Source organism: Drosophila erecta, unplaced genomic scaffold (assembly GCF_003286155.1).
Source record: "Drosophila erecta strain 14021-0224.00,06,07 unplaced genomic scaffold, DereRS2 tig00000000-arrow-pilon, whole genome shotgun sequence".
NCBI classification, from domain to species: Eukaryota; Metazoa; Arthropoda; class Insecta; order Diptera; family Drosophilidae; genus Drosophila; species Drosophila erecta.
In genome coordinates, this window is record NW_020825194.1 from 3,992,810 (window position 1) to 4,114,705 (window position 121,896).

The 121,896-nt window shown below is 42.8% G+C and overlaps 11 protein-coding genes across 14 annotated transcripts; 4 read left to right on the top strand and 7 right to left on the bottom strand.

Annotated features, from left to right (window-relative positions):
- Positions 1–8,779: 8,779 nt before the first annotated feature.
- On the bottom strand, positions 8,780–13,993 carry LOC6554197 (putative odorant receptor 98b). Its single transcript, XM_001981427.3, has 4 exons — positions 13,684–13,993; positions 9,682–9,868; positions 9,023–9,629; positions 8,780–8,830 (listed from the first exon to the last, which is right to left on the bottom strand). Exons 1-4 carry the CDS (start codon positions 13,991–13,993, stop codon positions 8,780–8,782), a joined length of 1,155 nt encoding a protein of 384 aa, XP_001981463.3.
- A 7,041-nt stretch (positions 13,994–21,034) lies between these two features.
- Positions 21,035–26,005, bottom strand: LOC6554198 (peptidyl-prolyl cis-trans isomerase G). The gene is made up of 8 exons (XM_001981428.3): positions 25,577–26,005; positions 24,856–24,943; positions 24,093–24,122; positions 23,891–24,030; positions 23,687–23,831; positions 23,486–23,612; positions 23,225–23,419; positions 21,035–23,165 (listed from the first exon to the last, which is right to left on the bottom strand). Exons 1-8 carry the CDS (start codon positions 25,878–25,880, stop codon positions 21,198–21,200), a joined length of 2,997 nt encoding a protein of 998 aa, XP_001981464.2. The 5' UTR covers positions 25,881–26,005; the 3' UTR covers positions 21,035–21,197.
- Positions 26,006–26,427: 422 nt separating this feature from the next.
- Positions 26,428–29,360, top strand: LOC6554199 (glutamine--fructose-6-phosphate aminotransferase [isomerizing] 2). The gene is made up of 2 exons (XM_001981429.3): positions 26,428–28,457; positions 28,688–29,360. The coding sequence occupies exons 1-2, from the start codon at positions 26,781–26,783 to the stop codon at positions 29,060–29,062; spliced, it is 2,052 nt and encodes a 683-aa protein (XP_001981465.1). The 5' UTR covers positions 26,428–26,780; the 3' UTR covers positions 29,063–29,360.
- A 977-nt stretch (positions 29,361–30,337) lies between these two features.
- LOC6554271 (la-related protein 1) lies at positions 30,338–48,441 on the top strand. Of its 4 annotated transcripts, none has more exons than XM_015153723.2 (7): positions 30,338–30,864; positions 32,198–33,181; positions 41,358–41,661; positions 42,327–42,394; positions 42,586–43,574; positions 43,789–45,905; positions 45,988–48,441. In XM_015153723.2, exons 2-7 carry the CDS (start codon positions 32,387–32,389, stop codon positions 46,698–46,700), a joined length of 4,986 nt encoding a protein of 1,661 aa, XP_015009209.1. In that variant the 5' UTR covers positions 30,338–30,864; positions 32,198–32,386; the 3' UTR covers positions 46,701–48,441. The 4 variants fall into 4 exon arrangements, 3 of the variants coding, with proteins under 3 accessions (XP_015009209.1, XP_015009210.1, XP_026831806.1); XM_015153724.2 differs by lacking the exon at positions 30,338–30,864 and adding an exon at positions 31,223–31,611; XM_026976005.1 differs by lacking the exons at positions 30,338–30,864; positions 32,198–33,181 and adding an exon at positions 35,715–36,232.
- Positions 48,442–63,471: 15,030 nt separating this feature from the next.
- Positions 63,472–64,460, top strand: LOC6554272. The gene has a single exon (XM_001981432.3). It carries the CDS (start codon positions 63,525–63,527, stop codon positions 64,425–64,427), a length of 903 nt encoding a protein of 300 aa, XP_001981468.2. The 5' UTR covers positions 63,472–63,524; the 3' UTR covers positions 64,428–64,460.
- An 8,826-nt stretch (positions 64,461–73,286) lies between these two features.
- Positions 73,287–73,798, bottom strand: LOC26526702 (cytochrome b-c1 complex subunit 7). The gene has a single exon (XM_015153916.2). It carries the CDS (start codon positions 73,735–73,737, stop codon positions 73,402–73,404), a length of 336 nt encoding a protein of 111 aa, XP_015009402.1. The 5' UTR covers positions 73,738–73,798; the 3' UTR covers positions 73,287–73,401.
- A 153-nt stretch (positions 73,799–73,951) lies between these two features.
- LOC6554273 (DBF4-type zinc finger-containing protein 2 homolog) lies at positions 73,952–75,020 on the bottom strand. The gene has a single exon (XM_001981433.3). It carries the CDS (start codon positions 74,896–74,898, stop codon positions 74,101–74,103), a length of 798 nt encoding a protein of 265 aa, XP_001981469.1. The 5' UTR covers positions 74,899–75,020; the 3' UTR covers positions 73,952–74,100.
- A 135-nt stretch (positions 75,021–75,155) lies between these two features.
- Positions 75,156–76,506, bottom strand: LOC6554274 (DBF4-type zinc finger-containing protein 2 homolog). The gene has a single exon (XM_001981434.3). It carries the CDS (start codon positions 76,353–76,355, stop codon positions 75,342–75,344), a length of 1,014 nt encoding a protein of 337 aa, XP_001981470.1. The 5' UTR covers positions 76,356–76,506; the 3' UTR covers positions 75,156–75,341.
- Positions 76,507–87,304: 10,798 nt separating this feature from the next.
- On the bottom strand, positions 87,305–88,232 carry LOC26526602 (vitamin K-dependent protein C). The gene is made up of 3 exons (XM_015153907.2): positions 88,047–88,232; positions 87,941–87,986; positions 87,305–87,880 (listed from the first exon to the last, which is right to left on the bottom strand). The coding sequence occupies exons 1-3, from the start codon at positions 88,225–88,227 to the stop codon at positions 87,316–87,318; spliced, it is 792 nt and encodes a 263-aa protein (XP_015009393.1). The 5' UTR covers positions 88,228–88,232; the 3' UTR covers positions 87,305–87,315.
- A 217-nt stretch (positions 88,233–88,449) lies between these two features.
- On the bottom strand, positions 88,450–89,121 carry LOC26526934 (serine protease grass; the record flags this gene model as incomplete). The annotated part of the gene is given in 3 exon segments (XM_026982461.1): positions 88,450–88,620; positions 88,623–89,017; positions 89,072–89,121. Coding segments are annotated over 3 exon segments (615 nt in total), but the record flags the coding sequence as incomplete, so codon positions are not given.
- An 18,511-nt stretch (positions 89,122–107,632) lies between these two features.
- LOC26526455 (serine protease grass) lies at positions 107,633–108,498 on the top strand. The gene is made up of 3 exons (XM_015153894.1): positions 107,633–107,810; positions 107,869–107,914; positions 107,967–108,498. The coding sequence occupies exons 1-3, from the start codon at positions 107,633–107,635 to the stop codon at positions 108,496–108,498; spliced, it is 756 nt and encodes a 251-aa protein (XP_015009380.1).
- Positions 108,499–121,896: the final 13,398 nt, after the last annotated feature.

Below are 121,896 nucleotides of genomic sequence, written 5' to 3' on the forward strand. Positions count from 1 at the left end.
TGCTGCTGCGTCCTTCGTCCTTCGTCCAGAGCTTCCAAAGGCTGATTGAACGCCTAAGCTCGTTTGGGTAGGGCAAACACGTTTAATTTAATTGTTGATATGGCGACGCTACAAATGAATCGGCCACAGACTCAATTTCAGTGACAGAGTCTCCGAGTCTCTGAGCCAAGTGTCCTGCGTCCTGCGTCCTGAGTCTTTCGGCCTCGTCCTTCCGTTTGTCAGCTAAGAAAATCCAAGTTGGCATTGGCCCGCTGTGAGCTGCTGGCAGTTGCCACATGCTGCGTCAAAATAAGTAAACATGACGGGACCAAGCGCCCAGACAACAAGCAAACTTGCTGACTTTACAGCCCCTGGGAAACCGAAACGGAAACTGAAACTGAAACTGAAACCGGATTCCAGCTTCATGGGTACAAAATAATCAAGAGCAAGTAATCTGCGATAATTAACTAAATAAGCGAGCGTGGCCAAATTTGTTGCTTACAAAACGACAAGGCGACTGCCTGCTGTGCAAAACCAGTTCTTTTCCTGATTTGCCGAATTTTCCCACACCGGCTTATCCCAGCGTCTCTGTGTGTGTGTGTGTGTGTGTGCGAATTATAAATAATGTATAATTGATTATCCTTTTAATCGCTTTCATTTCGGCCGTACATACGTCGGAGCAAATAAAACAGGCAAGTTTTCTAATGCCCGGTCATTACTCATACGCCGTGTGAGCCGCAAATGATTTCAATTAGCCAAACTAAATAAACCATTAAGCGTTTTATTAAGCTCTGCTAAATTTGGTTAAATATTTTAATGGCACATAAAATTAAAATTTAATTAACTACCACACTTTGCGTGAAGCGGGGGCCAAAGAATCGTTTTTCACAAAAGCGTGTAATTAAATTGAATGCTTCTGCTGTTGCTGCAACAAAAAAAGAAAACATATACTATGTCAGCAAGCGGGGAATTATTTAAATATTCATTGTGCCACCGAGGCATGTACGTTGTGCATGCAATAGCAACACAATCAACTGATGAATGAGCTAGCAATAATGAACTGCAAACAGGCGACACGTGCAGCCAATGGAAAAGCGTCCGTTTTCATGTCCATGTCCTCGTCATTGATTGAAAATATTTCGAGCGAACTCGGTCTAATAAGAAAGCAATTATTTCTTTCCTAATTTGTTTTCCCAGCATCCCGCCCCTCGTCCTTGGGGCTCTGCGAATCAGCTTAAAATGTGGCCCAAAGATTTTGTGAGAATAACCAGGACAACAACGCAAAAAATGCAAAGCAAAATAAACAAGGCAAAAGTTGATAAAGCAAAGTGGCCTAACCGAAACGGGCCATATAATCGGGTTTCGGCCAAGCGAAGAGGAAAATCGAGCACGCTGCAGCTGTAAGCTTAAAGCAGATACATGAGGTAAGATAATCTAAATCTTAATGAAAATCAATAAAATGTGCTTGGTAGGAGAAACTTAACAATAATACAGTAACAACTAAATTGATATATTCCTTTAGCCACTGATTATAACTTGAAAGTTACGCACGTCAACGAAAGTTGCATTTTCCTTTAAAATTATTTTTCCCGAAGGGGTACCATATTTTCCAGAGCTCCCATTATATCTGCCACATCCTTGAAGGGCTTACTTCTTATATTCGAATTTATGCTCCTGTGGTAGCGCACCGAAAGTTCGGGAAGCCAAGGCCACGCACTTGGCCAGTTGTTATTTTTCTGCCACTTTCCGCTTACATTTTTTCCTCTCAGTACCGTAGCGTACCCATACCATTTGCTGGGCCTCCAAGGACTTGGGGCGAAGTAAGGACCCTGGCCGGCAGGCAATTTTCTGCTTAATAAAAATTAAAAAAGGGTTATGCGCGCGAGGCAAAAAGTTTTTCATTAAGCTGCCAACGATGATGATGATGGCGAAGGCGGTCTGACCGTATCTGAAAAAACCTACAGACAACAGAAAAGAACGAGGACGAGGACGAAGAGGTGGCAACCGAAGCCTTGGCTTCAGTCGAAACGGGATGCCGCAAATTTGATAATGAAGATAAATGTTTATCGCATTCAGGGGCGTGGCCGTTTGCCAAAAAGTTTGTAACGCAAATTTTCACGCTGATTATGCCAATAAAATCAATGATAAGCTTGCTTGCTCCGCAGCAAACAAGCGAATTTGGACCGCCCACCGTTGGCCCAAAACCAACGGCCCCAAAAACTTTTGCACGACAAACAAATGAATGGCCAAACGCAATGAATTAAAATGATAGGATCATGGGGTCACCGACCACCTCGCCCCCATAAATGCCGCAAAACACAAATAAATGCTAGTAAATATGCACTATGTGGAGTGACAGTGGGGCGTCGAGGGACGGACGTGCTGAGCCGCAAGTAAATTGGTTTGCCGTGTCATTAGTGAACACGTATCCACATTTTGGCACTAATTAAATTTCATTTGAGTTTTTCCACTCAGTTGTGGCCAGTGGCCAATGGGCAGCGTGCACACGCAGCTCACTTTTCAGCCAACTCAGCGCGCATTTTGTCAAATTTAATTGCCTCGGCACTTCCAAATAAATTTGAAATTAAATTGCAGTGGAATGGGTCAAGTAGTTGACTAACTGATGAGTTATATGCAACACAAAATCAAGTTACCAAAAGTTACGACCCACTCACACAACATAAGATATTTTGTAGATAAGATAATGATGGGCTTGCTCTGTGTGAGTAATCTTATCGCTTACGTTTCTGTTATTAGCTAAAAGTTTCCATTGAATTTTAAGTTATGTTAACATTTTCTTACTGCTAAATGGAGTTTTTCGCCCACATTTGGTTTTCCGTCTGAATAGGAGATTAGATTGTGTCAGTGGGTCAATGCACCTGGAATTGTGGAAGAGAAGCCAAGAAAGTGGCAACAATCCGGAGAGGAAAGGAAATTACAAAACACATGGCGCCCTGAGCTAGTTACACACAGCAGACAAGCAGACAATGCAGCAGGTAGAAATGGAAGAGGAGCAGCAAATGAAGAGGATTGCAGGTGAGGAAGGACGAAACAGCTGCTTTCAGGACGTGAAGATGGCCATGCAGCCAGGGTATGGATAGCTGGTTAGATGGATGGGTTGACAGGTCGCACAAAGAGTGGAGAAGGAAGCGCCAGGACACGGAAGCACATGAGAGCATTTGCTGCTTATTCTAAGTTTGATTCAGTGTCGTTGCAACAGCTCAAGGCTGTTTGGTCCTGGCCACAAATGATGACTGCATTCCACTCAATGCGGAAGTTTTCGCCACATGCGAAACGATGTGGCAGATTTAAATGGCCGTACATCAACGGAATTACGAGTGAAACAACGCTGCAAATGACTCCCATAACTGTTGCGGATTTAATTTGTTGAATTCTGTTTAATTTGCTGCATTTATTGCTCGTCACATGTGCAAAACTTTTTATTTATACACCCGGCAAGCAACAGCCAAACCATTTTTTTTGTAGCTGCCTTTTATGCAAAACTCACAAACAGCATTTGCTGTGGGGCCCTGAAGCTCCTCACCCACCGATTCTCGTCCTTGCTCCGCAGGACCCGCTCCTCTTGTAAAGTTATGGCAAAAGCACTTAAGCGATTTCATGCAAATTTTCGTATACTCGTATATTTTTTGCCGTGCTTTCGCTCAGGTGAGCATTATGGCTATATGTCTACGCCTGCGACTCTGAAACAACAACTACCAAGCGTTGCGAATAACAAAAAATACTTATGAGGGTGCAGCACAGTGGCAACAACAATTGCGAGCCGAAAGTTGAAAACTTCTGCAAATTGTTGCTGCCGAGGTACCGTGTGCGTGGAGGGGCATGTTGGGCCCGAAGGGTGCTTTTCCGATTTTGAAGGGCAACTGGGAAAACTGCATTACTGCATTAAAGATACGATATATCTGGGTTGGGATAAAGCAGATAAATCCTTATAGGTTGTTATTAACTTTGAAAAGGAGGGAATATTTGTTACTGACGAATTTTGAAGGATATACGAAGTTCGCATCTATGAGAAGCTGCAGTTTTTGGTTAAACTTATTCTTTCCATCCATGTTGACATTTAATAAGGACAGTTTATTTGAAGCAAATAAACTTCTGTTTTCTAGCTGCATACTGTAATCCTGACAAATTGTAAACCACAATCCAAAACAAACTTCAAACTTGTGAAGGATCTGCCCGCAATTAAAGTACGTAGCATCTTTGGATATAATGACGCAGCTCGATGCAATAAACACTTGGCTGTAAGCCATACATGTTTCCATTTATTCCGTAAAATAGTTTCATTTCCGCCTGGGCATAAAATCGTTATGTTAACAATTTGCGAATGAAAACGCTTTTGTTTTTGATGGTCGCGTATAAAAATGTCATCGCTTAAGTGATGGAATGGCTGAATATCATAATAATAAAGTCGCCTGGGCGGCGTAATATTACTTGCAGCAACGACTTTTGGCCACGCCACATAAATTAGGAGTGCGTGAAATCTTTGGATATAAATTTAATGTGCCGCCAGCGGTGGCAACACAAATCAAAAACACTTTTAAATGGGCACGTCGCTGTCGTAAAAACATCAGCGAATCGTAATTTGCTTTCTTGCCTTCGCTTATTTATTGAATGTTTAGTCGACAAAAGGCCAAACAAAAGGCGAAGGAGCCCCCAGACTTTTGGCATAAATCAAGCACGTGGTGTGTGCTGGATAATCCTGGCGATATTTGGAAGCCCTTCTCCTTTTTCGCCAGCATCGGGGATCCATCTGGCTGACAGCACTTTGTTGGCCACGAAACGGCGCGTACTTCTGACCCGCCCAAAAGCCGACAGCAAGCCGGGCTTAAGGTGAGTGCACCACGGTTTCCAGATCCAGATGCAGATCCAAGTTGCATTTGCATGCCACTCACCTGTTCACCTGCTTAGCTGTTCACCTGCGCTTACCTGTTCACTGGCTCACCTGCCTTAGCATTTTCGACTTTTACCTTTTCATTTCGCTTTTGGTCGTTGCTGGTTTTCTCGGTTGCTGCTCGGTTTGGTTTGCCTTGGCTCTAATTGAAAATATTTTTGTTCGCACTTCATTAAACGTAAACGGAGCAGCAAGCTGAGAGATATGCAATGTCTGTCAGTTCCGTTTGGCTGCCGTTAAAAAGCAAAGTGAAAAGTTTTAATAAATATGCATGGGAATGGGTATATACAGTGCGGGTATGTATGTACGAGTAGGTATTGCACAAAGAGATGTCGACTGCTGTGGATGTTATTGTTGTGCCCAGTCGAAATGTTTGTTGGTTTAATCCAAAATGCAATCATTGAAATGCATTTTATTTAAGCTGCGCTCGCTTATTGCATTTTTGCATACACATTTTTTGGGGTTAGGGTAAGTGGGTTGCCCCAAAGGGACTTATTTTTATATGCTTACAACTCCTCCGGAACCAAATTCTGCCCATTCTGACCCTCTACATGTGTGTCTGTGTATATGCGCAAATTCAATGACAGTTTGTGCCTTTTGCAACTTTCAGTTGATTTTTTATTGTCAATCGAACAATAACGAAATCATCGGCCAAGTTACGCCAAACGCCACAGCAGCAGAGTTCGATTCTTCGATGGGCTGGGATCAGGATGAAAATGCGACTGTGTGAGTGTGAGTGTGACTGTGCCTGTGAGTGTGCGAATGAGTGTGACGGTGACAGTGACTCAGCACGGCGAAAACTTTAAGGTAGGCAGCCCGGAATTTCTGACACAAGTCGAGAGCGTGCCACACCCCATCGGTGGAGATTTATATGCCCAGGCGATGTGACTCAATCAATGGCATTTGTGTTGTGCCAGCAGCAAAAGCAGCAAGAAGCATCAGCAAAGGGGCTGGGGGCAGAAGGTGACCCCTGCCCCGCGGAGCATCAGTGGCAGGACATCAGACAGTCGGAGAGACATGCACAGCATTTTGTGTAAAGAAATCAAAAATTTATACAAACTTTGCACAATGAATGAGCAGCAACAAAGCAGGAGCAGGAGCAGAATCACTACCAGTACCAGTGCCAGTGCCAGTAGCAGTTGCAGCTCAAGGGGGCAAGTGTGTCCCAGTGTCCTGGCAGGACAGCAATTGCCGAAAATTGTTGCAACTCGCCTCGCTCGCTGCCTGACAATGGCTGCTACGGCAAATGGAACATACGTGCACTGAACAAAAAGCTGCTGCCCAAAATAAAGTTCTTATCCTATTTCAACTCCTGATTTTCCCATTGAGGTCAACTCAAGGGGAACCAACCAACCAAGCGAAACAGAAATATAATCCTTGCCTAAATTAAAGCCCCATCTAAGCGGTAGACGCTTTTTTTCCGAGTGTGGTCACTTGCAGAGCTGCCTGACTTGCAAGTTGCAGCTACGAAAGTGGACGCAAGGCAAGGACAGCTCGGCACCGGACAACAGCTTTAGTATATGTGTAGGTAGTTGGTCAGAACTGTGCATACATGTAGTGGTGGCCAGTGCAGACGAATTAATTAAAAATTCCGAAAATATCCGGTTAGCTCTTTATAACAATTTCGTGTACAATGCCGAGCTCTTGCTGCATTCGACAAAAAGTCGTTGGCCCACCTTTGTGTGTTGTGTGCATCCTGCACGGCAGAAATTTAAAACTCGCCATGCTGATGTGCTCTCGGGCGCCTCAAGATGGCTTCATCTATCTGGCCGACAGCCATTCAAACTATTTTCGTTTCGGCCGTTTACCAGGCAATCTACATAAATGAATTCATTTGCCTTTCATATACTCGTACATACGCACACATGCACAATGGCATGCACAGTGTACGGGTCGTATACGCAATAGTTGCTATTTATGCTCTAATTGAGGGTACAACCCGACCTGAACTCGGCTTAAAGTCATGTGTGTTCACCGAAATAATTGGAAGTTATTTGCGCAGTTATATAAGAGTAAAATCAACTTCGGCACCGCACAAGACGGAAAATGTAAGCCACCGCAAAAAGGAGCAAAATTAGAAAAGCGGCTGCTCAATCGGTCGAGTCGAACGGTCATTTGGCCATAAAAAATGGCCGGAATGCTCGTTAAAACTAAAAACAATTGACCACATAAATTAGCGGCATTAAAATACCAAAAGACAGGCGGCCCGAAAATGGGCTACAAAAAAAGGACGGAAGGAAGTGCGAACGATTGATTCAATTAATTGCCAAATTAAAAGGCAAGAATTTCATTCGCAAAAGGCAAGCAAAGGAAGTAAAGGGCATGAATGAGAATGTTATGACAATGTTAGAAACCAAAAAATAATAAATGATGAGGACAAAATAAAGGGAAAGCGGAGGCTGCAACCGATCTGGGCTGACACAAAGTGACAGGCGCCGGGGGCCTCACTGGCACAATTGAATTTATTATGGCATTTCAGCTGGGAGAGCGTCAATTGAATGAAAGTGGACGGAAGCCCACCCACCCACACACACACCCGCACCCACACACTCAATCTGATGGGCAGCGAGAGAAGGGCGGGAAAAGCTCTGTTGCAATAGCATCATTATTGGACTAAACCGAAACTATTTGCCTCAATGGGCCACAAAGCGCCACACGACACGCCAAAGGACACGCCGGAGAATCGAAGACAGAGGGAAAAAGAGGGAAAACACAGACAACTAACAGGCGGAGAGACTGCAGAAAGGACACGAGATAGTCCAATGCCCTCGGGGTATATTTTCGCCACTTTCGCTACGGCCAAAAGTGTTGACTGTCTTTGATTTTGTTTGTCTGTCCCCTTGCCTGGCCAACTCTGAGTCCCGGCCAGACATGGCGGCCCGGAGGGAAAGGGCTAACACCAGCAATTACACACAGTTTTGTCAATCGAGCAAAAGTTCAGTGGAGTGCGCACATAATCAGCAAATGAATCATAAACCAGATGGACCATTCACTCATTACGGCTTGTAAGTCCGAAGCTGTTGTAATTACACAGGGAAAAATATGAAAAAGTGCATTAGTAATGATAGATTTATTATTTACCATAAATACAATGAGTTTTCTTAATTAAAATTAAAATGGTGCCTCTCTGCACATCTTTCATATAAGTTTTAAGTCCTGCATGCCTTCAGTTACTCAATACCTAAATAAAATAATAACTTTATTAACAATTTGATGCGCCTTTTAGGCCTTTTTCGCTGCGTGTACAGCACAGCCTGTTAGCAAACGCATTGTGGCTACAAACAAATTACAAAATCGGCTAAACTTAAGCCGACGTGTTGCGTGCAGTTTATGACTAAAGCGCCGCCGGCGGATGCGCTGAAATCCCGGTAACTGCAATTGGCTTTTTCCCAACCGCACTCACGTGCAGCCTCCACACACACACACACGGATGGGTGGGCGGTGGACGGTGGGTTGAAGCCCCGCCTGTCTATCGGCCAAAACAAAGTTAAATCGGCCAAATCCTTTGACCATGTCACACTTTTATACATAATCGTTGGTGGAGCACGTGCAGACAACCGCAATGTTGTGCGAGGATGGCAAAAAAAAAAAAAACAAAAAACATAAAAATGGACAACAAAAAGCGCACACAAAAACAACAAGAGCAAATTACAGGACGACAGCAAATATTACGTATACGTGCGTTCAATGTCCTGATGGGGCTGCAAGCAAGGCCAATAATGCAAAAGGCATTAACAGGCCCAGGCACTGGTTTTCCATAGCAGTTATTGCCATTAACATGGCTTAATTAGCCAACTGGCTGTAACAACACCGGCTTAAAGCATAATTGTAAATATTTTCGGACTTAAACCCACCATCCCGACTGCCTGAATAATGAAAGTACCCGGTCAACTAGGCCAGGGATCTGAGTAGCGTTACATAGGATATGGCAGTGCGCACAATCTGTGGGTGAAAAAGGAAATGGAATTAATAATTAAACTAGTTGAAAGTAAGTAATTAATAGTAAAGATTTGTCATTCACTTAAGGTGTCTAAAAGTGCGCCGTGAGCAGAAGGTTTAAGCCATTGAACTCTTCGATTTCAAGCATTGGGTTGAATACTTAAACGGTTTTTAAATCTTGGAGGCTTTTCTTACCCTGATAAGCGTCTCCCGATTGGCCTCGAAAAAGTACCCATCGATGGGACAGCCCAAACTCGATCGCATCATGGCAATTTTTAAGGAGCTTACAAGCTGCAGGTTTTCCTCCAGCAGCTGAGGCCAGCTGGACTCGTAGATGGCCTGGCCAAAAAGCTGACACTCCGAATGGACGCTCGATCCGCAGAAACAGTATATGGACACCTGGCCAACAATCGCTGCCGTAAATGCGGCATAGAACAGTAGCGCCGGCTGCAGGATATTGGCAGATAGTTGGTAGCACAGGACACACAAGTGCAGTGAGGCTGCCACAAACTGGGCAAAGATGAGCGGTCTGAAGTATTCGTTTAAGGAATTACCCAGGTCCAAACACAACTCATATAATTGAAACACGTGCTTCAGGTTCTCACGAGTCTCCTTAGCATTTCTGCCCTCAAAGTGCAGCATTTGGTGCCTGGCAATCTGGAACAGGGCACAGAGATTATGGCTCAGGGAGCAGAAAAGGGTGTCCACACACACGGTGGGCAGTGCCACGCCCAGGGCAGCGCTCACATTCCACACATAGGAAATGAGGTAGTTGGTAGGCTTCATATTGTCCCAGGGATATCTGTAGAAACTGCTGCCTGTTATTCTGGATATTATGGAGTTCTTTTACTTACACACTGGGAAAGGGAAAGTCCGGCTGCAATTCACCCGTTCGTTGGTAGCTGATCAACATGGCCAGCGGAGACATCAGACAGGCCGAAAGACCAGTCGAAATGAAACAGTAGGCATATATGGCACTAACGAACTGATCCCGACGACTTTCCCTGGATACTATCATTTCACCAACAGGGCAGTGAGTTTCTGAAAAAACGAACCGCAAATAGAGTTCATGCAAGAGTGCAATCATGAATTATACCCGTTGCTCGTAGAGTAAAAGGGTATACTAGATTCGTTGAAAAGTATGTAACAGGCAGAAGGAAGCGTTTCCGACCGTATAAAGTATATATATTCTTGATCAGGATCAATAGCCGAGTCGATTTGGCCATGTCCGTCCGTATGAACGCAAAATGAGAACAGGCGAACGAAAAATTTGGAAATGTCCCCAGGCTGAAGTTGTAAAGTCCATAACTCAACTTATCTTAATCGGATTTTTAAGTGGCATGCCTCTAAATGTTTCTGGGGCAATTCTCTAAAAAACTGCATTCAAATTTAGAAATTTATTTTTTCAAAATTTGTTTGCAATTTTTCTGATGTTTTGATATTGTAGAAATTTAAAAATGTCCCAAGGCTGATGTTCTAAAGTCCATAACTCAACTTCTCTTAATCGGATTTTGAAGTGGCATACCTCTAATTGTTTCTGGAGCAATTCTCTAAAAATCTGCATTCAAATTTAAAAATTTATTTTTTCAAAATTTTTTTGCAATTTTTCTGATGTTTTGATGTTGTAGAAATTCAAAAATGTCCCAAGGCTGAAGTTCTAAAGTCCATAACTCAACTTATCTTAATCGGATTTTGAAGTGGCATACCTCTAAATGTTTCTGGAGCAATTCTCTAAAAATCTGCATTCAAATGTAAAATTTTATTTTTTTAAATTTTTTTTGTTATTTTTCTGATGATTTGACGTTGTGGAAATTAAAAAATGTCCCAAGGCTGAAGTTCTAAAGTCCATAACTCAACTTATCTCAATCCGATTTTGAAGTGGCATACCTCTAAATGTTTCTGAAGCAAATCTCTAAAAAACTGCGTTCAAATTTAGAAATTTATTTTTTCAAAATTTTTTTGCAATTTTTCTGATGTTTTGATGTTGTAGAAATTCAAAAATGTCCCCAGGCTGAAGTTCTAAAGTCCATAACTCAACTAATCTTAATCGGATTTTAAAGTGGCATGCCTCTAAATGTTTCTGGAGCAATTCTCTAAAAATCTACATTCAAATTTGGAAATTAATTTTTTCAAAATTTTTTTGTAATTTTTCCGATGCTATGATGTAGAAATTCAAAAAAATTAAAAAATGTCCCCGAGCGGAAGTTCTAAAGTCCATAACTCACCTTATCCTAATCGGATTTTAAAGTGGCATACCTCTAATTGTTTCTGGAGCAATTCTCTATAAAACTGCATTCAAATTTAAAAATTTATTTTTTCAAAAGTTTTTTGCAATTTTTCTGATGTTTTGATGTTGTAGAAATTCAAAAATGTCCCAAGGCTGAAGTTCTAAAGTCCATAACTCAACTTATCTTAATCGGATTTTGAAGTGGCATACCTCTAATTGTTTCTGGAGCAATTCTCTAAAAATCTGCATTCAAATTTAAAAATTTATTTTTTCAAAATTTTTTTGTAATTTTTCTGATATTTTGATGTTGTAGAAATTCAGAAATGTCCCAAGGCTGATGTTCTAAAGTCCATAACTCAACTTATCTTAATCGGATTTTGAAGTGGCATGCCTCTAATTGTTTCTGGAGCAATTCTCTAAAAATCTGCATTCAAATTTAAAAATTTATTTTTTCAAAATTTTTTTGTAATTTTTCTGATATTTTGATGTTGTAGAAATTCAGAAATGTCCCAAGGCTGATGTTCTAAAGTCCATAACTCAACTTATCTTAATCGGATTTTGAAGTGGCATGCCTCTAAATGTTTCTGAAGCAATTCTCTAAAAAACTGCATTCAAATTTAGAAATTTATGTTTTTAAACTTTTTTTGCAATTTTTCTGATGTTTTGATGTTGTAGAAATTCAAAAATGTCCCAAGGCTGAAGTTCTAAAGTCCATAACTCAACTTATCTTAATCGGATTTTGAAGTGGCATACCTCTAATTGTTTCTGGAGCAATTCTCTAAAAATCTGCATTCTAATTTAAAAATTTATTTTTTCAAAATTTTTTTGTAATTTTTCTGATATTTTGATGTTGTAGAAATTTAGAAATGTCCCAAGGCTGATGTTCTAAAGTCCATAACTCAACTTATCTTAATCGGATTTTGAAGTGGCATGCCTCTAAATGTTTCTGAAGCAATTCTCTAAAAAACTGCATTCAAATTTAGAAATTTATGTTTTTAAAATTTTTTTGCAATTTTTCTGATGTTTTGATGTTGTAGAAATTCAAAAATGTCCCAAGGCTGAAGTTCTGAAGTCCATAACTCAACTTATCTTAATCCGATTTTGAAGTGGCATACCTCTAAATGTTTCTGAAGGAAATCTCTAAAAAACTGCATTCAAATTTAGAAATTTATTTTTTCAAAAGTTTTTTGCAATTTTTCTGATGTTTTGATGTTGTAGAAATTCAAAAATGTCCCAAGGCTGAAGTTCTAAAGTCCATAACTCAACTTATCTTAATCGGATTTTGAAGTGGCATACCTCTAATTGTTTCTGGAGCAATTCTCTAAAAATCTGCATTCAAATTTAAAAATTTATTTTTTCAAAATTTTTTTGTAATTTTTCTGATATTTTGATGTTGTAGAAATTCAGAAATGTCCCAAGGCTGATGTTCTAAAGTCCATAACTCAACTTATCTTAATCGGATTTTGAAGTGGCATGCCTCTAATTGTTTCTGGAGCAATTCTCTAAAAATCTGCATTCAAATTTAAAAATTTATTTTTTCAAAATTTTTTTGTAATTTTTCTGATATTTTGATGTTGTAGAAATTCAGAAATGTCCCAAGGCTGATGTTCTAAAGTCCATAACTCAACTTATCTTAATCGGATTTTGAAGTGGCATGCCTCTAAATGTTTCTGAAGCAATTCTCTAAAAAACTGCATTCAAATTTAGAAATTTATGTTTTTAAACTTTTTTTGCAATTTTTCTGATGTTTTGATGTTGTAGAAATTCAAAAATGTCCCAAGGCTGAAGTTCTAAAGTCCATAACTCAACTTATCTTAATCGGATTTTGAAGTGGCATACCTCTAATTGTTTCTGGAGCAATTCTCTAAAAATCTGCATTCTAATTTAAAAATTTATTTTTTCAAAATTTTTTTGTAATTTTTCTGATATTTTGATGTTGTAGAAATTTAGAAATGTCCCAAGGCTGATGTTCTAAAGTCCATAACTCAACTTATCTTAATCGGATTTTGAAGTGGCATGCCTCTAAATGTTTCTGAAGCAATTCTCTAAAAAACTGCATTCAAATTTAGAAATTTATGTTTTTAAAATTTTTTTGCAATTTTTCTGATGTTTTGATGTTGTAGAAATTCAAAAATGTCCCAAGGCTGAAGTTCTGAAGTCCATAACTCAACTTATCTTAATCCGATTTTGAAGTGGCATACCTCTAAATGTTTCTGAAGGAAATCTCTAAAAAACTGCATTCAAATTTAGAAATTTATTTTTTCAAAATTTTTTTGCAATTTTTCTGATGTTTTGATGTTGTAGAACTTCAAAAATGTCCCCAGGCTGAAGCTCTAAAGTCCATAACTCAACTTATCTTAATCGGATTTTAAAGTGGCATACCTCTAAATGTTTCTGGAGCAATTCTAAATTCTCAATTTTTTTTTAATTATACCCGTAACTCGTAGAGTAAAAGGGTATACTAGATTCGATGAAAAGTATGGAACAGGCAGAAGGAAACGTTTCCGACCATATACCGTATATATAATATATATTCTTGATCAGGATCAATAGCCGAGTCGATCTGGCCATGTCCGTCTGTCTAGAATGTTGAGATTAAGTCTATGTGTATTAATAGCAGTTAGCTTACCCATTTGCAAAACACAATAGAACTTCCGTATTAGGAACCGAAAGTCCTTATAAAGCCAAAGGAACACCCCGATTTTGTAGAGGGCCAGCAAATCCACTAGAACCGAGCAGAGTGAGTCGGTTAATTGCTCCACATTTTGGATGTTCTGCAGGCCAAATCCGATGGTCAGGGGCAAGAAGCTGGCCACCGAAAGGATGCAGCAGATGCTCCGCCAAGGATATCGATGGCCAGCATCCTGCTCGTGCAACAATTCGAGTCCGAGAAGGCGAAAGAAGGCGGACTGCAGTCGGAGGAACTTGTCCGTCAGCATGTCAAGCCGAGTAAGTAGTGAAAAGTGAGTGAGTCCTGTTAATGGGTAGCGAAGCTCACTGGAGGTCACTGCTCATTAGCGGCTAAGTAAAATCAATAACCCATTAAAGCGAGCAGCCTGAAATGGCATTTAGTATTTTAATTCGAGTGGCAGGACCTGCTGGCTGTTCGAGGTCGCAAATGAAGTGGCGGTTGCAAAAGTGTCTGGTTTTCTGGGGAATTTTGAATGCATCAGCATAGAAATCTTGGCCCTCTGATGTTTGCACAATAAATTATACTTAATTAAAAACAATTAAAAGCAAATTCCAATTGCAGCACGGCCTGTGGTGTTGCAAGCAGCAAATCTCTGTGCCACTGCAAATATTTGGCAGCAATGCTAAGCAAAAACTAAAACAAATCCCAGCTGCATTTCAAATGTGAAAACTTTTGCCTCCTCGCATCCTGCAGCTCCCAATTGCATGCTGCTGTTTTGGGATTCGTCTAGCATTTCAGGGTTTTAATTACTGCTAAGTCCGAGACTTTTACCGGCTCTATCGTATCGGTATTGTTGTCGTGGTCAAAAATCACAGCAGCTGGCCAGCCGGCAAAGTTTGGCCATCGTTTCGTCGGAGAATCTGGATGGGCAAAATAAATTAATGCAATTACATGCTGGCAGCTTAAGACCTAGGTTAAGGCCTAAGTGGAGTCATAAAGCACACACAAATTGAGTTCTGGACAAATGCCACAGACTTTTGCAGCGACGGCATTATTAATTCGAATGTGTGAATGCCGTGGCGAATGCAGTGAGGCAGAATTCCGATTCTATTTACTCAATTATTAACCGTCAGACGAAGTAATTAATTACGAGCTCTTACCTCTTAGATTGAAAACCGAGCCACCACCGATGGCAATCCTCTGGTGAAGGCATAAGTTTCGGCCTAGGCACATAAAACAAACATTGACACACTGACCAGGCACCACGAAGCCCACGAAAATGGAAAATGGAGTTTATATATTTTCGGTAAAGCAAAACTTGCTGGTAAAGAAAACTCGCCTGGCTGGCTGGCTGGCAGCTGACAGAAGGGGGAAATGGAAAACCATCTGGGGGTGGCCGAAAACTGTTCAAGAACTTTTTCTTATTCCTGGCATTGTTATTACCACGTTGATGCTGCTCGACTCCTCGACTGCTCGACTGGTCGACTGGTCGAATGCTCCACTGTATCCATGGCAGCGGGCTCTCGACGAAACTCGGATTTCCTTTTTGGGGGCAGGCGTGAAATATTCGACTTGAGAACTCGCAGGAATTATAATACTTGAGCCACAGTCACTTGATAACTATTGTTTCGGGTGCCTCAACTCAACACTTATCAGTTCATTTGTTTTGAGGTGGAAACTGGAATGAGCTACGCTATAGTTACGTGGACAACAGGGTATCCCCAATGTGGGGCTGGGCCCGAGCTGAAATACTTTGCCATTTAGTTGTTGCACTGCCCGGACAGCAGTTGAATCCAAAATGAAATACTTGATTTCAGCCTCCGTGGGATTTTTGCCTGCAACTCCGGAGGGGCGAAAACTTTGCCGCTCTCGCAGGAAGTCAACTTGGCAGGGGACGAGTGCGACTAAAGCGAACCGAGGCGACCGAAGGCCTGGGGAAGCAGTTTGCTTAAAATGTTTAGTGGAAAGTGTTTTAAAATACATTAAAAAGTTCACGGCTGCCCTGGCACGCATTGAATTTATGCGAATTTGGTGAACTCCTTGAGTGGAAACTTTTTGCATTTGCTCGCTGGCGCCGCCCGCCCAATCAACTTAAATATTTGTTTAGCTCAAGTGCTTTCCGTGGGCCTCGTCCCTCGTATTTCCACCTTTGTTTTTGGGGGCATCCCAAGTCGTACTTAGACAGTTGTAATTAATGCCCCAACCAGGTCCATTTACCCCACGAATGAGCTGCGTATCCTGGTTGCCTTTCGTTACCAAGCACTCCTACACGGCGGATGATTTTCCGCCCCGAGCGTGTTTTCATATTTGCTTCTGTCATCATTTAATGAAAGATATTTTATTTCCCGTCTCATATTTATTGGGATATATTTCTGGTCAGGGGGGCGGAAGGGGGGAGCCCCATTTCTAAAGGACCCTCGACTTTCGATACCTGTAAGTGCTGTTTGTGGCTTGATTTGATACGCTCGAGGAAAACTGTCGAATTTGCAAATGACGAAGCCCTATTTTCATCTCGAGGCACTTTTGTCTAGGCCCGGAAATCCAATCGCAAGTGGGTGAGTATTTTTGCAAAACAAACAAGTCCCACATAATTTGTTTTCTCCCTCCACCGAGGAAAACCCATTTTCGTGGGAAAACAGGCCATGCCATGGTAAATGGTATATTTTTCTCATTTTTTTTCGCTTTTTGCTGAGCTAATTTGCAAAAGCTGGATGCAACTGTTGAAATCGGCAAATTACATTAACGCCAGTCATTTTTCCGATTGCCATGCTTCATTAATAGCAAACGCTTGTAAATAATTGCTGCAACTATGGCCACAACTATGCTATAAGTCAATTAAAACTGGGCGGAAAATATTCAATACGCCTCTTTTTAAGATACTCTATGAACCAGAGAAATATGGATTTTTACTTATGCATGCAAGCTCACAACATTTGGAATTCTAGAGATTCTAACTAACAAACAACTCGGTTTGCTGCAACACAGAAATAATAAATGTCTAGAATGCAGAAAGGATTAATTTTATGGTAAAATGCATACATTTTCCTAGTTTTTAATAATATTTTAATGTGCATCAAAGCGAAAGTATCCGTTTGCCAGCACGTTGAGTTAACAATCAGATAGTTGCGTATTTAAAAGTATGACGGCTTTCGCACACTTTTTGTATCTCTTGATAGGGCAAAGCTACGCATGAGGAGCTATAAAACGCATTTAAATTAATAATCATTTAAAATACAATCGCTTGCGGGCTGATTAAGGAGAATTGTGAATGCGGGGTGGTGACATCAAAACAAATGACACAAGGGATGTCATATTGAATTAATGCAACTAATGAATATAGCTCGTGCTGTTCGTGCTGATGATTTCATTGGACATCGTTCAACATCGATTGCAGCCAGATCGCAACGAGTCCGGCTCGATAAAAAAAAAGAGTTTAATTTAATTTGCGGCAGGACGAGGGAGCGCTGGAACGCAACGGGCGGGGGGAATTGTATTAATCAGGCAAATAAGTGTTCGCTTTTATTTTATGAATAATTAAAAATATTTATTGCTCTGCCGGTGGTCGGAATGCTGATGAACTACTGTGGCCAGCGGCAAATTGACTGTCCGCTTGCCCACTTGAGGCACAATTGCATAATCAAATCCACAACTATTCAATTACGTCTGTGTCACTCCAGTTCCACACCGCATCGTGTGAGAATAATTCGGCCTCTTGGCCCAATCAGAGTCGAATTTAATTGCATTTAATTTAATGAATATCAATATCGTATATTCTGCTCAAATTCGATTAAACTCACGCTCCAGCGGCTGCCCAGCTCCAAAAGCAATCCCCCATCGACCAGGTGGAGCCATCAACGGGCCGCAACTGAAACGAGGCGCCACAAACGATGGCTGGGCGAGTCCGCACGGCATGGAAATGGATGCAAGTCATGCGCCGGGAATGTCCTGTTCCAATGCCAACATTCCGCCACACGAGGATTCTCTCTTTGCGAAATGCTAAGAGCGCCAAGTCCTTAGAAAAGAGCGCGTTGGCTATGGGAAAACTTTGGCCAGCAATTAGACATCTGTCAGCGTGTTGACCCAGGCAACACTCAAAGAATTCCCGCCAGCAGCTGGGGCACTCCATCATCCCAGGACAGTGGTGGAGTGCCGCCAGGTCCTGCAGGAACTTCACACGCTCTCTGATGACCATAATGACAACAATTAAATATAAATCACCGGGGAAACAACATGCCAAGGATTTACCTTTCCCCACACTCCCACCCCCCCCCCCTACACCCTCCCCCCGCTCGAGCCACGCACGCATACAATTAGCTTTTATGGCCGCGGGCCCAAAGGAAAATGGCGACCATGGCCCTGGCCCGGCCAATGGTAATTTGAAAATATGGTAATTATGAAGCGGCTTTGTATAAGGCGGAAAAACAGAAAAACAAGGAATGGTGAGGAGGGAGCCTCTGACACCGCGGCTGTGTCTGTTCTAATTAGGCGCACATAAATTGCACCACAAACAAGATGGGCAGCAAGACCAACAACAACAACAAGAAGAACAACAACAGCCATCGGCAACAAATCCTAAATAACAATTAAACCAATTTTCAAGATTAAAAACACCTCACAGCCTCAATGCTTTAATATTTTAATTAAAAATTCCAACGCAAAATGCCGCCGCAGAGCGAGGTGTGGCCAACAGCCCCTCCAGAAGCCCCTTGAGCGAATGAGTGGCCGAGTGCTCCCTGAATGGCCTCTGGAGGCCTATGACTTTGAATTATTGCACGGCGAGTCATAAATTAAGTGCGTGGCCCTCCTCAAATGGCGGCGAGTGTGCTGCTCGTTGGGCGCCAGTTGTCGGTGGTGGCAGGTGGCCAATGGGGCACTTGCATTAAGCGGTTTTCGAGGATTTTCTTAGTTTTAAAACACGAAACAAAACATAAATTGATGCGTATGAAGCACTTACAGCCATTGTATTCATACTTCATCGAGCTGAGGCTCTGCCCAGAAATGTACATTACTTTAGTTTGGTAATACAAACGTGGTATATCTTTGAGAACTTTGAGAAACGAGTGGCAGCAGTTTGTTATTGCTGCAAACCAGTGTTATGGTCACCAATCCGCTATTTCGGTTAGGGAATTCAACCTGTTGGATGCTTTATCCACTGCACAAGAACATTTCCCTCCAGCATCGCCGCTCTTTCACTCAAATATTCCGGTAATAGAATTTGAAGACCGAAATCGGCGGGCGGAGCTGGATTTCGGTAGACCTTTAGACCTTCATAAATAAATGCGCCAAGTTCTTCGCGGGGAGTTGAATCCTTTATCCATCTGAAGGAGATGCTGATGGAGATGGGCAGTGGGAGTGGGAGTGGCACCTCTTGAGTCGCTGTTGTGGCCATGCAATCAAATTCAGACGTTTGGCGGCACTCAGGCCGCCCACTTGCGTTACTTAAGTGTCGTAAAGTCCTGCCAGGGATGCGAGGGTAGGGGGAGGGGCTGGGGCGGCGGGAGGGTGGCTGCAAGGACAACAACAAGTGCGGCTTTTATGATTTATGCAACTATCGCCTGCAGCCAGAAGTGGGTGGGGCAGGACTCCAGGAGAGCCATTGCCGAAATCCTTGAGAGAGCCGCTCGAGGCGCGTAAATTCTTTTCTTGGGCGCCTCGTCTTCCATTTTTCTCGTTTTTTTTTTGTTGTTTTTTTGGACGTATGTCTCAGACTAAGCGGCTCGTGGGGAAAGTGGGAAAAGCGCTTCAAATTGTGCAATTTTTATGGACGCAGTGGGTGGCTGGGGGCGGCATTCATGAATAAAAGATTTTCCGATTCACCCCGACACCAGAACCGAGCAAACCGCCTCCTCCTGTCGCCCAATTTATTATGCTGTTGGCCTTGCCGAGTGCAAATAATAAGCAGCAAGTGCACAGCCACGCCCACACAATTGTCGGGGAGGCGTGGGCGGGGCGGGGGCGGGCCAAGTAGGTGTGGCACTAGAGAAGAGGCTGCAAAGGCAGAATGCCTGCAAAATTAGCAAAGCAAACGCTCGGCTGCAGTTTACTTGCCATTTAAGCGCCGCACTCGACAGCTGTGTTTGTCAGTGGCACTTGCAACCAGCAACCACCTAGGCGCAACAACAACATCGGCAACTTGCAACGCACGAGCTACAAGAAGAAGAACTACCGGCACCCAAGGAAAAACCAACAAAATGCCAGGCCGAAAAGTGTGTGTCTCTATTGTGAACTGAAATTAATCAATAAAATTTAATAGGATTTATAAGTAAACATTGTAACGTTCAAATTTACATCCATCAAAACGTGCTACATAGATATTTTTGAAACATAAAAGAATGCAATGGAAAACACTTTTGTGCGGAAATCACTAATAAAAGTGTCGAAAAATATGTAGCACTATACATTTTTGTAGCAATCCATATCTAGATATTGCATTTTATGCCACATTTGTTTTCTGTGGAATGCTGCACCTGCAACTTGCAACGACAGCCACAACAACCCACAGCCCAAAAGTTGAACTTGCAGTTTTGTTATTTTTCTTCCTTCGCCATTGTTTGTCTCTCGAAACCAAAGGGTCGTCTTCGGTCCGAAAGAAATGCACATAAAATATAAGAATATTAGGCAAACACTGGGCAATTTGGTCAGAGGATATACGAGTGTTTATGCAATTCACTTGGCAATTAGAGCGTTTAAACAACTACGAAAATTGCAGTTCCGACAAATCCGCTCGGAAATTAAAAATATGTTGTACAGCGTAATTTGTTTAACAATAACACTTTGTACAACTGCTTGTATGTGTAAGGTTTGATTATTTTGAGAAGCCCTCTGATTGCAAGCGATTCAAAAAGATATTTCAAATATAAAAAGCTCGGAGCAAATATTTAAAAGGCATTAGAAATTAGGTAATAGATATTGTTCGTTAGCGTGGAAGGCCTGCAAAGAATTAACAAAATATGGAAACATAATGTCCTTTAAGTCCTTGTAGAAGTGGCGCCATCTAGTGCCCGGAACTTCCTGAAAGAGTGCTGCCAGTGTATACCAGTGGACCCTTCTTATGGGCAGCACTATGAGAGTATTCGAGCTCACATTGTCTAGGCTAGGTGCGGAACTCGGCTATTAAGGCTTAATTTTTCCAGGGCTTTGGAATATTGAAAATAAAATTTTTTGAATATTTGGCTTTCATAAATTATATTTACCAGTAGTAAAAATCAAAATAAAAATAATTTAACATTATTCAGATTTCTAAATTATTGGCTTACCACGTGACACGTGTTAGTTTGTTAGGTAAACTAAGAAAAATATAAACATGTTTGCAAATTCAGAAAAAAGCATAAAATAAATCGACAGTGGATCAGTACAGTGACGTTTACCTTTATTAAACGGACTTAGCTACAAAAACTTGAGGGTCGCGATTTTTACAATTGCAATTTCGAGTGGAGGCCTGAAATTGATGGAACATGACCAAGTCTGGCGCAGTTTTCGGGTGTCAACTACGACGTCTAGGATTAGTTTGATTATTCGGAAATGGATCGCGTCTTGGGCTTCTTATGCTTGCGCTTCTTGTCGCGATGCCGATCCTCCGTGCTGGACTCGCGTTTGCTCCGGGCGCTGGTGCTGGTGGCATCGGTTTTGGCCTCACTTCCGGCGGGTGCAGCCGCTTCGGGGCCCACGGAATCCACACGCTCCTCGTCCTGCAGCTTCCTCAGCGTCTCGGCCTTGAGGCGCTCCAGTTCGTTGAGCTCGCGGGTGGTGCGCTCCTTCTCCATGTCGTCCTGGCGCTGCTTCTCCAGGCGCCGTTCCTCCTCCTTGGCGATCTCATTGCGCATGTGCTCCTTCATCAGCAGCGCGGCCTCCGCACGCTTCTGCATCTTCTCGCGGGCCGCCTTCTCGCGTTCCTCGCTCATGGGCAGCGCGGAGGTGAGCTTGGGCAGCGGGCTGCGCGAGCGGCGCCGGCGGGAGCGACTGGTTGAGGGACTGCGACTGCGCGACGAGCTGTGCCGGCGTCCGCGGCTGCGACTGCGTCTATTGCCAGACGATTCGCGGCGTCTTCTGCCATCCGAGTCCTGGCGCCTTCTGCCGGAGGATTCCTGGCGTCGTCTGGCCGGTGAATCCTTGCGCCTTCTGTCGGGCGAGTCCCTGCGTTTTCTTTCCGGCGAGTCCTTACGCCTTCTGCCTGGTGAATCGTGTCTTTTGGCAAGCGGGTCTTGTTGCTTTTTGTCGGCAGACTCCGCGAGTTTTTTGCCAGGAGAATCCTTTTTCCTGCCTGGCGATTCTTGCCGCTTTTTGTCTTGCGACTCCTGACGCTTTCTGCCCGGCGATTCTTGTCTTTTCACAGGAGAGTCCTGACGCTTCTTATCAGAATCCTTTCGCTTTTTGCTCGGGCTATCCCCCCGTTTCTTTCCCGCAGTATCCTCCTGCTTGCTGCTGTCCTGTATCTTTTTGTCTTGGGAATCCTCCATTTTTCTGTTGGCGGAGTCCTTGCGCTTGGGAGAAGCCTCTCGCTTCCTGTCGTTTGAGTCCTCTCGCTTTCTTTCAGGCGAGTCTCGTCGCTTTCTATCCGTTGAGCTGGGACGCTTCCTACCCGGCGAATCCTGACGCTTTCTGCCCGGCGACATCTGACGCCTCTGGCTGGGTGAATCCTGCCTACGGTTTTGACTGCGGGAACGCTGCTGCCGCCGGCGGTCGCCACTGGGCGAGCCTCTTCCTCTGATTGGTGACAGGGGGAAACGATTGCGGTACTCATTATCCTGTGAGCGCGAGCGACGGCGGCGATCCCTGTCCGCGAACGGATTACGGCGATTGCCCCGATTCAACTGATTTTGATTTTGATTCTGGTTCTGGTTAAAGTTTTGACCAGGACGTCGGGCGGGCGAACGTTGCTGACGACGTGAAGGGGACTGGCGACGTGGGCTTCGGGAGCGACTGCGCTTTGGCTTGGCTTTATCATCGGGCTTGCGCTCATCGCGTTTAGCGTTGCGATCCTTGCTGACCGATGACTCCACTTTGATGTCCTGCTTGGTTGGTGGTTTCACCTTCAACTGTTCCTCGTCTTCGGACTCGGCTTCGGTTTCTGTCTGCTGCTCGTAGTCCAGGGCGTTCATGTCCATCGACTTGCGGCGCTTGACAGGAGTCACATCCTTCGCTTTATCCTTTTCGCCGCCTTTTTCTCTCTCCTTGGCTTTACCGCGCTCTGCGGCGTCCTTTGACTTGGGCTTGTGCTCTGGAGAGAACCTATCCGGAGTTATTTTGCCACCGTAAGTGCTGGCATGGGATAGCTCGAAAAACGACTGCTTGGGATTCTTTGTGGCCTCCTCGTGGCGACGCTTCCTCTCATGCTCGCGACGCTTCACCTCCTCCTCGCGCATCTTGGTCTCCTCCTCAATGCGCTCCAAGTCGGACAACTTGATGGTCCGCTTTTGGGCATGTTTCCAGTGAGGTGGCGTAGTGCTTCGCGAACGACTACGCGACGGGGTGCGAAAGCGCTGTGAAGAGTTTTTGTGTTAGATATTGTGTGGAGTTACAAATAGTTGTCTATACTAACAAACACTCCGCGACCTTTGACAATGCGACCGCTACGCGATGTGGGCGGTGCCTGTTTCTTTGACCAACCGAAGTGGTTACGATTGCGCTCTCTATCCTGATCCCTGCTTCGATCGCGATCCTGTCCGCGAACTCCACGGTCCTCACGATCTCGCGACTTGGATCGCTCCGCGCGCATTAGGAATTTGTTCGATACCTGAATACAGAAGGGTATGGGAATATGGATATTCAATCATAGGAAAAGATAATTCATTTCAGTTACCTCTGGTATCTCGTTAGGATCTATCTTTGTGATTGTGACCAACGGATGCAGCTCGCCTTCCTCGCGGTCCTCGTCATCATCCTGCGGATTCTGCTCATGCTTTCCATTGCCCCGTTTTGCTTCATTGCTATGCAAATGTGAAACAATTACAAAATAAGAACCATAAACCAAGTATATACAAGATATGGCACTATCACATACTCTTCGCTTTCGCTGGACTTTGAATCTTTGCGGCTGCGTTTTTTCTTCTTGTCCTTCTGCTCGGCCTTGGCCTCAGCCTCACTTTCCTCGCTCTTTGAGTCCTCAGTGGCCGTGGAGCGCCTCTTTCGCTTCTTCTCCTTTTTGGCTAAGTGGCGAAAGGCATGTCAAGTATAGGAGGTATGTGAAAATAGATGGCAGTCGTACCCTTTGTCTGTCTAACTAGTTCGCCACAGTTGGCAATGGCCGCATCCTGCAGCGGGCGAGAGTTCCGATCGACGGGCAAATCCTCCAATTGTCGCACCAACTCCTGACCGGATATAACTTGGCCGAATACAACATGGATACTGCAACGAGGAAGCATGTCGTTATTATTGTGATCTATTTAATGTGCTCAAAGCTAACTTACTTGTCCAAATGTGGCGCAGGCTGTGTTGTACTACAATGAGAAACAGAAGAAGAGAAAAATATTCTTTACACTTTGGCTAACTGGTTGTTGGGCTGCAGTAGGCAGTTGTAGTTGAAATCGGTGTTGTTGGTTCAGTTGTCGTTGTTGTTGTTGTCGGTTGAGGTGGAGACAATGTCATGTGCAACAAAGTTTAAAGGTTTCTACATATGTGTAGGCAGAGATGGCACACATGATTTTGGCAAGCCACCAACCACAAGAGTCGCTGCAGTTGGCCATGGCTAGCACATCGTCATCTGGCAGATCCATTGGGGAGGATCCAGACCAAGATTCCGGCAAAGATCCACAATGAGCCGAGACCGAGAGAGAGATAGACACACTGAGACCGAGGAACGAGGACCGAGGACCGAGCCCCAGAGACCAAAGACCAGTGAGCTGAAAGACATCTGCATCGTCTTTCACTTGGTTTATGGACCCACAGACCAGCTGCACTGGGGATGGTGGATGGCGGTGCATCGGCCGTTGGAGGACAGATTGCGATGCATCTGTCCGCTGGTCAGTGGGACGCAAGCTCACACTTTACTGCCCACGGGCTAAGGCTAAATGGCAATAGATTAATGAACAACAACAGAGGTTTAAGTATAGATCAAAAAGAAGGCGAAGAACGTTTAGCTGAATTATCGGTGCCTGAAACAGAACTGAAACTAAATTTACGGCCACGTTAGTCCGGACCAGCCGGTTACGGACCTCCATTGAGAGCACTTACATAAAGAACTGCGAGCCATTGGTGTTCTTGCCCCGGTTGGCCATCGACAGCAGGAAGGGACGATCGTGCTTCTTCTCGAAACTCTCATCTGCGAAGAGGAATACGATTGTTTAAACCAAATTCACTTTAAATACACATGGTACTCAAAAGCCCCAGATGAGCACCCCGAAAACCCAATCTTCTAAACAACTAATGTGCATGTAATTGGAGTTCCCTAAATCCGCTTCTATTTGCATATTTGACCCATTTTCCACTTATTTTCCACCTAGACGTATAATTAGCAATAATGAATGTGCACCATTATATTTCTAATGGAAATATATGCCAAAATGTACATTTAAATTGAGTCGCTTGAGTGACCATGCGAAATGCGCATTTATTTTTGACATTTAAATGGGGTATTTGTTCATTTTGGCTGGTGCATATGGAAATAAGGACACATCCAAAGATTTATAGCCTTTCCTAAACAGATTAAATCTTTGCAGCTTGTTAAACTTAAGTGGATTATTGTAGTGTAGTTTAGTGTAATTGGTTGGACTAAGTATCTTTGTTAATGTACATTTTTTAAATTTATCCCCCCAATTATTTGGCTTTCTCTGAATCTAGGCTTCTTAAATCCTGTTCCTCTTATCAGATACCCACTGTATTGATTTTTTCCCCCACAAACAGCGGCAGACGCATACATATATGTATGTATGTATGTATAACCGGAAGAACTCACCCTCGAATGTCCCGCCGTAGATGGACTCGCCGCCGGTGCCGTTCCCCGCGGAGAAGTCGCCCGCCTGGACCATGAAGTCCTTGACCACCCGGTGGAATATCACGCCCTTGTACTGCAGCTTCTTGCCGGTGACCAGGCCAAATCCCTTTTCGCCCGTGCAAAGTGCGCGGAAATTCTCGGCCGTCTTGGGCGCCACATCGCTGAAGAGCTCGAAAACAATGCGGCCCACGCCCAGTCCGCCCAGGGAAATGTCGAAGAAGCACCGCGATCGCGTGGCACCCGCGTCGCGCTTGTTTACCGTCATTATTTCCGCAGATTTTTGCTAATAAATGCTGTTTAATACGTATTCCTCGCCGTTTTCGCGTTGCACAATGTCGGCGTTGCCAACTCTTTTTAAAACTTGGGATGTCAAAAACATACAGTTACAAATATCGATGTCCATTATGTTTGGCAAATTATTAGGTATCGATATTTTATTATTTATTTTATTTTTTGTCAAATTTGTTAAAAAATTTGTATTTGCTCTCTATAATAGAGAAATATCGGAGTTATATAAAGTCAAAACATTTAATTGGAGACTTTCAGTAACCAATTATCAGATAATGCTTTTGAATATAATCCGCAATATTGGTGGAACACGGTTGGAAATATAGTTTCAATGCGCATTTTTTCGAGAAAAACATTATGTTGTTCAACCCAACAATGAATTGAAATTGGGTCTTTATGGTAATATTATTCTTACCTTGGCCCGATAAAATAGACAGATGATACATTTGTAAATAATTTTTAATGTTTATTAAATTTTCAAAAGGAACAATTCGAAAAAAAAATATAAATTCTCTACAGACGCCGTTCCATCCCTGGCTGGAATACGGTCACACAAAGCCAATGTTTACATGGCAACTAGCGTGTGGGTGTAACTGTGTGCGTGAACGAGAGCGCACGAGCGGCGCAAGGGCGGCGCGAGCGTGAGTGCGAGCGAGAGAGCAAGGCGAAGACGTGTTCTTTCCGCCGAAAAAGCAAATAATTGGTTTATCAGAGAAAAACAAAAAAATTCCAGCCAGTGTCGCGATAAAAACACGACAATCGCATTGCAGCCGCCTCAGAAGCGAACGATCAGCCTCAGCTGACCGGAAAGTTTACATTGCGACGTGGAAAACCACGAATCACCCGAAAATTTCAAGACGAGCAATCGCATTTCAGAATGTGTGGCATATTCGCGTACCTAAATTACTTGACGCCCAAGTCGCGACAGGAGGTCCTGGATCTCCTGCTGCAGGGACTGAAGCGGTTGGAGTACCGCGGCTACGACTCCACTGGCATAGCCATCGATGCGCTGAACTCTGGCGAGGCACAGTCCATAATGCTGGTGAAGCGAACGGGGAAGGTGAAGGTCCTGGAGGACGCGGTGGCGGAGGTTTGCCTGGGCCAGGACTACTCCCTGCCCATCGAGACCCACATTGGCATAGCACACACGCGCTGGGCCACCCACGGTGTGCCCTCCGAGGTCAACTCACATCCGCAGCGATCCGATGAGGAAAACAGTTTTGTGGTGGTGCACAACGGCATTATTACCAACTACAAGGACGTGAAGACCCTGCTGGAGAAGCGCGGTTATGTGTTCGAGTCCGACACGGACACGGAGGTGATTGCCAAGCTGGTCCACCACCTGTGGCAGCAGCATCCTGGCTACACCTTCGGCGAGCTTGTGGAGCAGGCCATTCAGCAGCTGGAGGGCGCCTTCGCTATCGCCTTCAAGTCAAGTCACTTCCCAGGGGAGTGCGTGGCCTCCAGGCGGGGATCGCCGCTCTTGGTGGGCATCAAGGCCAAGACCAAGCTGGCCACCGATCACATACCCATCCTGTACGCCAAGGCGCATCGCCCACATGGTCAGCCGCAGCAGCAGGCCTATCAAGTATTGCCGGCCGGCGATTGCAGTGCCGAGTTTCAGCCGCTGGAGCGCAAGGAAGTGGAGTATTTCTTCGCTTCAGACGCCTCGGCCGTTATAGAGCACACGAATAGGGTGATTTACCTGGAAGATGACGATGTGGCCGCCGTCAAGAACGATGGCACCCTCAGCATTCATCGCCTAAACAAATCCTCCGATGATCCGCACGCCCGCGAGATCATCACCTTGAAGATGGAGATCCAGCAGATCATGAAGGGCAATTACGATTACTTCATGCTCAAGGAGATCTTCGAGCAGCCGGAATCAGTGGTCAACACCATGCGCGGCAGGATGAGGTTCGATACGCAGACTGTCGTTCTGGGTGGCATCAAGGAGTACATACCGGAAATCAAGCGTTGCCGCCGCCTGATGCTGATTGCGTGCGGCACATCCTACCACAGTGCAGTGGCCACCAGGCAGCTGCTGGAGGAACTGACCGAACTGCCCGTAATGGTGGAACTGGCCTCTGATTTCCTGGACAGGAATACGCCCATTTTCAGGGACGACGTGTGCTTCTTTATCTCGCAATCGGGTGAGACAGCGGACACCCTGATGGCCCTCAGGTACTGCAAACAGCGAGGAGCCCTCATCGTGGGCGTTACCAACACGGTGGGCAGCAGCATCTGTCGCGAGTCGCACTGTGGCGTCCACATCAACGCTGGACCCGAGATCGGAGTGGCCTCCACGAAGGCCTACACCTCGCAGTTCATTTCGCTGGTTATGTTCGCTTTAGTCATGTCGGAGGATCGTCTCTCCCTGCAACAGCGCCGATTGGAGATCATCAATGGTCTATCCCAGCTGGACGAGCACATTAGGACTGTCCTGAAGCTGAACTCGCAGGTTCAGCAGCTTGCGAAGGAGCTGTACCAGCACAAGTCGCTGCTCATCATGGGCAGGGGCTTCAATTTCGCCACCTGCTTGGAGGGAGCTCTGGTAATCCATTTAATCAATTTTAAGCTTTAATTTAATCAGATCTCATTTATGCATCCTTATATATGCACTGGAACGTAATTGTATCGCTTGATGGAAAATAACCTATGTCAACAAATCAATTAACTTGTTTATTGCAGTATTATACCCTTTACCAAGTGCACTTCAACTAATCATTATGTTTGTTCCACGCTTTATGAGCTAAATTTAACCAATTTACTTTCCCATTGCAGAAAGTGAAGGAGCTGACGTACATGCACAGCGAGGGAATCCTGGCTGGAGAACTGAAACACGGACCACTGGCCCTGGTGGACGACGAGATGCCCGTGCTGATGATCGTGCTGCGGGATCCGGTGTACACCAAGTGCATGAATGCCCTGCAGCAGGTGACATCCCGCAAGGGCAGACCGATCCTGATCTGCGAGGAGGGCGACAACGAGACCATGGCCTTCTCCACGCGCTCGCTGCAGATCCCCAGGACCGTGGACTGTCTGCAGGGAGTGCTCACGGTGATTCCACTCCAGCTGCTGTCCTACCACATCGCCGTGCTACGCGGATGCGACGTGGACTGCCCCAGGAACCTGGCCAAGTCGGTGACCGTGGAGTAGGCAACCCAGCTACCCGGCTCACGCCGCCTCAAGAATTCCATTTTAGTATCTGCCTAAGAAAAACAAAAACAAACCCTAGGACTTAAGTTGAAATCTTCTGGTATTTTCTCGGATCGAAATTCGGCCCTTATCCCTTTAACCCACTGTGCCCCATCCGGCTGAAGCCGAGTCTGTTTAACCCCTGCATTTGTAGCATTTGTAGCCTATACTGACCCTTTGTGTTGTGGACCCACTACTTTTTGTGAATGTGCAATTGAAATATAAATATTTCCAGTTTTTCTTTAAAAGTATCTTGTTGGTTTGAATTAAAAGTACAATGGAAAGTGTCTTAACATTGAATATATTTTGATATCGAAATACATTGCTCTACAGCTAATTATAAAAACTAAAGCTCTTTTTCACATAAAATGCTTATCTGGCATTAAACATATTTTAAACATTTTAAGCTCGATATTTTAAAAGTCGAACGCCACGTCACGTTATTGCTGTATACGTAAAAATATTTTTCTTACGTTATGTTAACACGTGAATTTAAGATATAATTACAATTGTTTATATACATTTTGAGCAATATTTTAAATTTGAAGCATCCTAACGGAATAAAAATGTATTATTCCTTAAAATAAATGGTATACCGAAATCGATAGATCGCATAAATTTGAATATTTTATTTATACCCGTTACTCGTAGAGTAAAAGGGTATACAAAATTGAAAAGTATGTAACAGGCAGAAGGAAATGTTTCCGACCACATAAAGGACCACATTGATCAGGATACACTTTTGAAGAATGTGATATTTTTTCTTTTTTATATATATTTTGTAAATTTCTACAGATTTGCCAAAAAACTTTTTTTCACGCCCACTTCAACGCCCACGGGCCGCACAAAACTGTCACGGCCACACTTTTGAAAAACGTTGTGATATTTTTTAAAATTTTTATTGATATTGTAAATTTCTATAGATTTGCCAAAAACTATTTTCCACGTCCACAAGCTGCACAAAAATCTCAACAATTTTTAAGTTTTCCCAATTTCTACCGATATTCCAGAAAATTTTGAAAATTCTCGTTTGCACTTTTATTAGCTGAGTAACGGGTATCTGATAGTCGAGGAACTGGACTATAGCATTCTATCTTGTTTTGATTTCAAATCAAGGAGTAAACATGGGAAAATAAATAAGTTCTAGAAAAGTAATTTAAACTTGAAAAAATTCCAGAACCATATTTTAAAACAACAAAAAATATATAAAATCCATTGCTCCCCGATTTGGACATCTCTATTAACCGTAGCTATCGCAGCGGACGATAGCTATCGAAACGCAACGCAAACGAATTGAACAACAACCCTGCTCTTTTTCTTTTGGACCCGTAGAACCACATGTCTGGTAACCGATTTTGATTTTCGTTTCGGCGGTATAATGCTCCAATTAATTGATTAATTGTGGTTAATTGACAAGACCAGTGAACGGCGAAAGTACGGTGCAACCAACAACTCAGCGAGTGTGTGCGCAATTGCGAAAAAAACGCGATAAATAATATTCGTAACGTTCTGTCCACCAGCGCGTGAGTGAGTGCGAGCGAGAGGCAGCTATTCGAGGAGCGTAGCAGTGCGAAAGTGTGTGTGCGAGGAAACCCGCAAAAGCAAAAGCAAGCAACAATAACAACACACGCACGCACACACACACTCGTGTACGTATTCACACGCGGAGCGGAAAGTGCGTAGTGAACATACGAAACATACGAAACAAGAAGTGGGAGAGATAGCGGAATAAAATATAATTCTGGTTTCCATTTCATTTTCTGGTGCGTATTCAAATCAATCTGATCCTTTGCTTGTGTGTGTGACCGCGTGCATCTTTTGGAAATTCGAGGCGAGCTGCAGTCGAAATCAGCTGTTTTTAAAGCCCCGACCAGGGCGGCACTAACAACACTGCAGGCCGTTAGCCGAGTGCATTTGATATTGCATAATATTGGTTGTGGGGAAAACAGGGTTATTGTCGCATGCCACAACTAATGTTTAAACAAAATTGTAGCTATAAACGTAGTTTATTTTATCTGCCCCTACTTCCTTTTGATTTCCTGTCGTAGCCCAGTTACGTTCGACGCAAAGCCATTACGTTACACTCCAGCCTGGCAAGTGGACAGCGCGCTTTGCGGCAGCCCTGGTCGCTTAGCGTTGTGTTGCTGCTTCCTCTTCCTCTTGTGTGGGGCAAAAATCTAACCTCACTTCTTCTTCTTCTTTGGAACACTGCTGTGTGTGGCTGCTGCATAATAATATAATACCTCTCGATTCACGATTGGTCGTGCCTCGCAACGGATTTTCTCCGCTACCCCAAACTGCAGTATATAATCGTGTAAAATCCGTGGCAGTAAATTCAATTCGCCGAGCAGCGTGACAGCTGAGGAAAATCGAGAAAACGGCCGCTGGGAGAGGCTTTTCCTTTCCGATGGCCAGTTCCTAAAAAATCACCGCACTCCTCGGGAGGCTTTTCTGCAGTCCCACAAAAATATTAAGTCCCATTGCGAAATCCCCCAAGTTCAAAGTGCAGTGTATGTGCGTGTGTGTGTGTTGTAACAGTTGCATTAAGTAAATAAATAGTATTGCAGGAGGGGCGAACTTGAGATTAATCGCAGTAATTGGGCAACAAACACCTCGAGTTCGCCCATCTCGCAATCTAGTTGGAAAATCCTGGTAGGCACAGTAAAGCTCGGCTTAATGGACTTTCCGATGTTCCAGTGAAGGTGTTTTAGTTTTCATTCCTTTTTAATTGCGTTTTAATCTCTTCGTAGGTTTTAGTGTAATTTCAAAAGTATTTTTCTCTACAGATAGAGCTATAAAAACTATATATTGACTTGAGTCTCTCAACTACCTTAAAAGTTTAAGTTGCTGCAAAGTATTATATCAGTATTGACCGCAGAATTGCCCTGAATAGTTGAATATGTAAATGACCTAATACAGTCAAGCTTAGCTATAGCAACTTTGCTTTTCACAGTTTTAAAATGACGTAATTGCAGTATTTCTCATGGATTTTCCCTTTATGTCCAACAAACAGGCTGGAATATACATAATGCTTACGTTACACTTGAGTTGCACTGTAAAAAACTAACCGCATCCCTCTCTTGCCAACACTTTCAGTTCGCAAGCCGATCTCTCGAGCCACCGCATCCCGTTGAGCCGGCAAGGAAGCAGCCAAGAGTTTCCCCGACCCGACAACGAGGATCAGCCGCTGACGAAGCCGGAGCAGGAGCAGCGAGTGTGCTGCCCACTCTGGAGAGGAAACCGGAGTCGCAGAAACCGCAGGAGTAGCAGCCGCAAGCGAGGAGCATGTCCAGCAAGGAGGAGACGCCATCCACGGGAGGTGCCGCTCCTGTGGCCACCGTCGCTGCTTCGGGCAGCGCCACCACTTCCTACGCCAATGTGGTGCAGAACTTGGACACCAAGAAGTCCGCCACCAGCACCACCAGCGCCACCGTGGACAACAAAGAGAACCAGCCCAATCTGAAGAGCTTCAAGTCGTGGAGCGAGGAAGCCGCCGCCGCCGAGGCAGCCGGTGAAGCCCCACTCGTCGGCAGTGTTAGCTTAGCCCAGACGGGTGAGAAGCGTGCCGCCGCCTCCGGTGGTGATAACACTGCCGAGAATTCATCGGAATTGGACGACAACAACGACTTTGTGCCGGTACTATCGCATCACCGCCGCGATCGCAAAAAGGCGCGCAAGGAGAAGCCGCGCGATCAACAACCGGCCGGAGGACGTGGCGATGGTCAGAAATCCCAGCAGGCTGGTGGCCGTCGCATCCTCGGAACCACCGACACCGATCGCAAGCCAGTGCGCCCCCGTGCTCCGCGCGGCGGTAGTCCCCGCAAATCGGCAACCGGCGCTGCTGGCGCCGCCGGATCCAATGCCGGAGCCGTGACCTCCGCTGCTCCAGCTGGACAGAGAGTACACAAGGATCGCAAGGACACCTCGCCCAGCGCCAGCATCGAGGGAGCCGGGAGCAGCGGCAACGAGGCCAAGTCCGGCGACGGGGATCAGCAGGCGGGAGAGAAGGGGGCCGCTGGCGCAGCTCCGCCTCCCAAGCGATTCATTGCCGCCCCACCGCCCAAGGTCAACGCATGGAAGGTGAGTGATTGAAAGATTGATACGCTCATCTTTAAGTGATTTATTGTATCTATTGATGTATCTCGGATATTAGGGCTTAATTAGAGCTATTCAGACATCGATTAGTAAGCTGAGCAGAGTGTGTTCTTTGGAGTCTCATAATCGGAAGTCTTAATATATTCCGAAAGCCAGAAGTTAAGGTAGTGCACTGGAATAGAATCAGGCATATTTGCATTGGCAAAAACTAGTATCTTTGCAAATGCAAAGCTCCGTTAAAATATAATCTATTCAAAAGCCAATGCAAATATTGCTAAACTAATGTTAAAGACCATTTTTTATGGCTTCTCAGAAGTGCAAGTTATAAGTTATACTTAAGAAACCTACGAAAATCTAGCTATGTAAGCCGTGCACAAATATGAACAGTAATCAGTAAAATCACGGAAAATGCAATATATATCAGCTATAGTATGCGAGTATCCACTGTAAGTAGCGCGATAAGGCAGTTTCTTAGGGAACCCCAATTGAAGTTCACATTCTTTGTTGTTACTCTTTTTTCGGTTTCCCCTTCATTTTGTTTTGTCCAAATTGCGTCTTAAAAATGATGGAAAACATGACCATGCATGTGTGGTCACTGTGTATGTGTGTGTGTGTGGTTGTTGGTAAACAAATGTGCGTAGAATGGCGGAGGCGAAGAGAGGGAGCAAAGCGGGCGGCCGATAAAGCAGAGTGCGAGGCGAGGCAACAACAAGCACACGCGGTGCAATGGAAACACGTTTTCTGCTTTTTGTTGTGCTGTGCTTTTTCATGTCCTTATCACCGTTATCCGTTATGCGAATGCATCGATAAAAAAAAAAACGGATTACGATGGCGAAATTGTATCTCACGGATACACAGCGGCAGGTTGCATAATGTCTGGCAAGCAGTTGGTCATCAAAAGCAAAACAAAATCGAGAGAAACAAACTGGCAATTGTGTTTATTTCTATTTATTCTTGCCTGTTTCTTATTACGCAATGTCAGCGCGAATTGCCGCCGGTATTCCGTCGTTTGTTTGCTGCTTGCCTTTCTAAAAAAAAGGTGTTCTTTTTGGCAAAAACAAAAACATGCTCGCTTAGCTGGGACTACAGTGAAGCCTTTAGAGCGCACACGCAATTCTATTTTCTACATTTTATGAGCAATGCTTTTTCCACTTTTCAAGTTCAGACTGTAAACTTATTTTGCCATACACCCATTTAATTTGTTTTGTTTGTTGCTACGTTGAAGCCGAAATCCCATTTTTTTGTTTTCCATTTGTTTTGTTTTATTTTCCGTGTGTATCCATAATGGCACATCTGTTTTCAGTGTCGCAACGAACGAGAGAAAAAGTTAAATATTTCACAACTAAAAATAAATGTCAAGGTCAGCCGCTTGTCGTTTATCTATTCCGTCAGGCGGCCGCCTCCCACCGCCCACTTTATCCCCCGCAAACACGACGAAAGCAGGCGCAAAGGGAGAGCCGAATAAACAGAGGGCGAAAGCAGAAACAGTCACGCAAACACAAAAGACAAAAAGGCGTGGCTAATTTTCTTTCTGTGGAAAAGGCTGAAAGCCAAAAGTTTACACGTCCAAAGCTGATAACTCAACTAACTTGTCGTCAAGCGGCAGTTTGAAATTCGCTCTGCTTTCGAAAGCGTTTTGAGCCACTTGAAATGAATATGCAAACATCTCGCTCACTTTTGACATTCTCGCCTTATGCAAATCGTACTAATCCGGAAGTTAGAACCTGAAACTAACAAAATCAAAGAACCTAAACAAAATCAAAGGCTCTTAGGAAATACAAGATTTACTTTGATTTCTAAAGAATAGTAATTTGAGGTTGGGCCAGAACTATGTACATATATGCATTTGTAGATGAATCTAGTCTCCTGGTCGCTAATCACTGTCATTAGTGTGTTTATAATGATAATTGTTCAGCCAGAAATTGTTCAGCCATTTCCATCACTTGAATTCGTTTTAAACAACTACTGCATTTGGATTGTATGCATATCGTTGTGAAATTAAACTCGGAATGATTCACATTTGGCAAGCGTTGCTAATTCGATTTTCCGGATGCGATCTAATTGCATTTGTGGCTGAAAATATGCATCAAAATTGGTTTAAATGCTTAAATAAGCATGCGCCGTATTAAAAGTTATAAATTTATAGGGTTACTTGAAATCAATATTTGCAAAATAACCATGGCTATTTACTTAGCAACAATATATTTACCAAATCTAATAGTATTACTGTTTTAAATTTACAATATGTTAAGCTTGTTAGGACTTTATGGTTTTATTAAATGTCACTTTAAAGTTTTTACTTACTAGGTGAATTATTGATAAATATGAAAAAAAAAAGCTTTTATTACATTTTTGTTCACGCTTTAAGCGAGTTAGCGCAAGGCCAAAAAAAGAATGGTTTAAATTTGGTTATCATTGATTCTTGTTTTTTGAGCCCGAACTGCGACGCCGACGCTGGCAGAGCTGCAGCTGCGCAGCGGCAGCGTTGCAGAGCAGCAATTCAAATTTGTGTTTCCGTCTATTTTTCCACGCCAGTCAGTTGCCGTTGACGTGTTTTCTGGAATAGTTCGCGGCTGGGAAAACTTGGCGAACTCCCACTATTTTTTCTCTTTTTTTTCCGATATTAGAATGTGCGATCGGAACGGGAAATCGGAAATTCAAAAGTTGGAAACGTAAACAGCTGGAACGGCACGTGTTACCGAACTCACCACGTGGTGAAATGGCCGGTTCGTTGCTGTTGCGAGACGCTTAAGCAGAACAACTAACCAAAATTAGAATAATGTACACATATACAGCTGGAAGGCAGTAAATCGCGTGTGCCGCCGACGTGGAAGCTAAAACTCGATATACTTGTTGATATTTCAACGCCTCGCTTATCGCGCTCTCGCTTCCTCCCAGTAACGTTGCTGTGCGCTACGTAACGTAGGGCTACGTATTCGCAGAGAGTGATAAGGAACCGCACTCTCTCAAGCGCTCTCTCTATCTCTTTCATCGGCGGAACAAAACAAAACAAGAATAATGAACATGAAAACGAAAGTAAATATGCACTCATCTTAACAACTTAATTAAAAAACAGACCGTGGGCTCAAATTTAGAAACAAAATGTGTCACCCAGTACATCCGCTATAAAGGTTTTATTTACAAAAATAGAACTTAGCTGGAATTAAATAGCCAAGCTCGAGCTTAAATAACTTTCAATATACTAGTTCCACAACAACCACCCTTCACTGCTGTAATTATAAGCCCATTAAAAGTCAATGATCAGCGATATTTGCCTTGTATTTATGGTTGCCCCATGAGCTAAACAGCCATTGTAACACAATGTTCTATTTTTAGGCATTCAGTTGCAACCGGCGATTAATAACATTAATTTGTCTCAATTACGTTGACGTTTCATTGTGGGTAGTATCTTTTTTCCCCCCTTTCGTCGCATATCACATTGCAGTACTATTCAAACTGAAGCGAAATGTGAATTTCAGTCTTTGTAAGCCTCTTATCAGAGTATCGAATTAGTTGTAAGTTGTACTTTTCCATTCACGCTGTACTCAGGAAAATCCCAAGATGCAATCACACTCGTATTCATTTCCCATTATTACCCAGGTTGCTGTCATCTTTGTTGTTGATATCGATGGATACACACAGTATTTGCCTTTATTATCAGTTTTTATTCGTTCCTTTTTATTTTCTTGCGCTTCCTAGTTCTTTGTGCTTGCGATAAATATTTTCCCTTGTCGTCAAGAGAAAATGCAAAATATTGGCCTATAAATGCACTTTACAGTATATATGCACATTTGCGAGGATCATGCCCCTGTGTTAATTAAATTTAATTTTATAAGGCAATTTTAAGTTTCATTTAAATTTATAAGATAATTTTATGTACACATAACAGGCATTTTCCCAGACCAACTACTATGGTTTATTGCATAACCAATCAATGAAGTAATTTGATTTCTCAGCAGTTTTGTAATACCTCCAATACCTTCTTCTATTATTCAATCAATTGAAGTACTACAAATGTCTCGAAAGTTTTAAGATACGATGATGTGCTTCAGAATCTATTGGATAACCTTTGGTAGTATATTAAGTAATTTCCGCTCACTTTTGATTGCTGCCTTTAATCTCTTATTTATTTTGTTTGTAGAGAAGCGCAACCTCAGTTCTTTGCCATTTATATACCTGTTGATCCTTGAGCAATTATTTGCACCACTAATTATTTGCGCAACAATTTCGAACTTTCGCAGTTTCTAGAAGACACAATATGAAAAGTAGAGTTAAGGTCACAGCGCAAACTGTTTTCCAATCACTTTATGTAAGTTCTATTCAGTTACTCAAGCTACTGATAGAAGTAATCTGTGAAATTTACTCATTATAATATATTTAGGCTATACTGATACGTGACTGATTATAAAACCATGAGGTGACGGAGACTACCTCAAATATTTAATCGGAAATTATAGAAAACCCTAGGGACGACGTCTGTTTTACTTTCACAACTAAATGTGGAATATAGAATTTAAACAAGATTCTTGTGCATATTTGTTCTTGGCTTGTTTACCTCCCTGTGGGGACCTCGATAAGACTTATGTTCCTAAACCATCTACGCATTTGTAAAGTTTCTCCGCTCACTCGAACGTAAACAACTTTTCGCACACACCCCCTATAAACTTGGAGTGTTATCATCGGTATTTGTGCGATGAGTGTCGATGGAGTTCATCGGGATCCAAACTACCCGACTTTGGCGCTCTACTAGGCTCACTTCATATGGCAATCGGCTTCTAGTTTAATCGCTTAATTTAATCACGAATGAAGCTATAAATAGAAAAAGAAAAACGCATAGTAGTCATTAAACTGTTTGCGTTTAAAGCTGGGCGACCTTTTTCCTACCCATGAATTGTAGGGTATGCTGTAGTTTTAAGATAGCATGTCGTTTTGTATATTTGGCTAAACTTTTGTATCTTGTAGCTATGAAATATTTCAATAAATTGATTCTTATCCTATGGGTTATGAAGAGAATGTGTATTATAATACCTGCGTATCTTTTAGTCTATATAACATCTAGAGATTTCAGCACTATCAGGTTTCTTTGTGTGTTGGTAAATTTATTACTATTCGTGTAAACTGAGCTGATTGTCGGTACTTGTTCTCCATATGAATACTTTGTTTTTTGTTGCTCGCGTAACTTTTTTCCATCTTTTTGCTAGCCACTCGATTGGCTGAGCACGTTTTCTGGTTTTATTTTGGATTTTTTTTACAATATTTTTACATAATATCTTGCGGCCGGCATTATTGACTGGTTTTTGCATTCTGCTCGTATTTTTCAATTTGCTAAGACGCAGAAAGAACAGACCCGTCGACCGACTCGCAACCTCAAAAAGGGGTATATATACTATATCTCAACCCCGATCCCGCCTGCACTATAACCTCAAACTGATTGCGAGCCATTCGGTTCGGTTGTTGACTTAGAGAACGAGAACCGCTGAATGTGGGTCTTTTTGCACGTTTACCCGGCTCCTCTCGGTCATTGTTTGGCATTATTTGTACTTCTCTTTGTCGTACTTTTGTGCGATTTCAGTTGCTATCGTGCCAGACCGATTCTAATGCCATTTAAAATAGTAATTTCGCACTGCAGGCGCCTCAGTTGTCTTTCAGCGATCGCTCGATGTGGTGCACCTACGCAGATCCCAGAGATATAGTATACTTTTAAAGTGGTGTTTTCTTAATGGCAAAAAACTGAAAAACGCTGGATACTTGAAGCTCTTTTTAAAGGCAAGTTCAAGTTTATAGTGCTGTATGCAAAAGTGAATTAAAATGGCACAATTCTCTATGAATCACTTGTGCACAGGCATTCATTTCGATCGCTTTTTATACTATGATTGACCTTGAACCACCCATCCTAATGCATGTATAATCTTTGCTTGAAATAGCTTACCTATGGGTATTATAGTATTCGAAATTGAATGACAAACAGCCAAGTACGTCAGCAATTATGTGGGGGTTCAAAATGTCCAAAAGTGATAAGAGCCATGCTTGAGTAAATATAGTATTGGAAACATGTGCATGACAAGTGGCACACGATAATCTTAAGTTTGTGGCAAAGTGATTCCTATAGGTATGCATAATGGAAAATTACAAATTTTTATAGTTACCTCATGACTCATAGGAATGTCCTTATTGTGCGCAAAATGACAAGTCCTTGTGACTCATGTCCCTGCAATTGGGTGGAGTCATGGTTTTTATGCGTATTTTTCATAAAAATATTCGAAATGAAAGTTGTTTGCAATTGTGAATAGTTTATTGGCACACATGATGCATTTATCCTTGGAAATTGAGATGAATACGTGATCAACTGCATGGAAATTGTTTAAATATTTTTAGCATAAGCGTGACACAATCGCTTACACTAAAAGAAAGTGTTTAACTATGTATGTATATTAACACGTATGGTAAAAGATGGAAAACTAATTATTATATCGATAACGAACGATATAATTTATTATGAACATAACTTCAAGGAGAGTGAAATCATTTGTCATGTCTTATAGGAAGCCATAAAGGTTTTCTGATATTATATATTGGTTGATAATGTTTTAAGGTCAGAACTTTATCGTTGAAGCCTGAACAATTTTGTTTGTCACTTCAGCAGCAATTTTCAAATGTATCTTTTTTTATGCACTTTTATCTTTGTGTAATATTTTTTATTTAAGCATATAGGCTTATTAAAGCATAAACAAGATTTTCTCTCTCTTTTCTTAATCCGCTCTCTTTGTTTTGAAGTTTTTCCACCACGTTTCTCCATTTTCGGATCTCCTTCGGATGGCCTACGTGCCGAAACTCACATGTTGTTTTGTTTTGCCTCTTTTTTTATGCTCGGTTACTGTTACATCGTGTGCGAGAGAGATGGCCAATGTTTATGTTTTTAATTGTTAGGTTTTTGTTTGTTTGGAGATATGCGTATCACTTGTTTTCGATCAATGATCGATCCGTTGTGGGTGTGTGAACTTTAATGCGGATCAAAACAACATTTGTAGAAAAGGCGTACGAAAACAAAACGATAAAATAAACGCACGTACGCACACTGAACGAAAACCTGTATCCATCGCATACACAAAATTATTCAGATACTGACACAGGGTGCCCTGCGCTCACTCTCTCGCCGGCAAAACTCTCCCTCTCCGGCTCTCCGCTTCCTCCTCTCTCACGCATCCATGAACCGGCGCATCGGCTGTTTTCTGTTTTGTTTTTGGTTTGAATCTGAGGCCACAGTGGGGCTGCTTCAGATGGAACCTTTCTCATATCTTACATTTAAACTTCTGAACCAGGAGTCATTTGATTGTCTTCATCTATTTCATAAACTCTGCAAAAATTTATCGTATGCTACCGATTTAACTGAGATAGGTTCTTGGGGTACCATTTTCAGTACAAGCGGCAGTAGATGGTTCACTGTATCCTCTTTTATGTTGCGCTGTAAAACCAGTTGTTGTTGCTGTGCTTTATGCCCAGGCCTCCGCCTTTGTTGTTGTGCCATCTACTTCGTCGTTTTTGCTCACGTAGCCAACGCGTGGACAGCGAAAAGTGGAAAGAGAGCGGCAGCGAAGAGAGCGGCTGAGGGAGAGGGCGAGTGAGAAAGGGCAGCGACGGAGGCATATTCGAATCGAAAAACTGTCGCTATCGCACAGAACTCATCCAACGTTTCGAGAGAACGGACGTACCGCACCAGTCGCTCGGAACTAACAGGCAATTGTTTAAACAAAGCCAGAGGCCCAATAAAAATAATAGCGCCAGCAACAACAACTGTGCCACTTGCTAGTTTAGCAAAAGTGTTGTATGAAAAGTAAAACAAACAACGATAAGAGAAAAGCCCGCAGTGACAACTGATTAGAAGTGAACCAAGGTGAACAAAAGTTCTTGCCCAAAACGAGGTAATTTTCCAGTGGCCAGATCGAGAAATTAGCCGCTCTCCAAATGACATATGTACATACATATATACGCGCTATAGAGTCTATATAAAAGTCAGCCACCCTCGTCGCGAACTAAATCTGGGTTAGGGGCCCTGCGCATAGGGAGTGGAGCTGGAGTTGCATTGATTTTTACCCGTTTTCGGTGCTACCGACTCTGCGAAGTGTTACTCACATTCTTGAATTCCATTCTGGTACTTTCACAGATATCGGCCAAACAATCCGGCAGCCCAAAGGCTGGAACTTCTCCATTGGACAAACGTGTTTTGCAACCCAAGGCACAGCAGCAGCAACAAACTAAACAGACTGCCAGCCAAAGCAACAACGCACAGAACACCGCCAGCAACAAAAAGACACAGCAGCCACAACAACCTCAACAGGGAGCAACAACAACCACACAGACAACAACAGCAGCAGCAGTCGCAGCAAGCACATCAGCAGCAGCAACATCATCCGCAGCAGCAGAAGTAGCAGCAGCAACAACTGAAACCGCAACAACAACAACAACTGGTGAGTGCTCCTTGGAGGAAAACTTTGCGTACTTAACTCAATTGATCTCAAGTGAACTGGGGAAACGACACTATAGATATTACTACCAGTTGTGAGTCAAAAAATTAAGTGCTTGTAGTAATAGTTTATGAAAAGCAATCTATTTTTATTATGCTGAATTTTCATAAAATACTAACATGATGCGAATACCTTACTAGTTCAACAACCCCCAGGAATTCTCAACCATACTATCACATAATCATCGCGCAAGAATTTTTAAGATTTAGTACAATGTTCTCTATCTAGTTTTGTGTCAAGGCAATTTCCCCAGTAATGTTTAGAAATAAAGTTCATTTGTGTATTTCTTTAAATCCCTATATATTTATATATATTATATACCCCCTGCGGACTTGTTTTGACGCAAGAGAAGGATGAGAGAACCTGGACCAGACCACCATCACCATGTGACTGCTCTGGTTCTCGTTCTCTGCCGCACTTGCTCACGTGGCTCTCGCTCTTCGGCTCCCCGGCTCTCCGATTCTCCGGCTCTCTGTTGACCCGATGCTCCGAGAGAAGGTGTCGGTTTGTGGCGACGCATATGCCGCGACATGGCCTGATTTCTTATTTTTAAAACACCGTTCTTGTACTACGATATGCTCAGCCCAGAACTGCTTGTTTCATTACAGTTGATGCCAGTCAGGCGGATGCTCTTGCCAAAGTCGTGGTAAAGGACAAAAAGAAGGTCAATCAAAAGGTGGGTACCTAACTTTAGCCAACGATATGGTATCTTACACTGTCTCATATAAATGTATCATTGAAATAAGCGTCGAATTGAAACTAAATAATCATACATTTCAATGGCACCTTTTTGATATGGGCTTTGTTTTCTTAAGATGCCCATTCATTCACACACAACATTCTAAACAGCAAAACCATCTCTTTCAGGCCAGCGACTTTAGCAACGTTGGTGACTGGCCGACGCTTATTGGCGGAACTTCTGGCAGTGGCAAAGCCACCAGCAACGAACCCAAGCGCAACCCAACGAAAAAACAGCAGCCAGCCAAAACAGCAGCAGCAGTAGCAGCCAGCAGCAGCAATACCACTTCAAGTGAAGTTGCCACAGAGTCTAACGTCGCACCCACAACCAGCAGCAGCAACAGCAATCCCAGCAGCAGCAGCACTAGCAACAGCCAAGCCACAACTGCACCTGTTGCCAGCACGAGTCATGATGCCAAAGCCCAGCGAGACGCTGAGCCAGCGGCCAATTCTGCTGCAGGAGCTACTGGCACCGCTGCCGGGCCTGCCCTCACCAAGAAGATACCCAAGCACAAGTGGCGTCCGCTGCCCATCGATCTGGCTAAGTCCAGTCGCCCCAAGCCGATTGGCGGCCGGCCAAATCGGCGCTTCAGCGACGATGGTGCCGACCAGCGCCGTCCGCCGCGCGTCTACTACGACCGTCAGCCAGGTGCTGGAGGAGCGGGAGGCGAGTCGCGGCATCCACACGCTGGCCGGCATCCGTACGGGTCACGCCCAGCGACTTCTACGTCCGAGCGCGTGGATTCCTGGCGTAGCAGCAGCAGCACCACCACCGCAGCGCTCGATGAGCAGCGCTCTGGAGCAGCGGGTGGTGCCGGGTCAGCGGGAGCGGGAGCTGGTTCAGCCACGCGCGGGCCGCGTCGCTACCGGACGCCGTACCGTGGCGGGCGGCAAGGCCGGGGCGGATTCTCCCGACAGGGACCAGGTCGCCCGACTCATCGCATACCACGCCATTTGCTAGCTTCGGGCGAGTATGCCAACTATCTGCCGGCGGACGCCGCCGGCGCCGACTCGCAGTCCTCGTATGTGCTCATGGGCACCCACTACTTTGGCAACGTGCCCGCCGCCTACATCGAAATGGACGCCAACAGCGTCAAGGAGGCCATCAAGAAGCAAGTGTAAGTATATATGGATACATTTCGCCTAATGCCTTTTGCTGGAAAATATTAGAAAAGTCGATTTATGTATAACATGTTAAGAACTCGGCACATTTAATTTTTAATTATTAGATATATTTAAAAACTTAACTCTGCAGCTAAAGGCATTATATATGTTGTTTCTAAGACCTCTTTGTTGACTCCCAAATTCTCTCCATTTGCCCTCCCCCAATAGTGAATACTATTTCAGCGTCGATAATCTTACCGGCGACTTCTTTTTGCGCCGTAAAATGGACCCCGAGGGCTATATACCAGTTACCCTGATCGCCTCGTTCCATCGCGTTCTCGCACTGACCACCGATGTGGCTGTGATCGTGAACGCCATCAAGGAATCGGATAAACTGGAGCTCTTCGAGGGCTACAAGGTGCGCACCAAGACGACACCGACAACCTGGCCTATCACGGATGTCCCGGAGGTCACCGAAGGGGAACAGAAAGCTATCGGCACACTGGAGCAGGAGCAGTTGGAGCCGAATGATGGCCAGGAGAAACTGGAGGAGCAGACTGAGGTCGGTTCGCCGCCACCCATTCTCACATCGGCGATGGCCACAAAGCCGCTGAGCAGCATTCCGCCGCCGCCGGTGCCACGGAACTCCCAGAGTCTGGTGCCGAAAATGTTGCAGGATAAGCAACAGTCGAGATCCTCGACCATTGCGGCTCTAAACTCTGTGAATGCAATCAGTGCGCTGACCCATCAAGTGGAGGGTGGTGCCGCTGAGCTGGCTGGACATTTGAGTGGACTGGCTGAGAGTGTGAAGCCCAAGTCGACATCGACGCCGGACAAGAGAACTGCTGCTTCAGCGGGCAATGGAGCTGGGTCAGCAGCTGCTTTGGTGGCGGAGCCGGAGGGCATGTGGAAAGAGGTAAAGAGACGCTCCAAAACAAATGCTATCAAAGAAAACGCTACTACACCACCACAACAACAACAGCCACCGCTTTCACAAACGCTCAACAACAATAACGATAATGTCAAAACGAACAACACCTCGTCCAAGTCCAAGTCCTCGTCCAACAACGTCCCATCCAACGCCTCATCATCAGCCACTGTGTGTGTAACCACGAACAATGCTTCCTCAGCCACCAAAGCAATCACCAAAACCACAACCACCTCCACCGCTACCACTACCACCACGAACAACAACATTAAATCTGGCAATGCTGCTTACTCCAAAACCCACTCCAAATCCTCATCCAAAACAGCTGCTCCGCCATCCGCTCAGTGCCATGCCGAAAAGGAAGAACTAGACTTCCAGTTTGACGAGGAGCTAATGGACCCCCTACCCCCCGGAACCGGACGCATCAACAACTTCACTGAAAACTTCTCCGACGACGATGAGTCCGATTACGAGTTTGCCGATCGCGACATCAACAAGCTGCTGATTGTGGCCCAAGTGGGTCGCGCACCCAAACACGAGGGCTACGACCGCACCGCTGACTTTACGTCGCGCACGAAAATCACCCAGGATCTGGAGAACATCATCAACGATGGTCTGGTCAACTACGAAGAGGATCTATGGACCACCACCAATGTGGTGGCCGATTACAAGACTGTCAATGTAATTTCCCAGGCGGACTTTGAAAAACTGGCCGTTGGTCGAAGCAAATCAGTGTTGCCGCCACAGGTGGTGCCACCACCGCCACCATTTGAGATAGATCTTGATGAAACCCTGGTGGGTGACACCACTCTCAACTCTACGCTAAACAACACCCTCAAGTCCCGACGTGCCCGCTTCTATGCTGCTCCCAACTCGCACTCGATTGATCCCCGAACGCCAAGGAAGAGGAAACTCCGTCACACCGCCAATCCGCCAGTGGAGGCCCACGTCGGTTGGCTGCTCGACACCGTGGAGCACCGTCCCCGCACTACCTCGATGGGTTCGTCGGCGGGCACATCACCCACCGCCTCTTCGTACGGATCGTTTGGATCGTCGGTGCCACAGTCGCTGCCCGTATTCCAGCATCCATCACATGCTCTTCTTAAGGAGAACAACTTCACCCAACAGGCCTACCACAAGTACCATTCGCGCTGCCTCAAGGAACGCCGGCGCTTGGGTTATGGTCAGTCGCAGGAGATGAACACTCTGTATCGCTTCTGGTCGTTCTTCCTGCGCGAGAACTTCAACAGGAGCATGTACAACGAGTTCCGGTCGTTGGCGCTGGAGGATGCATGCAATGGTTTCCGCTACGGTCTTGAGTGCCTCTTCCGGTTCTTCTCGTACGGCTTGGAGAAGAAGTTCAGACCAAATGTCTATCAGGATTTCCAGGACGAGACGGTTGCCGATTATGAAACAGGTAAGAATTGATTGGTAAATTCAAAAAAGTAAAAAACATTAAACTTGACTTTAAACTTACTAATTTTACACATTTTCACCAGGTCAATTGTACGGCCTCGAGAAGTTCTGGGCTTTCCTGAAATACTACAAGAACGGTGAGAAGTTGGAGGTGCAGCCCAAGCTGGCCGAGTACCTGAAGAGCTTCAAGAACATCGAGGACTTCCGCGTGGTGGAGCCGGAGATCAACGAGATGCTGCAAGGAGTGGGCAGCCTGAATCCAGGCCGCCAACTCAACCGCCACCGCAGTGTGTCGGAGAGCGATGGCACAGCTGTAGTTGCAGCGGGCGGACGGCGCCTCAACACAACCATCACCAACCGCAGCGACTATGTGGGCAGGTTGCTGCAGCAACAGCACCAGCAACAGCAGCAGCAGCAGCAGCATCAACAGTATCAGCAGGGATACGGCGGCTACAATCAGCAGCAAAACCGCAGACGCACAGGCTCCTTCGGCAGCAGCACAGTGCGCATTCGCAGCGGCTCCCTGGGCAACAAGCCCCAGGTGGCCAATCGCAATCAGGGATCACAGCATGAGTTGCGACGCGGCGGCAGCAATTCTGGCCTGGCGCCACACAAGCGACAGCAGCAGCAACAGAAGCCAAAGCCCGGAGCAGGATCACAGACAAACTCGGCACGTGCCACCACATCAGCGGCAGCTGCATCAGCAGCCGCTTCAGCAGCTACATCAACATCAGCGGCAACGGCAGCAGCGACGCCAGCGGTAACGGTATCGGGGTCATCCTCGTCGCAGAAGTAGTTACACGATAATGCAGAGACACTTTTTGGATTAGGCTTAAGTTAATATCTACGACTTAGTTTTCAGGGGGCATTCGCATTTGATGGCTCCACACTCTTTTGTTTATTCATTCTTATTATTCTTTTGTAGTATTCGAGTCAAGCGTAAAGTGGGAACAGTCGTTAGCGTTTAGCATAATTAAGTGAAATTTTTGAAATTTGTTTATTGCAATTTGCCTAGAGCGCGTTGGTTTAGTAGTTACGATTCTAAATGTTTGTTTCTCGCATACCCTCGACAAAAAACTATAACAATGGTTGCTTACGAAATGCTCAATGCTTACACAAAACACACACACACACCATTTTACACACAGCGGGGTCAGTCTGCTTTGTACCAGTGCCAACCAGCCATGATCTTGAAAAATAACGAAACGATTGCCCTTATATTTTTTTGTTCTGTTGATTATTCTCCTTATTTTTAATGCGATGCAAAAATCCAGGCAAAGATTTTCCTAATTAGAGCAGCGTTAATAGTTGACGTAATGCCATGAACTGTTGTACTATACGATTAAAGTTAAAGCTAATAACCATAACGATAACGATATAACCTATGCATATATTACCTAACGAAAACTGAAAGCCAATCAATCGAAATTGATACACAACCAACAAAACAAAAACCAAATGATCTTAATGCAAATCAATTTTGTAAATTACAAAAGAACATATATATATACATTTATATATATAAAAATACATTATAACTTTATATGCAAAGGTACACTGAAGCCATGAAAACGCGTACATAAGAATATGATTACTAACTATAATTATGATTATTTTTTGTGTGTGTGACCTTAGCGCAAATGTAAAATGTATTTGTTTAAGAGGCAGCGAGATCTTGTAATCCTTAAACCCAATTGAGGCAAGCGGGGCTCAAGTGCCAGCGAATTTTAGTTATTTAAGCATTTACCACAAGCCAGTCCAGCGCAATCGCAATCGCCAGCGGAATAGGAATAGGAATCCGACTTGGACTCGTGTCCACTGCTTCCCTTGTCGCACTGCACTGCCCCCAGTCTATATCAATCCAATCTATCGAATTGGTTAACCCCAGAAAACCTCAACACCCCGCCAAGCATTTAGAAGCATGTCAAACCATTTATTTTTTTTACCTTTAGTTATTGCACTTGTTAACTTTTAATTCGAGAAAGCTACGACTACAGAAAAAGCTATAAAAACACAAAAAAAAAATTAAAATCAAACAAAATTTGTCAAGTCCAAAAAAAGTTTAAAACTTTAAAAAACGAAAAGGAAAAACATGCAAACGAAAAAAAAAACATTCAGAAATAATGAAGTTTGTTTCGCATAGTGAATAGACCTAATCTTAAACATATGTGAGAAATCAAACCTAAGCTTAATACGGATAATAACTATATACATATATCTGCATATATCCAAACACATATAGAGAGACTTTAAAGCGTGACTGCAGTTTGAAAATACCATAACTAAATAAGAGGCAAACGGTGAAGTTGCAGATGCACCCCACAGTCGAGCAGTTTGCAAAACTCTCCCAAGGTCCTTCAGCTCCTCGAATTTGCTTCGCTCATCTAGCCTAAGCAAGCATACACACAACACACAATACACAACACACACCACAAACTACAAAGCACACAAATACGAAAAGTGCAAAGAACGTTTCATTAAATATTATTTCGTAATCATTAGATATCTGTAAATATATTTCCCAGCTTCTTTTTAAAATGTCGCCTTATCAATTGAAACAATTTTATCCACACATGAACACAATCACATCCATATTGGCCAGACGCTTCTGTATCTGTATGAGCTTAACGATCCGATCTATCAATATTATAGATATAATAAAATGAGAGAGATGTCCGACGACAATTCAATCGGCTGTTGCGTAATTATACATAGTTCTGCCACAACCATTTTGTTTTTCACATGAAGTGTTGACTTTAGTTTATGATAACACACACACACAACCACACATTGATCACTGACTTTTATGTGCCCTTTAAGTTTGCAACTTTTATATGAATAATTTAAATTTAACTACGAATATGATGCGATACACACACACAGACCTACAAAATGAACATAATGGAAACTCTATTAAAAGTAATTTTGTAAGCTACTTAAATATGGAAAATGCGAGAGGAAAACTAAGCAAAACGAAAGGAATGATTATTGTGAAAAACGTGATAGTTTAAACCATAAAGAGTAATATTTACTACTATTATTATATTAATAATTAATTATACGATGCATATATATGGATATGTATGTGTAGAACGGAAACCACAAAAATTTCTAAACTAACGTGAACAAAAAAAGTAAAAAATTTTTTTAAAATTTCCAACACAAAAAAATGTTAAAAACAATGAGTAGAAAAACTAAAACAAAAAAATGAATAAAAAAAAAACTTGAAAAAAACCAATATATCTTCGTTTCACATTAATGCTGCTGCGTTGGAATAATTACATTCTGTATAACGATGGTTATTGAGTTGCTCTAGCATTTCCCTGCTTTTTAGTATGGCAAACTTTCCCACTTGAGGCAGAACTGCCTTTTCACTTCAATTGACACAACAAAAGGACTCGCAGCACGCCCAATCGATTGGCCCTTTGAGTAATTAACCCTTTCGAGTGTGCGTGCCATATTTCACCCGGCGACAAAATGCAGGCGGGGGCTCCACTACGAACATCATCCCGTGCAGCAGCTGTGATCTCCATCCCCGACACATGTTGTTGGCTTTGCCGAGCACTGGGTGTCACAGATTAACGCCTTACTTGAATTATGGCCTGGCTCCTGGCTGCCGACTCCAGAGCAAACTACTCCGCAAAATCCTGTCTAGCGCGGGTAAAAATCATGTATAAAACATAAGCGCCACACACAAAGGCATTCACACTGCGGTTTATTATAAACTTTGCTTTTCAACGGATATAGTTACACCCACTTGGATTCGATTTCTGACTAATTTAGCCTTATTTATCCTCTCATTTGTTCAGCTAAAAGTTAAAGCATACACTTTTTTTTATGAATGAAAAGTACTAAAATCTATTCCAATGCACTAGAGTATTTCTCCAAGTGCACCTTATGTCGACAAAAGGACAAGACGCCAAGGCACGCAAGGACCTGAACCGGAGGACGAAGGACCTAGGACCTGGCACCTAGCAGGCGATAGCCCGGCGAGGCGTTTAAAAATTGAAAACCAATTTTGTAGCGATTTAAAACAGACGATTGGAGGGGGCGGGCGGCAGAAGTTGAGCTCCTGGGGCGCCACGATATGAGTGGCGGTGCGAGCCGGCAGATGGCGTGTGTGTGTGCCGGCTGGCGACTCGCAGTGCGACTTTTCGCACCTCAAGCACAACTCCTGACCCCGACAGAGCTTAGATTGTGTTACCAATATTTATGGCTCAATGGGGATAAGGGCTTTCGGCTGGCGTGACCGCGACCAGGTCTAATCACACGTGACCCCTTTTGGGGCGACAGGGGCGGGGTCACATATCGCAGTCATATCGAAGCTAAATTTAATGGGCGTTTAACGTGTGAGTCGCCTTTGAACTTTGTCCGCACTTAGCTCACGCACATGCTTCCGGAGCAAAAGTGGGCTGGAAAAGTCGGGCGTGTCGGAGTTCGGCTGATTGGAGTACCCAGCAATGTTACAATTTATTGGCATTTCCTATAATAACCAGCGACTGCTGCTCCGTTCAACAGCTGAAACTTGCCACATATGCTGACAGGACAAGGAACTTGCTTGGAATTATTGAACATCTTAAAGGATTGCGCTTTAATAGTGCTTTAGAAAACCTTTGAATCCTTGTTCTGCTACCGGACAACCCACACGACCTGTCGTAAGTTGTCGCTAAACAGACCCCTTCCCATTCACATGCTGCATCAGGATATTGCATCAGGTTGCACATAGAGAACCCGCCCACTTTCCACAGGCTGAACAAACATTCGACATGTGATGGGGCAAAGAGTAGGGGGCGCGGGGAAACCACAGGCATAACAATTTGCACTTTGGCTTAGCGTAATTATTGCCGCGATCCATAAATATAATTTTGAGCTTTCAACAATTTTAATACCAAAATTTTCGCTTTGGTGCGCCGTCTAATTAGTTCGACCCGGTCGGGGAATTCCGGATTCCGTGTTCCGGATCAAAGGGGGCGTGGCAGTAGTCGACAAACCTGTGTCAAAATTTTATCACCGCAACAGAAATGGCCGGAACCCGGAATAAAACTGGCATGGCGTGGCCAAAAAATTATCCAAATAGTCGAAATAATTAAATAAAATATTTCATAAAATGGTTTCCGGTCGCCGCGTTCCATCGAAAAACTAATTATATTTTAGGGTTTTCCATGATTGGTGGAATCAACCGAAGCCATTGGCCATGGTACGCAAATACGATACAGTACATGAGCAATAAATATATCAAATTTATAGTCTGGCTATGAATTTCAACTGGTTTTCCATGGCGTCGCATCCTTTGAACGTATTCAAAATTAAGCACGTACGAAATGCTCATACCAAAATGTAGCTGCCCATTTTTATTCGCTATTCAAAATATCTACTTGTGCCAGATTAATAGGGGTAATTAATGTCTGCATATCTGGCATTTATAAACATCGGCTGCAATAATGATATATACTGTAAAATATTTTCTGCGATACATTTCCATGTCTCACTTGCCCAATTAGACCACTTGTTCGTTTAGCAGGAGGCCGCAAATTCGAGGATCTGTGCCGGAATGCAATTCCATTAATTCAGACTCAACTCTACGCTCTGTTTGGGTCTACTCAAACTATTTGCATTGCCATTATGTAGCCCACGCACTTGCCAGGACCTTAATGGGTAGGGCTTACGCAGCAATTACATTTCATTTGAAATGCACTACACAAGTGCACCCCGCACCCCGCTCCCACTCCCGACCTGACAAATTGTCACAAAGCTGGCCGAGGAGCCACCGACAGGGAGACGGAATCAAATTAATGATATGAATTTCTTATTTAAGGACATTAACGCATGGTCTGCCTCCTGCCAACCACGTTAGTCAGAGTTCGGAACAGATACTATATCTGTATACTGTCAGTATCGAAACGCATGTATAGAGTTTATTAAGGATTTTCCTTTTAAGGTATAACATAATAGACCATATATACAAGGAAGCCCCACAACGACCCTAAAAAACAAACAAATATCCCAAAACATCACCGTCCATACAGAGCCACATAATTTGGGTATCGAAATTGACGTCTGCTGAGTTGAGTGCCAATAAACAGGAAACGGAAGTGCGTCAGCGTTACTCGCCAGTGCTCGGATATTTATTAAACGTCAGGCTGGCCAGGATCAATTGCCCCCCCAAAGATACACACAGCCACACACACACACACGTAGAGTGCAATTAGATGTATACAAGCGTATTTTTATGAACGCACAAGCATTTATCTGGCGGAGGAATTGAGCAAGCTAAAAATGTCCTTAAAGGCATTGGCAGTGTGCGGCTAAAGGACAATTAGATAAATACCAAGACACGCACAGCCACTAGCTCCTGTCGTCTGCTGCCTTTTTTCGTTGTTGTTTCCCAAACACCAACCCCAACCCCAGCCCCCGCACCTATTTGCTTTGTTTTTTCTGCCCCGTTGGCATTTTTGTACACTCTGTGACCCCAGGACCTCCGCTTCTTGGCCAGTCAGTTAAGCTGCCATTGTGGCCATCCTTTGTGTGTGTGCTGTGTGCTGTGTGCTGTGTCCTGTCAGAGGAGCACGGGCACTGTTGTTGTCCGATAGTTGTAATTGGCCAACTAAAATCATGTGACAAATTAACAGCGCAGAATTTATTGCCTGCCCGCCGCCTTAAGCTGTTGATGAAGAAATATTGTGTGCGTTCGCTTGCTCCGGTCTTATCCTGCGACTTTGCTTCGCAGGCATGAGACAGCATTTTGCGATTGCAAACGGATGGAGCTGGAGATTGGGGTGGAGATTGAAGTGGTGGTGGAGGTGGAGCGGTAGCTTGGCATTAAGGACCAGCCACAAGGACCTGACTGAGTGTCGAAGACATTGGCAACTCCAATCGGTTGCCTTGCTTACCTGTGGCAATTAAATTGAAAGCCGTCCATTCTGCGTGTGCGTGTGTGGGGTGTGTGTATAATGTATCTAATGGAAATCGCCCCGGTGAATTGTGGCCACTTCCCTGTCCCAGCTAAGCTGGCAATTAGGATGCGATGTGTGATCGTTTGACTGCTGCTCAATGCGATTCAAAACCTTTTATTTGCAATGTGCAGATGCAGAGAATATATCAGGATTTTCTCTTAATTTGTAACTTGCTTAAAATTACTAAAAGTGCTGGAATACTTATGGACTACTGTTAAAATGAAACCTCTGCTTTTCTTGATGAAATTCTCAGAATTATGATTTATTTTCCCCAAATTCTGCAAACTTTTAAGTGTATCTGAGCCGTGGAATTGTTATCCGGGGTGGCGGTGTTGTTGTTTGCTGATGCCGTCGTTGTTGCGGCTCAAAACATTAATTAATGCGCCTGCAGCCAAACGACGCCATTTTGTACGAGTCGCTAGGCAAAGACACACACACACACACAAGCACACCGGAATGGTACGGCAAAAGTACAACAGACTCCGGCCGGATAGGCGATGGGCGGCGGAGGGGCGTGGCGGAAATACACCTGCAGGCGACACGGGAATGCGCTGGGCCATGCAAAATGCGTCCATGTCTTATGAACAATGAATTTTAGATGTGCCGCCTCTCTTCATCTACGTGAGTGCATCTGTGTGTGTTTGTCCAAAAAACATGCCGCCATCACACACACACACACACACTTGCACCTGTGCAAGCAAACATGTTTTCCTCGGATGCCAAATGCCGCTGGCCAGCGGAAAGGAGATGGGTAGTTCCAAAGTTGGGTAGCCGGATGACCAGCGGCCAAATCGAGAGCAAGCAGCAAGGACACGGCAGGACCAAAACTGAGAGCGGCATGTTTTTCCATGGCCGAATGCGAAATTTTGGACGAACAACAAAAGCAGCAGCAGGATAAGGAAAGGGCCAACGGGTTCTGGAATCCTTCAGGAAATGTTAGTGTGACTGGATCAAAAAAATATTGAATATGTTTTGGGAGCAATATACTCGTAAGTACTAAAATAGATATGTAAAAATAAATATTCACACTAACTTTAACTGTTAAGGCGTGATAAGTTTATGCTCTCTCTCGTTTATGCTCATATTTATAAGTCGTCATAAGTCTTAAGCTTGTAATCAAGTAACTTGCCATCCTCATTGAGGGAAATGCTCATCTCTGTTGGCCGGTTAAGTAAGAGCAACAGCCGCCGCAATTAAACACACAAAAGCTGCACCGCTGCGAGCATTTCCGGTTGGACCCTTTCAACAGCCCCGCTGCGTCCACTTCCGGTGTCGGATTGCAATTTAATTAAAATGGCTGGCGGCAAGGGCTTACGCGGCGACACCTAAACGCTCCAAAAAATATGATAAAACGCAGTTCGCCGAAGGATCTATGCACTGGACTGTGAACAGCCCGGCAAATTGAAGGCGCTAATGGCGCTGATTTGGCGCATTTTAATTAACCCTTGGCCTTGGCTGAGGGACATCGTCAGGACTGCGTGGCCGACTGATTTGCAAACAGGCCGGCAGCTCCTTGAATATCCTTCAGCGGCAATAGCAATAGCAATAGCAACAACGACAACGTTGCATTTGTAATGAGAGTGGTGCTTGAGCAAAATGGAAAATTTATTGCGCTGACAGTTATGGGCCCATAACAATAATAAAAACAGCAGCTGCATCGGCGGCGGCACCGCGTCGGTGGCACCAACAAGGATCCATTCCGGCTTGCCCTTTGCCACGGCGACAGCGGCTTCGTCCTGGCGTTGATGATGATGGCAATGATGGCGTTGATAGCCCAACGAGATGCTACTTCAAACTCGACTTCAATTGCTATGCCAGCAAGCCATCCGGCCAGCCAGCCATCCGGCCAGCCAGCCATCCTGCCGGCAAAGGACACTCATTGGTTTGCCTGCCATCCAGCCGTGCTGCCAACCAAGTTGTCCCTCTATTTTGCACCGCCAGAAAATCTGCCATTAAGTGAAGTGAACTATATTAAGCAACAGATCAATTAAGATGGATTACGAACATTGATGGAGATAGATGCATTGAGATTGAAATACCATTTTTAGAAATGAATTCTTTGTACTTCCGTAATATAAATATATTGTTGCGTACTTTGGGAAGCTGAATTAGATACAATTGTGATTTATGTGCATATAAGGAGCTTGAAAATGAACTGCAACTAATGCAGCACTGCCTTCTCGCAGTGTATTCCCACTAAGTGCGCTGCCTCCAAGTGCAGTGTTTCTGTGTTTTTTCCCCTTTTGTGCCCTGCTCATCAGCGTCGCATTTGGTTAATGGCAAAAAAAGTGCCGCCTGTCATAAATGTGTAGCTGTGTGGGCAGGCTTTCAATGCTGGCGCGTCTATATTGACGGCCATGCAAAATAGATGTCCTGATTTGGCCCCTGGTCGCGTATTGAGTATACGCAGCGTGGCCGCATTAAAGCCGCCTGACCTGACTCGGCTGCTTGAGGCGGGCTTTAAGCCGACGAGGCATGCCACAAGACACGTACCGGGCGTCTAAAAGTGCAAACAGTCTGGCTATTTATGCACAACAAAATGCCACGAATTGTTGCCGGCAACAAAAGGTGGAACCTGGGTCATCTTGGCCATATGAATACTCTAAAGTCAGCTGAAGAGCTCGAGGGTATGGAGTGAATGTTGCAAATCTTATATTATAAACAAAAATCTACGCAATACCATATGTATTTGATTTGCCTTGAAGCTTGTTCAAATAATTAATTAAGCTGTGCACCATAAATAATTTTATTTATTTACGAATAAGGCATTTTGTGCGACTTCAATTTTACTGCATTTCTGTGGCAATCAATAAAGTGGCAGAACATTTTTCATTCGTCTTCAACTTTGCTATACCTCAACATGGATTCGTTTCGCCGCACAAACGGAATTCTCCACCATATAGTATTTTAAACATTTTTATTGTGCAACCTAATGGCCGTTTTGTTGTTTGCTCCGGCTGCTTTGATACGAGCAGCTCACACACAGGCATGTGTTTGGGGTGGGAGTTTTCTTTATGCCACAGAATTGTTTCACTAATGCACGATTCTCGTCTCGAGAAGAGGTAAACTAGCCCCAGCTTAGCCATCCCCCCAATTGAATTGAATCCATGAGTGCTGCATTCATGGCGGGAATGCAACGCATCTAAAGTCGGATACTTTAAGATTTTCAAACATGCTCGGGCTTACAATAAGCATATTAGCACATTTTGCCTCTTGATATGCGCACTTATTTATGTATTGGACTGTGTTTATGGCTGCAGGATCTTAGGAATCCTTTCGTGAATCTTTGCCACGTCCCGGCAATTGCTCATAAATAGCCAACTGGAGAAACGGGAGCAGAAAGCCATGGCTGCGGGGCAGCAAATTATGAATTATAGTTTCCTTTAAATAAATTCCTTGTGCTTTGCTTTTTCCGTTAGCTGTTCTTTAATTTTATTTATTTTCCTGTGCGTTGCGACAGTCTCGCAAAATTTACGAGTTCGCCTAATTGCATGCGACAATAAATTGTCCAACTGCTAAAAATTATGAGCACAATTTTTCGCACTGTATTTCGGTGGCTCGCCGTCTTTTTTCTCACTTTTTGACTTTTTTCCCAGAGGTCAGTCCGTGTCGACATCCGACATTTTTGGCCTCTTGCTGTGATTTTATTTATGCACCATAATAGTGAATAAAGTGCAGCCTGGTCGCAATCGAAACGGATATTAAGCGAGAGATTCACGATTCACGATTCACGGCTAAAATGTATTGGATTTGCATTCGAGTCCGAATTCAATCATATTTCGCCATATCCTCTGGCCGTTGAGCGTTCAATTTTGTTATAATTTAATTGCAATTAACAAATTATAAGCATTTTTCTTCGCGTGCAAATATTCTCATCAGCGCTTTCCTGGTAACTTATTAATTTTGAATATAGTTTACAGAATTCAGGAAACCGAATTAACTTGCCAAATGGCGTGGAAAGTCAATAAACGTCTATCCGATATGTAAATTGAACAAATGAAAGGAGGCTCTTTGGATTTATTGCGAGTTTCATTAAGCTCCCCGGCTGAAATTGCAATTTAAATGCATTACCCAAACATTTGTAAGGCTTTTCAAAAAAGGCGAACAGTTAATAAGTGCCCATTTATAGAGAACTACTTTTTCACTAAATAATATTTGTACTATAGTTTGGTTGTTGGCTTAAAGAATGAAGTTAGAGCTAAGCTGCATTTCTAGTTGATTCCTAAAAACGCCAGACAACTAACTCGTGAGTTAGAAACTTGGTTAGCTCCTACACTGTTTGATCAACTCATTCCGAACACGTTCTTCATTTCCCGTGGATGTCTCCGCTAAATATTCCGGGAGGTCTCACGCTTCGCTTCCGTCCACCACATGCTCCAGTGCATCCCAAACTGTCACTGCGTATTTGCATTTACAAATACAAAAGCTTGCAACCTCTGCACTGTGGCCCGCCTGTATCCTTTATCCTTCGGCTCGATAAACTTGTCCCCCAGAAATGTTTGTCACACGTTTAAATGTCAAGTACGCGAAAGCTAAAGACAATTTCTAAGCAAATCGCACCAAACGCAATGCAAACCACATAAAAATGTCAAAGTTTTGCGAAGCGCCCCGCGAATCTCGAGTCTCGAATCGCGCCTTTTGTGAGAAATGCAAATTTTATCTTTCGCTGGAACTAACTTTTACAATTTCATTATGTTTCGTTTGCATCACGGCGTTGCATGCAAATGCGCCACGCCTTTCTGTGCGTGTAACCAAGCCGAAACTACATATCCGTAATGATGCAGGTTGAAGTTTCCGTCAAGATAGCAGTTCCAACTTGTGATTTACCGAAAATGCCCCGTGTTATCTTTGCAGTGGAAAAATTGAGGGAAACTTTCTATATTCGTATGCATTATAATATTCGAGCCACTTAGTTAAATAACTCATAATTGTAAGTCTTTCGCTTGGAAGTAGTTAAGTAGTGACCCTGATTCCTGAGAACCGAAGAAGTTTTTATAGTGGCTGTATTACTTATTAGTTTTGCATGTGTGTCAAAGAAAATGACAGAGGATTGCCCCTAAAATTTCCTTGAAATTTTTCTGCGGGTCAGGTGCTCGAGTGCTGGGAACCCTTTATTTGATTTGACTGGAACCTTCGGCCTTAAATGGGCTCGAAACTTTCAGGCAGTCCAAGGCTGCTTTGGCTGTGCGCGTGTGTTTTAAGGACTGGGCCAGAATATAATATAATTAACATTAACAGTTGTTGCGATTTGTTGGAGCGGCAATGCACATTTACCTAATGGCAAACTTTGTCTCAGTGCCGTGCCCGTTTTCTACGGAGATTACTGGCATGCCGGGATTAAAAATTCCCTTTCAAGTGTTGTGGCAAGGACATCCTAATGAGCCCCAGGACCTTATCGCCCCCCTACCCCCACCACCTCCATCAACACACTCCCCCCTCGCACTCTGGGTAGCAAATTAACATATGCTTTTTGCGTGGCGCTGGCAGAAAGAAGATTTCTTATTCTATTAGCCGACAGCACTGGCAATAATTTAATTGGACCATGCGCACTGCGTGTATCCACCAGATACGAAATGAAAAAGGGGCCAAAAGGGAGAGTCTACGGCAATTTTTCTTCGTTTCACCTAGCGCCTAATGAGAACGTAGTGCCAGGACAGTCGGTCCTGGCAAAAGGACACTAAAAACGCATAAGCTACGAAACTTTTTGAGTTGCGACTTGGTGCCGGAACATTGTTGCTCTATGGACGGTGTTAATTAAAAGGCAAAACTCATGACACAAACGGAATTTGAGGTCCTCGAGGTGCTGCTGCAAATGAATTGTATATAATGTATGTAGATGAACGAATTCTGGGCGAGTTCAGATAGCATTTGTCGCGTTATGTGCTTGAATAATAATTTCCATTAAGATTGCCCTCGAAAACTTGCGGTGTCTTTTACTTAAGCTGATTGCGATAGCAGCCTTTCCATTTCACTGTAAAATAATGGTTTTCTCTCCGGCTAAATGGAATGAGTAGTGGATTGCAAAGTTGTTCCGTAAAAAAAACAGCACCCTTTCTTTGAAACCACTGAAAAAGGCTTGATAAATTTAATATAGTCCATAAGTCGACCCCTTTTATTTGCTGTGTATGCTCCCAAAGAAATGCGACGACTTGAAGTTAATTTGTGTAGCTGCTGGAAACCTCTTAAGCTCTTCCGAGCACTATCTCCATTGTAAATTCCGTCTTTCACACCTGTTACACGCAATTATCTCAACCACGGGCCAAGAAGAAACTCCGGGCGGACTGCACTCTGGGCCAGGTCCTCGGTTCGTGTCCCTCCAACGGAGTTCCCATTCCCATCCGTTTCGTGGGGTGGAAAATGAGTTTCGGATTAGAGGACAGCCCCGTATTACCTAGTCATTCCCACTCCTCGCTCGCCAGTCGTCAGGCAGTCAAAGCGCAGTGTAAGTAGCCTGGGCTAAGTGCCACCAGCAGCACCACTATCGCCACCCGGGGCTGGCACCACCAACACCAGGAGTACACTCGGCGAAATGGGTGGATCACCCATGACAGTAAATGGTAGGTTTTAAAGTTTCCTCGTGTTTTATCTTTTACTGTTTGTATGCACTTCTTAGTTGGATTTGCTTGGGTCGCAAGAACCCAACTGAGGCACCAACAAGGCCGCATTTTCTCTGCGTGTAGCATTACCCGTTGAGTGGAGCACGCACTGATTGCCAGTGAAATGCATGTGAAATTAACCTCGTGCTCTGCTCGGTTTAATTTGCACTCGATGGCTGCCAGTGGGCGGCAGCGGAAAAGCGAAAAAAGTTGGGGCATTGGGGTTGCATGCCAATGGAGGCGACACGCCGGCGTCCCAAATGTAATTTTCCCTTTGCTCATTTGCTGCCTGACTGGCTGATGGCTGGCGACGAAGACATGGCCCTGGCCGGGCCAACTGCACCACTCAGGGCACCACTCACTCAGCCCGTCACCCACTCATTCACCCATTCACCCATCCACCCATCCATCCATTCACTCACCCACTCAGTTAGCCACGCGTCAAGTTGCGTAGTTGCGACGGAAAGTGTTGAGCAAGTTGTCAAATGGTCTGTGATGGCTGATGGAGCAGTGGAGCAGTGGAGGATCTGGCTGACTAATAATTGCGGAAGGGTGGAGCACTCTATTGCAGAAGGTCGCACTGAACACCAGAGGTAGGTACTACTCAACTACTTAATACAGAAATTACAGAGATGAATATCTTGAAAAAGGTTCGTTTTACTTGTATTGTGTCTAAATATTCGTTGCAAAGAGAGAAAAATTGGCAACTCATTGAATTCATTATAAGTCGATAAGGATTTGAAGCGGATTTAAGAGCACTCAATTACCATTGCCAACGCATCTGCAAACATTGATAAGCCGCTTAACTGGCCATACTTTTCTCACAATTTATGGCTCCGTTGCGTGTGCACACATAAAAGTGCGGTTCGCTTATAATGAATGCTTAATAAGCATTTGTCGAATACATAAGCAATGTCCATTAAAATTGATTTCATTTGCTATGCAATTTACAATTCATCTTCGCTATAAAACGCAGCCAGGCAGCGAATTTCGCGGCACTTATCCGCACCATCCAAACACAAACCATTCAAAACTCAACCCATTCGAAAGCAACCCATTCAAAACTCAACCCACAAGTGCGGATGCCGCATAAACTATTCATTTCAGTTCGATAACAAAGCCAGTGCCAAAGCTCCAAGCAGCCCATATGTGTTCATTCCATTGCGTTATTTGCCGCATTAACGAAATCAACATTTAAATTGCAAATTGTGTGCATTTTGATTGAAAAATGCCGCGTTGACGACCCGCCTCGGATCACAGATAAGCCCAAAGAGGTGGAGAAAGGCCGATTCGGTTCGGTTCGGTTCGGTTTGGTTTGGTTTTGTTTCACTGTACTCGCTGGCAGCTGCTGTCTTCACACATCCACAACCACCCGCATGCAATTTGCTGCTCTTTTGTGCAATAAAACAACGCACAACAACGAGAGTTTCATGCGCATTAATGTGCGACATTTGAGAAATGGGCCCTGGACCCTCAAACTCTTCCTTTCATCTGAATGGTGCATACATGTATTATTTTGTTTCATTGCAGGATACTTGTTAAGTACTTTGATGTATTCCCCTTGCTGGAAGATAAGTAGCAGGTACAGGTAGCAGATAACCCTTTCGATTCTACAAAGCAATTAGTTCAATACTTGTTGATGTACTTACAACTTGCTTTTAATTGTTTAACATCGAGTCTACCTATCAATACATATTTTTGTAAACATTTTAAATAGTTGGGGATTACTGTGAAGAGCATTTAAAGTAATTGAGCTTCTACCTGGATCTTTTTCTTAATCTGGCTAATATGCGAGGTATATTTTAGTCGTGTCGCAATCTGCCAACTTGCATACCGGGAAAGTGCAATAAAAAGGCAAAAGCGAATCCGAATGGATTGAACGGAATCGAACAGGACATATACTTACATCCAGTCACGCACAATGGTTAATGGAGACGAGGGAGGGGGAAGTCCCAAGCAAGGGGAAAACGAGAAAATTATTCATTAACACATGCGTAAAATGCGAAAGGAGCATTGCCATAAATAAATAATTGATAAATTGCAGATGAATTTTCATATTTAATGATGTTTAAGTGAGTCGGGGCTGCAAATGCCAGTTTTGTTCGCATCTGGGCGTGCAATAATATTATGTTAAAATATACGATTACAATTCGGAGTTCGGTTGCCTTTCCTTTACGTTTTTACGACTCCAGTTGCCTGCGATGTCGCACAAGTGTGCGTATGAAAATTGATTGTTGCTTTATTTATGGCCTCGCACTCGCCGAGTAGACATAAAAAATTAAGATAAACATAAAATGCAATCATGCAGCTCGGCCGGATAAAAATCTAGCTGCCTTTTCTACACCCCAAATAAGTCTGATTTGGTTTACGTGCGTCGAGAGACTTTGCACGTCCTGTTCAGGGTTGTCAAAAATCTAAAAAACTACAAAATATTGACTTTAAACGTGTAAAAATGTGGCTTATAGCTGCTCAAGAAGCATCCTCTGAAAACTATGTTTACTTTTGAATGAAAGAATCATATACATTTGGCAAAAAGGAAGCATTGGCAACTTGACAACTCTGAATCCGCCCTGAAATGGCGACATTGAGGTCGCCTCATGCCTCCTAAAAGGCATAAAACTTTGCCTCTAACGAGCATCGTTTTTACGATCCTACTGTTTGACATCGAACCGAAAAAAATGTGTACTGATATTATGGAGTTGGAGGGAACTCCCTGTGGAATCCTTGCAGTCTGACAAATGTTCAACAAAATGAACCCTTAATGATTTGTAATGCGTGCTGGTTTTAAAGCGCCTAAAGAGCAACACATATAGGGGTTTACTTGATGGGGGCTTCACTAAATTTAAGCCCGATAATTGATCATTGTAACCTCATTAAAGCCGTCAAACGTGATTACATAAATGTCGATAATAATTTATGGATATCAATGAATTCAGCGAACGGAAATACATTGAGAGCAAGTTGGTGGAATATTTAATGTTGTTAATAAGAAAATAAGGCTAATACCTATGCCAACATTTAAGTTCGCTTAAACTATTTAAAGACTATTTTTTTTTTTGCCACATATTTGTAATTCCCAACAAAGTGGTCATGAGGCACTGCCGAAGTGTAGACGGTTTATTAGGTTTTGAATTTAGTCACACACAAAGGAGCTGCATTGTTCCACTCAACTGAGATAATCTTCATCCAACTGCAGGCACTTCAGCCTCGAATGCCCAAGCCGGCCCTGCAAAATATGTAATTAAACTTAATGAGTGTAAAATGCTCATGTCCTGGCCCAGACTCGTACTCGTTCTCATGCTCAGTTTCAGGATTTCAGGAGCTGGCTGCGATTTGGGCAACAGCATCGAATCAAATGCTGTCAGGCAAATCAAGTCATTCATTTGTCAATTAGTTGACAATGGATCAACTTGAGCTTAACTGCTTCTGCAGCCCAAAACCAAAAAGCAGATCCGACAAATGCTCGAGCGTAATTGCATTTAAGATTTGCTGAAGTCCAGTCAAGAATTAACTTGGCCTTAGGTCTGCTCCGAGTGGAGTCACATTTTGTAATTTGGTATCGCTGATGAAATGCATTTCATTAATATTTATTTGCCTCAGGCATGTCAGACAAGACAGCTTGGCTTCGGATTTGTTCACTGCCAGAGGGCAGTTATTGTGGAAAAATGCCAAATTTATATTCCGCAAAATCTAAAGTCTCAGGCCAAATCCTGGGAAATATGCTGTTAATTTACGGCTGTGATGGAATAATTTCTTAAATGCAAGCACTTGAACAAGCAGCGCATTTCAATGGAACCTCATTGAAATGAATTTTTATGTTTATTGTGCTGGGGCGAATTAATAATTTTAATTTCCGTTTTTAAATTTATTTTCCCTCATAAATTCTTTTAATTTTCAAGTAGTATTCAACATAATTTGTGGCGGCCTTAAGCCACAATATATTATTTTAATGGTGCGTCAGTATCAGGAGGCGCTCTAGTGTTCTTTTGCTTATATTTCACAACCGAATTAAAATTTATACCTGCAGTCTTCGAAATTATCAATATAACTGATTAAATAATAGCTGACATAATGATTAACCCGGTAATAACTCGACAAATGGTGCACATACTGCCAAGTGTGACAGTCGATAGGATAACACTGCCCGATATTATTGACGATGCAATCAAAGCACCATCGGAAGGCATTAATTCCGATGCAAAATCGTCTGAGACTGAGGTGGAAGATAATGCCGAGAAATCGGACACTGAATCGGAATCCAAACTCGAAAAGGAGGAGGAACCTGAGGAGCCCAAAGAAGAAGACGTAAAGTACGCGTGGAACGCACCCTGCATGATGGTTATTTTCGAGGATGGCGATCTCGATTGTGCCCTGTATCATCTGGTCGAATCCCTACAGGATCCCTTCGCCTTGGATGCGGTGGGCGTGATTTTGGTGCAAGAAGCCCTAGTCGAAGAAATCGAAAAGCGAGTGCAAATCCTGATGAAACCCTTGGATGCCAGGGTGGCCAATCATCCGTGCTACAAACGCACTCTGTTGAGGATTGGCGAACTTAAGCCGAAAACTGTAATCGGTCCTCCAGATCGTGTGCTACCCGATGCCACGCCCATGCTGGTGCGGGACATACCCCACAAATATATTGGCGATGGACCCACGGGCATTATAACCATGCACATTTTTCGCACTCCCTTTGAAGCCACTCAGATATATAGAAAAGAATACCCCCTGCCAATCGCATCGGTTAGTATATGGAATGAGCGGGTTTCTAGTGTCTACGATGTGATTGCCAATATGAATTCACTCGATACCTTTAAGGTCAACTGTTTTACGGTCGATATGGAGCCCATTAAACGGGCATTCGAGCAGAGGAAATATAGTGCTTGTATGCATCGGGGCTATCACTATGAAACGCTGCCAATAAATGGCGAGAGAAAGATAATCATATACCCAGTTGGTACTATATTTGGTAATTGAAGTGAAGGCCAGACAAATAAAATAATATACATAGGCACCTAGCATTATTTCAATCTCATCCCAAAATGGATGGCATCCTTAACACTCCTCTATGGTGTTGTGCTAGTATCTAATGCATGCAATCTAATTCAATGGGCCGGGGCTTTCAACAACTATTTACACACAGAAAGCCTGTTGAGAACATTCAACTCGCACTTTTCGTTCGCTAATCTAAATTAATGCCTCTCACTGCGAATCGGAATAGGCTGTGCAGCGATGTTTTATCATTCAATTAAAAAAAGGGAGGAAAGCAGCAGAAAACGCGTGCATGGGAAATGCGCGAAATAGACCAGAGGATTTTCGCACATTTACCCCTACGTAAAAATAGTGGGCGGAGGAGTGGAAGTAATTTGCACCCCCGGACGGAATAATGAAGTGTTTAGTTGATTATCTAAACGCATGGCGCCGTATCCGGATCCGGGAGCACTAGGCCTAAAAGTGCTGGAATTGCTTGGGTTTTCGGGTAGCGGTTGAGTCAATAATGCGCCAAATAAACAGCTAACAAGTTGGTAATAAAAGAACTCGAAAATGGCCCGAGGTCCGACCGATTTCGCAGAATGCCAGGCTCCATCCATCGACCATTTATTCACACACACGCAACTGCATGTGGCGGCAGGTAACACCGGGCTGAAAAGTTTCAAGCAAAAGCACAGCCGTTGGCCATGGTGAATGGAGCCATACAGACAGGCGATGAGTACCGCGGGGGCGTGGCACGCATTGTCTGCAGGTAAGCCTTTTTGCGGTGGGGCCCACTTTTTGGCGCTGAGCAACAACGCCACGCATTTGCATTGATAACCGAAAATGTTTGGACTTGAAACGAGTTTAGTTTGGCCTGCTTTCGTGTACAACTACTATATTTCACCGACAAATCAAACAGACAATGGGCTTCAAGCCCCGTAGATTGTTGGAGAACAGTTGCGGCCAAAATGGTATAAATGGGAGCACACGAATTGTTTGCGTATAATTTTGAGCATTCCCAAACATTATGTATACGCCATGTTATCGAGGGTCACGAAAAACGTATTTTTCGTTGCATACTTTCAGGCAGATGAAATATTCCGTTTACCCCAGGCCATTTTGAGATTATTCACATTGCATACTTTTCGGCTTATTTTTACATTAAGTATACGCCCTGTTAACTAAAGCAATTAAATCTTGATACTTTGTTGCGTAGTTTTGTGCAGTTTTAAACATTATGTATTCGCCACGTTGTCATGCCTAATATTTAAGTTACAATCGGCCTCGGGAAAATCCAATTTAAGCTTTCCGTTCTGATTATTAATATTTCCAAGGCGATCCGTTTCAGGAGCAGCTACTAGTTACATCACCGCAATTGTTTTTTCAGGTAAAAGGAGGCGTATGCGTAAAGCCTTTGCTGCTCGGCTCGCCACGATGTTTACTGGATGTCTTAATTAAATTTGATTAGCTGTGTGCGCAAATTAGTTAGTTTTGCATGGGAATAGATGAGCGTGATGAGTTTGCCGACTAATTGGCTAATTGATTGATTGTTAGAGTGGTTGCAGTGCCTCTCCTCGAAACATACCGCCCAGAATGTTTGCCTAATTGCGCTTGAAATGCATTCGCTCGCTACGAAGTTGGTATTCTTTGTGTGCAGCCACTAATGAAAATCGAATAATGGCTCAGGAGCCAACGGTGCCGCCCGGCAGTCAATCAAAAATGCATTTGCCCAGTCCATGGATTGCCGCTGCTGCTGTTGCTATTTGCTTTTAAATATTTTCAGTAACGCAGATTCCTTAGCCCGGCCAGCGCCTGCATAATACATATCGGAATAACCTTGGTCCGAAATTCGCCAAAAGAATAACTGCGCATTGTTTGCAAAGAAACAACTTTGCTTTCTGCCTTGGCTGACTGGCATGGTTAGGAGTTGTTGCAGTCGTTATTGTTGTTGTTGTTGTTGTTGGCTGTCAGAGTTTCCCGGGGGATGGAGATGCAGTTTACCAGGCGGTGGGCGAAAGTGCTAAAGTTTCCACAGCGCGCATGAAATTTCCACTTTAGTCGTGTTGTGTAGTAAATTTTTGTTTTCGCTTTTTGTTTTTTTTCCTTTCTTTTCACTCCCCCCAATTCTCGAGATTTCCCCCTCGTGCTACTCGTGCTTATTTCAAGTAGTTGAAATTATTTTATAGTATAAAACTTTAGTTTTTTAACTTTGCCCGGTGCTCACTCCGTGTTGCGTTGTGCTGCTGTTGTTGTGTTGCCTTCGCTGGGCGAAAGCCCTTCGTCCATTTGGCGTCCGCACGCGCTTCTTGTTTTAGCATATTTATATTTTAATAAGCGTTCTGGCAGCTGCGCTCCAGCGCCTCCCATTTCCCTTTTCCCATTTCCCCGAGCCTCCGATGTCCTGCGTAATTTTACTGCAATTTCTGACAGTTTTAGAAATCTTCGCGAGCAGAACTTATGAACCCAAATGCGCCTGTCAGTGGCAAATGGCAAACTCAGCCAGGATGCTGGGATGCTGGGATGCCGTGCTGGCTGGCAGGCGGGCAGGCGGGCAACGTGGCGTATGATTGTTATTAATTTCATATTATGTGTAAGCACCACTGCGATATCCTTTGTTGCCTTCCGCCCGTTTGCAATAAGCAATAAGCGTCAGACGGAATGATATTTAATGTCAGGAGGCCGTAAGAGGAGAGGATGAGACGAGGCATCGAGAGGATGACTTCGAGGTGCAGTTCAAGTGGCTCCTTGGAGCACGAAAGTGTTGAGATTGCCAGAAGTGTTTGAGCATCCCATTTGCATAAAGTGCGGTTAATCTCGTGGATGTCGAAGGGTAAGTGAAAAATTAACAGTGCACAGTGTTTCAGCGGAACTGTAGAAAGAAGGTTAAGCATTAAACATAAAATCAAAAATATTGTAAACTACACCTAAATGTTAGTTGTGTAGATTGAGTTGAAAACTTTAAATACTTATATGCCGTTTAATCAAATGCGTTCGATTGTTTTGATTGACTCTAGCTCGCAGTGGAACCACCTCTTGATTAAATTAAAATTCAATTAAGGCTTTTGTTTAGCTGGGCGTAGTGAGTGTTTAATAGGAAAATCCATCACAAGCATGATTCAATGGGGCCTTGTTGTTGGCTCCCGCCGCAATTGTTAACCATTTTCACTTCAATACAATGTGACATGGCCCTCTTGATTGAGTATGTATGCGTGTGTGTGTCGATTGTTTATGATGTGTGTGTGTGTGGGGATGTGTATGTGCGCGATGGCATTGTGTTTGTAACAAAATATAATCATAAACGTAATTTAATCGCGCCAAACCGCGTCTGTCACGTACTTGCCAGCCACAGATACAGATACAAATACACAAAGGCACATTATTGACGCGACACACACACACCCATACACACGCAGACACAAACATCGAGATACACACGTTTTGGCAGCGCTGACAACAGAAACTGTTATAATAATTCAATTCAATACAGCCAGCCATTCCGTAATAATGTCGATTCAATGTTGTAAATACGTTGCGAATCGTTTGCGACTTGCCAAATCTAATGATCACCTGTTTGGCACCCGCATACTTCCCATTTACTTCTCTGCGTGTTTGCTGGGGAATTGATTTTGCTATCCAGGCACGTCATGTTCCATGGGTATCCGTAAGCTCACAAAACTATTTTCTATTGAATTAAATTGTTATCATTACAAATGGCAGGCTAAATGAGATTTGTATTTTGGCTATTACAATGTTTGGAGCCCAGGTAAAACGACTGTTCAAATAATGAGATAATGCTGGGAAATCCTTAAGGTTAGTTTCGATTAAAAGATTACCTCGACCGATGCTGCAGTAACAATCAAAATATGCTAAACTTTAACTAATGCTATACTTCGAGCTGATTCCTTCCTTGCTCTCCACCATCAATGACGCCAATCATGTCCAAATTAAAGTTTTCATTATTCGCATTCAAGCGCCGTCGACGGGCTTCATTTACTACATTCGCGCAACTTCAGCGCATCTTGGAGCTGCTGTCTTATGGCCTCATCCGCCTTTTATGGGGATTCCTTCACCGGCAGCCGGTGAATCAGTCACGTGTGTGCAAAATCAAAACGATTTGCGGAGCCTGTCACCCTTCCGCGTCTTTTGTTTGCCATTTGGGAGCGGAGTGAGCGTGAATGCGCGTAAATTACGGCTGACAGGAGACGGCTTCCTCTGATGCGGATGCCGTTGGCTGATTGATGCGCTTGCCCAGGTCACTCGGAAAAATGGGATAATTTCGTAAGTCAATCGAGTGTCACTTATTCATCTTGCTAGATCTACTTGGGGCGCATGAAAAACGCTATAAACATAAACCTGACATTTTAGGGCAGCCGCAGTTATGTTTCATTCAATGGGCACAGCATTTTTCCCTGTGCATGCAGCGCTGCAACTTTTGCCACTTAGCCGTAAGCCGCGGATCCAAGGCTCCAGAAATCGGAGCCATTCCATTGCACGCATGACAGCTGCCATGTGCTGGCATTTTAGTATCCTACCATCCAGCCATACAGCCATCCCAGCATCCTGGCATCCACGCATCCTAGCAGTTAACCACAGCAGCCCAGGGAGCGCTTTGTCCTTGTCACCTTTTTAGTTTTCGGTGTGTTGACAGCCGAGCACTCAGTTGACAACGCTGCGCAGCCAGCCCTTCTCGTAATAGCTGCACACTGAGCGAAATAGTGGAGCTTCATCTTGGCTTTACAGAGCCTACAGAGTACGAATGTAGCTAATGTCACGTAACTAGCTACGGGATCATATTTCTACTACATCTCTGTACATTCCTACTAGATTTCCCACTTAATTACAGTGCGCATTTATTTGCCATTATGACATTACTTACTGCTATGTAATCCTGCGGATCCCCTTTTTTTCTGTGCAACATCTTCGCAGCTTCGGGGAGCGGCAAGTGCATTTATCTCGATCCGGAATGCCTTTTGAATAACTTGCCATATTAGCGTGTTTCCGTTTCCTTTCAGCTCAGCAGGCAGCAGTCAGCAACTCGCAGCTTAGTTGTGTCTGGGCGTCCTTGTGTGCGTATTTGTCAAAAGGATTTGGCAGTGATTTAGCTGCTGGCCCAAATTTCATACCAAATTCCGTGTCTCTCGCTCCTCCACCGTCTGTTGCTTGCAGTCAAATCGCCTGACTGACTGACAGCGTCCCTGAAGCGTCCTGTCTCCTCTGTTCCTCTGTCTTACCCGACTCCTGGCCAGAATGGCAGGATTAGGTCGCGCCCAGCCCTTTTAGCCGCTGCAAATTAGCTGCCTAATTGTTTGCCAAAGCCGCAACTTTGGCCATTTCTTCTTCTCGACCAGGAGCATTGCGAGAATAGGCGGGTATGTGCTTGCCATTTGCCGAATGACAGCTGAATAATGTGAGCCCCATAATCAATTAACGCGCCTGCGGAGCTTACACACGTACGTCTCCGGAGTGTGCGAGTGTGAGTACAGTGGGGGTAGGATAAATAGCAATGGATGCCAGCGAAATCATATTGGCTTGGAAATATGCCACAATTCCTATTTGGTTTTTCTTTCATACTTGATTTTCTGGAAGCTGCATCCTTCTCAAGTAGTGTGTATCCGTGTATCTATTTGTGCGACCACAACTGTATGTGTGTGCGAGTATCTGTGTGTGTGAGTCCTTGTGCAAGCTTACAAATTGAGTCAATAATTTTGTTGGGCCCCCGAATGGGCGGGAAGTTATCCTCGTGCTCCATTCCTGATGGCACTTTGTGCATAATAAATAAACGCCATGAAATACGCGACTTAACACGCAATGCGCAGCAAAGTCGCATGTCTCCATCTCGCGACATTGTGTGTGTGCGGTGTGTGTGTGGTGTGAGTGTGCCTGTGTGGGGTAAGCACCATATGACACCACCTTGACTCATTAATTACGCACTGGCATTTTTATTTTCATTGCATACTTTTATGCAATTTATTATTACAGCATTGCGGGGCAGCGCTGAAAAAAGACGCACACGCTGAAATACAAATTGCCTTTTTTTACACACACCCATATATTTAAGTATATATGCATACACCAGTGACTTATTTACCGAGGGAGGTGCTCACGGATGCTCTGGCCAACTCACACATACACTCAAGCGGAGTTGTGGCGAAAAGGACAAGCCGCAAATGAAATGAGCGCTGGATTTTTGAGCTGCTTTCCATCTTCACTTGGCCAGGACTTTCCTGATTGCCCATGTCCTTTGGGCCGTCCCATAAATAAACAAGATCTGTTTCGGAACTGTAAGCATTTATCCTTTAAAGAGGATATTGAACAATGCAGCTAAATTTGATTCGGGCAATTAAATGCAAATGAGTATCTATCAATTATTATGTTTACTATTTGCAGTTACATACCATTTTCATTTCACGGTTCATTGGTATTTTTTAGAAATGTCTAAAGTGAAGTTGAATTATAATTCCCATGCATACAACTGTATATGTGCTTCTTTTATTTAAATCTACTGTAAAATCAGTATACTCGCAATCGAATAAAGAATCTTTCCGATTCCCCTTCTAGAGGGTAATTGCAGTGCAGTAAACTCTGTTCGCCCCGAAAGATGTTCCATAATCAGAGGGCAGCTAAACTTAATTTTCCCCAAAAGGAGAAGGCTTTAATCTCAGTGCCAGATCGCAGCGCATTGCCATTTCGCTTATGCTGGCTGGCGACCCCTCGGAAAACCGAATAAATATTCACTTTTTACTTCACTTGTTGTTGTGGTTGCATTATTACTGTCGTAGTTGTAGTTGCTTTTGTCATTTCCAGCGGTGATGGTGATGGTGATGCTGCTTCTGTGGTCGTGCTGGTCGAAAATTCCCCAAAGAATCTGACGCACTTATCGCAAATTACTTTGGCAGTTGCAGCGCAGCGTTGCTTTTGTGTATAAATTTAACAATTTCCCCATACACGTGCAGGCATGTGTACATTGCAGCGCAGGGGATTGTAAATTACCATACACATACTGAGACTAAATGTGTCCAAGGAACGTGCAGTGGCCATGGCCGGGAAGGGACAGAGCGGGATTTGTAAAACTTTTGGCCAACATGGCGTATGCATAATATTTCTCCCAGCCGCATGTCGGCCGACAAACTTCATTAACAACAGAAAGCCAGAAAAGCAGCAAGCCCACCAACTTGCCGCAATAACAATGCAAATGTAACAGCTCGAGATGTTGCACGTTGCAGCTGCATCGGCAAGTTCTGCTGCTCCGTTGCTGGTGATGTTGCCGTTGCAATTGCATTTCCCCAATTAGCCGCACAACTCATTAAGCTTTCGCAGCGACTTACCGCCTCTTTTTAAAGCACACTTTCTGGCACTCGTCAATTAGCATTTGTTTCGGGGCGTTTAATGGCCATCCAGATGTTGCTGCTTCTGCTGCTTTTGCTGCTTTTGCTGCTGCAATAAATTATTGTTGCCACTGCCAGCTTCATAAGATGTTAACGCGCACTTAATGCCACTTAAAAATACGCATAAATCGCAGAAAGAGTTTCGGCCAAATGGGGAGAAAGGCAGAGAATGCGATGTGGGGCCGGTTGGCCACTTGTCCACTTACATGGCTACTTACAACGCTGCTCAAGCATATGCATGCAGATGACCATGTTGCAGCCACCAGCCATCATTCCACCCACCACCACCCAACATGCCACATCAGTAGCAGCTGCATAAAAACAAGGTCGAACGGGGGACAGCAGAAAATGTGCACAAAAATGAGGCAACAAAAATAAATAAAAATGAAAGGCGAGCAACAACACAGCAACAGCAACTGCAGCACGCAATTAAGTGCATTTAATTAATTATTGTTGATAAAATAATATTTTTGCAATTTATTGTACAAGCGCCAGTTGGGCGTTCCTGTGTTGGTTGGGTGGTTCGATGGGTGGGTGGTGACGTCCAGCGCCCGTTATTTATGCATATGTGAGCGCAAATAAATAACGCCAACGATGGCGGCTGGAAAAAAACACGGAAAAGGGCTGCTCAGGCAAAATTAGACGGGGAAATACTCAGTACCTAAGTGGGAATACTAACAACCGATTTTGATTAAACATGGCTAGGATAGAGAATTGCTCTACATTGAATTATTATTATAAAATTATTTTACTTAAATACTTTAAAGGCAATATACCTTCAGTCCCCAGCATTACAGGGTACCCATTACGTTTGCTGCACTCTCCTGCGTTGACGTTATCAGAACTCTGGCAGTTACTGGCCGCAGACGCAGCGATATCGCTCCTGTGGCAGGAGCATTGCCTATCGCACCGGCCAACATCGAAATCGAAACTATGGCAGATCAATTCGAATAACAATAATTTCTTCCGGTCGAACGGCAGCGCCAGAACAATCAGACAGCGGTAGAGATGCAGATATATACGGCTGCGAAAGTATCTGCATCTGCAACGGCAATCGCGACTGCAACTGCGACTGCATTGTTGCTGTTTGCTGCATTTTAAACAGGATGCGCATAAGTATACGAGGATTGACAGGATGTGCGGGCCATGCACACGCATTTTGTTTGCCGCTGACGCTGCCACGCCCATCCCTGGCCCCGCCTCACTTTAAATCGGGGGGCGGCATACACATGTTCGATGGGTGGCTGAAGCTCCACCCAGTAGCACTAATTTGTATTGTCCTCGCTGTTAATGAATTTCATATATTGTATTTATGCGAATGCACTTAATGCGAAAATTATTTGCGTTGACATTGCTGTGGATCGCAGGGGATTTTCAATCGGCTGACGATTTTCAGAGACGCGCTTTAAATAAGCTGGCGATAAAGTGATATTAGATGTTATGATATTTAAGCAAATTTTAATGTCAAACCAGATAATTAAAGTTGGATTATTGTAATAGCGATTTATTTAAATTCCCTTTTATTTCTGGCTATGGAATTCATGCAATGGAATTCATGGAAATTCATGTAAATTGACGTTGAAACTCGCACATCAATGGCTTTTGTTCCACTGCTCACGCTCCTCGCGCTCCTTTTGCACCTCGCTGAGATAGGGCTCCAGGTACTTGATGTCCTCCTCGTACTTGGTCCACTGCTCCTTGGGCAGGATCGTCTTGGTCATGGAAAGGTGCAGTGCCCGCATAATGCGGTAGTTGCGCTCATCGTACAGCTTGCGGGGCAGACGACGCACTGCCTCTGCCACATCCTCATTCTCGTACAGACAGTCGTCGCGATACAGGCCGTATTGGTTGAATCCGGACAGGTTGTAGGCCCATTTGCCCAGCTTGGAGAAAACCGCTGGGCCCACCTTAGCCACATATTTCGACATGCTTTATAATGAAGAAAAATTTGGATATGACAACTAGTAAGTCCTCAATCTGACAGGTAACTCAGGGATATCCTGGTGAACTGAAGTGTATGAATTGAGGGACTACGTATGGTCAAATGAGAAGGCATGATTAAAATCTCAGCAGGCCTGCCAAAACAAAAATCTTCAGGGAAAATACATAGCACATTTTCCCAGGAAAAAATAGTTTAAATGCTGTATCAATGCACTTATTTAATTTACGAAACTTGCAAAGTCGATTTGGACTGGCATATAATTGGGTGCGGATGTGGACTTCCATAACATGGAGTTGTCACAAAATGTTTTTGGCGGACGTCAAGTAGATTTTTCCAGCTGCTTTCCAGATCAGCAAGGGCCACAAGGGCCGAAGCCGCAAGAGCCAGGTCCACAGGGTCCACACGGTCCGCATGGACCACAGCCTGGTCCAAAGGGTCCACAGGGTCCACAGGGTCCGCAAGGACCGCATCCTGGTCCCCAAGGTCCGCAGGGTCCGCAAGGTCCGCATCCGGGTCCACAGGGTCCACATGGTCCGCACCTGCCCTCAGCCACTGGGTATTGGTTTGTGGAAAAGCAGGGCAGCGGGCAGCAGGCTCCTCCAGGAGCACATGGTCCGATGGGGCAGGGTGGGCAGGCTGCACTGGGCTTGTAGTTGATGGGTCCATTCGGATAGCAGCAGTACTCCCTTGGCGGCGGAATGTCGATGGTCTGCGGCTTCGGCTGGCACAGGATTGACTGGCACACCTCGCGTGGTTCGCAGACGCGCTTGGGATAGCACACCACATAGGGATCGGGGATCATCGAGGGGTAGTATATTACTCTGGGTTCTCGCACCATCTGCGACACCCAAATCAGTTTGGGCACCTTGATCACCCGCGTGGCATCCACGACTTTCGGTATCGTGATCTGCCTGCATCGGTTCACCACCATGGGCTCCGGCACTATCTTCTCCGTGAAGACCACGCGTTTTTTGCAGATCATGCGAGGTGGTTGCTGCACGGTGATGCATTTGGGAAAGGGTGGCGGGATACGTGGAGCACATTGTGGCAAGGCCTCCAGTTGGGCGGCATTGTAGCACTTGGGCGAGCATTCGAAGGGACCGCAGCAGGGATCGCAGGGACTGCAGGGACCGCACGGAGAGCACATGGTGAACTTTGACTAGAACTAACCAAAAAGGGTCAAAAAATTTTGTTTTTTTTTCTTATAAAATTTGTTCAGGGAAATTTAGAAGTGTATCGAAGCGAAACCGGTTTCGAAATGGGAGCTAAACCTAACCAACGGCCACAAGTACACTGACAAGCAAAGGCAAAGCCTACTATTTAGCATATATAAAGCCAATAGGTAGAACCTTAAGTAATCGTTGCAATTGCTGTCAAAAGAATTTGAAAAACTTTATATTCGCATAAATCCAATTTTTATTTACAGCCAATGAGTCGTCCATGCGGTAACAAAGTATAGAGAACTATAGACTTTTGGTAGTGATTGGTAGCAGGACGGCGAAAACATTATGGTAATCTGTATCGGTGATAGACAAGTTGGACCACTGGGCACTGTTTTCCGACAACATTCCAGGCAGCACAACGATGATATTAACAGGGGCCGCAGGGACCACAGGGCACCTGAGGACCGCAAGGACCAACTGGACCGCAGTGGGTGTTCCAGGGAGTTGGGGCGCACGGGTAGCACGGGCCGCACTCGGGTGACTCGTACGGACACGGGGGAGAACAGGGTCCGCAGGGTCCGCAAGGACCACAAGGACTGTTGCCGAGCGGTCCGCATGGCCCGCAGGGAGCACAGGGTCCACATGGAGCCGGGACAAACGGACCCGACGGCATTGTGAGGCCGCAGGGCCCGCAATTGGGCACAGCGCACGGTCCACCCGGACCGCATCTCGGCCCACAGGGTCCGCACGGGCCGGGTCCGCAGGGACCACATCGCGGTCCGCAGGGTCCGCAGGGTCCGCATCCTGGACCGCATGGCCCACAGGGTCCGCACCTGCCCTCGGCAACGGGATACTGGTTTGTGGAAAAGCAGGGCAGCGGGCAGCAGGCTCCTCCAGGAGCACATGGTCCGATGGGGCAGGGTGGGCAGGCTGCACTGGGCTTGTAGTTGATGGGTCCATTCGGATAGCAGCAGTACTCCCTTGGCGGCGGAATGTCGATGGTCTGCGGCTTCGGCTGGCACAGGATCGACTGGCACACCTCGCGTGGTTCGCAGACGCGCTTGGGATAGCACACCACATAGGGATCGGGGATCATCGAGGGGTAGTATATTACTCTGGGCTCTCGCACCATCTGCGACACCCAAATCAGTTTGGGCACCTTGATTACCCGCGTGGCGTCAACAACCTTTGGTATGGTGATCTGCCTGCATCGGTTCACTACCATAGGCTCCGGCACTATCTTCTCCGTGAAGACCACGCGTTTTTTGCAGATCATGCGAGGTGGTTGCTGCACGGTGATGCATTTGGGAAAGGGTGGCGGGATACGTGGAGCACATTGTGGCAAGGCCTCCAGTTGGGCGGCATTGTAGCACTTGGGCGAGCATTCGAAGGGACCACAGCAGGGATCGCAGGGACTGCAGGGACCGCACGGAGAACACATGTTTTCGACTCAAGTTTTCCAAAATAAATTTATAGAAAAATAGTATACTTTTTTTTTTTTTACGAATTTTTACTGTTCAATTTGGAAGTTATTCGGAGCGAAAGTAGAAACTGAATGAGATCCAACAGCACGACGACAGCATTGCGAAAGAATCCTAGCCCACTTTGATCGATATTTCGAAAACCGAGCTCTTTGATCATACTGTAGTGTAGTGTTTTTCTTGTGCAGATAAAGTGAAAATCCCTTTGAGCTTTGAATTGAAATATATGCGTACCATAGTGAAATCTGCTGGATTCGAATGCTTAACCGTTCGCAATGAAAAATCGCAGGACGGTTGTCGAATGGAATGCATTTTGCAAACCGGATTCCATCTCCACATGACGTATGCGCGACGCATCTGCATATATTTCAACAATATGGCATCTGCCGTTGAGTGGGTTTAAGCCTTTAATATGCTAGCGCCTTTATGTAGGCGGGCAGCTTTTTTCGGCGGGCCGAAAGCCAACTTGGAAAAAACCTACAACGAATTACAGAAAAACGTCGGAAAACACTCTGGCAGCGGCCGGCCTATTGAATATACATATATGGGTTTGTTTTTGCCCAGTGCCTGGACGTGTCAGCGCCGAAAAAGCGTTTGGTCGGTATGGTGGTTGGTAGTTGGTAGTTGGATGGGATATTCTGAAAGCTTTAGTGGGTGGGCGGTGCAATCGGCGCTTTGTGCATGCCACAGCCATGACGACACTGAACAATTGCGCATCCAGAAAAAACTACAACAAAGACCGTGGTCACAGCGGAGCATTGATGTTGACAAAGGCTTTTGCATGCGATTCAGGTGAATTCTAAAATATTTGCTCCATTTGAAAGCAAAAAAAATGCGGGGCCAAACGATACAATATGTGCTCCGAATAAGAAACGTTCTGCTAGCCAAACAATCAATAATAGACTTTTAATATTTTCTTAATAAGAGAAAACTTGCTTTAATTCTGTTTAAGTCATATTTTTTGAATTCATTTTAAAACCCATATCTAATAAATCGGCAATATTTAGATTGTTCAGCATTAATTGCTGTCTAATTGGTCCGGTTATATACATCAAGAAATTAAATCAAATTGCTTCCAAGAAGTTCGGATACAATAAATGTCTAAATTTAACCAATTTTAAGAGCAACATTGATTCAATCGATTTGGACTCGGGCGTTTCCTTGGAATCCGGCAACTTCTTTGGCCTGTAATAACAAGCCCTTGGCTTATGGCCGTAATTATGCAAGAAAAACATCAACTTCTTGGACTCGAGTGGCCCTGGAGCGCTTATCGAGCGACATGCTGATGGTCCTCGACCAAGATTCTAGCCGCAGACAAAGCGCCTGCTAATCCCACAATTTCCAGAGCCCAAAGAGCCGGCCTAATCACAGACCCGCCACTTGGCATCACAGTGCCACCGAAATTGTCAGCTAATAATGCAAACAATAACAGGCAACAGTCCGAAGAAATGGCGCACATTTCGCATAATTATGGACGGCTGCTTCCCCCTCCCCACGGATCCCTGTCGAGTTGGCCCGGCTAAGGCGGCGCAATTAGCGGACTTAGTTCAAGACTAGGCCGAAACAATGTTGGGCTGGGAAATGGGAAAATAAGCACAGATTGCCCATAAATTGGCGCCCACAATGCCTGCTGGAGCCGAGATAGAGCCGCAGGTTTCAGTTGTCGAAGATTTTAGGCAAGCCTGCACTGTGAACAAATGCTTAAAACGGCCATAGCTAAAATATGGTCATAGCATAAAGTGTTTTCTTTTTAAGTAACATTATGGGCCACATTTTCTTTCAACGTGTGTAGAAAAAATTGTAAATTGTGTGTAAAAAATTAAAAATGTCCTAGGGCTGAAGTTCTAAACTCCACACTACTGCACTTATCTTAATCGGACTGATGTTGCACAAATTCGAAAAAATTGAAATAATGTGCTCAGGCTGAAGTTCTTAACTCCATAACTCAACTTATCTTATTCGGATTTTGAAGTGGCATACCTCAAAATGTTTCTGGCGGAATTCTCTAAAAATCTGCATCAAAATTTAGAAATTTATTTTTTTTTTAATTTTTGTCATTTTTCTGATGTTATGATGTTGTAGAAATTCAAGAAAACTAAGAAATGTCCCCAGGCTGAAGTTCTAAACTCCATAACTCAACTAATCTTAATCGGATTTTGAAGTGGCATACCTCTAAATGTTTCTGGCGGAATTCTCTAAAAATCTGCATCAAAATTTATAAATTTATTTTTTTTTAAATTTTTTGTCATTTTTCTGATGTTATGATGTTGTAGAAATTCAAGAAAACTAAGAAATGTCCCCAGGCTGAAGTTCTAAACTCCATAACTCAACTAATCTTAATCGGATTTTGAAGTGGCATACCTCTAAATGTTTCTGCCGCAATTCTCTAAAAATCTGCATAAAAATTTAAAAAATGATTTTTTAAAATTTTTTTGTCATTTTTCTGATGCTTTGATGTTGTAGAAATTCAAGAAAACTAAGAAATGTCCCCAGGCTGAAGTTCTAAACTCCATAACTGAACTAATCTTAATCGGATTTTGAAGTGGCATACCTCTAAATGTTTCTGGCGGAATTCTCTAAAAATCTGCATCAAAATTTAGAAATATATTTTTTTTAAATTTTTGTAATATTTCTGATGTTATGATGTTATGATGTTGTAGCAATTCAAGAAAACTAAGAAATGTCCCCAGGCTGAAGTTCTAAACTCCATAACTCAACTTTTATTAATCGGGTTTTGAAGTGGCATATCTCTAAATGTTTCTGGCGCAATTCTCTAAAAATCTGCATCCAAATTTAGAAATTTATTTTTTTTGAAATTTTTGTCATTTTTCTGATGTTATGATGTTGTACAAATTCAAGAAAACTAAGAAATGTCCCCAGGCTGAAGTTCTAAACTCCATAACTCAACTAATCTTCATCGGATTTTGAAGTGGCATACCTCTAAATGTTTCTGGCGGAATTCTCTAAAAATCTGCATCAAAATTTAGAAATTTATTTTTTTTTAAATTTTTGTAATTTTTCTGATGTTGTAGAAATTCGAGAAAACTAAGAAATGTCCCCAGGCTGAAGTTCTAAACTCCATAACTCAACTAATCTTAATCGGATTTTGAAGTGGCATACCTCTAAATGTTTCTGGCGGAATTCTCTAAGAATCTGCATCAAAATTTAGAAATTTATTTTTTTTTTAATTTTTGTCATTTTTCTGATGTTATGATGTTGTAGAAATTCAAGAAAACTAAGAAATGTCCCCAGGCTGAAGTTCTAAACTCCATAACTCAACTAATCTTAATCGGATTTTGAAGTGGCATACCTCTAAATGTTTCTGGCGGAATTCTCTAAAAATCTGCATCAAAATTTATAAATTTATTTTTTTTTAAATTTTTTGTCATTTTTCTGATATGATGTTGTACAAGTTCAAGAAAACTAAGAAATGTTCCCAGGCTAAAGTTCTAAACTCCATAACTCAACTAATCTTAATCGGATTTTGAAGTGGCATACCTCTAAATGTTTCTGCCGCAATTCTCTAAAAATCTGCATAAAAATTTAAAAAATGATTTTTTAAATTTTTTTGTCATTTTTCTGATGCTTTGATGTTGTAGAAATTCAAGAAAACTAAGAAATGTCCCCAGGCTGAAGTTCTAAACTCCATAACTGAACTAATCTTAATCGGATTTTGAAGTGGCATACCTCTAAATGTTTCTGGCGGAATTCTCTAAAAATCTGCATCAAAATTTAGAAATTTATTTTTTTTTGAAATTTTTGTCATTTTTCTGATGTTATGATGTTGTAGAAATTCGAGAAAACTAAGAAATGTCCCCAGGCTAAAGTTCTAAACTCCATAACTCAACTAATCTTAATCGGATTTTGAAGTGGCATACCTCTAAATGTTTCTGGCGGAATTCTCTAAAAATCTGCATAAAAATTTAGAAATATATTTTTTTTTAAATTTTTGTAATTTTTCTGATGTTATGATGTTGTAGAAATTCGAGAAAACTAAGAAATGTCCCCAGGCTGAAGTTCTAAACTCCATAACTCAACTAATCTTAATCGGATTTTGAAGTGGCATACCTCTAAATGTTTCTGGCGCAATTCTCTAAAAATCTGCATCAAAATTTAAAAAATTATTTTTTTTTAATTTTTTGTCATATTTCTGATGTTATGATGTTGTACAAATTCAAGAAAACTAAGAAATGTCCCCAGGCTGAAGTTCTCAACTCCATAACTCAACTAATCTTAATCGGATTTTGAAGTGGCATATCTCTAAATGTTTCTGGCGCAATTCTCTAAAAATCTGCATCAAAATTTAGAAATTTATTTTTTTATTAAATTTTTGTCATTTTTCTGATGTAGAAATTCGAGAAAACTAAGAAATGTCCCCAGGCTGAAGTTCTAAACTCCATAACTCAACTAATCTTAATCGGATTTTGAAGTGGCATATCTCTAAATGTTTCTGGCGCAATTCTCTAAAAATCTGCATTAAAATTTAAAAAATTATTTTTTTTTAATTTTTTGTCATATTTCTGATGTTATGATGTTGTAGAAATTCAAGAAAACTAAGGAATGTCCCCAGGCTGAAGTTCTAAACTCCATAACTCAACTAATCTTAATCGGATTTTGAAGTGGCATACCTCTAAATGTTTCTGCCGCAATTCTCTAAAAATCTGCATAAAAATTTAAAAAATGATTTTTTAAAATTTTTTTGTCATTTTTCTGATGCTTTGATGTTGTAGAAATTCAAGAAAACTAAGAAATGTCCCCAGGCTGAAGTTCTAAACTCCATAACTGAACTAATCTTAATCGGATTTTGAAGTGGCATACCTCTAAATGTTTCTGGCGGAATTCTCTAAAAATCTGCATCAAAATTTAGAAATATATTTTTTTTAAATTTTTGTAATATTTCTGATGTTATGATGTTATGATGTTGTAGCAATTCAAGAAAACTAAGAAATGTCCCCAGGCTGAAGTTCTAAACTCCATAACTCAACTTTTATTAATCGGGTTTTGAAGTGGCATATCTCTAAATGTTTCTGGCGCAATTCTCTAAAAATCTGCATCCAAATTTAGAAATTTATTTTTTTTGAAATTTTTGTCATTTTTCTGATGTTATGATGTTGTACAAATTCAAGAAAACTAAGAAATGTCCCCAGGCTGAAGTTCTAAACTCCATAACTCAACTAATCTTCATCGGATTTTGAAGTGGCATACCTCTAAATGTTTCTGGCGGAATTCTCTAAAAATCTGCATCAAAATTTAGAAATTTATTTTTTTTTAAATTTTTGTAATTTTTCTGATGTTGTAGAAATTCGAGAAAACTAAGAAATGTCCCCAGGCTGAAGTTCTAAACTCCATAACTCAACTAATCTTAATCGGATTTTGAAGTGGCATACCTCTAAATGTTTCTGGCGGAATTCTCTAAGAATCTGCATCAAAATTTAGAAATTTATTTTTTTTTAAATTTTTGTCATTTTTCTGATGTTATGATGTTGTACAAATTCAAGAAAACTAAGAAATGTCCCCAGGCTGAAGTTCTAAACTCCATAACTCAACTAATCTTAATCGGATTTTGAAGTGGCATACCTCTAAATGTTTCTGGCGGAATTCTCTAAAAATCTGCATCAAAATTTAGAAATATATTTTTTTTTAAATTTTTGTAATTTTTCTGATGTTATGATGTTGTAGAAATTCGAGAAAACTAAGAAATGTCCCCAGGCTGAAGTTCTAAACTCCATAACTCAACTAATCTTAATCGGATTTTGAAGTGGCATACCTCTAAATGTTTCTGGCGCAATTCTCTAAAAATCTGCATCAAAATTTAAAAATTTATTTTTTTATTAAATTTTTGTCATTTTTCTGATGTTGTAGAAATTCGAGAAAACTAAGAAATGTCCCCAGGCTGAAGTTCTAAACTCCATAACTCAACTAATCTTAATCGGATTTTGAAGTGGCATACCTCTAAATGTTTCTGGCGCAATTCTCTAAAAATCTGAATTCAAATTAAGAAATATATTTAAAATTTTTTTTTTTTTTTAGGTTTTCCCACATTTAGTATTTCTTGTTTGCTCCCATTCTTTAAGACCTTTTGACGTTGATAAGTATTCTGATTCATTGACATACAAACTGTGAGTGTGTGGGTATTGCGGCGGCATTTACTTAAATTTATATATTTATTTATGGGCTGCGCACAGAATACATATATACTCATATATTATATGGACAGATAGATCGCTGTTCAATTGGAGTCGGGACTTAACCTACTGTAGCGCATACGTGAATAATTCTTGTGGTATTTTAAATATTAGTCTTTCAATATCCTAACATAATACTACATATTACTAAAGTTTTGAATTAAAATATAAATGCAACGATACGACACTTTTAATTACATTACATAATACTACATATTACTAAAGTTTTGAATTAAAATATAAATGCAACGATACGACACTTTTAATAAGTTTCAAATACTTGCCATAATTCGAAATGGGTTAAACATATTTTTCGGCTGCCGCTTTTTTACGCATTTGCTTCGATGCATTTCCGTTTGATTTCAATAATTTCAACTTCCGGCACAAACCGGAAATGACAAATAAAATGCCATGCCATTCAAACACACTGAAAAAAGGTGTGGCCCATTTTGGTGTTATACAATTAATAATATTTGAAATAATGGCACTTTGATATAATGATTCATTTTATACCATCGAAATTATTGTGAAATGTATGGCTTTTAAATGTGTAGTAGTAATTTATGTATTGGGTAATTTAAAAAATATTCTCATAATACTGAACAGTGTATTAAAATGCATAGCTGTGGGTTAAATATTTTTCCACGGTTATTTTTACTTTGATGTTTGCTTAATTTTCATCGTCTCAGTGCCCACTGCCTGAAAAATCGCATAAATTACGTAATTTTCGAGAAGGCTTGTCTCTGCCCAAATCCGTGCATATAAGTTGTCGAGTTTTTTATTTTTTTTGGCGAGGCAGTAAATTTGCCGGCACATGCATATGGGGAATGACCATGAATTACATAAAAAGCCGCAAATACCGAAGTCAAAATGCGTGGCCTCAACGATTCTGTGTATTGTAAAGCATGCCGATGTGCATGCGAAGGGGGAAAGGCATTTGCAGCCCCGTTCCCTTGCAACATGCAAACGATTCAGTCAGTGGCAAAAAAGAAAATAAAAATAAAATTCAAATATATATTGCAATCCTTTAGGCACGCGGAACATAATGAAACGAAAATGCTACTGTGGCAGCAGCAGCAGCAGCTGCAAGGACAATCAGGACCAAGGACCGAGCTCCCAAATCCATGGACTGGCCGAAGCCGTCCGCTTGCCATTTGCCGAATAAGTAAAAATAAATAAAATTGTGAAAATATTTCTTTGCCCAACATTTTTACAGCCGCCTTGCCCCAATCCCCCCATCAATTCCTTCGATGACCCCGCTTGCCAACCAGTTCGCAGCCATTTTTGCACAAAAAATGTTTTTATTTATTCCATTGGGGCGGCCTCATACTTTTGCAGCGGCATCGACTGAAAAGTTTCGCTATCGTTCAAAATAAAGCCCTAAAATTTTATAAAAAATGGATATTATATTTAAAAATTATTGCTGAAAATCGATTGTAACTAAAACTATTTCTTTGAATATGACTTTTCAGAACACTTTTATCTCGAAGCAGCATGACCATACCCTGGAAATTCTTGCAAGTGGGCCTGCTCTGTGGCCGCCGGTTGATTTATATTGATGAATGTCCGTTTGTTCGTTAGTTCCGTCTTCGCAGTCTGCCAAAGAGATTTACTTGCAGGGGGCTGGAGGGCGTGGCAGTTATTTTACTCTTTGCCTTTTATGTTGCTGCACTCGCACGCATACATATGCATACACACACTGTACACTGTACACTGCACTGGGTGCACTTGCTTATGCTCAGTGCCAGAAATTATTGCATACTTTACGGAAATTAACCGCATTTCCATTTCTTGCACGCACACAGAACGGCTGCCCCTTTCCGCTTCTCTTTGGCTTCCACTTGTATACATATTTACAATTTTAATGACTTTATTTTTGTGCCGGCATAAAATATTTCCATACCCTTACAATAGGGAAGGTATGCAAGGATTTCGGTTGGAACTTGGCTGTATAAGGTTATGTGGATGCAACTTGAAAGGTAAAATTATACAAAATATATTGATAGAAAATAGAAGCATAATTTTGAGCCATCTTTATTCTAAGGAGGTGTCATTTATGTGCTGTTTAAAACGCTAGGTATTTCTTACTTTCTAATATAATATTTAATAAACATTTTTTAAAATTTTAGTTACACAATATTTTTGCTAAAAACTAGTGTGTTAGAGCTTCTGCCTTGCCTTTTTTAGGAACCTGGTTACATTTGCCTTGATGCTGATTGGTTCAGGTCCTTTCTGAGTGAGCTGCTGAACGAGTAGAGGGAATTCACTGAGGCAGCCGTAGTACAATCATATTTCTTTGTGACATTTTCCTTGTGCATTATTAATCAACCGGGAGTATTTTAATTTATGTTGACATGTACTTATTTGTAAAACGCAACAGTAATGCAAAAAAAAAAAGCATTTTAACCGGAAACCATATGCGAAACCAGACAGTCGCTGATTTCTCAGCTATTTTTAGGGGCGGTTATACTGACGTCAGCAAAGGTATTAGGTGTGCATGCTGAATTTACTACGCCCAGTAACCTTTAAGCTGTTAGTGCCGCCTTTTTAGTAGTTCCTATACAAGGAAGTTATTTTCTCCTATGCAGTTTTATTTAAAAATTTGTAAACTTTTCACGTGAAAAGGGAAATGGCAGCCATTGCACTAAGAGAGCTAAAGGATTGGCGTAAGTTGAGTCGTGCCAAATGACTTCAATGCGAATCGTGAAGCTTGGAGATGAATAGAAATCAGTGTCCAGCGGAAGGGGTGGAAATGGCTTGGATGAAATTAAGATAGGCATGTATCAAGGAAACGGATTCTGCAGGGGACTTACCTAATTGAATTCCAGCCAATCTGGCACTCTCGCTCGCAATGAATTTTATTAAAATCGTTGCAAGGGGCAACAGACCTACCAGGCTACGGAAATTGAGAAATATTAATAAAGCTTTGATTTGCATTCAATCAATGAAAGGCGGCACGTACCCTTTGAGCAGTGACCTGCTGCTCAAAGTTCAAGGGGCAATTGGAGCGCCGGATGCGTAATCTATTTCAAACAGCGACCATGCAAATCGAATAAGCTATTGCCGGAGCTATAGCCATCGCCTCTCAGCTGTCGACTGTCGGATGCATGCGAGTACAATACAACACAATTTGCTGGTGCCGCTGCCAGCTCTCCTGGTCGTCCTTTTTCGTCCTTTTGTCCTGTCAGGCCGTCTGTCGAACGGCGAGATGCATAGAGAAATTGCATATAAAATGCAGACAAATAACTTGCTCCCCATGTTTAGCGTATGCCCTAACGCCTGACATTAACAATGCAGCAGCAACAGCAGCAGCAGCAGCAGCAACAGCAGCAGCAGCAACATCAGCTACATCAGCAGCAACCAGCTGGCAATAAAATGTAACAAACACATTGACTGCTGACAAATAGCATTGCCTGTCAATTCATCAAAAAGAAAAGGCAGCGAGGAGCATCAGCGAACGCGCAAAACTATTGACATGCACACGCATCGCACACTTGAAGAAAATCCCTCATATTTAGAAACACAAAAGGGCTACTCTAACATAATTTCGAAGACTTTAAAGTATGAATGAAGATAATGTGAATGAAGTGAATGAAGACAAAAGCGTATCGTGCTGCAAGCTCTGGATTTTTCCTGCAGTGCATCGTAAGCGGATCTGATCGAATGGGATGCAGGATGCAGAATTCAGGAGGCGCATCCTTGCACTGCTGACTCGGCAGTGGCAATGGCAGACTTGCAGCAAATTTGCTTAGCTGCCAAACCAAACTTCGATTGCCGCGAGCCTGCGTGCGAGTGTGTCTATATAAAAGATATGCGAGAGACTGTTACAAATTGTTTTGAAATGAAATTCAAACTGCATTGGGAAGCGGTGCATATTGCTCTGTGCGCGCACTTTTCGACCTCGAAACTTCAAGCCTCGCCTGCGTTGCCGGTTCAAGGAGTTCCCCGTGAAAAGTTGACATCTTTGTGGGCAGGATCAGAGCGATTATTTGGTTATTTCAAGGCTTACATCTCGTAAAAGGATGGAGTTGGGCAAAACGAGCCTGCATCGCCTAGACCGGCGCCCTTACCTTTATTTCCTTCGTAACAAATTGCCTCAATTATTTCCATTTTACCCAGCCCCCGGTTTACTGGCCGCCTTTATGCTCGTAGCTAGGGTGTAAAAACTTTATTAAAAACTTTTGTGCCCAAGCCTTTTTATGAGACCTTGTCTGCCCTAAGACGGGCAGAGCCAGAGCCCAGCTTTATATACCTTGTGTATATGTAGGGATATATATTTATAAAATACACGCACATTTAGACGCCTGGCCGCAATACTGCACTCCAGGGGCGTAGAAGAAATCAAATTAAGAGCGTTTTCTTCGGCGAAACTTTTGCGCCTGTTTAGAGTTTTGTAATACTTCAGCGCCGACCGGCATCCCCGGCATCCCCGGCATTCCCACCTCTTTGTGGCTATTAAGGTTCGTGTCCTATCCGCTGTCGGTCTTAGCCCCATGTGGTTACTTGAAAAATGCTAAATGGTCCCAGAGCAATTGCAGCCACAACAACATAAATAGCAACAAGGCAGCAGCAGTTTTGGCCTTAAAGCCAAAAGATTGCCTGCTGGCCCGAAAGTGTTTGCCCGCTTGTCTCATAAAATGTGCCAAGGTGATGCTTAAAAATAGGCAATACAGATACAGATATTATGTCATTCTATAATAATTCTATAATATATGCATTAACAATTGTAAACTGTTTACAGGGTTCCAATCTCGCTAGAATTGGAGAGTATAACATCTACACTCAGCACAATTCCCACAATCCAGTCAATATAGTTTGAGATGTTATTATATATGCATGTGTGCAAAACGCCATCGCTCTGTATTCCGATAAGTATGTTCCACTTTCTTTTCGAAAAAGATATCTCCTTTACCAAGGGACTTCCTGGCTCTGTACAGTTCTTACTGCCTTTAAAGCCAGCGCATATCTGCGATTTCTGTATAGTTACTCCGAATGAATCGCGGCACTTTTCTACATTCAGGATTTCGACGCTGTTTCTTCTTTGGAAAATAAGTTGTTTGGATAAGCCCCAGCGATGGGCTTTCAAATTGTTCAAGTTGGCTATCTCACCCAGCCAAATGCATATCGGCAGTATGCTCTTTTGATAAGTCACAGGCCCATCTAATATGAGTAGAGCTATATCATGCTCAAGCGTGTGTTTGTTGTACAGTTTGTGAGTATAGACGCCTTGGACGAAGTGCTTTACATCTCTCCTCCTTTGATTGTCCGTTAAATTGAGAAACTTTCCCAACCAAACGACGCTGCAGATGGTATTTGTCCTAAGTTTAATATGGCTACATTTAAGGTCTTAACTTGCTTACCTATCGCGTTGATCGAAAACACAAGAGGCAGATGTCATGACATATTCTGAAACAAAGAACACCCTTACTATTATGTATTTCTTCAAATTGCCAGCATTGTACAAACGATTTTTAATAAGCACTCCGCTGCAGTTCCTTGTGGGCGATGCAATAAGTGCCATCCAAGGTTTCTCCGTTGAAACAAAGCTCTTCGGATTGCGACTCGAACAGTGTGAGTCTAGGAAAAACGCCGATCCTCGATGTGCCAGCCCCAAAATTAACAAGAAACACCACGATCCCGCAGTCATCGTTGTAAACGAACTGATTCGCACGCACTGAACCAACTGCAAAATGTGATTTATATTCAAACTCACAGAGAGAAGTTCAAAGCTTATCAGCAAAGTTGCATTGTTCTCAAAAAGTGGCTTGCTTCGCTATTCATTTAAATTGAAAAACACTCTACCATAAATGCGGGCACACAAATATTTATAATGTAATTTCATTTTGGAAAGAACGTCTATAAGGTTTGTTTCAATAATCTGAAGCGTGGGAATTATCCCAAGTCGGCACTATCATCAATATCCAGTCAATGTAGCTGGTTACATCGTTGTATAAACACGTTTTAAATTCGCCATTACTCCGAGTTCCCAAAGGAGTGTAAAGTAGTTTTTTGTCATAGCGCATAATTTTAAACAAGGGATTATTATTTTAGGGTTTTTTTTTTAGCCAACACAGATATGCGAACTCTGTCGATACATTTTTAAGGCATTTTGGCAGTTGGTTCGGGTAAGGACTTATATTTTGCTTGGCAGGACCCAAGGCAATATACCCTTCTTGTCTATAAGCCAGCGGGATGTTGTAAATCTTTTATACACTTGTGTGTCGGCAACAGTTTTGTTTAACCAAAGGCAAATAGAACGTATGTGGGCCTTATAGAGCACTATGTTCTGAAGTTCCAGCAAAGCTATGTCATGCTCGAAATTGCATCGATCGTAGAACCCGTGAATGTAGGAACTTTGCACCTGGTATTCTTCATTGCGATACTTGTCACTAAAAGTATGCTCATTTTGGCTATTTAACTGCCCCAAGCGGACGATGCTGTTGAAATGAAATAGATTTGAATGATAAATTATAGCATTTAAACGAACTTACACATTGCCTTGATTAAATATACAGCTGGCTGATGTTATCACAAATTCTAAAACGGAATTCCACGTTATTTTAAAATATTAGATTTCATCACATTTGTATACAAGCGATTGCGAATTATTTGGTAAGACGACTAGTGCGTTCCACGGAGTATTAAACCTCAAGCCACCAGAGTAAGAATAAACTGGGGCACAGTTCGCGTCAAGAAGTTGCCCCTGATAAGCCAGCATCCATGATAAAAATGAAAAATACACTGCGGAGGAATGCATCATTTTCCGAAAAAGGTTTCCAATCAACTGAACAGCTTGCAAGATTTGTTCAGTACCACAACACATGCGAGTTATCACTACTGAAAGCAAGCATATTATATTTATTTATATTTTCAAGTGATATGCAATCGCGAAATTATTGTTGATTTATAAATTCTGATTACACGAAGATCGACAATGCTATGTTGACCAGTGCTGATTGGTTGCTCCTTTAGAAGTTCCCGTGACTAGAGCCATTCATATTCAAAATAAATAATCCGCATACACTTTTTTATTATTATTACCAAAGCTAGTGTGGTGTTCTCAACGGTAAGTTGTAGTCTGCCCCCAAACAGCACACATGCACACCATTTTTCAGTTAACCGGAGTTTACAAGGTCAATTCAGTGGCTTTTGTGTGTCTTGGCCCCTGATCCTGCACCTAGTCTTCCGCTTTCCGCTTTCCGCTTATTGTTTTGCTGCCCAGCCGCATCCCTTTCAAGTTCAATAATGTCATAGAGCGTGTCGCAGGGCAGGCGTCTAAATTTATGGCCCAAACGGTTGACCCGAAGGCCGTGGGGCCGTGGGGCCGTGGGGCCCGTGGAGCAGCACGTGCTTTGGAGGCAGGGAAATAATTTAGCCAAAAACATGTGAAGCTCGCCATATAAATTATGCACACTCGCTCGACGGACGACAACACATGGGTTGCTTTAAGGTATTGTATTGTCTATCCGACCTGCCCACTGCTCAATGCAGGCCAACAACAAGTTCGGACATAACTCACCGCCTTGGCCCTTTATTTTATTGTATTTTATCTTTTGGATTACTTTCTGCCATGACCACAACAAATAAACTTGAGCATCTTTGGGAAAAACCCACAGTGGCGCAGTGGTGGTGCGGGAAAACTGTGGCCGGAAAAGAAAAGATTTCCGTGGCATTGTTGCTGCTTCTGCTTCTGCTGCTCCTCCTCCTCCATCTCCTCCTTGGCTCGAGTTTGCCCGGAGGTCTGGAGCTGGACAACGGCAACAATTGCGCATGTTAACATACTTGTAAGTAGTTTTTCCACTTTGCCATGGTATTTTGCTTTTTTCCACACCCTGTACTCTGGTCTGTCTGGCTATAAGCTCAAGTCACTCAGCTCTAATATCTCTGCATCTTGGGATCCTTGGCACATGCAGATTGCAAAGATGTTGCTAACGAAGCACACAAAAATAGAGCTTTAAATATACAAACCCTTACTCCTTAGAAGGAATGGTAAAGTACCTAATAAAATACATTATCTTAAACTCTGAGCTGCCTTCAACTGAATGCTTATACTTAAAATTAGGGGATACATCGCAGTCGAGTTCTTTTGTGCGGTATTTCCTGTACATTTTCTCTATTTTTTCCATCCCCCACAACGGACACATTTGTTTTCCTGGGGGCAGTTGCCTTTGTTTTTGTAATTATCTGCACGTTATTTGTGGGTCAATAAAGTTTCGTTTCATAGTTTGAGCGGTTGTCTGGCTCTCAGCCGGGTTCAGGATTTATGGCATATGCGTTTTGGGCTAATTTTCAGTGCCGCTGACCATGCCATTGGCCAGTAAAACATTAATAGCAGACCGTGCTGTTCAGGAAAGAAGTTCGAAATGCTTCTTAAAATAGCATCGGGCGATTTAATGGCAGCTGGTAGCTGGTAGCTGGAGCAAACACTCCTGGATGTTGATTAATTTATCGATACTCAGGCGATTGTCGGATGTAATTGTAGCTGCCTGTCAGGCTATCGTATTTCCAGAGATTTATATGCTGGGATGATGGGTTGGTTGCAGGGCAGAGTGGCCTTCTTTTTTTTGGCCAGTTTGGTGTACAACTCATTTGTGATAAATTGCCGGCAATCGGTGCTTAATTATTTAATAAGCTCGACTGCCAACTATTGAGCTATCAAATTTCATTCGCCCTAATTGCTGTTTAGCGTACTCGAATATCGCGTTGCCATGGCTGCGTGCCGTTAATGTTTGCGCAGCGCTAATTTTGCATCAATCATCGATGCATTGTTAATACTAATAATTGCGAATAAACAAATTGCAACTGTCATGTTTTCGTTAAATTCGGCTAGCATACGCATTTTGGCAACGCCTGTGGCTTAATTGATTATTACAGATGATCGGATGTGCTTATAACGCGGCGCCCAACTCCATTTGACACGTATCGTGTTGTGTTTTTAATGCAAACACAATTTGTCCACCGCCGATAATTAAAATACAACTTTTAGCTCTCGATTTGCAGAGCAGCCAGCGCGGTTTTTTACGCCCCTCCAAAACAGAAAGCGATTCCTGAAATCCCCGCCTCGCCAGTTTAGCCAAATAGTTGGTAAATTTATTTGCCAAATAAACTGCACACAAAAGCCAATGGCAGCGATGAGAGGCACTTGGCAGAGCTGAATTAAGCTGACCATGGCAAAAACAAAGAGTAAACAACAAATTGAAAGGCATGAAATGAGAAAAGTAAAATAAACGAACGCAAAAAAAGAGAAATAAAAAACGATGCCAGTGGCACACATGCAGGTGTATCCGTATGTGGTAACGTCAATTGTTTAAAAGTGAAAATTCGATTTTGTGGCAAGGCACAAGGCATCGGGACACAAACAAATGGCGTGCCAAACCAGAAAGCAAAAACTTTTCTTTTTCAAATTTTCATTCCCTATTCCCCAGTGTTTTTATATTCCTGTTTTTTTTCCTTTATGCCTGTGCAGCAAACAAATTTTTGGTGCCTCCCTTGTCGGTTTGTTTGAATTGTCCCTGGTTATTGTTGGCTGTTCCTCCTGACGCTTTGTGTCCTGTGTCCGAGAGTCCTGTGCGCTGATGTGGCCAACAAGACGAGACGAAAAGCAGTATAAAATGGCAAAAAAAAAAAAGAAATTGTTATCCCGAAACGTATAAAACAAACGTGGTCGACGAGCATAAAAAATGTCCGGCAGTTAAGAGTAGCAGAGTGTCCAAGAACGTGTGTCGTGAGCTGCATGAGAAACCGGAAAAGCGGAAAGGAAAAGAGCGGAGACACCGGTCGGAGGCTTTCCACCACTAACAAGAAACGTAACGATAACGAAAAACAAACTTTAAAAATTGGATTCTTCATTTGCATCGGCAAATCCAATCAAGCCAACGTAAAGACCTCGGCCAGACATATACACAACATAAAGCCGATGCACCACCAACTGAACCACTCTGCCAGCAGCACCACCACGGCCACCTGCAATTGGGAACCACGCACTGAGAAAAATATTTTATTACACAACTTTCTCGATTTTTATTTCATGGTTGCTGTTTGCTTAATCCGAAATATATATACATTTATATTTGTTGTACAATGCAATTTATAATTTACTTAGCTGATCATATGCTAATATATTCTTGCACGAATTTCTCGCCGTGTACGCGCTTCCATATGAACATGCCCCACGTTACGTATACGCCACCAGCTCAGAAAGGAACAGAGCGAGAGGAGCAGAGAAGAGCGGACACGAACAATAAATGAAAGGTGTGCGCCTCCTGTTTGTCCATATAGTTGACCATTGCTTATGGCCTGCCACCGACCACGCCCCCGCTCGCTGCGCCCGCCCCCAATCCGGCTGAAAATTGGTAACGATTTGTATTGGACTACGGCCAAGCATAAAAGAGGCTGAGTCCGAGTCTGTTTGGCCATTGTGAGAGAGTGAGTGCATGTCTGTGTGTCTGTATCGAGTGCCGAATCTTGTTTAAAAGTTTTGTCCTTTTGCAGTCCTGCTGCCAGTAGTTGCCCCCAATCTCTCGCAGAAAGGCGAAAGGAGAATGGAGGAAAAATTGTCTTATTTGTATGCCCGGCTCACCTGCCGTTATCCATCTGTCTTGTATCTTCATCAAGTTGGCCAGTATTAAGTCGCTTGTTGGTCGGTCGCCCGGCCTTCACTGCCGCTCCCTTTGCAGCATGTCCTTGCAACGTTGTGGTTTTTTGCGTTGAGCTCTTAAAAAACCCACAGCATGCTTTTTGGGGGGCGACTGAGGGGTTTATTGATTGCCCCGGCATACGTTTGCCATTTTATTACAAGCCGGAAAATAGAGCTGCAAAAAAAATTTCAAAAAAAAGGAAATAAAAATGAAAGAAAATGCATCGAACCGCCTCACTTTTGTTTCCCTGCTGTGCTTTTTTCCCTTCTTCACCCCTCGTTTTCTGGCCTCGTTAATTGCCTCAAAGCCAAACATTTGCGTCAGTGGCAACCGCATTCGACGTCGTGACAATGACAACGGCAACCGCCGCTTAAATTGCCCAAAACCGCGACAAGTGGCCGTGTCCAGCGATTTCCCCAACCCACCTCCCCAGGCGAACCATCGCCCCACTTCATCGGGCTTTTAACCGCCACCCTTCCCGGATTTTCCTCACCACGGCCACGGAGCCACGGAGCCGCGGAGTCACGGCATCGGCTTCAACTACGGCTCCGGCCCAATGGAGCGTATAAGAAAACCATTCATTAGCGCTTATCAAACGGCACAGACAGATCTGTCCCGCCACTCAATGGCTGTTTGATTTTGGCCCTAAACTACGGCGACTTTTTATGCCCTGCCAAGGGGTAGCATGAAGTTCTGGAACCTTACAATTAAATACTAATATTGCAGCTGAAAATATATTTAAGAGCATAACAGCTCCTCCACTTCCCTAGAGAAATACTTCGTTATGAAAACGACTAGCCAGGCATATAATTATTGCTAAGATAGGGTATTCTAAGCATCGGCGGGGTGACAGACTCTCGATTTTTTGCGTCTAGCTAGGCCTCTGCTGACGTTTATTGTAAATGGCTGTCCAATGAAAATTGTTGTGGCCTATCAACGTCAACGCGGTCACGGCCAGGCCGTGTGTCATTAGTTCGGGAAAAAGTGGCGGCAAAAAACTTGTTCGCCCGCAAGTCGTGAAAAAAGTATCTGGCATTTTTATCGGCCCCCCAAACGCTGGATGTCCTGCGTCCTCCTGTTGCTGTCTTGCTTTAGTTTAATTGGCACTTGACAGAGTGGCCAACATCAGCAACAAAACACCAGCAGCCACTAGGTAAATCTGCTGCTCGTCTTGGTCCCTGGTGCTATCAATCAAATTGGCTTTTTCCATATCCATCAGCACTTGCGGCAGATGACTCGTGCGTTGATTTCCTGCGGACGCATTATTATTTGTAATGCCCCTTAATTGCTGTTTGATGTGCGCTTTATGTGTAATTATGTAGGTTGTTAACGCTTTCAATTTAAAGAGTGGCTAATAAGAGTGGCTTTTCCTCAGAGAATCCAATTTCTTCTAAAATTAGTGACCACCGCAGCCCGACATATAAAACAAAGCTATCCGGTGATACTATTATAATCATTTCATACAAGTATTTTAATAATATCATTTGTTTGAAGGGTGAATTGTTATTAGTTTCGACATCGCCCCGAAACCTGATGTATTTGCAGTCCTGGCCAGAATGTTGTCTTACTTGAATAATTAAAGGGCGCACACACTCACAGATCAAGAACTGTTGGCAGTCGCAACGTTATCGGCGCCAAGCCTTCTGGTTAAGGGAATAATGCAAATGTATCTGTAAATCTAATGTCCTGCAGCACACCGCATCCGAGTGCGAGGACCAGCACTGGAAAGCAGTGCTCGGGACCAGAGCCAGGCCAACGAATTTATAACTGATTTCTGGTGATTTAGTTGGCTCGCCAAATGGAATGAGCTGAGTAGCGAATGTCTACGGCGGCTGTTCCCTGCACACAGAAAATAAATTATGTTAAGTTCCTAATGGTGCACTTAAATTAAAAGAGACACTAATGAAGGAAAGCATTTTTGTCTGCTTGTCGTCACTATTTTGAATATTTTGTAGAATTTTGTAAGCCCATTCGCTTTGCATTGATTTCAGGTGATGTTTTCTCCATGTGCGACCACTTATTATGCAAAATGCCGCACTGGAGCGACGGATGATGACCAGGGGCCAAAAGGGTTGGGGCTCCAAATGGTTTGGACATGTCATGACGGAGCGCGTCTCATTTATATTGCATGGCTGAAATGGCTGAGAGGCAGTCGTAGACCCACGAATAGATACGGGCCAGGCTCACTTGAAATGCATTGAAATTCATGCAGAAAAAAAGGGAAAATGAAATGGGTGAATGAGAAATAGGGGAAAATGTGGCACAAGGCCGTGTGCCGGCACAAAAGTTAATTGAAATGCTATCAAAGCATATTCAATTAATTTAAATTAGCTCAGCGCGGCACAACACAAAACGCAATGCGCCTGCGGCGATTTTGGGGGCCTCGAAGTTTTCCAGTTTTCCCGCCTCGCAGTTTCCACTTGGCTGCCATGTTAATTATATACGCGAAGGCTGCTGCCAACCAAACTAAATGGCAAAAGTTTTCCCCCTGTCAGTGGCAAGAGTCGACTGCCAATGATAAGGAAGATCGGACAGCAGTTTGGGGGTAACCACGCCTTCATTAATCAATTATTGCAAACAATTTACGGCTCTTGATATTCGGGGCGCAAGCAACAATGCCAATGACAACAGCCGACAATCAGCTATCAGCTATCAGCTATCAGCTCTTGGCAAAATATTTTTATTTAAAAAGGGCTTGGCAAATGATAATGGTGAACCAAATCGCCCGGAGCGTCCATCATTTGTCGGTTTCTGGCATCTCAAGGAGATGGCGAATGTAATTTTGTTTATTTCACATGTCGAGCGGAGCTGTCAGTCCATTGACAGTGTCAGAATTTCAATCAAAATGCAAATTAATAATAAACAAAAATGGCATGGCATTTACTCACGCCGATGAGATCAAATTAAATTTCAATTAGCTGTCACAGGCTCTGTCTCCACCCAAAATGGAGAAGGAGCAGCAAATTAGTCAATCGAAGAGCCTTTGATACTTTCTCAAGCAAGAGATTGAGGTTGCTGCTGAAAGGACACTTCCAGGCCTTAAACATACAAGTATGTAACTAGATACCAAGGGAACTTGCCCTAGGCGATTCGATTGAATTGCAATTACTATTTACAATGAGCCGTTCCTAATGAGCCCAGCCCACTGAATAGGAGTGCCATTGATAGCTAGGTAATCACATAACATTTTCAAAATATTCCGTACCATTCAAACAATAAAAACTTTAAAAAAGATCAACTATTTTTTAAATGAAACTTAAGGCATGTTATGCCCTGCAGGCCTAAGTTTTAATTCAAGTATTTTCAACAGCAATTTCACCGGCTGCATTCCATTATTTGTCGAACAAAAGCGAAATCCGCGTTTTTTGTTTGTTCACTGGTTTCATTTACTGAGAATTCAGCTCGGTTGAGTTCAGCCCTCTGTGTGCTTATTAACGTTTTGTTTTTAACATTTGCATGAGACTGCTGCCTGCGCCGAATGGCCGACGGGTGGGCGGTCAGTCGGTCGAATGGTCAGCCGCAGCTGGTCAGCAGCATCTGGTTTTTGGCCCCAATCCCTGCCTTTGTGCAACTAAATTATTTAGTTGTGTGGCCGGAAAGCAGAAGCAAGTAGTCCGAAGCGCGACCACTGCCAGTCTGGCCAAAAACTCACTGACATGGCCGGGCATCAAATGATTGCCCCAGACACTTTATAATGCATGAGTCTGCAGCAGTTGCAGCAGCAGCAGCAGCAGCAGCGGCAGCAACAACAATAATGACAGCAGCAACAGGAAGAGGCCGCACAATGAGCATGAACACGAGTAACCGAATTATTTATATTTAAATTGTTTTGGTTGCTGCACTCGTTGTTGCCTTTGAGTTTCGCATGTCTATTTGGCGAGTGCACACAGAGAACCCGTAGCCATGGAGCCCCGTAACCTGTGATCCCCGGAACTACCGGGCTGCCGTCTCCCACAGTGAAGCCTGGGCTTTCACGGCCATGATTATGTGGCAGCGCCAGCCTTTGACGCTGCCGAAAAAGTGGTGAGAGCTCGTCGTGCACTAAGAAAATTTCGAATGAGTTGCATGAACCAAGAGACGCATTTGAGATGGAACGATAATAGCAACTTGCAGTTCAATGGTTATCACATTAAAAGGTTATCACTTTAGTGGTCACTTCTAGCTACTCCTGAACTTTGAATTGTGCGCATTTTCGCTAAAATTCGACTTTAGGCACTCTTTTTCGCGAGTGTAGCGCCGAGACACTATCCGTGTCCTGACCAGACTCCGCATGAGCTTTATTTATGCATTTCATTTTGGTGTGCTTGCTGGGGGCCAACTTTTGGTGCGGCCATGCCACGGTAAGTGGCGCAGAAGGATGGGGCTGTCTGTCGGGTTGCGTTGCGTTGCGACCCGCCTTTGAGTTGATGTATTAAAAATTTTCACACATGGCAGTTGGTTGGCCGGTCGTCGCCTGCGAGGCAACCTCTTTGCTTGCACTGAACACTGAGCACTGAAATTTGATTTTCCACCCCACCGGGAAAAGCGCCCGCAATAACCCCGCCGCCATTCGCTTTTCATCTGGAACTTTGGCTGTGCACTTTTCAGCGCTTGATTTGCGTTGAAAATGCGCTGCTGGTTTTCCCAACCCCCTTTGGATATACTCCTATACTCGTATACTCGTATACTCCTTTACTCGAAACGCAACCCCGTCGGGGGATCACACGGCCAAAAGCTTTTGACGGTGCGTTCATTATGATTAGCAATTTTCCACGGATGAGTTCGGAACGAGTAGGTGTGTGTGTATGCGGGTGTTTTTGTCTGCTCGGGGGAAAGCCTGGGGTTTTTAATAAGACTTTTTGTTGGCTTTACGCTGCATTTGGGTGGCAGATGGAGCCGGAGTCGGCGAGTTATCAAGTGGCTTTTGTGGATTTTGTCAGTTGCACCTTGGTAACTTATTAATTTTGGCTGGATGAGCGCAGCAGCACGAAGCTCGTGTTACAAAGCTCACAAAATCAACTTGGATACTTTATTTATATTTATCTAGCCAGATATTTCCCAGACTACATATTAGAACGCTTGCCTTTAAGCATTGCTTAAAATAAATTTCAATAGATTGACGTACATTCTTATAAACAGCAGCATTCCTATCCTTGTAATATTTCATATTTATGTAAACCACCAGGAGATGGTTTTTTGGCGTGCCGCTCGGCTTGTGTATTTTTTACCATTAACCATAATGCTTTGTGTCTGTTTCGCCTGACATCTTGTGGCAGATTCGCACATGGAATTGCATTTTCGCGTCATTGTTTGATGGCTTCCGTTGCCGCTGCTGCTGCTGCTGCTGCTGCTTCGCATCCTTGCTGGTTAAGCTTCCTTTTTGGCTGAAGCGCTTCCTGTTGCCATATTCCTTGCCATTGTGGCAGCTCCCGTTTGTTGTCAAAAGCGCATACGCATCCTTATTTCCACTACCCAGAAATGCATTTAGCATTCCTCAATTTTTTTTGTGTAATTTTATTGCTCCTGTTGGAGCAGCAGAGCTTCTTCTAACTAAAGAACGCATTGTTGTCAGAGGCAGAGCGTGCCACATCCTTTTGGACTCGGTAGTTTTTCTCCCGGCGAATGCAAACATGAAAATTGCATAATCCACGCATCGCGATTTATGACTTTTGTGCCAGCGTGACTGATGGCAGTACAAACAAATGTCAGGGAAATGCGAACCGCCTGTCACTTCTTGCGCCAGTCTAACGTTTCCATAAAAACACGCCATCATATCCTGCAGATCAGCGAAGGACCTCCCCTGAGAGTGTGCCATCAACCGCAAGGCATTATCATCGGGACTCTGAGGTTAATCAGCAATTTAGGGCCCAAATTGATAGGCATCTTAGCTGCGCCACCGCGGCGCCCAATTGCTCAATTAGCCGCCAATGCAGTTGGCCTAAAACAATGCCCATGCCACAAGCGGCTTTCCTTCGAGATCCAATCGAATGCTGCATAATTAATTTGCCAATTTGAGGCAGGTGCACTTCAGATGAGACGAGCTCGGGCCAAGAGTGCACAGGGGAAAAGTTTTCATTTATTCTGCTCATGCCAGAAAGTCTAAGAAATTCCTAATACAAGCCCCGATCTGATCTAAAACATATTCATAAGAAAAGATATTATAGCTACTGTTACTCAACTAAATTGACGATTTGTTTCAAAGTGTATGGGTGCACCTCATTATCTATCTCTTTCTCTTTATATAGGCCTCCTTTGCTCCTGTCGCCTGAGGCACATTTGTTGAACGTTTTGCGGCCATTTATGAATGGGCGCGCATAAATTTGTGACACTTTTTGTGGCACTTTACGAGGCAGGTCCATTAAAATGGAGCCACATGTGCCCGCCACACACACACACACATAGACACCCTAACACATAGCACCCGCACTAACACAGCGGCAGACAGCAGTGGCAGGCCTCGGTAAGTCCGATGTGGGAAAATAAAATGAAATACATAAATTTTGCAACGATTTGAGAGACCGCATTTTATAATTGAATCACGTACGACATTTTCAGAGGCGCGCGCGCTGAAATAGGAAATAAGTTTTCCGCTGATATAAATTAGAATCTTAGGGGATTGCCATTGCTGCGACTTAATCAATACTGCTGCCCTTTCAGCCTTCGTTTTCGCAGGGAATTTGCTATTCTAAGAGGGTTCACTGAGCAGAAATGGTTATTCACTGCCTACTTTGCACTGAAAACTAGCTAAGTAAATATCATAGAAATTAGGTAACATTTAAGATCACTCATGCACTTTAAATTCATTCAAAACATTCGATTGTTATTAGGAATTATATTATATTATACTTGATATTTTTGCCATGTGTACTTGCAATAGCAAGAGTTTTAAATGCCCAGCCTGCGAATGCTCGCAATTTATGTGACTTGTTTGGCGGTGCAGAAAAGTTGCAGCGAGTTTTTCTTTCGCGCTTTTGGCAGACAGCAAAAGTTGCATGCGCGCATTTCCGTTTCCGTTTATTAGATCGTGAGAGTGTGTATGTGTGTGTGTAAGACTTTGTGTGTGCCTTGTTGTGGGGAGAAAAACCTTTTGATTTACTTAGAGGCCGCGGCACGTTTCCTCCAAGAATCGAACAATTGGCAATTCGCAAACAAAATACAAATCGAAGACGATGCGAATTGAGCTTTTGCAAACTTTTTGTTTTATGGCCCTACTCACACACACACACACTCGTACACAAGCACACACATGGAGAGGACGACACGCCGACATTTTGTATCAGTGTGTGCACACTCCATTGGCCCCCAATGATGCGTACAAAATGCAACAGCAACAATTTTTCGGCATTTTTTTTAAATGGTAATTTTTTCGTCGTCGCTGCGCGCCGTCCACCCACAATTTGCCCCCCTTTTCCACGAAATTTCCAGCCCCGCTGATCTGCTTTTCTCTTGTTGCTACCGCGCGGAGCACATTACATGGAAAGCGCTTTTCCATTATTCGTTATTGTAGCTGATGTTTTTTTGTTGTTTTGCCATTGTCCGCATAAAAATGCATTGATTTTATCAAGTGAAAAAATCAAAAATGTTGACATGAACGCCGCATGGGGCAATAAAATATGGTAAGTGCATCGGTGGGCGGATTTTTCCATTTGAGGCCTCGTGGATGTGGGCTTTTGATATCTCCGGCGATTTACATTAGTTTTGTGTGCAATTTATGCGCGGGCATAAAATCATTGTGCTGCATCATGTTAAACAAAGTTAGTTATGCGGACATTTTTTTGCTGTAAAATGCGGGCTTGCTGTGTGTTTTTATGGGATTTTTTAATAATGGGGCAGGTATCGTAAACCATTGAATTTTTAATTTTGGATATTTGCCAGCTTATTACAGTTCTTATGAAATTTTCGCCCTTGCATCAAATATACGAGTATTTAAATTTATGCACTAAATATAGCGGCCATGTGAACTACCTAAATTTTCCCAAGTAAATATTATTCCTTATTGTAAGCGTTTGCGTTGTTTTAATAATCTATAATTAATTATATTGTTCCCCATTAATTTACTACATTTTATGCGGTATCAAATTTATATTGTATACCTTGTTAAGTGAGTATAACAAATTAAAATGTATTTACATTCGCTGTTGTTTATTTTTTTGTTGCATTAATATGTAAAATACCTTGTTCTTTATTGAGTTTGGTCCATGTAAACATCAAACAAGTTTCGATTAAATTTTGTTTTGGGAAGACAAGGCCATTGGCGCCATTCGTCTAATTGGCAGAAAGTAATATGTGGCCATGTATGCAGGCAGCAAAACCAGCTGCCAGAACAGCTAAGTATGTGGCGCCACCAAGTGTGAGAGTCCAATCCCAATCCCATAGCCAAGTCTGAGGTTTTGGGGCTGCTTTGCGGCATTTTGTCGAGATTTGTTGAGAATTTATGCGCTACCTTAGAGAATTTATGAGTTGCAGTCGAGTGAATTATTTTATCATACGCATGCAGCAGCAACAAACATAGGGGGCATGTAAAGTCCTTGCCACAACAAGCTGCAGCGGAAACAGCAGCAGCACAAGCAACTAAGGCCTGCTGCACAGTTTAAGCTACTAATTTCACATGCAAAAGTCTTCACTAAGCTGGCATTTTAATCTTGCCCGAGTGGTGGTCGTGCGTGTGTGTGTGTGTGTGTTTGAGAGTGTGTGTCCTGCTCCAATGTGTACGTAGATGTGAAATGGGCGTGGCTATGGGCTTGTAGGTAATTAAGCACTGGCCCTGCTGAAATGCCTACACACTAAATAATAGCATTGGCCGAGGAACATATTCCCTGCTTTTTAAAGGTTTTTTTTTTTTGATTGCGTTTAATTGTGCACTGGAATCGTAATGGTAAAACGTTAAACAACCGTAATTGTTGAGATGATTTATGTTGTACAATTTAAGTTAATTTTTTTGCATACTCCTATATTCAAAAATGTAACAGGATTTGTAGCAACTTATGTAGAAATTGTGAAAGTCTTTATTTTTTTTCGTGTAACCTGTTCGCAGAGGTTTAACTTGTAGTCGGCCATTGATATGCGTTCCCCGGGAGGAAAGCATCGAACTGGGCTTAAGTTGCTCCAAGTCCTGTCAAATAGGCTCGTCCTTCGGGCGCTGTCGCTCCTTTCGATCCTTCTGCCGTTGCCGTTGTACTTAGGCCTAATGCCTTGCACTTGTTTGCAAATTGCATTGGGATAACAACGGGCAGTAGCAGCTCTTGCATCATCCTGCATCCTGCCGAATCCTCTGCTGCCGATTCTTGGCCCATTGTTTGTGTTGTGCCGTTGCCAGGTGTCCAGATTGCAGTTCGTGCTCGAGCCTGGGCTAATCAATTTGCATGCTGGCGCAAGCTGATTTACCTGCTGCTACCACCTGCTCGCTTTTCCGGCAGCAACAGCCGCCACTGGCTTTTCATTTAATTTCCAGCCGACGTCGCCGAGGAAACTCGTACTGCTCCTTCGCCTGCTGCACATTTGCATTCTGGCGCCGAGTCACGTCACTCGGAATTGCCTTTCGAAATGAAAAAAGTTTTTTAATTCTACACATGCTGCGATTAAGATGTCAAATGTCAATTGTTGGCACAAAAATTGCTGGCAAAAACTATGGCAATTCTGTGGGAATGCACATGGAATAAGTTTTCTTAATACTTGTATCATGCGTGTATTTTTCAACCATATAACCATATAAAAGAGTTTGTTACAAGGCAGTGTACGCGAAACTGAAATCAAAGGGCCCCCTTCAGAAATATGAGTTATTAAAGAGCCGTGCTATCAATTAGTACTTTAGTACGGTCCAGTACTTTGATCTGTAAAAAGAGTTAAGCTGGTATACCCGTGCCGTCAATTAGGTACCTGCCATGTGCCGGCAATTTAAGCACGAATTAATTAAAATTCCCGCACATAAAATGCTAAATTTGCACCCTTCTCTTATTTGCTTGTAATTCAATGTACGTGTGTGTGTATCGGTTATGGCTACTTTGACGTATTTGCCGGGCATAATTAGCTTCATTACTCATTCATCTTTGCATTCATTCATTAGAAACCAATTGACAGTTTAATTAAGTTTCCGCCTTCCGTCCCTCGTTTGTCTTTGCCGTGGCGGACGCCAAACTTTTGCTCAAAATAAAAAGTTTTAACAAAACGGCATGGGTGTAATGGAAACGAAGGGTATGCCGGGATCTACACAAAGTGGTGGCCGGCAGTGCCTAATTGGCACCCAATTAGGCATAAATATTTGGCTGTGTCGGCAACAAAACAATTATTCGTGCCATACTTCATCGCCGAGCTGCGCTTTTCACTCCTCACTTCTGGGGTCCGTTCGAGACCGGACTGAAAGCTGCCTTTGACCTTCTCGACGGGGCCTCTGGAGTCCTGATTAGGTTCCCTAATTGAGCATAGTTAAATGCATAAGCTGATTGTGGTGGGAAAATTAAAAGTTCTGCGCAAAAGGGCTTCCAAATAGGTAAAGTGTCGGCTTCAATCTAAACTTTGTTTTGGGTTGATGGGCTCCGTAGGAGGAAAATTTACAAAAATGATAAGACCCACTTTATTCTCTATTTGGTATTTATGAAATTGAAGAAGCTATCTTATCATCCGCTCATATTTCCATAAATTACATTTTTGAATGCCCATCAAACATCTAATACTTGCAGCATATGAAACCTTTTAGTGGTATTCATCCCTAACCGCATTTACCTGCATTTTGTGCCGGAAACTTTATAACATTCATTCGAATATTATAATAAACGCCACTCATCTGCACTTTAAGCTTGGATTCTGGGCACTTAGGGCTCGTTTCATGCCTCCCCGCCGCCGACTACATTCAAAGTTGGCCGCATCAAGCCACATTGTTAGCGCTAACTACCAGGAAAGGCCTGCGGCGTTTTCTGTTCCAGGCTGTGTCCCGTTAATGAAATGTCGAATCCTAGCAAGGACCTCGTCTCTCAACTCCCCCACCCTCCGCCCCAGCCACATGTGTGTGTGTGTGTGTGTGTGTGGGCGCGGCTTGTTCGCGAAAGTTGATAAAAGCGCCGCGAGACAAATTGTGATGTGGGTGTACTTGTGCAGGTTGTTACCTGTGAGCAGGATGCCGTACATCAATCTGGCGCTGTTGCCGTTTCGGTTGCATGTTTATCGTGTTTGCGGCTCATTAAATGCGCCTCATTAGGTCCGGTCAGAGTTCACAGGCCAACCGGCTGCAGCGCCAAGAGGCTGAGCTCCCTGCTCATCCTTGGCATGGGCCAACCGCATTAGGTTCATACAGAATGTATGTGGAGCCAGCAAATTAATATGATTCTCGATGTCTTTATGTTTGCACAGCACATATCAAAACCCGAAAGTAGCAATCACGTCAAATATTATGCTCGAAATTAAACAAAAACAGAAGCGTAATCAGAATCTTGGCACACATCAGGCCAGAGGAAGAGTTTATTAGAGTGGTCCATTGCTGTATAATTAAGTGCATTTTAATTCATTTGAAAATATATAATAATATAGAGGAGTGTGTAGTCCAAATAAATAAATCAATTTATTCGCTGTGTTGCAAGAGTTCATTTCCGATTTGATAGCGCCTAAAAGCATGCTATGAAAAATAGTGCTTTTCGATTGAAGCTTTCACAGATTTTGATGGTGCATGATGAATGGAAGGCACATTTTAATATTCCCAGTGTAATTTCTAAGTCCACCCTGAATATCAGACAGAAATGATTCGATAACCGGGCAGAATCAGAATTCAGCTCCTAATTGAAATCGACTATGTTGATCATGGGCCTCTTCCCGTCTGCCGATGACAGATGTCGGATTGAGTCTGCTCCCTTTCCCTCTTCCCCTTTAATGAATGGATGCAATGTTTAGGCCTTTTTATGAACCAAATCCCTGTGTCCGTGTGTTTGTCTGGCCGTCTCTGTGTTTGTGGCTGACAAACAGCTTAAAACCTTGATGGACATTAGGCTAGCAGAGGGAGGGCAACGTGGTGGGATGTTTTACATTTCAACGTCTGTTGGTCGAATAGCAAACCAAAACCCGAACCAAACGGACGGTGGGGCGTACAAACAAATGCGCTTTGAGGCCTTTCACTCACTTTGGCTAGGTAGCAATTACTGTTTGTTTATGCATTTGTTATTGTTGCCGTTGCCGTTGCCGTTGCAGCCAAAGAAGTAGAATTGAAATTTGAAATTCATAATTCAATTGAAGTTGTGCTTGGCTGGCAGCATCAACAAAACCCGAGACCAACAAATGGAATTACACAAATACACAGAACCTAAAGTTGATATATTCCGCGTGTAATTGTAGCGTTCTATTCAAATTTAACTGCAGTAGGGTAATATAATTTAAGTACATAAAATCTTTATTAAAAATGAGCTTAAAGCTTTAAAGGCAGCCGAATCATTAAGCTTAAGACTTGATAAATAAATAAGAACTCAAACTAAAGGTCTGAAATGGGTTATTGAAAGATATTAGTAATCCTTCGGTAGTTTCTCTCTGTGCACTCATGCAGCAGCAGAAGGGGGCGTGGTCGCCAAAGGCGGACTGCGTGTATGTGTGTTAATTGAATGCAGTTGCAATTGCAGCAGTATAGCATCCAAATGCATTGCCAATTGGAATTTTCTTTGATCGTTTTTGCCGGAGAAGGAACGAAAAATGTACGAATGGAAAAAAAAATGCCAGCTCCTTTATATACGTCCATTTGCTGACATTTTGTTTAAAATGCATAAATCATCAAATGCTGCAGTGTCATAAACGAAGCAATGCACAAATACACCGAGACAATAAATAGATATGCGATTGCATACGAAAATCAAACACGGCGTATTATTATTTTGTGAGCTCGGCAAAAAGCAACAGTAGCAATGAGCAACAGGAAAAAAAACCAAAATGGAAAATAGAGAAAAGAATTCAGCTAGAACGAGGCGAAATTCGTACCCTCTTTGCCAGTTGCAATAAATCTGCTGGGGCAGTCATAAATATTGATTTCGAAATTGTCCCTTTGCATGATGCTTGCATGTGTGTGTTTGTGTGCTTGTGTGTGTGACTGCGAGTGTGATGTAGCCACGCCCCTTGCGACCCACTTCACTTAGATTTGTCGCTCATATTAGCTGCAGAAATGAAAATCGTTTTCCAATCGTATTCTTGTCGTTTACCTTTTCCTCTTGCCATCGCCGCCCCCACATTTCCCATTTTCCCATTTTCCCATTGCCCTGTGTTCCATTCAAGTGTAATTTGCAGTTGCTTTGCCTGTCGTTGTTATTCTTTTGCTGACAAACGCTCTTTTCCATACCCTATTCAGCTGAAGGTCCTGTGTCCTAGAGCCAGCTTTTAAATAAGGAAAAGCTTGGATGCATCAAACGTTTTGCTTCCATAACACCACGTAGTTCTCATAGAGTGATTATAAAGATAGTCTTATAATATATATACGATATCCTTGGACTTCGATTCTATTAACTCATGAAATAGCTTTTTGAAATATAACAGAGCATTTGGAAGTCGAGTCGAATGCAGCCTGAGTTGCCGAGCTTCTCGAGTGTTGAACTCAATATTTTCAATATGATGGCAATCGGTTTTTGAGTTTGATGCTTTCGTCATTGACCGTCGATGGTTCCCATGGATTCAGCTTAGGTCGCCCATCTTGAACCATTGTTGTTGCCTTTGGTTGTTTCTGCCACTGCCGTTTCGCAGAAAAGTTTTAAATTTATGATCCGTCACTGACTTTAGAATTATGGCCAATGCTTACTGGCAGGTGGTTTGCCAGAGAAACTGGGAAAGGGAAACGGTAGGGGAGAAAGGGCAGGATATCGAAGGGACGACACATATGCTGGACTCAGACTGAAATTGAAATTAAAGTCATAATTCTTTGCGGATCCGCTACCTTTGACGTTCAGCCCTTGATTCTTGTATGAAACACATGAAGAAACAATTCAGGGACTATATACGATAAGAAGTGATAGTACTTGCGAGAAGTGTGAGCTGATAAGCCATGTAATGTAATTAACAACAAACATACTTAATGACTAATATCCAGCTATTCTGAGCTATCGTGATACAGGAACACATGATGACGTTTATACCAATGTTATGGCCTATATCAACTTGATAGCTCCACTCGCGTTAGACAAATACTCAAAATACAAAAATGGTAAATAAAATATTTAATGAACAATTTGTTTAATGAATGAAATATGACGTAAATCGTTTCATAACCAATCTTTGCTGGCTATGAAACGGGCATATGGTAAGCTAAAATTAATTTTTTTTATTTTTTGCAAAAAACAATACGTAAAATTCTCTTTAAATAATGACTCAGCTTTAATTATTAATGGTTGGTTGGAGGTTTAATCTCTGAGTTAATAATATTTTATGTTCGCTGATAAGAATATATAAGAGCTTCAGTTCATTTGAAAACTTCAGTTTGAAACAATGAGTGCTGCACTCTGGTACGCGATTTTTGCTCTGCTGCTGTTTCACCAAGGATCAACTTTATATTTAGAGCAGAATTGCGGGATAGGTTCTGTATTTAGTCCCAATCCATGGCTGGTCAAAATTCTTCCTGATCCGAGTTCAAATATCACATGCACTGGCTCGCTTATCAACGAACGTATGTATTTGAATAAAAATCTATTAAAATTTGTTTAACAATGTTGCTGACTTTTAAGGCTTTGTCTTGACCGCAGCGAGTTGCATAGATAACAAAACTAAACTGTATGTAATAATAGGACATGAAGTATATTTTATTCACTATGTTTTTCAACAGCTTGCTTCGCTTGGGAGAGGGTTTTGTACGTGGGTACAGTAAATATCAATATGAAGAAATCAGTGCTACGAAGGCGATCGTACATAGGCTATATACCTCAACAACATATGAGCATAATATAGCTTTGGTTCGATTGGCAACAAGTGTTGTATACAAAAAAAATATAAAACCGATATGCATTATTGTAAACGTGGAAAAAGTACCGAAAGCTCCTACCTTTGAGATAGAAATTAAAAAAAGTGAAGTGCCTAAAAAGGACAAAGTTAACATCTTCAAACAATTTTCCAAGTGGATTTCCAAGTTCTTTACAGGGACATTTCCAGATCAAAAATCCAAAGTCAATAAACCCCCCGAGGCCTTAGCAATTGGGTCGCCACTCACCAAAAAAATCGACAATTCGGAAGTAGTTCATCAATATGGCATTCTGAGCCATCATAATACCGAAACAATGAAGGACGTCTATACCAATGTGATGGCCTACGCCGATTGGATAATACCAATCGCACTTGATGTGCATATAATCATGGCCTAAATTGAGAATGAATTCTAAATTTTAATAAAATATAGTTTACTACTTCTTCTGTGTAATGTTCATACTGTTATTATTGGCCATTCATTTATATGATTTGCCGTGGAAAATGAATTTGGTTTAACTTTAAGTAAGATTAGCGTTGAATGGAACTAGTAGTACTATTTATATTAATCTGGACTATTGACTACTATTTTAAACTTGTATTATTTTATCTAACATAATGAAAGCTTAATTTATTTAATACGCCAAAAGCTATTTATCTAAAAGCCGCTTTGAGCGCAAGCCATTAAGAAATTTGATTGAAAATCGATAGATTTTAATGAACGTTTATTAAATTTCCACTTTATTGTTGACCGCAGATGATTCTAAAAGTGTTAAAATGTTGCCGCTGAAAACTCAATTTATTTTATCACACATCTATACACTATAGTATTTTTCCAAATTCAAAATTTGTTGCTCCGCATTCGCGCATCGACATTTTATCCAATTACACATAGCCCTTTGACTTGAAAATAAAAAATATCGTTATGGAATTGGGGCAAATAGGCTGAACATGAGTCACACAAATTGCCAGGAGGTACTAAATCTGCATCGCCCATTTGGGGACCTTTGCGCCCTCGTGTGTGTCACAGTGTTTTTTTTTAATATTGGCACAAAATCAAATTATCTGCTATTTGTCAATAAATAACTACGGACAAAGGCGAAACTTTATTAAAATTCACCACAAAACGTTGCAGTTTCCGGTTTCAATTACGTCGTAAATTTTCGGCTCTACACACCCGTACTTGGGGGCGTTAGGTGGGTGTGGGCGTGGGCGTGGGCGTGGTCGTGTCGGTCATTCGATGACATAGAGCCCATATTGAAATTTAAAGCCCCGCTGGCAGCCTGTCGCAATTTACAACCCGTGTCCTTCCCGAATCGACTCAGTCATCCTTTCTCCGGTAGCCTAGCTCCACAAAACACGAAATATGAGCCAATATAAAAGCAATAAAGCACGATATGCAAATAGAGCAATATGAAATCTGCCTAAAACGAAAGTAAGCCCTTGCAATCCAAATAGCAGTGAAACACTACCCTGCAACAAATGTTTTAAAAAACTCCTATGCTGGAGCATTCTAAAGTAATTAGGAATGTGCATGTTTACATCAGTTCTCCTTGAATGCGACATTTAATACTATCTTTAAGAAATAGGAGCTGATCTGATATGATTGTAAGACTTAACACTCCAGGCCAGCTTGTCTGGCTTTATGAATTATTGTAATGGCCAGCAAATGAAATTATAAATTTCATTGGCCAAGTAACTGGCACAGATCAAACGACGACAGCGAGCGGCCATAAACATTAATAACCAATATGCCAGCAGGCAGAAGGCAGGATTCGCAGGACTCGCAGGACTCGGAGTACCAGGTAAGGACAGGCGTGTGAAGCGCATAAACAAGCCGCACAGGATTGCAGCGAAGAAAGGCCAGATCCTAGCAGTTTTCCCTGGGCGAGGCAAAGCCACTTTCGCAATTTATGGCAGCGGGGGAAAAGGAGAAAAAATCGCGAGCAAATGCGCGGCAGAGCTGAGAAAAGCAAAGTTTGTTACTTTGGCACGGCTTTCACCGATGATGCATTGATGCGGATTTAAAGTTTAAAAGGTTTCGCGGCCGTGCAAGAGAGAGAGATTCCTGACAGCCATTTGGCGTTTTGGCGCATAATAAATTCGAGCGGTAGACACACGGTTTAATTTATCATCAAAGGCTGCGAACGGCTGACTGGCAATCAGGGCCCAGCGAAAGGCGACTGGTGAATGGTGAATGGAATTTATTAGACTAACTTACGGACAAACCAGGCCAATCGGGCAAGCCAGGCAAAAACCAATGCCGAGTTGATGGCTTCGTGGCTTCCAAGGTGTCTGTGCATAGTTTATTTCAAATTGGTTGCTTCTGCCAGCGATCCGCCAGCAGATTGATTGGACTGATGAATGAATGCTCATAAGAAGCGGTCTGCGCCACTCCATTGTGCCCGCAATTCAGTTTAAAAATTCCATTATATGGTTTGCTGTTTTTGCAGCACTATTTGCTTTCAATTGGTTATTTATTGGCATTCATATTGAAATGTTTAAACAATGGCTGGATCATCAAATGGGGGCTCAGAGTTGATTCTCAATATTTTTATACCTGTTACTCGTAGAGTAAAAGTGTATACTAGTTTCGTTGAACAGTATGTAACAGGCAGAAGGAAGCGTTTCCGACTACATAAAGTATTCCGACCATAGAGTCAAACTGGCCATGTCCGTCTGAACGCCTCGATCTCAGGAACTACAAAAGCTAGAATGTTGGGACTAAGCATGCAGCTTCCAGAGACATAGACGCAGCGCAAGTTTACGCCACGCATTTTTTTGTAATTTTTCTGATGTTATGATGTTGATGTATGAAATTCAAAAATGTCCCAAGACTGAAGTTCTAAAGTCCATAACTCAACTAATCTTAATCGGATTTTGAAGTGGCATACCTCTAAATGTTTCTAAAACAAATCTCTAAAAATATGCATTCAAATTAAAAAATTTTTTTTTTCAAAATTTTTTGGTAATTTTTCTGATGTTATGATGTTGAGAAAATTAAGAAATGTCACATAGCTGAAGTTCCCAAGTCCATAACTCAACTTATCTTAATCGGATTTTGAAGTGGCATACCTCTAAATGTTTCTGGAGCAATTCTCTAAAAATCTGCATTCAAATTTGGAAATTTTTTTTTTCAAAATTTTTTAGTAATTTTTCTGATGTTGTGATGTTGTAGAATTTCAAAAATATCGCTAGGCTGAAGTTCTAAAGTCCATAACTCAACTTATCTTAGTCGGATTTTGAAGTGGCATACCTCTAAATGTTTCTGGAGAAATTCTCTAAAAATCTGCATTCAAATTTAGAAATTTTTTTTTTCAAAATTTTTTAGTAATTTTTCTGATGTTGTGATGTAGAATTTCAAAAATGTCCCAAGGCTGAAGTTCTAAAGTCCATAACTCAACTTATCTTAATCGGATTTTGAAGTGGCATACCTCTAAATGTTTCTGGAGCAATTCTCTAAAAATCTGCATTCAAATTTGGAAATTTTTTTTTTCAAAATTTTTTAGTCATTTTTCTGATGTGATGTAGAATTTCAAAAATGTCCCAAGGCTGAAGTTCTAATGTCCATAACTCTACTTATCTTAATCGGATTTTGAAGTGGCATACCTCTAAATGTTTCTGGAGAAATTCTCTAAAAATCTGCATTCAAATTTGGAAATGTATTTTTTTTTTAAATTTTTGTCATTTTTCTGATGTCGTGATGTAGAATTTCAAAAATGTCCCAAGGCTGAAGTTCTAAAGTCCATAACTCAACTTATCTTAAGCGGATTTTGAAGTGGCATACCTCTAAATGTTTCTGGCGCAATTTTCTAAAAATCTACATTCAAATTTAGAAATTTATTTTTTTTTTAAGTTTTTGTCATTTTTTTGATGCTATGATGTTGTAGAAATTCAAGAAAACTAAGAAATGTCCCCAGGCTGAAGTTCTAAACTCCATAACTCAACTAATCTTAATCGGATTTTGAAGTGGCATACCTCTAAATGTTTCTGAAGCAAATCTCTAAAAATCTGCATTCAAATTTAGAAATTTATTTTTTTTCCATTTTTTTGTAATTTTTTTGGAGTGATGATGTAGAAATTCAAGGAAACTAAGAAATGTCCCCAGGCTAAAGTTTTAAATTCCATAACTCAACTTATATTAATCGGATTATGAAGTGGCATACCTCTAAATGTTACTGAAGCAATTCTCTTAAAATCTGCATCCAAATTTAGAAATTTATTTTTTTTTTAAATTTTTGTCATTTTTCTGATGTTATGATGTTGTAGAAATTCGATAAAACTAAGAAATGTCCCCAGGCTGAAGTTCTAAACTCCATAACTCAACTTATATTAATCGGATTTTGAAGTGGCATACCTCTAAATTTTTCTGAAGCAAATCTCTAAAAATATGCATTCAAAATTGGAAATTTTTTTTTTCAAAATTTTCTTGTAATTTTTCTGATGTTATTATGTTGTAGAAATTCAAAAATGTCCCATGAATGAAGTTCTAAAGTCCATAACTCAACTTATCTTAATCTGATTTTGAAGTGGCATACCTCTAAATGTTTCTGGCTCAATTCTCTAAAAATCTGCTTTTAAATTTAGAAATCTTTTTTTTTTTAAATTTCTCGTTTGCACTTCCTCTAGTTGAGTAACGGGTATCTGATAGTCGGGAAACTCGACTTTAGCATTCTATCTTGTTTTGGGTTTCAATGGTTGTAAACCATCTACATAAAACAGGAATAATAACTTTTACATTTTAATTCAAAAACTATTGAAAAATCATAAACGTCTTTGATGTTCCGCGTGAATCGTAGCTAAGACAATGCTAATAATCTCCGATGACGGTGAATGACAAGCCGATTTCTTGGCAATAAAATGTCTGAAGTGAGGGGGATTCATAATTTCCTGCTTGAGACAAACACATGGGGATACTTGGCGAAGGGACATGACTCGGCGTATCCGCAGATATGGGATAGTAATAAAAGGGCACGCCTGGATGGCCAGAGACGACGGCATTCTCAAATCAGGCAGAAAAATGGTGCCGTGTCTGACTAGCTGCTGATACTAGATAGGATAGGATAGGTTGGGATGGCATGGGCTACGATGGGATGAGATAGTCAGTGTGTCTATCTGTGTTCCACATTTCATTACGCCGAACATGACGATGCTGGAAGCACGTAACAAGTTTAAATTGCGCTCGTTGACTGTTGACTGCCGTGCGGAAGATGCCGATATCGAGCCCCATATCCCCATAGCGCCATGGCCATATCCACAGCTATTCCTGATTTTGATTTCGATTCCAACGTTGCTGCCGGCCAAGTCATGGCCAACAGCCGCAATTGAACCAGAAAAGTGTATTTATATGTAACGGAAATGATGCTGCACTTATGTCCTGCCGCACGGAGCAGAGTGGAGCGAATCGAGTCGGCCATCCACTGATTTGCCTTGCTAATAGATGATTATGATACTGTATATGGATATATAGAACATACAGAACAGAGCCCACTCCAAACTGGCATCTTCCACGGGCAATTGGCTGGGCGATAAGCGCGGTATTATGCATAATTGTGAGTGGAAAATCTGAAAATGGCTGGAGCGGCAATGATATGAAGTAAGTAAAGTTGGAAGTGTGTGGGCACTGAGAAAAAAAATGGTTGGAAAGTATGAGAACTTAATTAGGTGTTAATTAAGCAATACTTACACTTCGGATGTTTAATATCTATTTTGTCTCCAAGAATTTACTTCCTTGGATAATCCTTATAAGCCAACATTTTTCTTTGCTTCTCCAGTTGATTTCTTTCCCTGGAATCACCGCCATTGCTATGACATTACTTTTTATGTAGTTAAAGCTGAATTGATGTGAGTGTGTGCCTGTTGTGATTTTGTTTCTACTTGGTGTACCTAATTTAATGGCCACCTTCTCTCAACCTGCTACCCGAGATTGGGAAGCCTGTTCACCTGGCAATGGAATAATGGCAGACTTATCGCTCTTGCCAACTCTGTTGATTTTTATGGCATCTTGGTTTTGGTTTGGGCTTTGGGTTCGGGTTCGTGGGAATGCGTAAATGAAATTATTATCTGAGGGATTTTTGGCAAGCTGAATAAATAAATTTTATGCCTGCGGCTGTGTGTATTTTTATGGCTTGCCAGTCGGTTTGGGGCGAACTCTTGCAGTAAGTGTTGCCTGTTTGCTCAGCATTTGCATTTATTGTAATGGCCCAAAAGTTTGTCTATTTCAAAGTCATGCACGCTGTCAAGCATTAAGCGTTTCACACACCTACAACAAACAGAGTGCAGGGCAAAGGGGAAAGGGCAAAGGACGAAAGACGAAGGGCGCAGGACGTAGGACAGGCATGCATGCTAATGTTGCGTATACGTTATATTTTCAGCTGCTGCAAAACGCGACTCGCTGCTCTCTCAAATATTTGTGCAGAGCCAAAAACGGGCACACAAATGTGTAACCAACACGCTATTTGCTTGAGGCAAACTCACAGATACAAATGTTCATACGTATGTACATATGTTTGTACATAGCTATATGCGGATCCCAGATGCGACGCAGTGCAAATAAAAATCTTGGGCAAAAAGGTGAAACGTGTATTAAATAATTCCTTTGTCGAGCACATTTTAATCGTGCAGCAGTAGCGGCAAACAAAGGCTCCACTGGACGCCAGCCCAAATGTCCAGCGGGCACAACAAACATGCCACCACCACCTCCCCACCCACCACTTAAGCACCCTTAACCCTTTCTGCACCCCAACAAAAAAGTGCAAACTTTGTAAAAATTCAGAACCAGAAATTTGTTGTGTCCACGTACACGAGCTTTTCGGTCTGTGGTCGCGCATGCCAACTAAGTGGACTTCAGATCGCTGCACTGAAAAAAACGACGGCAGCACTTCAAAATATAAATACGTTGGTTATGACTTGATCTTGGGCCATTCCAATTAGCTGAAACACTTTGTTGTCTGGTGAAAAATGTAAGTTATCATAGCTAAATTGATATACTTTTCTTAGTGTAATTTTCAGATCTTTTATTGATTACAAAATGGTTTTTTTCTCAGTGCCAGATTTGGAGCAGGCTAAGCCTAGCGAATGGATGACAGCGGTGCAACGGTTTGACAGGCGTGTGAAGACAAATTTCTGGGAATTTTCGCTGGGGCGACGAATTCAAAGCAACGAAAAATGAAAATATAACACTCGTTCTCTCACTCTGGCACACGTGTGTACAAATGTTGTGAAAACAAATAAAGGCGAAAAATGTACCCCCTTTTGTATCTGTGGTATCTGTGTGTTTTATAACTTCAACGTGTGCCATGTGTGTGTGTGTTTTTGAGAGGAACCATTGCGGTTTTGCAAGCATCAGCATCCGAAATAGGAGCAGAAAAAGCCGAAACTGAAACTGTGGCAACGGCAATGACAAAGCCATGCCATCTTTTTATTTATTTATTGTTTTTGTCTGTGCTGCTGCATTGGTGTTATTAGTGGTGTTTTCCTGCTACATAGTGTAATAAAGTACAAGCGCCACACACGAAATACCAAAACTGTAGCGTCAGCTGGCATCATTCGGCATTATATTTCTATATTTTACGAGTGCGAGTTGCGCTTCTAAGCCAAAAATGCGATTCAATTTTTGATTGGTGCTATGGCCTTTTTTGTTTTGTCACTTATAGGTTTATTTGGGATAGTGTTTCGAAAGGCTTAAGTGAGTTTTCACAAAATTAAAGTCATAAACAGCAGACAAGATGAAATGACTCAGAAAACTGTTTAAATGCTCATAAGTGAACATCATTGTGTTCAATTACCCACTTCCTCATACGTTTAATGGTCTATTTTACAATTTGGAAATAATTCAAATTAAATGAAGTTTATTTTTGGCGCATTTAGTGTATGCAAATGAAAAATTTGTAAATGCCAAATGAAAATTGCAAAATGAAAATTGAAAACGAACAAAGCCGGGATGCCTTGGCTTGCATTATATTTGATCAAATTTATTGATATAATTATCCGAGCAATTTGTGGCATGAATTTCTGATGTCCCATAGGTAAATAGCTTTATTTTCTTGTTGTTCGAAGCAAAAACTCTCCTTTAATCGACTGTTCGTTATCGTACTTTGCAATTGGTTTAAATAAAACTGAAAATTAAATAAAAACTATGTAAATTACAGCAATAAATTTCATTCGTTCGATAGCTGGCCCATAAAGCGAAATCAGATAATGCCAATTATCCATCTGGCAGTTAGTTGGGCCGGCAAAGGCTATGCAAAAACTTTTAGGCCAGGCCAACTCGTAATCAGTTTTATGCAAATGGGAAGATAATAATTACATCCCACATGACACTTTTGTCTTTTCTGTGTGTGCGGCTTCGGTTTCCAAGCAATTAATTTACAATTTTCGGTTAACTGGCTGCCAAGAATAACAAAACAATTAATACAATCAAACAAACTTTCCCAAAGAAATTAAAGGCAAGTGCCGCAAAACCAAATAAAGTCCTTCGCAGTAATATCCCATTCCCACTTGTCTCAGTACTTCTTGGGTTCGTGTGGCAGTTACTAAATGGAAAACAACAAAGGTACGGCCACAAAAGCGACATCAGACGCACACTGTGAAAAATAAGCTGTTTTATTTGCACTATACTGCCAGTCAACTTTGTATCATGACTTAACACCCTGTTACAGATTATTAAATTTCAATATATGGGGAAATATATTTTCTGAATATACACGATTTTTCGCAGTGTACAATGTGTGCACCGAGCATTGACCAGTTTAGTTGGCTTCTCATTAAGGATTCAGTCTGGTTTCTGGGGAGGCGTAAATCAAGCTGGTCCCATTCCCTTCGCCAAACCGAAACAACATAATTTTATGTGAACTTAAATGCTTTTAGCTCGAGTGGCGACTAACTTAAGAATCGAACTGAAGAAATTTCTCGGCTTTTGAAGCTGCTTTCGCAAAGGCTGTTGCATATTTTATGCAACTCAACCGGTGAGTTGTCGGTCTTGTTTGACTTGAATAATTTGGCAATGCGAATGAATTTTCCTTTCTGGTTTTTTGGCATGCCTCTTTTTGTTTATGTTTGACCGAGGTCAATTGCTGGCAAAGTTTAGCATGCATGCCGAAGAGACCGTAAATATTTTAAAGCCAGATGCCAAACTGTTGCATACTTATGGGAGTCGCTGGCCGACGGACAGAGACGGCTGAAAGGCATTTCCATTATTAATGTCATTGAGGCTGTGCGAAAGGAACTCATCTCTCAACTGCTGCGTTGTGGAATTTTAATAAATCATTTCTCGTGAAATGCGTATCCAAAATGAAACGGAACGAAATCAAATGAAACGAATGAATGAATGCCTTCTACAGTGGGAATGTCAGCCAGGAGTTTGGGAAAAAGCCTCCAGTCCGGAATACAAAGCAAATTAGGATCGCTTAGCAGGGCCCACGAAGGAGGGGATTTATTTCAGTGGAAATATTTAAAAATGTCCGGGGGTATTTGCTTGGTGCGTTGTAAATCAAAATGCCAGAGCATTGGCAAAATATTAAAGTACAGCGAGGCATCAAATATGTAAATTGCTCTTGCTGTTTTGTGCGGCGTTTATGCGAAGCCTTTTTCAGAAAACGAACCATTCACTTAAATATAATAGATATCACAGTGGCTTTTTGTTCTTAAAGAATGATAGCTTACCAGGGTGCGTAGTTCTCTGTTTATCGTGTACATTATAATTTGATCGATATAGGCATAAACGCACATTTATTTTGGGGACTAGGAAGCTGTTTCATGCATTTTATTGGGCCAATGAAGCCGCTTTTCCTCAGACCATCAAAGAGTATAAATCAGCCAAATCACGATGCAACAAATGTTCCACAGACTCATGGAGTCTGAAAAAAGTCTTCCCACTTTAGGTACGTTTTTCCGAATGTAAATGTTGATATGTGATGTGCTCGTCATGTGTGTATATTTTTTTAAGGGGCTGCATTGGGGACACTCTTGTCAGGCTCTCGACTTCAGCATTCATTTGTCAGATGAGCTACCATTTATTGAAAATATATATTTTTTCGCTTAGTCAGCAGAATTTCCTTTGAAATTCGAAATCCGTTGAGCTTGACGCAGATAGGGTTGTTAGTAGAGCAGATATTCCATCGTAGTGAGATGACTTAATGGTTGAAAAGGACAACCCTCAAAGCCAAAAACTTTTTCGCGCATTGTTTAATTTACAATTTGCGCATTAACTTTGTCACATAATTCTAATTAACGCTTTTAATTACTTTATGAGGCACTTTGCGCCGCACCCTAAAAAAATATGGCTGGCTCAAATTGCCCGGGCAACAACGGCTTAAATGTCATCGCTGCTGCTCCTCCACCTCCTGCTCCTCCTCCTCCAGCTTCAGCTCCTGCTCCTGCTCCTGCTCCAGCTCCTGCCCACCTGGCCAAATAGCCAGGCATCCGCCGAGTGCCTCGTTAGGGGCCAGCATTCGAGGTGCCCTCTATTTTCACGCTGATGCTGGCAACTGAGGCCGTGGCCAAAGCTGAAGCCGGGGCCTGGACAAAGTCATTAAATGCGACGCAAATTAGATTTATTGTACGCCACTGCACTTGCCAGGTGACTGCCGAGGTACACCTGGAGAAACTGGGCACAGAAATGAGCGACGTGTCATTAATTCATTTAGTTCTTGGCCACCTACTTAGGTAAATCCAATATCTTTTAAGGTATTTCTACTAACATTTAAGAAGACGTATGGTAAGATTTAATCTAACCTATTTATCCTCTACCGAGTTTATTTATTGTCGAGTTTATTTATAATTATGGTTGATAAATAATTCAAGTGTAACTGTGGGTGGCTCAGGTGGTGGTATTCTGAGGTCCAATGCCGCGGTGCCGCTGCGGTTACCGCGTTGACCTGCCCAGCGAACGTGGTCCGCGGCCAGCCCCTCCGCCGCCCACTTTTTGCTTAACAATAAATTTACATTAGCAGAATGTTACATATTTGCAGTGCTCGGAGCGCATTTTAAAAGCCGCCTCGGACAGCCTGCCAACATCCAACTGCCAACACCGCAGAAACATGCACGCACCACTAACTGAGCCGTGTCCTTTCGCCGTGGATGTGTGTGTGTGTGTGCGCATGTGTGTTTGTGGCGAGTGCACTCACCGTTAACTTGCGAAATGATATGCAAATAGGGATAAATTCGTCACCCATTGTACGTCCTTCGCCCCGCCTGCCAACAAATCAACTAAGCTTAATGTCAGTGGACTGCAATTTTACTTTATTGCCACTCTAAGAAGGAAAATATTTCTGGCATGCAAGTTTGTGCATTCTTGCAGTTCTCGAAAGCTGTAAATTTGAGTTCGATCGCCAGTCAATGCGGGCACCTATTATTGAGTTTGATAAACGTTGCATGAATCTCGCCATCTCAAAATGAAAGAAGCTATCAAATTTCACTATTTGGCCCATATTATCTATTTAAATACTAATATTTTCAGACGAATTTAACTTAATTTTCTAGTGAAACCATACAGAGAATTAAACTCATTTCATATATGCTTTGCATTCGTTGCATGTGTCCCAGTTTTAAATATCTCTTTATATATTCAATAGGTTTCAACTTAATTTTCTGGTGAAAACATTTAGCAAATTAAATTCTGTTCATATCTGCTTTTGTGTACTGCCTGCAACATGTCTGCGCATTGGGACTGCGAGCCCGGTCAGGAAATCGTATCTCATAACTCACGTCATTTAATTTAGCAAATATCACGACCCCAACAAAAGCCATTGAATGCAACTGCTGCTGCTTCTTTGGCTTTGGCTTTGGCTTTGGCTTTCGGGAATCCCAGAGTCGGCGTAATGAAACAAGAAGCAGCAAGAAACTGGCCGAGATAAAGGCCAAAAGCAGGATGGGCGACGAGCGACGTGCAAAGCGAGACAAATGGTTGGATTTCGCCTAGATCTCCGGGTGCCTTGCAGTCGCAGTCGCCGTCGCAGTCGTCCTCTTTGGTCCTTTTTTGTTTCGGTGGGCAGGTGGCAGGTGTCAGGCGCATGAGTCTAGGCAATGCTGAAGTTTTCGCATAAACAAAGGCAAATATTGCGCACTTGTGCAATTTATATTGCAAAACAATTGTCATTAGAAAATGCCGCACGAACAAAAACGCCGCAGACAAAAGCGCCGTCGACGGTCGTCGGTCGTCGGTCGACCCACCAAGGACCAAGCATTGAGCACTGAGCACTGAGCACTGAGCAGGATCCAAGGACCAAAGGCATGGAATCGCCGAGGTAGCAACTGCAACTGTCACATGTGAAAGCGGGCTGTGCTGCAAAGCAAGCGGCAGCAGCATTTTATGGCGCAGCTTAAGTGCTTCAAAAATTCCACGTAATGCACTCAAAGCAACGTCTGCCGACCCTCAGAGGGAACCAGCCCCCCGGATCTGTCCCCATTCCGAGTCCCTCGCGTCCTGGCCCCAATACTACAGATGGCAAATAAGAAAACGTGCGAGGAGCAGCGCAAATTAAAGCCATTGCCGGTTGGATTCCCCCTGCACTGAGCCAAATAGGGCGGTACTTTGGGGTGTGTGCTGGAAACCATTTAATGTGCTCAGTTATGTGTGGTTTCTAATCGGTAATGTCAATGTCATTGCAATAAATTGTCAACTTTTTCATTTAAATAATAATTATCAATTTAATACATATGTCAAATAATTATACAAATGTATGTGCTATCTAATATTATCACAATTTTTTAGTTCTCACATAATGGTCTTCGTGTGATGTGCTTTTATCCATAAATAAATGCTTTAAATTCATATAACTCTTGCCTAATTACACATAATTTATGCTGAGGCCCAGCGATTTAAAAGCCCAATTTCTCGCTGTGAAGTGATTCCTTACCTGCTGACAGAGCAACGTGTTCCAGGTCTTCCCTTTCCTGGTCCCTTGCCTTTGCCTCCACTCCACTGAACTCCACTCCACTCCACTTTGGTCCACCGCCCGTGTGTCATCCGTCCGCTGCTCCTTTTTCATCGCTCAGCGAGTGCTGTGCGGCATTTTCTTCATTTAGGTTTTTGTCTGTGCGATTTTCACACACTTTTTGTTCATTAGTGGATAATGAACAATTGCAGCATTATGACAGCGCCAGCAGAGGCAGAATCAGAGGCAGAAGCACTAGTAGAAGCTAAAGCAAAAGCAGAAGCGGCTTCCGTGGCAGTGGCATGCAATGCAGTTGAGTTGAATTCTCTTCATCTCGGTGGCCGGAGCATTAGCAGGCTGCATCTGGCCAGTTTTTCACCTCTCGCTATCCGGATGCAAGCATTTTTATTAAAATTCCATGTCAGAACCATTAATTTTCCCGCACTGTGCACTCGCTCCATTCGCCTCGTCCTGGTTTTATGCACCGACTGGTTTTTGTTCTCTTTTTCGGTTTTAGATGTTTTGCCGCTTGTTGGGTTAAGTTTTTGGTCGGTTTTATTGCAGTTTTAAGCAGGCTGTGCGCTCGTTCTTTAATAAAGTCTCTGGAAAGGAATTAATAGCTTTTCGAGTCGAATCCTTCATGTTTTTATGGCGAAACGAGATGGCTCTGTGTTGGGCTGGGTGACTGGCCATCTCCCGTCGCCGCGGGAGTGCGTTCAATATGCAAATGATCCGGCTCGGATGGCCCGTATCTGGGGGCACAATCAAAGTTTTGTTTGGCACATTAAACCACAGCTGGCAATTAATTTGGCTTAGTTTAGTTTAGTGCACTTCCGTTGCGCACAGCGGCCATTTTGTCGCACCGCCGGATGGACATCAGCCATTCGCCATTCGCAATTCGCCAGCAGCTGCAGCTGCAGC

What these genes read in the sequence shown, in the direction of transcription:
- LOC6554271 (XM_015153723.2), top strand. Translation starts at nt 32,387, where the DNA reads ATGTCCAGCAAGGAGGAGACGCCATCCACGGGAGGTGCCGCTCCTGTG. An exon ending in GAGGCCATCAAGAAGCAAGT is followed by an intron (nt 43,575 to 43,788) that starts GTAAGTATATAT and finishes CTCCCCCAATAG; the next exon opens with TGAATACTATTTCAGCGTCG. An exon ending in GGTTGCCGATTATGAAACAG is followed by an intron (nt 45,906 to 45,987) that starts GTAAGAATTGAT and finishes CATTTTCACCAG; the next exon opens with GTCAATTGTACGGCCTCGAG.
- LOC6554198 (XM_001981428.3), bottom strand. Translation starts at nt 25,880, where the DNA reads ATGACGGTAAACAAGCGCGACGCGGGTGCCACGCGATCGCGGTGCTTC. An exon ending in CTACGGCGGGACATTCGAGG is followed by an intron (nt 24,944 to 25,576) that starts GTGAGTTCTTCC and finishes TCCTCTTCGCAG; the next exon opens with ATGAGAGTTTCGAGAAGAAG. An exon ending in TCAAAGGTCGCGGAGTGTTT is followed by an intron (nt 23,166 to 23,224) that starts GTTAGTATAGAC and finishes AACTCTTCACAG; the next exon opens with CGCTTTCGCACCCCGTCGCG.
- LOC6554199 (XM_001981429.3), top strand. Translation starts at nt 26,781, where the DNA reads ATGTGTGGCATATTCGCGTACCTAAATTACTTGACGCCCAAGTCGCGA. An exon ending in CCTGCTTGGAGGGAGCTCTG is followed by an intron (nt 28,458 to 28,687) that starts GTAATCCATTTA and finishes TTCCCATTGCAG; the next exon opens with AAAGTGAAGGAGCTGACGTA.
- LOC26526602 (XM_015153907.2), bottom strand. Translation starts at nt 88,227, where the DNA reads ATGACTGCGGGATCGTGGTGTTTCTTGTTAATTTTGGGGCTGGCACAT. An exon ending in CGGAGTGCTTATTAAAAATC is followed by an intron (nt 87,987 to 88,046) that starts GTTTGTACAATG and finishes TCTTTGTTTCAG; the next exon opens with AATATGTCATGACATCTGCC. An exon ending in GTTTTCGATCAACGCGATAG is followed by an intron (nt 87,881 to 87,940) that starts GTAAGCAAGTTA and finishes TACCATCTGCAG; the next exon opens with CGTCGTTTGGTTGGGAAAGT.
- LOC6554197 (XM_001981427.3), bottom strand. Translation starts at nt 13,993, where the DNA reads ATGCTGACGGACAAGTTCCTCCGACTGCAGTCCGCCTTCTTTCGCCTT. An exon ending in CTATTGTGTTTTGCAAATGG is followed by an intron (nt 9,869 to 13,683) that starts GTAAGCTAACTG and finishes TCGTTTTTTCAG; the next exon opens with AAACTCACTGCCCTGTTGGT. An exon ending in ATCGGGAGACGCTTATCAGG is followed by an intron (nt 8,831 to 9,022) that starts GTAAGAAAAGCC and finishes TTTCACCCACAG; the next exon opens with ATTGTGCGCACTGCCATATC.
- LOC26526455 (XM_015153894.1), top strand. Translation starts at nt 107,633, where the DNA reads ATGAGTGCTGCACTCTGGTACGCGATTTTTGCTCTGCTGCTGTTTCAC. An exon ending in TGGCTCGCTTATCAACGAAC is followed by an intron (nt 107,811 to 107,868) that starts GTATGTATTTGA and finishes CTGACTTTTAAG; the next exon opens with GCTTTGTCTTGACCGCAGCG. An exon ending in ATAGATAACAAAACTAAACT is followed by an intron (nt 107,915 to 107,966) that starts GTATGTAATAAT and finishes GTTTTTCAACAG; the next exon opens with CTTGCTTCGCTTGGGAGAGG.
- LOC6554274 (XM_001981434.3), bottom strand. Translation starts at nt 76,355, where the DNA reads ATGTGTTCTCCGTGCGGTCCCTGCAGTCCCTGCGATCCCTGCTGTGGT.
- LOC26526702 (XM_015153916.2), bottom strand. Translation starts at nt 73,737, where the DNA reads ATGTCGAAATATGTGGCTAAGGTGGGCCCAGCGGTTTTCTCCAAGCTG.
- LOC6554273 (XM_001981433.3), bottom strand. Translation starts at nt 74,898, where the DNA reads ATGTGCTCTCCGTGCGGTCCCTGCAGTCCCTGCGATCCCTGCTGCGGT.
- LOC6554272 (XM_001981432.3), top strand. Translation starts at nt 63,525, where the DNA reads ATGATTAACCCGGTAATAACTCGACAAATGGTGCACATACTGCCAAGT.